General features: G+C 40.5%; 1 protein-coding gene across 4 annotated transcripts; it reads left to right on the forward strand.

The window, feature by feature from the left end:
* Positions 1-10068: 10068 nt before the first annotated feature.
* Positions 10069-96979, forward strand: IBTK (inhibitor of Bruton tyrosine kinase). 4 transcript variants are annotated; one of them, XM_079780540.1, is made up of 29 exons: positions 10069-10259; positions 23592-24269; positions 27541-27637; positions 28942-29066; positions 31333-31443; positions 32569-32739; positions 34710-34827; positions 34922-35102; positions 38187-38310; positions 40062-40239; positions 43602-43776; positions 45627-46226; positions 47075-47161; positions 48990-49072; positions 49153-49190; positions 49634-49730; positions 56581-56682; positions 59098-59215; positions 62180-62240; positions 63060-63181; positions 64863-64975; positions 67038-67141; positions 68877-69040; positions 71079-71171; positions 71725-71868; positions 78091-78240; positions 93755-93826; positions 94236-94368; positions 95138-96979. In XM_079780540.1, the coding sequence occupies exons 2-29, from the start codon at positions 23949-23951 to the stop codon at positions 95267-95269; spliced, it is 4014 nt and encodes a 1337-aa protein (XP_079636666.1). In that variant the 5' UTR covers positions 10069-10259; positions 23592-23948; the 3' UTR covers positions 95270-96979. The 4 variants fall into 4 exon arrangements, with proteins under 4 accessions (XP_079636666.1, XP_079636667.1, XP_079636664.1 ...); XM_079780541.1 differs by having other exon boundaries at positions 43605-43776; positions 95138-96978; XM_079780538.1 differs by having other exon boundaries at positions 66993-67141; positions 95138-96977.
* The last annotated feature ends 47200 nt before the right edge of the window (positions 96980-144179 follow it).

The following is a 144179-nucleotide window of genomic DNA, read 5'->3' on the forward strand; positions in this document are numbered from 1 at the left end:
ATTGATTTCTAATTTAGTTCATTGTGATCAGAGAACATACTCTTTTAAATTTATTGAGTTGTTTTAAGATGCAGTATAAAGTCTGTCTTGCTGAATGGACCATGTGCACTTGAAAAGAATATGTATTCTGCAGTCGTTGGATGTGGGGATTTATAAATATAAATGGAGAGAGAGAAAGAGAGACAGAAAAAATATAAGACATTGGCTCTTATGTGATTACTAGAGGCCCAGTGCACGAAATTCGTGCACAGGTAGGGTCCCTAGCAGCTGCTGGATGCCAGCCGGGGCCTCCCTTCCCATGGTTGGCCAGCCACCCTACCCCCTGGTTGAACTCCCAGTCGAGGGGGCAATTTGCATATTAGGCTTTTTTTAAAAAAATATATTTTATTGATTTTTTACAGAGAGGAAGAGAGAGGGACAGAGAGTTAGAAACATCGATGAGAGAGAAACATCGATCAGCTGCCTCTTGCACACCCCCTACTGGGGATGTGCCCGCAACCAAGGTACATGCCCTTGACCAGAATCGAACCTGGGACCCTTGAGTCCGAAGGCCGACGCTCTATCCACTGAGCCAAACCGGTTTCGGCTAGGCTTTTATTATATAGGATGGAGGCTGGTAAATCCCAATATCTGCAGTGGGCAAGCTGTAGACTCAGGAGAGCCAATGGTGTCATTCCAGTTCCAGTCTGAAAGCCTAAGACCCAGGAGAGCAGATGGTGTGAGTTCTAGACTGGCTTGGACCCAGGAAGAGCTGATGTTCCAATTCAAACTCAAAGGTAGAAAAAATTGCTACCTCAGCTCTGAGGCAGTCAGGCAGGAGCTTCCTCTTAGCTTTTTTGTTCTATTCAAGCCTTCAGAGGATTTGCTGAGGTCCATCCACATTAGGCAGGGCAATCTGCTCTCTTCAGCCTATTGATGTAGATGTTAGTCTCATCCTCACAGAAACACCCTCACAGAACACCCAGAAAAAATGTTTGACCAAAAGTTTGGAAAACTGATGGCTCAGTCAAGTCGACACATAAAAACTAACCATCTTAGAGGTCTAAGTGGTTCAAATCACCTACAGACTTTGTAATTTTTTGTTTAATTGTTCTATCTCGTGTTGAGAGATGGGTTTTAAAAACCTCATGCTATGATTATGGAATTGACTATTTCTCTTTTTAGTTCTGTCAATTTTTGCTTCCTATGTTTTGAAGTTCTATTATCTGTATCATACATATTTATGATTAGACACATATACATTATTTGTTCCTGATGAATTGAACCTTATATCATTATTAAATATATTCTTCTTTATCTTTGGTGATACTTTTTATTTCAAAGTCTGTTTTTCTGCTATAATAATAGTCTGCTTTTTTTATGTTCATGATATATCCTTTTCCATTCATTTACTTTTAATCTGTCTGCCTCTTTATATTTAAAGTGAGTCTCTTTTAGACAACATATTCTGGGGTGTTTTTTAAAAAGTTCCTTGGGACAATCTCTGCTATTCCATTGGAGTGTTCAGCACTTAATCATTTAATGTGATTATTGATAGGGCTGTATTTATTTCTATCATGTTATTATTTGTTTTCTATTTGTTTCATCAGATTTTTGTTACACTGTTTCTGGTTTCTTACTTCTTTTGGATTACTTGAATCGTTTCTATAATTCCATTTTAATTTATGTGTGGCCTTTTAGCTATACCTCTTTCCATTAGTATTTTTTACTAGCTGCTTTGGGAATCACAATATGTATTACTAGCTTTCCACAGTCTACTTGAGTTAGTATTGTACGAATTCACTTAAAATACAGAAACCTTGCCTTTGTGTAGGTCCATTTACCTATCCCACTCTGTCCTTTAGGCTATAGTTGTCATTCGTGTTATGTCTAAATTCATTATAAACTAAAAGGCAATGTCATAGCTTTCGCTTTGGAGTCATGTGTTTAAAGGTATTGATAGGAAAATAAAGTTTTTTATGCAGGGATTCTCATTATTTACGGTAGTTATGTTCTATAAAGTCACTACAAACATCAAGTTAGTAAAATTGAGCCATCATTCCTTGGGGAAATACAAGGTTAGGTTCCTGTGAGCCTCTGGTCACAATATTGCCAACTGATCAACCTTATTTAATTTAAATTGTTGAATCATTAACATTGAACTGATGGCTGACGGCACTACAATTCATGCTTGAACAAAGCTTATCTAACATGCATTTTCCCATAAAGCACTTTACAACCTTCTTGGGCTTAGAAACTAGATACCACTTCAGCATTACATTTGAGGGCCATTTTAAAGAGAAAAATCATCAAGAAAGAGCATAAATATGCACAAAATATGGCACTAGATTCACACAGAAAGACACCCGTTTACATTATGGGAGCTGAAACAAGAAGGCAGAGCATGGCCTTGTTTGAACTCAGCTGGGACAGGCCTGGGAATCTGCCACTGAGCGACTGTAATTTTTCACTGTTCTGCACATGTCCCTGAATGTCTGCGAAAGCCCTGAGTATTGATTTGGGGGTTACAAATAAATTTTAGCGAGTAAACAAATTCATGAATACAAAATCCGTGAAAAATGAGCATTGACTGTATTACCTTGAATATTTTCTATTTCTCATGTTCTTCCTTCCTTCCTTCCTTCCTTCCTTCCTTCCTTCCTTCCTTCCTTCCTTCCTTCCTTCCTTCCTTCCTTCCTGAAAATTTGAGTTCTCCTTTGGCAGCATTCCCTTCAGGCCAAAGAACTTTAGCATTTTTATGAGGCAGTTCTGATGCGACTAATTCTCTTTAGTTTTTTTTTTCCCTCTGAAAATATCTTCGTTTTGCTTTCATTATTGAGGAGCATATTCTGGATTGACAGTTTCATTCTTCAGCTCTTTAAAGATACTGATATCCTGCTTCATCAGATTTTTGTTACACTGTTTCTGGTTTCTTGCTTCCTTTGGATTACTTGAATTGGTGTGGTTCAGTTGGTTGGGCATTGTCTTGTGCACCAAAAGGCTGCTGGTTCAATTCCTGGTCAGGGCACATGCCTGGGTTGTGGTCAATCCCCAATTTAGGGGCCTGCAGAAGACAGTTGATGTTTTTCTCTCTCTCTCCCCCCCCCCCCCCTCTTCCTCTCTCTCTAAAAATCAATGAAAATATATTTAAAAAACAAAAAACAAAACCTTTAAAGATATTGATATACTGTCATCTTCTTAGTTTCTGTTGTGAAATCCATAGGGTTTCAAATCATTAATCTTTGTATGACATATTCCATTTCTCTCTGAATGCTTCCAGATTATTCTTCATCTTTGCTTTTCAGCAATTTTACTCTGATGTTTCTAGGCATACTTATCTTTGTATTTATCATGCCTAAGTTTTGCTGAGCTTCTTGGATCTGTAATTTTATGTCTTGCAGGATGTTGGCATTCCTCAAATATTTGGTGATTCTTGGTTTTGTGATCATCTGTGTATTTGAGATTCAGTTGTTAAAAATTGCTTATGGAGGAGGCTATGTCTGGTTTACACTCTCCCTGAGGGGAGGAATAAGATCTGTTGTCACCACTGAATACCTGTCATCAATGGAGGTATGGGGAAGGGTGTGGGGAAGGGTGCGGCGAAGGGTGCGGCCTGGTGTTGAACTGGAAGAACTAGTAGCTAGGAGTCTGAGTCTAAGAGTTTCCTGATTATTCCAGGTGTCACCAGCCACAGAGCATGTACTTTATTCTACCTAGAGACAGATACAGATGCCTCTGTTGCTATTGTGAAGTGGGGGATGAGGAAGCTTCAGTGGGCTCACTGCTCCTGCTGTGATACTCCAATTAGTTTCTTTGTGGTTTAGTCTGGATTCCTTCCTGCTCCTAATAGCCACCTCTAGATGTGAAACCTTTTGGTGCTGCTACTATCTTTCATAGCAGTCTTATCTTCTTTTTGTTTGGAACTGTCAATCCTTCCTTCTGACCCATCCAGCCTTCTATCCATCTTTCAGGGAATCCTCATACATTCTGTTCTGGACCATCAATAGCTAACCTTCTTATTTTCCAATGCATTTGTGAATTTAATTATTTTAAATATATATATTTTCTACCAGGTCTAGGGATTTGTGGCATAAAGACAAAACTAAAGTATGTGTCCAGTCTGCCAATTTATTATTTATTTTTAAAATATGTTTTTATTGACTTCAGAGAGGGAGAGACAGAAACATCAATCATGAGAGAGAATCATCAATTGGCTGCCTCTTGCATGCCTCTTCCCCCCCCCCCCCCCCCACTGGGGATCCAGCCTCTGCAACTACAACCAAGGCACATGCCCTGACCAGAAATTAAACCATAATCTCCTGGTTTATAGGTGGCGGCTCCGACACCGAGCCACGTCAGTTGGGCCAGTCTGCCAATTTAAATCAAACTTGTTTTTCTTTATTTTTTTAAGCAAGTAGTGGTGATAACAGCCTGTTTAATTCTGCAGTTAGGTGTGGGGGTTCAGAACTAGTCACCCCAAGATGTACCTCTGTGGTATACGGATTGTTTTGAGCTAAAGGCAGCTTTAGCTGCAGGCTTAAGAGAAACGTCTGCCTCTCCCTTAACTACCTAGAAGAACTTGAACTAGGGGCCTTGCCCATAATAAGAGATTATCAGAGATAACTTCTTTTGACCTTTCTGTAGGGCAGGACACACTTCTATTTTCTAAACATCTGCTCTTTATATGGCCTCACAATGACCCTTTGAAGCCCCCAAAGCACCTTACCTCATTCCTAGCTCAGAATGTCCCATGTACCCATTTTCCCTTTCTGTTTCTTAACTTATTCTGCATGTGGGGTCTCTGACTCTTATGTATTTGGATATATATATATATCCCATGTTCGATTCCGGTCAAGGATATATACCTTGGTTGCGGGCACATACCCAGTACGGAGTGTGTAGGAGGCAGCTGATTGATGTTTCTCTCACATCCATGTTTCTAACTCTCTATCCCTCTCACTTCCTCTCTGTAAAAAAATCAATAAAATATATTTTAAAAAATAAATAAAAAATAAAAGAATGCTAAGCTTACCAAATTCACAGGTTTGATTTCTTACAAGTTTTACTTGTTTCGTGTAGGCTTTCAATTTGCCTTGAATTTCTCCACTATTTGCCTTGAATTTTTAGATGTGTTGGTGGACTCTTGCTTTCAACCTCATACAGTTCTCAAGTTATATTCAAACACTGCCATCTTGTGGGTCATTCCTGGTGTCTTCCATCCCACTCGTCACAAGATCTCATGCAAATATATCCATCCAGAAGAGTAGAGGTATGTCAACTTTTACTAAGTGCAAAGTGTTCTACTAAGAGCATTGCAGATAGTCATCTCATTTAAACCTCGTAAGAACTTTATGAAAGAAGTGTTACTGAAAGGGGAACCTGGCCCTGAGCTGGGCTGCCTAGGGCCAGCTGGTAGCGTGTGGATTCTTGACTTCGTGCAGGAAAAAATGTCACAATAGGAGTCCAGGTGAATTTTAGAGGATGTTTATTAAAGCTGGGGATATGAAACAAGAAAGGGCTGGGGAAATTAGCTTAGGATGGTCTGCTTTGGCTTACTAAGAAGTCAAAGAAAAGGCGGCCTTGGGGACAGGTTCAGAGGGTTTGTCCTGGATGAGCTGATGCTGCCCATTATTATTCATTGCTGCCTTGATTGCACGCCTGTGAGGTCCATGCCTTTGGGGAATCAAAAAGGGGTAGTGTAAGGAGGAGGGAGAGCTTGTCCTGAGTCCTATGTTTTGAGGGGTTTTAAAGTCTGGTCATTTAGGAGAGATTTTAGGGGACTTTATGCTGATGTACCAAAATGAGATTTATTCCCTTAACTTCATCTGTCCTTTGGTGTGGTTGGCAAATGGCACTAATTGGAATTCTGCTGTCTCCCTGAGTAGGGTGATTTAAACTATTTACCCTCTGGTTGGTGAGGAGAAGTACAAACCATTTCCTCTCAAATGTTCCTGGTTTAGGGAAGATAGGATTTACTAGATGGCTGCAAACTGCTGTTTAACTATCTGTCTCAGTTTCCCTATTCTGCTGGTCGTGGCTTATTGTCCTGCCTCAGAAGTACTACTAATCCTATGTTAGAGATGAAGAAACCGGTTATGCAACTTGCCTGAGGTTTCACAGCTAGTAAGGATAGAAGTCTATTTTCTATCTAGGCAGTCGGCTTCCACAGCCCTTGCTTTTACTGCATCCACATGTGAAACTAATAAATCTAAAAACAATATAGATTGTATATAGTGTGTAACAATAATATGAATAAGTTATAGAAGTAGTAGAGGGAAGGGGACAACTGTTAGGAAAGGGCATCAGAAGATTGACAGTTTGGTGAGAAGGCGGTCTCCTCCAAGTGAGGATTTGAAAGATAATCATTACAGAGGAAGAATGCACCTGGGGCCATATCTCCTGGATCTAATAATATAGAAACACCCAATAGTTGTTTATTGTTTTGTCTGCCCTATTCCTGCCTTCTGTGGGCGAACTACTCTTTACTCTGCTTCAGCCATATGACTCTAATAGAGATTGCCAATCATGATATCCTTGACTCTTCACCTAATCTAAGCCAATATGAACCCATTCGGGGGGGGGGCTGCTGGAATTTTTGTGCTTGAGGCAGAGGGCTCAGTGATATCTTCCCTAATGGCAAAGTTCTGTATCAAAAAGCTGTTACCAGCCAAGGTTTTTCATATGGGAGACAATGTGGAGCAGATGAGAATAAAGCCAAACAATAAGGTTTTAGTCACCTTTGGCCAACTGCTAACCTTCCTGTAGTAATAACCATTCTTGCAGAACCTAATCAGGTTTGGGTTTTGGTCTATTGAAACCATACACGTTCTCTCTTCTGTCACCAGCTGAAGTAGGGCCAACCCTGGCAACCTCTATACAACTCGAACAACAGCAAAATACATTTGGATTATAGATAGCCCTATTTATTTATTTTGGAAAGAAGGCATTTAGGGAGTTTATTGCAGATGCTATGTGGCTTAAAACCAGTTTCTGCAGTGCTCTACTCTGGCCTCTCCCCCAACTCCACGCCTGCTGCCTGGGCTATTCTTTTTCTATTTCTTCCTTCCTAAATCACTGGAGTCGTTGAAAGCCATCTCTAGGTTTATTTCTTCCTTTAAGTCTTTTTTTTTTTTTTTATAAATTCCAGTCAATTATTTTTCCAAATTTTGATTTTTTAAATCAATCAAGTAACATTTAATTATTGCAAACAATAATAAATTATAAAATTCAAAATGATAGGAACTAAGAATCATTGATACCCTCACACAGACATAATCATTGTTATTGGTATATTTATCTTTCTTCTATGTGTAAACACAAACAAAAATTTTTAAAAAGCCCAACAAAATGACTAATTTTAATGTCTTCCTTCCCTACCCACACCTATAGTGCATTGTTCATTTAATTGTATTTTGTTTGTACTATTTCCTAGTCATTTCATATGATATTCTGTCCTGAAAATAACCAATATCTTTGGAGGCACTAAATTTTCCAAGGAAATGGGGAGTAATTAGACATCCTTTGGTCTGGAATGTTCTTTTCTTTCCTGCTTCATCCAGTTATCTCCTACTCATTCTTCAGATCTTAGTTCAAGTGTCACTTCTTTGGGAAATCAGATTAAATGTAGCATAATATTCTTTGCAGTCCTTGTAAAATTTGCAGTCTATTCTTTTAAAAAATTTATCTTTATTTTTGAAAGTACTACAGATGCTCCCCACCCCTTTTCCCCAACTGACACCTTCCACCCGCAATCTATTCTTGTCTGGGATTATCTGCGTCTCTATGTATTTTTGTTCACTATTGGACGCCCTGTGCTTACCACAGGAGCCTGACATTTGACAATTGTTAAAATGAATGAATGACTGGAATAATTCCACTGCTACTTCTTTAGTTATAAAAAGTAACATTTACTATTTATGATGTGTTATAATGTGGTAGGCACTCTACTAAGTGCTGTACATCTCTACCCATATAATCACATTTTCACAACTCTAAAATTCATTATTGCCCCTATTCTACAAATGAAGAAACTAAGGCTTCTGAAAAGCTAATTAGGGGGGTGGAGGTATTGAGCAAAAAAGAAAAAAAAGAGAGAGAGAACTTATGTACATGGACAACAGTGTGGTGATTATGCGGGGGGGGGGGGGGGGGAGGGAGGTGGAAGAGGGCATAGAGGGGACAAAATAAAATAAATTTAAAGAAAGCTAATTAACTCACCAGGATCCAAATAAGACACAGATAAAAGGTTGGAAGTTACATTTATTTACATTATTAGCTTTCCTTGACATTATTGGCTTCTTTGTTCATGAATATAAAAGTCATTATACAGGGTGTGGCAAAAGTAGGTTTACAGTTGTTAGTTATTTGTGGGGAACTGGCTGTAAGCTGACACGGTCCTTGCACCTGTAGGGGCTAGCAAGGCTGGCACCCTACCCGCACAGATTTCCCAGGCCTGTTTGGATGGCAACTAATCAGTATAACGAGAGCAGCCCCTGCCTACAAAGCTTTCCCAGGGTTTGTTTATATGACTGCTATCAGTAGGATAAGAGCTACTTTCATGGCTTACCAAGAAATATGTATCCAACTAGTGAGATTTATTGTAACAAGAAACCTGTCCTTCAACTTATCCCTCCAGTAGTGATTTTGGAGAAACAAAGAATGTTTTCCTTGTGAGTGATTCCCTGCTTAGTGTCTTATGTAAAAAAAGCACTGTATTACTAATAAAAGTTGCCAGAGCTTCTCGAGAGCTGTGGACCTCCCGAATCCCGCTGTCCTGTCTTTCTTTCTCTTCTCAAATCCCACCTCCCTACCTCAGCCCGGTTCAATCGTCAGGCTGGACCTGACAGTTATTAAACTGTTAATAACAGTTTATTATTATATTATTATTAATTAATCATTGTATTAATTAATTTATTGTTATTTTCCATACAAACAACTGTAAACCTACTTTTGCCACACCCTGTATTTATAGTTTATTTTCAAAATCACTCAACTTTTACATTACACACTGGTTTTTGTTACATGTTAAAGTAGGAAGTAGGGCACCTAGAATAAGGGGTAAAGAGTGAGAATATTGAATTGGAAAGGGCAACAGGAGAGCTAGTTATTCTCCCTAATCAGCCATATGGCTTTGGGCTTCCACAAGGAAGGCTCCCAAAAAAGAAAAAGGAAAAAAAAAAAAAAAAGGTAAAGCTGAACAGGTTACCCTTAAGACATCTAGTTCAACTCCTTCGTCTTATAGATGAGACTACAGGGTTTGCATAGTTGACAGCGTGGCAGAGCTGTAGGCCAACCAGCTCCCAGTGTTGTTTGCTCTGAGTCACACCGTCCACCCCCTGAACAAACATTTACTGAGTGCCTACTGTATGGGGCATTCCGCAGCGTTCCCATTCGGTCTCCCAGTATTGATTATTGGCTACTCTTGGCTATCTTCTTTCCTCCCTAATTTTTTTTCTTCACTTTTAAACGCTCCATTGGGTGCAGTTAAAGGGAGTGCGAGCCTAGCGTCAGGCACTGAGGGGCGTGACCCGGTTGGCAGCTGGTCCGGAGGGCAGTGACCAAGGGAGTGACTCCCCGGTAATCTAGGTGCATGAGCAAGCCGCGGAGGGGCGAGGCTGCGTCTCTTCGGGACAACGCCTATGGCTTTCCATGACCCCCCTCGTAGGGCAATGGGAGGAACCACTTCTGTGCAAGATCCCTGGCCTTTGGCTTGGGCTGTGGTGGCCGGCTGCCCCCGGCATTCAGCCAGCTCTCCGGAGCTGTCTCTCCGCCGGGTTTATCCCCAATTCCGAGTCTCCAGCGGTCGGGAGAGCAACGTTTCCACTTGGGGCGACAGCAGACCCCGAGAGGGCATTTCCACCCCCGCTGTCGGCCCTGCGTCCCGGCCACTGCCTTTCCCCGCCCCCGGCCCGCGCCCGCCGCCCCAAGGCCCGCAGGTCACGCTCCCTTCGGGCTCCAGGGACAGGCCACGGCTGAGGTGCTGCCACGCGAGGCCTTCTGGGCAGACGGCAGCCAATCCCCGGGAGGCATCCACGAGCCCCAGCCAATCAACGCCCGTCTTATTCCTGGGTACAACCCGCCCCGGCCTTTTCTCCTGGCCCCCTCCCCGGTGCCGGTAGTCGCGGCTGTAGGTCCAGCCGCCTCTGCAGCTCCCCTGGTCTGGGGCCCGGTTGCCCCCTGGCGCCCTTGGCTTCCTCCCGTCGCCTTCACTGAGGATGTGTCCCTGCGCGGCTGTGTGCGCACCCCGCGGAGACGGCCGGCGCACTTTCGTCTAGCGACTGGTGAGGGAGGGCTCGGCCGGGCCGCGCGCAGCGGGCCGAGACGGCTGCGTCCCTCCAGCCGCGGGGGCGCGGGGGCGTGGGGGCGTGTGTGGGGGCGGTGTGTCGGCGTTCACTCTCCGGAGGGTGCGGGCGGGCCGCGGGGAGGGGGCCCGGCGGCGCCCAGGCTGCCGGGCTTCGTGCGAGACCTTGCGGGACGGGCGGAGAGCCGGGCTCCCGGAGCCGCCTTCCCGCCGCTGCCCTCGGCTGTGGATGGTGCATCTGGGTGGCGCGCTGCCTTGGAGACCTGCCGGACACGCCCTCTCACGCTGCTGCTCTGCGAGTTTCAGATAGTTGGGCTGGGTCCCTTCCCTGGGAGCCTGGAGCCTTGAATTTGAGGCCGTTCCTCCAGGCGTTTTCCCCTTCCCGGGGTTGCACAGTTTTGAGTCCGCTCCGCGGATGCTAATTCGGGGATTCCGTGCGAGCTGGCGGTGCGAAAAGGGAGCGGTTCCTTGGGCGGAGATGGACCCAGAGGACTTTTGCTCTTGTTTCATGTTGTCAGGCCCTAAAGTAAGTTTTTTAGACGGTGGGAACCCAACTCTGTGACTACAAGTAAGGGTAATTTTTTTTTTTCAACAGCAATATTCTACTTCTCATCGAAGGTTTCCCAACTGCATTTTAAGAGAGTAAGAATAGGTAGAATCTAGAGTCCCCTTTTCTCCTGTGTGATTTTATTTTTCTGTGTGATTTTTATTTGAGCTACTTAAACTTCCACACCAATTTCCTCACCATGAAATGGAGCTAATATATTCAAGGGCAATACTGCGGCTGAAAAGAGGGTTACATTAGTTAATTGATGTAAAGCACTGTGCTTGGACCCATGAACGTTTAAGAGATGGTAGATATTATGTTTGTGAGCCATGGGCAAGTTGGCAGCCCTGCAAAGATTTGGTTGAAAAGCATTCCAAGCAGAAAGAACTCTAATATCGTTAGGCCATTTTCTGACCTGTATGTCAATATGTCCCCATTTCCCCCCTCTTTTTAAACATTTGTTAGGTGCTTACATATGAATGAATGGTCTCATTTATTTTTCAGAAGGAGGTAGTTGTTATCCTGTTTTTACAAGTGAGAGAATCGATACTTAGGAAATGGTGTGTTTCCCAGGGTCATTTAGCTGGTTAGTGCTGCACCTGGTTACAGGCTCAGGTGTTCTGAATTCAGAGTCGGAACTTTATGTGCTACATGGTCACCAGGCCTAATTGGAATCCTCTTCCTGAAGTCACAAAGCTATTCTTAGTACATGTAATACAGGCATACCTTGTTTTATTGCCCTTCACAGTAGTGCACTTCACCGCTGTGTTTTTTACACATTGAAGGCAAGGCCCTCCACTAACAAAAAGATGACACCTCGCTTTGTTGCGGTGGGCTGGGAGTGAACCCGCAATGTCTCTGAGGTCTGCCTGTGCAGATATTGGTTCATTTTGGTTGGATATGTCAGAGAATAGAGCATGATCAGATTTGTGTTTTAGAAAGATAACCGAACTCTTAACCAAGCATAAGCAGAATTGGGAGCCATTGTGAGGACTCAGCCACCACTGGCTGTAGTGGACCAGTCTTCACGGTTGAACAATTGCCTGTAGCTATTAGCACTTCATATGCATCACATATAAAACACATTTTCAATTTTAATTTTTATTCTTCTGTTTAAATTTTTTTTGTTTTTCTGATTACCAAAGAATTTACACAGTCAAGAATTTCTGTAATTAAGCCAGAAACCTGGGAGTTGTCACCACATCTTGTCAATTCAGGATCCTAAATTTGTCTCTGAATTGCTCATTTTCTTTATTCCTAAAAAAGGCAGATAAGGCTGTCTATACTCTAGTCCTTTCTTGTGTATATATTAGGCCTCACTCATTTCTGTCTTCTGAATTGCTTGGAATTTTCAGAATGGACCAGGATAATCCTAGTGCTTTTATATTTACTGGTCCCTCTGCCTCAAATGCCTACCCACCCTGAATTTATCAGGCATACGTACTCATCTTTTTTAAAAAATATTTTTTTACTGATTTCAGAGAGGGAGAGAGAGGTAGAAACATTAGTGAATCATTGAGCGGCTGCCTCCTGCGGGCTCCACACTGTGGACTTAGCCTGCAACCTTGGCTTGTGCCCTGACTGGGAATCAAACTGTGACATCCTCATTCATAGGTCTGTGCTCAATCACTGAGCCATGCCTGCCAGGCAAATGTGCTCATTTTAAGTCTCAGCTTAAACATCTCCTGTAGGAAATCTTCCCTAGATCCCTTTTGTCCACTCCCCATTCCTATGAGTCGTTTGTTTTATCTTCACCATAATAGGTTTATAATCATGATATTTTAATTACCTGCTTAAATAAAATCAGACTTCTCTACCAAACTGCTATCCTTTAGTGATTGAGACTGGTTAATCCAAAATGACCAGAGACCAGACCACCACAGCCCCTCATGAGACGGCCCCGCCCACAAGCAAGCATTTAGGGGCAATCAGGCAGGCAGGCAGAGTGGTTAGGGGTGATCAGGTAGGCAGACGAGCTGTTAGGGGTAGCAGGCAAGTGGTTAGGGGCGATCAGGTAGACAGGCCAGTGGTTAGGGGAGATCAGGTAGGCAGATGGCCCCTTGCTGGGCTGGCTTCACCCCCAAGCAAGCAGTAAGGGGCGATCAGGTAGGCAGACGGCCCCTTGCTGGGCTGGCCTGTCCTCCAGCAAAGAAAGAAGGAGGCCCAGGCCAGCCAAGCCATCGCACCCCAGTCTGTCGCCTGCAGAGGGAGGCCACAGATTGCAATAGTGGCAGCAGCTGGGGTGGGGCCAGCTGCCTGCAGCCAGGGGAAGGAAAGCCCCGATAGGCCCTGATCTCAGGCCAGGCCTAGGAACCCTACCCGAGGGGTCCCGGATTGTGATAGGGTTCAGGCTGGGCTGAAGGACCCTCCCCCCCCCCCACAAGTGCACGAATTTTCATGCACCGGGCCTCTAGTAGATAATAAATCTTGTTCAATCAATGCAGTTGTTAAATGAGCTATACTTTCATTTAAGTATTGTCCTTGAACCTATATTTATCATCTTATCTAAAATATTTAAGTCCTATTTATTTTTGTATTCCCATTACCTTGTGCTCTACTGTGGATGCACTGGAGAAGCAGTGTAGTGTTGTAGAAATAGCTTGGACTTGACTCTTAAACAGATCTGTGTTTGAATTCTAACTCCTCTTCTACTGGTGGTACGATTTGCAATGTAAAATACTCAGTATGTATTAGATGCTTAATATTTATTTCCTTTTCTTTTTCTTCAATAAGCATTTGTGTGAATGCATAAGTAAGATTTACTAGGCATCCTATATAATAAAAAACTAATATGCAAATCGACTGAATGGCGGAATGACCTGTCACTATGATGCGCACTGACCACAGGGGGCAGATGCTCAATTCAGGAGCTTCCCCCTGGTGGTCAGTGTGCTCCCACAGGGGGAGCGCCGCTCAGCCAGAAGCCCTGAGCTGGGCTCACAGTAGTGCTAAGGATATCTGGCTGCTGGCTTAGGCAGGAGCGGGCCTAAGCCACCAGTTGGACATCCCCCGAGGGCTTCCAGACTGCGAGAGGGCACAAGCCAGGCTGAGGGATCCCCCCTGAGTGCACGAATTTCATGTACCGGGCCTCTAGTTGGAAATATGGACCTGGAATTTAGAAGAGACAAGTGGGCAGGAAACCGATTTGGGAATTATGAGCGTGTACGTTTAAGTCTAACATGAGAGATTGAAATTATTCAGGGAGAATACCAAGTAGAGAGGAAAGAAGACTGAAGATGAAATATTGAGAGAAGCCCAGCATTTAAAGGTTAGGGGAAGGGATGATAATGCCTTTGGAAGAAGTGATAGGAGAGAGATCCTATGCTTTCAGCATCCCTTTCTAGATTCCTTAGGAGAATGTGGTGTTGATGACTCAAAAATAGGGAAGTCAAGTAAGATAATAATTGAAAGTACCCAGAAGTATTTGGCAATTTGGAGGTCATTGGTTTCATGATTTCATTGGAGAAGTATGCGTGGAGACCAGGTTGTGGAGGCACTGAAGCTCAAACATGGACTTTGGTATTAAAATGTGTTACCTTTTTGTTGCTGAAGAAATCTATCTGTATAATAGAGGAATATGCAAATTAGCCAGGACACTGTAACATCACGACTGAACAGCAGGGACCTGAGGCTGCATGGCGCCTGGCCAGGGTGAGGGACCTCAGGCCGTGCCCCCCACCTGGCGGGGCTTGACAGGGGACCTCAGGCTGCGCCCCTTGCCCGGCGGGGCTTGATGGGGACCTCAGGCCACACCCCCTGCCCGGCGGGGCTTGACGGCGGACCTAAGACTGCCCCAACCCCCCCTCCCCCCCCGCCTGGCGCCAGGTTGGGGACCTGAGGCTGTGCTCCTCACCCAGAGGGGCTTGACGGGGGTGGGGCTGGCTGGGTCTGGGTCTGACCCAATGGGGTGGGGCTGGCCGGGTCTGGGTGTCCTGTGTTTTTGAAGTGTGTGCAGGTGGTGGGCAGGGTCCTGCGGAGCACCCCAGACTCTGACAGGAGGGAGATTTTCATATACATTTTACTAATTTTCTTTCATCTCTGACACTTATAGGAAAAGGCAAATAGCAATATTAAAATATTTCCTCTAATTAATTCCCTTTTAATGTGCACAAATTTTGTGCACCGGGCCACTAGTAATAGTAATAAAAGTTGCTGTTTCTTGAATGTGTATTTGGTGCCAGGCACCATGCTAAGCAGTTTTATCATTACAGTAACTCTGAGGTTGGTGGTATTGTCTCCATTTCCAGATGAAGAAATGAGGGCTTGTAGAGATTATGTAATTCTTAGTTACATAATTGGTAACAGCTGGCATTACTATATTTGAATCCAAATATGTAGCACTCTAATAAATACTAACTCTTAGTCACTTATATGTTAATGTTCATAGTATTCTCTATGTGCTTCTCTCTCTCTCTCTCTCTCTCTCTATATATATATATATATATACTAATAATAGAGGAATATGCAAATTGTCCAGGACACCATCACAGTAACAGTAATGACTGAGCAGCAGGCTGCGTGGAGCGACCAGGCTGGCACAGGGGGACAGTTGGGGGTCACCAGGCCAGCTGGGGGGGGGCATTAAGGGGCGACCAGGCTGGTGGGGGGGCAGTTAGGGGCAACCAGGCTGGCATAGGGGGGCAGTTGGGGGTGAACAGGCTGGCGGGGGGCACAGTTGGGGGTAACCAGGCCGGCAAGGGGGGCAGTAAGTGGTGACCAGGCCGGCAGGGGGGGGCAGTTAGGGGCGATCAGGCTGGCTGGCAGAGGTGATTAGGGGTGATCAGGCAGGTAGGCAGGTGAGCAGTTAGGAGCCAGTGGTCCCAGATTGTGAGAGGGATCTCGGATTGGAGAGGGTGCAGGCTGGGCTGAGGGGACCACCCTCTGTGCACAAATTTCATGCACCGGGCCTCTAGTATATATATGCTAACCATCAGTCGGACATCTTTAGTGCTGCCATGGAGACGGTAGCCACTGTGCTTGCCAGCTGTGAGCCCGGCTCTGGCTGAGCGGCTGGGAGCACACTGACCACCAGGGGGCAGCTCTTGCATTGAGTGTCTGCCCCTAGTGGTCAGTGCGTGACATAGCGACCGGTCATTCTGCCAATCAGTCGATTTGCATATTAGCCTTTTATTATATAGGACTAGAGGCCCAGTGCACGAAATTTGTGCACAGGGGGCAGGGTGTGTGTCCCTCAGCCCAGCCTGCATCCTCTCCAATCTGGGACCCCTTGAGGGATGTCCGAATGCCTGTTTAGGCCCGATCCAGGTAGGAACGGGCCTAAACGGGCAGTCGGACATCCTTCTCACAATCCAGGACTGCTGGCTCCCAACTGCTCGCCTGACTGCTTTCCTAATTGCCCCTAACCGCTTCTGCCTGCCAGCCTGATCACCCCCTAACCACTCCCCTGCCAGCCTGATTGATGCCTAACTGCTCCCCTGCCAGCCTGTTTGCTCCTAACTGCCCTCCCCTGCAGGCCTGGTCACCCCTAACTGCCCTCCCCTGCAGGCCTGGTATCCCCCAACTGCTCTCCCCTGCAGGCCTGGGTACCCCCACAACTGCCCTTCCCTGCAGGCCCGGTCGCCCCCAACTTCCCTCCTCTGCTGGCCTGGTCACCCCTAACTGCCCTCCCCTGCAGGCTTGATCTCCCCCAACTGCCCTCCCTTGCAGGCCTGGTCCCTTCCAACTGCCCTCCCCTGCTGGCCTGATCGCCCCCAACTGCCCTCCCTTGCAGGCCTGTTCCCTCCCAACTGCCCTCCCCTGCTGGCCATCTTGTGGTGGCCATCTTGTGTCCACATGGGGGCAGCCATCTTTGACCACATGGGGGCAGCCATCTTGTGTGTTGGAGTGATGGTCAATTTGCATATTACTCTTTTATTAGATAGGATAGAGGCCTGGTGCACAGGTGGGGGCCAGCTGGTTTGCCCTGAAGGGTGTCCCGGATCAGGGTGGGGGTTCCCTTGGGACGTGGGGCGGCCTGGGGTGAGGGGACTGTGGTGGTTTGCGGGCCAGCCATGCCCCCCGGCGACCCAAGCAGAGGCCCTGGTATCTGGGATTTATTTATCTTCTATAATTGAAACTTTGTAGCCTTGAGTGGAGTCCAGGGTGTGTGGAAAGCTTGGCTTCCTCCAGTGCCGGGGAAACCCAAGCCTCCTGCTCACTCCGTGGCTGCAGGCATCTTGGTTGGGTTAATTTGCATACTCACTCCTGATTGGCCGGTGGGTGGGCTTGTGTGTAGCGGAGGTACGGTCAATTTGCATATTATTATTTTATTAGATAGGATTATTATATAGGATACTTTAGTATGGTATTTTTATATTTAACATTTTTAAATTTTCCCTTTAAAGGTTTAAATTATATATAGTAATAAATTAGGGAATTATTTTCTGCTGTATCTTAAATTCTTTCATATAGGGTTTGAGTGATTCACCAATAAGTAGTTCATTTCAGGTATTATGAAGACACTGAAAACATGATGGCAAAATTTTATTAGAGCCTCAGCAGATTGAGATTAATGGAATTTGAATTTTGCCATATACTATGTGTTCCAGTTTTAACATTTTTATTTTTTTAAAATGTATTTTTATTGATTTCATAGAGGGAGAGAGAGACAGAAACATCAATGATGAGAGAGTCATTGATGTGCTGCCTCTGCACACCCCACACGGGGAATCTAGCTTACAACCTGGGCATGTGCCCTGACCTTGGGAATCGACCTGTGACCTCCTGGTTCATAGGTTGATGTTCAACCAATAAGCCACACCGGCTGGGCCAGTTTTTTTTTAACATTTTTAAACTACTTGAGGCTTTGGCTCCTTTTCCTTTATTTCAGCTAACTCCCAAACACTTTATTTCTGGTTCAAATCAGTACTTTAAGGGTGAATGATTTTTATAAGGACTGCCAAATTATAAAACTTACAGACTTAAAATGGAAACGGAGCTAGAAAGATGAGGAATCATCTAGTTCTACGCTATCATTTCCAAATGGGGAATCGAATAGTTAAAAACTAGTTAGATTTAGGGCTTCTGACTTTTAGTGTACTTTGAAATAGGAGTAGACAATGCTGATTTGGGATTTTTCATATCTGTCTGGCACATGGAAGTTTCCCCTGTACATATAGTAAACTCATTGATGTTCCTCCAAATAGTTGTTTAGTAATTTTTACTCTATCATTTGAAGTATTATAAAAACAAAATGAAAAAAGTATTTTGAAGAATATAAGTATAATAGTTGATATCTTGGACAAGGGACTTAGCATAAAATTTTTACTATAAAGCCTATGAAAATCTAGCAGTATGAAGGAATTGACTAGTCATTTAAAATCCAGAGGACAAAAATACTGAAAGAAGATAAATAATTAGAAGATAATAAATAAAAAGATCATAAATGCTTAATATAGTCTACTGTAGATATATAAAATTTCTAATGTATTGGTAGTTAGTTTTCTAATAGGAAGTTAAGAAACTGAAGTGTAGGTTATCAAATAGTTGACAAGTGATATTTCATTTCTCCAGATCTCAATAGAACAAAGCAGATAGGGTAGCATACTGGAAAAAAGGAAGCTTAGAGGCTCATATATAATGGTTGAGTTTTCTGTGCATTTTATGATCTCTCCAATCAATATATTAGCATTTATTTATATTTTTTTAGACATTTATTTTTGAATAGGTATACATGCATATGGTAAAGCATTAAAACGGGGTTTATAGTAAAGAGTAAGTCAGCCTTCCATTCCCATCTCCAACCTTTGGTGCCCTTATTTAGAGCCACTATTAACCATTTTCTTGTGTATTCTTCTGGACATTGTTAATAAACCTGTACATACATATACATTTTTCTCACAAATAGTATTATAATTGAATCTAATTTAAAAAATATATTTTTAAAATATATTTTTATTAATTTTAGGGAGGAAGGGAGAAGGAGAGAGTGACAGAAACATATATGATGAGAGAGAATCATCAATTGGCTGCCTCCTGCATGCTCCCTACTGGGGTTCCAGCCTGCAACCCGGGCAGTGCCCTGACTGGAAATTGAACTGTGACGTCCTGGTTCATAGGTTCGTGCTCAACAACTGAGCGACACCTGCTGGGCAAATGCATCTCATTTTAAAATACATTTTACAATATATCTTGTAAATTATTTCATATCAGAAATTATATAGCTGTTTTATTCTTTTTGATACATGAATAATATTCTGTTGCATGGATATAACATATTTCCTTTAACTATTTAGGTTTTTTCCATGCTTTACTATTCTAAATAATGATGCAATCAGTGTTCTTGTTCTTAGGCCATTTCATACATGAATGAATATATATATATATATATATGTATATATAAATATGTATATATATGTATATTATAGCAGCAGTAGCCAACCAGTGGTTCGCGGACCACTGGTGGTCCGTGCAACCACTGTACTAGAGGCCTGGTGCACGAATTTGTGCATGGGGGAGGTGGTTGTGGGGGAGGGACTGTGGGAGGTTGGCCGGATGGGGGAGGGACTGTGGGAGGTTGGCTGATGTGGGGGAGAGACCGTGGGAGGTTGGCTGGCAGGCCCCTATCGGATAATTGGGTCCGGCCACCAGGGGGAAGGACTGTGGAAGTTTGGCCGGCTTCGGGAGGTTGGCTGTGGGAGCTCACTGACCAGCAGGGGACAGCCCCTGCGTTGAACGTCTGCCTCCTGGTGGTCAGTGCACATCATAGTGACTGGTCGTTCTGGTTGTTCAGTCATAACGGTCACTTAGGCTTTTATATATATATGTATATGTATTTTAATTTATCTTTATTGTTGAAAGTATTACAGATGTCCCCCTTATCTCCCCCATTGACCCCTTCTAGCCCACACCCGTCTTCCTCATGTGGAGATATATATATATATATATATTTTTAAATATTTTTAATAGATTTTTTTTTACAGAGAGGAAGGTAGAGTGATAGAGAGTTAGAAACATCGATGAGAGAGAAACATCAATCAGCTGCCTCCTGCACACTCCCCACTGGGGATGTGCCCGCAACCAAGGCACATGTCCCTGACCAGAATCGAACCTGGGACCCTTCAGTCCGCAGGCTGACGCTCTATCCACCGAGCCAAACTGATTAGATCTGGATATATTTTTGCAGGATACATTCCTAGGAGTAAAATTGTTTGGGTCAGAAGGAATGTGTATTTTACACTTTGATAAATATTAGTAAGTTGCTCTCCATATGGGGTGGTACTAATTTATACTCCAACCATGGTGTAGAGTTCCTATTTTCCCACAATTTTATCACTACACTAGTGGCTCGGTGCACGAAATTCGAGCACATTAAAAGGGAATTAATTAAAGGAAATGTTTTAATATTGCTATTTGCCCTTTCTCTATAATAGAAGTGTCAGAGATGAAAGAAAATTAATAAAATTTATATGAAAATCTCCCTCATGTCAAAGTTTGGGGTGCGCCTCGGGACCCAAAGTCAAGTCCTTGCCCACCTGCGTGCGCCTCGAAATCATGCGAGACCCAGACCTGGCCGACCCCACCCGCGTCAAGCTCCGCAGGGTGGGGAGTGCAGCCTCAGGTTGTCCTGCCTGGCGCCATGCAGGGGACGCAGCCTCAGGTCCCCCGGCCTCGGCGTGAGGGCGCAACGATCATCTGCATATTAGCTCTTTATTATATAGGATAGTAATATCAACCTTTTAAAACTTTGCTGTTCTGATAGGTAAAAAAAATGGTAGCTCATAGTTTTAATTTGCATTTCTTTTGTGTGAGGTAAGCCTCTTTTCTGTTGTTGTTAATCCTCACTTGAGGATATTTTTTTCTTGGTTTTAAGAGAGAGTGAAAGGGAGAGAGGGAGGGAGGGAGGGAGGGAGAGATAGATAGATAGATAGATAGATAGATAGATAAACATTGATGTGAAAGAGACATATCAGTTGGTTGCCTCCCATACCAGGGCTGGGGATTGAACCTGCAACCCAAGTACACGTCCTTGACCAGGAATCAAACACTAGACCAGTGATGGGCAACCTTTTGAGCTTGGTGTGCCAAACTTCGCCAAAAAACTGAGCATAACTCGGGTAGTGTGTCACTTTGAGGAAAAAACATTATTTCGCAAATGTTTCATCCTCAGGAGCAGCCCTAGACCCTTCATTACATGGGCTGATGCTCTAATCACTGAACAACACTGGATTTTCTTTTTAAAAATCCATTTAAGTTTTCTCTTTTTAGAGAAATGTGGTCATGTTTTTTGACTTTTATTTTGTTGGTCTCCTAATGATTTGTAGAGACTATAAAGGAAGATTTTCCTCCTTGTTTTGTCTTTAAAATGTTTTTCCTGTAGGTTTTAAACTGGTTGCATTTATTAATTTTTTGTTTATAACTGTTATTTTTTTCATCACTATTTATCCCCCTTATACCCTCTTCCACCTTCACCCATCCTCCCCCCCCTTGAAATCACCACACTGTTGTCCATGTCCACAAGTTCTTTCTCTTTTTTTTCCTTTTTTGCTTAATTCTTGCACCCCCCTCCCAAATACCCTCCCCCCATCACAGCTGTCTGCCTGCTCTCTATCTATGAGTCTGTCTCTATTTTACTTGTTAGTTCAGTTCATTAAATTCCAAATATGAGTGAAATCATATGGTACTTGTTTTTTTCTGACAGGCTTATTTCACTTAGCATAATGTTCTCTAGGTCCATCCATGCTGTCATAAAGGGTAAAATTTTCTTCCCTTTACAGCGGAGTAGTATTCCCATTGTATAAATGTACCATAGCTGTTTTAGCCACTCATCTACTAATGAACACTTGGGCTGCTTCCAAATCTTGGCTATTATACTAGTAAACTAGAGGCCCGGTGCACAAAATTCGTGCACGGGGGGGGGGGGGGGCAGCGGGGAGTGTGTCCCTCAGCTTGGCCTGCACCCTCTCCAATCTGGGACCCCTCATGGGATAACCAGCAGTTGGACATCCCTCTCACAATTCAGAACTGCTGGCTTCTAACTGCTCACCTGCCTGCCTGATTGCCCCTAACTGCTTCTGCCTACCAGCCTGATTGTCCCTAACTGCTCCCCTGCTGGCTTGATTGCCCCTAACTACCTCTGCCTCGGCCCACACCTGGTACCCAGGATTCCCTCCTCCAGCCAGCCACAGGCACCCAGGATCCGGGCTTCTCTCCCTCTGGACAGCCATAGGCACCCAGGCTGGCTGCAGCCTTAGGGGATGGTGGACAGGGGGCTTCGCCTGTGCTGCAGCTGCAAGTGCTGGCGCCCAGGACTGCAGGGTGGGCGGCTTCTTTGTCTCCCAGGCCACAGCCAGCCACAGGTGCTGGTGCCCGGGACTGCAGGGTGGGCGGATTCTCCATCTACCATGCTGTAGCCAGCTGCAGGTGCTGGCACCTGGACCACAGGGTGAGCGGCTTCTCTGTCTCCCAGGCCACAGCCAGCCACAGTTACTGGTGCCCAGGTCCGCAGGGTGGGTGGCTTCTCTGTCTCCCAGGCCGCAGCCAGCCGCAGTTACTGATGCCCAGGACCGCAGGGTGGGCGGCTTCTCTGTCTCCCAGGCCACAGCCAGCCACAGGTACTGGTGCCCAGGACCGCAGGGTGGGCGGCTTCTCCGTCTCCCGGGCTGCAGCCAGCCACAGGTACTGGTGCCCAGGACCGCAGGGTGGGCGGCTTCTCCATCTCCCGGGCTGCAGCCAGCCTCAGGTACTGGTGCCCGGTTTCTCCGTCTCCCCAGGACATGGGGCGGGCGGACCTGAGGCTTCTGAGGCTGGCTGCAGCCTGGGATCATGGGACAGGCAGCTTCTTCGTCTCCCGGCCGCACCCAGCCTCAGGTGCAGGGCCCGGTTTCTCCGCCTTCCCAGGACGTGGGGCAGGTGGATGTGAGGCAGGCGGACCTAAGGCTTCTGAGGCTGGCTGAGGCCTGGGATCATGGGGCAGGTGGCTTCTTGGTCTCCGTGGCTGCAGCCAGCCTCAGGTGCTGGGGCCCAGTTTCTCCGTCTCCCCAGGACGTTGGGCAGGCGGACCTGAGGCTTCTGAGGCTGGCTGCAGCCTGGGATCATGGGACGGGCAGCTTCTTGGTCTCTGTGGCTGCCGCCAGCCTCAGGCGCTGGAGCCCAGTTTCTCCGTCTCCCCAGGACGTTGGGCAGGCGGACCTGAGGCGACTTCTTGGTCTCTGTGGCTGCAGCCAGCCTCAGGCGCTGGTGCCTGACTTCTCTGACTCCCAGAGACCTGGAGAGGCTGGGGGGCGGGGCTGCCGCCATGTTTTCAGTTTAATTGCATACTCACTCAGATTGAATGGTGGGCGTGGCTGGGGCGTGGCTGGTGGGCGTGGCTTGTGAGTGTAGCGGAGTGATGATTTGCATACTACTCTATTATTAGATAGATAATGCTGCAATGAACATAGGGGTGCATATATTCTTTTGAATTAGTGTTTGGGGTTTCTTCAGATAAATTCCTAGGCATGGAATTGTTGGGTCATAAGGCAGTTCCATTTGAATTGTTTGAGGTAACTCCATACTGCTTTCCACAGTGGCTACACCAGTCTGCATTCCTACCAACAGTGTACCAGGGTTCTCTTTTCTCCACATCCTCACCAACACTTGTTTTTTGTTGATTTATTGATGATAGCGATTTTGACAGGTTTGAAGTGATAATCTCATTATGGTTTAATGTGCATTTCTCTGATGATTAAAGGCACTTAAATATGAAGGGAGATGTATTGTGAAATACTTGAGGAGAGTGAGAGATTTTGTATTTTCACTTTCTCTTCCTTCTCCCTTCTCTTACAGGTCACCCTTGCAATTATGGATATTTAAAAGAATCAGACAGTGTGGAGGGGGAGTCCCCCTCCTCACTCCCCCTTGGTGCTTGACTCCAGGAATAATATATAAACTGTGGAAACTGACTTTTTAAAAAAACGAACTTGTATTTAATATAAATTTTATAGTGCTATTTATAATTTTTTTGATTAAGTGCCAAAACCAATTGTACAAAGATTTATAGTTTTATACTATTGCCATTAGGGTTTAAATTATAATCCTAAGCAGGCCATTTATAAATTTTTTCTGAGTAGCACCTTTGTGCCCTGTTTTTCATTTTAAAAAAATAGTTTTATCTAAAGAAATAGCAGTATAAAAACAATTAGGATGAATTCTTCCATCCCTGACTGCACATTGAAGTGTCGATCCCTGAAGCATGCTTTGGATGTCCTTTCTGTGGTAACCAAAGGGAGTGAAAACCAGATTAAGGCCTTTCTCTCCAGTCATTGTTATAATGCTGCAACTATCAAGGATGACTTTGGCAGAAATGCCCTCCACCTTGTTTCCTCCTGTGGGAAGAAAGGAGTATTAGAATGGCTTATTGAGAAAGGAGTGGATCCATTGGTGAAAGACAAGGAGTCAGGATGGACAGCGTTGCACAGAAGCATCTTTTATGGACATATTGACTGTGTTTGGTCTCTGTTGAAGGTAAGTGTAATTTGTTTATTTAAAACTATTATGTTTTTCTTGAAAGAAGGAGAGTAGAATACATCCCTATTTTATTCCATTAGCAATATAGTTTCAAGATATTCTTTTTAATCCTGACTTTTTTGGTAATATATGGGCAGCGGTAGCCAGATAGCCATATTAAAGTAATTCAACTTAGCTCATAAGCAGTTTGGAAATATTAATGAATCAGGCACTTCTGCTGAACCACTTCATGTCATCTTGGCCTTATCTCTTATTCCAGCCACAGCCGTGGTGACCACTGTGCACAGGCTTCTAGTAGCTTTGTGTAGGTATATTCTGCATTTCTTTTCTGGCATGTATTGCATGCCTCTGATTTTATGCCTCAGGGCTTTTCAAATGCATGACCAGTTAAAAGTATGGGAGAGTTAAAGTCCCTATAAGAGCCTCTCTCCATTAATGAAGAAAGGGAACCGGGGAACCAGTGGTAAATACTTCCTTCTTCCCTTAGTTCCTTGATAGGACAATTATTCTGTAGTATATTTTATAAGGTCCTGGTAGGATCATGCACTAGCCTCCTTAACAGTGGCCTATTCAGTAACTCATCCTTGTATTGTTTTTTGATCTTCTTTCCTTGATTTACTCTCCTGGTCTCTCAGTACTGCTTTCTAGGATGTCTTCCCAAGAAAATTACCTGTGTGCCAGTCTATCTTATGCTTTGTTTTGGGGAAGACAGTAAAAACAAACAAAAACAGTTTTCTATACTTGCAGATAGACATTTCCAGTAGTGTTACTAGTGGAATAGGTGTGTCTAAAGTCCATTTGCTCCTTGTAGGGCATTGGCATGAAATGCTCAGGCTTATAAACCTGGTATATACTTAGATGCTTTTTAATATGCTAATGGATTTATCTACTGTTTTGGGGCTCTTTAAAGAGTTGTTTTTTTAGTCCTCACCAGAAGGTGTGTTTTTATTGATTTTAGAAAGAGGGGCTGGTGAGAGAAAGAGAGAGAAACATCAATGTGAGAAAGAAACATTGAACGGTTGCCTCCTTTATGTGTCCTGACCACGAGTCGAACCTGCTACCTTTTGGTGCAGGAGATGAAGCTCCAACCAACTGAGCCACGCTGGCAAGGGCAAGAGTTGATTTTTGAAGAAATGGGATAGAGTATACACTGGTCGTCCTGCTACTTTTAGAATTTAAGATAAGCACGTTAAAGTTTCAGAGCCCACCATTTCTAGGGAGCTCTAAAGCCAAAAAAAAGTCCCTAGTCTTTTATGTAGGTTGGGCTACTTAGGGTAACACAGTATATGTAGTCTTACAAGTGTTCAGTTGGTATAAGTAAAGTTTAGAACAAATTGACAAAACTTTCAAAATAAACTCTCCAGGGATCTAAGTTTCTGGGATCCCATTTGTCATTCATAGCTTGGAACACTCTGCCCTAGAATATACCTGCCAACCTTAGGTCTTCCCATATGGATTTATTGTGTCTAATTTTTTTGAAAGCAGTAAGCAACATAAAGTTTTAAATTTATTATGATCTTAGATTACTTCTGATTTTTGTTTTACTTATTTTCTCACTAATAAGTGTTTTTTGTTCATTGACAATGCTTGTGAAATCAGGTACTATAACCATCCGGAACATAATAAAGTTAGAATTGGTTTTAGTTTATTAGAATCCATTGTTATGAGGTAATAGGGGACTTCTTTTTCCTGAGTAACCCAAAACCAAGCGTGCCAACATGTCACAGTTAGAGTTTAAAAACTTCCTGGTTCATCTCAGCCTATAACTATCCAGACAAACTCTGTGTGTGGACAGGCAGTGATGACTCGCTAAACTACCAGAAAATATTAGAAGTTATTCTTTAAATTTTTTTAAATATATATTTTTATTGATCAGAGAGAAAGGGAGAGGGAGATGGAAACAATGATGAGGAAAAAGCATTGATCTGTTGTCTCCTTCACGCCCCCTACTGGGGATCAAGCCCACAACCTGTGTATGTGCCCTGACTGGGAATCGAACTGTGACCTCCTAGTTAATAGGTTGACTCTCAACCACTGAGTCACACAGGCTGGGCAGAATTTATTCTTGAAAAGGAGTACATTTTATATTTTATTTATTTATTTAAAACATATTTTTATTGATTTCAGAGAAGAAGGGAGAGGGAGATAAAAATAAATATCAATAAGAGAGAGTAATTGATTGGCTGCCTTCTGCACGCCCCTGCTGGGGATTGACCCTGAAAACCCGCACTTATGCCCTGACAAGGAATCAAACCTTGACTTCCTGGTTCATAGGTCAACACTCAACCTGAGCCACACCAGCTGGGCATACATTTTATATTTAAGAAACTGTAATGATGAAGTAACAGTAATATGATTTGAACCAAGCTCTCTATCACTCCTTACCCTCATTATGATTTCAAAGACAGAAAGTGTGGTGATAGGAATAGGGTGTTCTATTTCATGTTTGAATTTTAATTGTAGAGATATAAAACTATACAGATTACTTTAAATTCATCCTTAAACACACAACACGAAACCAAAATTAAACAATGCTACTAAAAATTTAAGGAAAAACATGAAAACACATCACAAAAATAGAAATACAAGAATATAATAGTCTCATTGTCAATAATAGATACAATAGAATTCAAGGCAAAAAGATATGGAACATAGTTGGTCACATTATGTTTATGTACAGAAAATCCTATAAATATTTTTCTGCCGTTGCCTTGATATCTTTTCTTTTTAATTCTCACCTGAGGATATTTTTCCCATTGATTTTTAGAGAGAGTAGAAGGGAGGGGAGAGACAGAGAGAAACATCTATGTGAGAGAGACATACTGATTGGTTGCCTCCCACTTGCACCCCAATTGGGCCAGAGATGAGCCTGCAACTGAGGTATGTGCCCTTGACCTGCATTCAATCTGGGACCCTTCAGTCCATGGGCTAACACTCTAACCAGGAAGCCACACCAGCCAGGGCTCATTTTGATTTGAAATGTTTCTTATTTCTATATTTTTTGGTCTTTTCTTAATCTACCAAGAATTGGGTATTTGATTTCTCTGTGTGAGAAAAATATGTGTTTGGTCATAGGAGATCATTGTTATTCAATGTTTATTTTTTAAATGTTTTTATGAGCTTAATCTGTATTTTTGATAAATAAGAATAAAATTAATGATTGTAGGTAAATGGTTAAAAATACATGCATACAAATATGTGTATGTGTATATATATACACACACACACACATATTTTTTTCTTCTCTTTTTCTTTTTTTTTTTTTTAGCATGGTGTTAGTCTGTATACCCAAGATAAAGAAGGCTTGTCAGCTTTGGATCTTGTAATGAAGGACAGACCAAATCATGTGGTATTCAAAAATACTGGTAAGAAAATTCCACACATATATATTCCATTAAGGTGCAGCTTAGAAAATTTTAATGACATTTTATTCTTGTTAAATATCTGAGGAAATTTGTGTTTATATCTCTGCAAAGAGCTTTTACTTTGGTAAATGTGGGTTGATAATTTTGGTTTTCCAGAACACTTCTATTTTACATTTTTCAATTTTAATCTATTTTATGTCTATACAAGTAAAAACAGCCTACAAGAGGGAAGGCATTTAGAATTTTAGCTACTGTAAAGTCATTAGTGTGCATCTAGAAAATAGCATCAACATTTAAGGTAGAGGGAAAAAGGAAATGATTCTTCCACCTGTACATTCTTCTAATTCTACTTATCCCTCCAATTTGCCCTTTGAGCTCTGGAAGTGGAAATTGGCTGAAAAAGAGAAGAGATTTAAATGGGACACTGTAATTTTCATTTAACTAGTGATCAAGCTAAGAAAGGACTCATTCTTCATTTTATTTCTACCTTGGATACTATATTACAAAGGAATTATATGAGCCTTCCAAAATAAAAATGAAGGTTCATATCATAAACTTAGCTGTGATTAAGTTTTATCCCAGTTTAATGGGTACCTTAATCAATAGTTTTATTTACATCAATAAGGAGCAAGCTATTGAAAGTTAATATTTCTAGCCTGGCTGGGCATGGCTCAGTGGCTGAGGATCAACCTATGAACCAGGAGGTCATGATTTGATGAGGGCACAGGTCCTGGTTGCAAGCTAGATCCCTATTTTGGGGGGGCGGTGTAGGAGGCATCTGATCAATGATTCTCTTTTACTGATGTTTCTCTCCCTCCCTCACCCTTCCCCTCTGAAATTAATAAAAATATATATTTTTAAAAATTAATACTTCTGTAGGAACAGTAATTAATATCACATTTGCTTTACTTAGGACCTTTATATATATGTGTGTTAATAACATTTTATGTTCAAGTATTATTTTCATGGAGACTAAGTGGTTATGGCAGGTGCTATTTTACTCATTTGGCAGTTAAACTTTAAGCTTTAGTTAAACTTTAGAAACAAAGAACAAATAATAGATTGCTTACATTGAGGCAGGCCTGTGCTGATTTGGATTTTCTGATTTCTGTTCTTAGAATTATGTAATATATTAGTAGAGTCATAATTTAAAAGAATGCTGGAAACATCTTTCTAAATATGGTGGTTAAATTTCTGTAGAGAGTCATGTGAGAGGTAAAATGATTAGTGGAATATATCTATAATTGAACTACACTAATATTTGTTTTAAAATAGAAAAGTATAAAAATTAATTTTCATTTTAGATCCTACAGATGTCTACACTTGGGGAGATAATACAAATTTCACCCTGGGTCACGGAAGCCAAAATAGCAAACATCATCCAGAGTTGGTGGATCTGTTCTCCAGGAGTGGGGTTTATATTAAACAGGTATTTTGAAGTACAGTCTAAGTACTTTTAGAATTAAAAAGAACTTTGTATTTGATAGCTCATCTTTTCATTTAGCGTATGTTAACTTTGTTGAAGGTATGATAATATATTTGAATGAAGGAATCAATCAACAAATTTACTAATTTATTTTAGATTTTGTTAGCCTTAATCATATCTATTCTGTGTAAAATAGTGTAAAACTGTGAGCTAGTTTTCAAGCACTGTTAGAAATTCGAAGGCACTATACAGATATCAATTTAATTTTAAAAAGGTAGAGCTTCTGTTGATTTTGTAGCTTTTGTTTCTGTGTAACATCCTAATATATAAAAACCCTGGGTCATAACAGCCAAGGCTCGACCAACCGGAAGTAAGTCCTGTAGTCAACGCTGGGTTGCGGCAACCCAGCACTGACTGCTTCCGCTGCAGGCGCGGTGCCCCAGCACACTGCTGAGGGGACTGCGAATCAGGGCCAGAGAGAGGCCTGAAGAGAGAAACAGGGACTGATCCGTTGTCTCTGTGGCAGCTTTTGATCAGCACTTGCTTCTCTCTTTCTCTCCCAGTCTGGCCAGCAGCCACGCCTCCATTTCTCTCCAGGCCTCCACTGGGGCTGCTGATCAGCCCTGCCTTTCTGATCAGGCCCTGTTGATAGGCCCAGAGACATTGACGCTGACTGGCATAGGAACCGACCAATCAGAACCAAATGTGGGTGCTGTGGGGAGCCAATGGCTGCCTAGGAGGCAGAGCTTTTGACACTGACTGGCATTGAAACCGACCAATCAGAACCAAATTGGCCAGCAGATGAGGGCAGTTGGGGGGGGAGATCAGGCCTGCAGGGGAGGGCAGTTGGGGGTGAGATCAGGCTGGCAGGGGAGGGCAGTTGGAGGCGAGATCAGGCCAGCAGGGGAGGGCTTTTGTAGGTGAGATCAGGCCAGCAGGGGTGGGCAGTTAGGGGCAACCAGGCCGGGAGGGGAGGGCAGTTGAGGGCAAGATCAGGCCAGCAGGGGAGAGTAGTTGAGGGCAACCAGGCTGGGAGGGAGGGCAGTTGGGGGCGAGATCAGATCGGCAAGGGAGGGCAGTTGGGGGCAACCAGGCCGGCAGGGGAGGGCAGTTAGGGGCGATCAGGCAGGCAGGCAGAGGCAGTTAGGGGCGATCAGGCAGGCAGGCAAGTGAGCAGTTAGGAGCCAGCGGTCCCAGATGGGATAGGGCCTAAACCGGTAGTCGGACATCCCCCAAGGGGTCCCCAATTGGAGAGGGTGCAGGCTGGGCTGAGGGAACCCCCCTCTGTGCATGAATTTCGTGCACCAGGCCTCTAGTAAAATTAGAATTTTTCAAGTTGTTTCTCAAGTGAATTCATTGTTGAAGCTCAGTATTACTAGTTTTAGGTAAGTGAACCTGAGTTCTTAAATATAAGTAACTATAAAATTAATTGATATAAGTGTAGAGATTTTATCTTGGATCTTTTATCATTATGCTGGATGTTATCTTCCACTTCTATGGATTTTACTACTGTTAACATATTCATCTTTCTCTTACCACTTTGTGTGTGTGTTTCTACCTCTCACTCTCCCTTCCTCTCTCTAAAATCAATTAAAAAATATAAATGCAAATAATTTTTAAAAATAAGAAAAAAGGATTATTAAATGGTATTAACATAAAATAAATATGCTGCACGTTAGATGCATTTGGAAATATAACAGTGTGGCCTGGGGGTTAGGTATGTAAGTACATGCGTGTTGATATGTAAGTGTGCTATTAAAAATATATTAGACAAAATTAGAGAAATAAAACGGACATACTGTCTATCCCACATTTCCCATGTATAGCTGATGTTTTTAAAATACCTTTACCTTAAAACATTTCCATAATTAAATAACATATATCACTATTTGATGATCTTTATGCTTCATATTGCACTCTGCTCAGTTCTTGCTGTTTGGGAAACAACTGGCTACTACTTTTTGTAGTTGAAGACTTAAGATTTGCATTTTCCTTTGTTTAGTCTCTTCTATGGGTAACCTGTGCTAATTCCTTCTTCTTTATTTTTTTTATATGTCTGTTTTTAAACATAGTTTTAAAATAAAATGTATATATTTGTAATTTTTATTATGGAAAACTTGAAGCATGTACAAAGTAGAGAGAATAGTATGAATACCAATGTACCCATCATCCAGCTTAAACAGTTAGCAATAATCTATTATTAATTTAAAATAAAATTAAGAATGTTTTATTTGGAGAATTTTAATAATATTTTCTTGTTTTCCTACAGGTAGTGCTTTGTAAATTTCATTCAGTGTTTCTGTCTCAGAAAGGGCAGGTATATACCTGTGGTCATGGTCCTGGAGGACGTTTAGGCCATGGAGATGAACAGACATGCTTGGTAATTGATATATTTAGGTAACTTTAGTAAAATTTTGATAAACTGGAAGCTTACATTAACCAAAAAAAATGTTTAGCCAAATATAAGGAGAAAATAATGTACCAATTACTAATAGATTTTTAAAAAATATATTTTTATTGATTTCAGAGAGGGAGAGAGATAGAAATATCAATGATGAGAGAGAATCATTGGTCAGCTGCCTCCTGCACGTTCCCCATTGGGAATTGAGCCTGCAATCCGGGCATGTGCCCTGAACAGGAATTGAACCTGTTTCATAGGTTGTTGCTCAATCACTGAGCCATATCGGCCAGGCCCCTATTGGTAATAGATTTTTAACAATCAATGATTTTTCTAGTATATCATGTTCAAATTAGATACGATGCAAAATTGTGAAGCATCAAGGAAAAATTTTCTTTTTATAGCAAATATTGGGAAGGGACTACTGGTATATTTACCGTCGATTAAAGGGTACTTTAAAAAGGAGAGAGAGCCCTAGCCAGTTTGGCTCAGTGGATAGAGCGACGGCCTGAGGACTGAAAGGCCCCAGGTTCGATTCTGGTCAAGGGCACATGCCTGGGTTTCAGATTTGATCCCCGGGGGCGGGGGGGGGGGGGGGGGGAGGGCATGCAGGAGGCAGCTGATCAATGATTCTCTCTTATCATTAATTTTTCTCTCCCTTCCTCTCTTAAGTCAATAAAAATTAATAAAATGCTATTATAATTTTGTGTTTAGGTGAAAAAAATGAACTACTGAGAAGTTTTTAGCTAGTAAATGTCTCATTGAAGGGATGCATTGTTTCCTGTATTTGTTATTTATTTTTTCAATATACCAATGAGTTCTTTGGCTGAAGAGCTCCCTTTATCTATACCAAACAAATTTGTACTTGGTGTATACTAAGGGTTCAAAAATTATTTGTTGCATTAAATTATTAAAGTGTCTTACTAGGCGTTTTGTGTTTTACTAATAAACCAGAATTTTGTTAAACTCATCTCTTCCTTGCTGAATTGTAGAATTTATCATGATAGAGCAATGTATCAGTCATATCATTTTAGACATAGTATTATCAGATTCTATTTGTATATCTATATAAATGGTTATTAAACTAAAGTTAATTTTATTTTGCAGGTCCCTAGGCTTGTGGAAGGGCTGAATGGTCATAATTGTTCCCAAGTGGCAGCTGCTGAGGATCATACTATTGTATTAACTGAAGATGGATGTATTTATACATTTGGTCGTAATACTTTTCATCAATTAGGAATTATTCCTCCACCTTCCATTTGTAATGTACCCAGACAGGTAAACTTCTCTTTTTTTAAACAATAAATGGCTATTTGCTATAAAACCTGTATGGACAAAAGGATGGAAGGTATTAACAGAGCAACTTATTTTATTTATATTCAGTGATATATATTTTTCACAGGAGAAATTAAACATGGTACAAATTAACATTTGTTTGGAGTACGAAAGAAAGCACTTGGGAAATTAGGCACTAAACTGCTTTAAACTTCTAAGTATTCATAAACCAAGGGGGACCCAGATTTTTTGGGTTTAAGGCCTTATAAAAAAACAAACAAACAAAAAACCCCAGCCCTGGCCTGTCTGCTCAGTGGTTAGAGCATCAGCCCACGCACTGAAAGTGTCCCTGGTTCCATTCCCAGTTGAGAGTACCTGGTCCCAGTCGGGTTTTGTGCAGGAGGCAGCCAATTGATGTGTCTCTTACATCGGTGTTCCTCAGTTTCTTCCTCTTTCTCTCTCCCTCTCTCACTCTCTTTCCCTCTTCCCCTCCCACTCTTTCTAAAAATCAATGGAAAAAATATCCTCAGGTAAGGATTAACAACAATAACAAAAAATAATAAATAATAAAAACACCAAGTGTATAAATACAAAATGGGCTATGCAAATGAGGCACCTAGAAATCTAAGCATATTGGCTTCATGATAAATCTACCTCTGCACAGAAATCACACCTGGCAAGCTGATGTGATGGAATATAGATAAAAACGCCACTGCTCTTAGTTCTACTTTCCCCCTCCAATTTGTACAACCACCACCAGAAAGTACTCTTCCCTCAACTCAGGGACCTAGTACACAGAAGTGGGACTGATGCTCTAAATTAATGTTACTGGAATCATCACCGTAATAAATGTGATTTCAACTCATAATATTATGTATTTCAAATGTTAAATCTCTTCACTGGATTTAATCCTCTGGATTTAAAGTTATTATTAGATACACATTTGTAATAAGCTTTTAAATCCAATGATTTCCCATTTGGGATGACTAATGAATCAATAAGAATTACCCCAAAATAATTGGAGGTAGTTTTCAATCTGTGGTACTTCTTCTTCTTCTTTTTTTTTTCTTCCAATCCTCACCCAAGTATATATTTAGAAAGAGTAATCGGAAGAGGGAGAGAGAGAGGAAGAGAGGCAGGCAGGCATTGAAGCAAGAGAAACATGGATCTGTTGCCTCCTATACACACCCCATCCAGGGATCAAACCCACAACCTAGTCCTCTGACCAGGAATTGAACATGTAACCCTTTGGTGCACGGAACAGCACTCCAAAGCAACTGAGCCACCCGTCCGGCACATCCAATGTGTGGTACTTTTTTTAAAAGATCGATTTCCTCCCACTGGAATTTGTGGGTATTTAATCATTTTGTAAGGCTTCTTTAGGAATGGTAGATACTTACTTCCATTTTTATTCCATTGTCAGAGCTCTAGGTTGATAGGACCATATCTGAGTATTCTCAAGTGGGGGCAGTTTTGCTCCCCAGGAGCTATTTGACCATGTCTAGAACATTTTCAGTTACAACTGGGGGCAGGAATGGGAGTGGTGCTGCTGGCATCTAGGGATGCCTTAAAGTCTATGGATGCTGCCAGATCTTCTACAATGCCTAAGACAGTCTCTGACAGCAAAGAACCATCTGGTCCAAAATGTTATTAGTGCCATGGATGAGAGACCCTGGATATGTCAAATTTAAAAGCACCATATTTTCTAGTAAGGATGAATATGCCTGTTTTGCATATTGCTTTTTATATATTAAAACTGCTGACATAAAGTAGCTGCATCAAAATGTCTTGCATTCTGAGAAGACTTGGGATCTTAGTGCTAACATCTATTAGTGACAACTGCCTTGAGCACTTGAGGGAGCACTGGTAGCAAATATGCCATATATTTGCTATCTGTTCTACTGGGTCTTTGCAAAATTGTACTAGTTAATAGATATATAGTAAGCTGCAGTCTTATTTGTCTTTTGTAATAGATGCAGGCAAAATATCTGAAAGGAAGGACAATCATTGGAGTAGCAGCAGGCAGGTTTCATACAGTGCTATGGACTAAAGAAGCTGTTTACACTATGGGACTAAATGGTGGACAACTGGGTAAGAAATCTTTGATTTTCAGACACTATCTGAAAAGTAAATTGGATTCTTAAAATTCTTATTTTGTGATTTGTATATTTGTGTAACTTTTTAGGTTATTTACTAGATCCCAATGGAGAGAAATGTGTAACTGCTCCTCGTCAAGTCTCTGCCCTTCATCATAAGGACATCACTCTGTCTTTGGTTGCTGCAAGTGATGGGGCCACAGTCTGTGTTACTACAAGGGGAGATATTTATTTACTTACAGACTATCAGTGCAAGAAGATGGCTTCCAAGTATGTGTATTTCTCTGAAAGAAACATAATTCTTGGTTTGTGATACAATCATCATTGGTTCATGTGTAGTCTTTTTTATATTGTGCACTTATTTATTTTAAAAAGACGTTAATATATATCATGGACCCAGTCCAAGTATTTTTACCTGACTGGTATATTTTTAATCTTTGTCTAGCCAGCCTATTATTATCTGAAAGCATGTTATAGTAGCATTCAGTAAACTAGTGGTTGGCCAATCAAAATGCCAGTTACAGTGGAAAATCGTAATATGAAGGTTTTAAGTATGGATGGCTCCACCAATTGGAGTTCCCTGTGTTTCCTGCATAAGTCATAATGTGTCATCTATGATTTCATTTTGAATTATTTAAGGAACAAGTGCTTAAAAACAATTGTGATGTAAGTTAAATGCAGAATCCTATAATTTTCATACATTTTCAATCTTTTATAGTTGATTAATCCGTATCTGATGTAACAGCTTTTTTTTTTTTTTTGCTACTCATATTTATTATGTCATTCCTATGTATTTAACTTTTATAGAGAAGACTCTTTCAGACTAATATCTTAGTGGTTTACATAATGTTTCTTTATATTCTACTAGAGGCCTGGTGTATGAAAATTCATGCACTGGAGGGGGGAGTCCCTCAGCCTGGCCTGCCCCCTCTCACAGTCCGGGAGCCCTCGGGCGGGAGGCGACGCCCTCATCACACCTCTGCTGCTGCCACTGCTGGCAGCGCAAGCCTTAGCCGGCCCTAGTTACCTGAGCCTCGGGCGGCCCTGGGTGGCTGGGCAGCCGACATCCAAGGTTTGCCTGCACCTCGGGCCGGCCCTAGGCGGCTGGGCAGCTGACATCCGAGGCTTGCCTGCACCTTGGGCTGGCCCTGGGTGGCTGGGAGGCTGGGGGAACTGGGGGACTCTGGAGCCACGCACCTGCTGCCCCAGCGGTGCTGAGAGGACTGGGCACTGCCATCTTATGACTGTGGGTGCCGCCATCTTATGGCTGTGGGTGCCGCCATCTTTGAGGGTATGGCAGTCAATTAGCATATTCCCTCCTTATTGGCTATGGGTGCCACCATCTTTGTGAGGGTGTGATGGTCAATTAGCATATTCTCTCTTTATTAAACAGGATAATCTTATCTAATAAAGACTAATATGCAAATTGACCATCACTCCAACACACAAGATGGCTGCCCCCATGTCATCAAAGATGGTTGCCCCCATGTGGACACAAGATGGCCGCCACAAGATGGCTAGCAGGGGAGGGCAGTTGGGAGGGACCAGGTCTGCAAGGGAGGGCAGTTGTGGGCGATCAGGACAGCAGGGGAGGACAGTTGGGAATGACCAGGCCTGCAAGGGAGGGCAGTTGTGGGCGATCAGGCCAGCAGGGGAGGACAGTTGGGAATGACCAGGCCTGCAAGGGAGGGCAGTTGGGGGTGATCAAGCCTGCAGGGGAGGGCAGTTAGGGGTGACCAGGCTGGCAGAGGAGGGAAGTTGGGGTGACCGGGTCTGTAGGGAAGGGCAGTTGAGGGGACCCAGGCCTTCAGGGGAGAGCAGTTGGGGGGGACCAGGCCTGCAGGGGACGGCAGTTAGGGGTGACCAGGTCTGCAGGGGAGGGCAGTTAGGGGTGACCAGGCTTACAGGGGAGGGTAGTTAGGGGCAATCAGGCTGGCAGTGGAGCAGTTAGGCATCAATCAGGCTGTCAGGGGAGTAGTTAACGGGTGATCAGGCTGGCAGGCAGAAGTGGTTAGGGGAAATCAGGAAGGCAAGCAGGCAAGAATGCAAGATTGTGCTATAAATTTTTCAAAATCAACCCAAGCAGTCCTGGATTTTGAGAGGGATGTCCAAATGCCCGTTTAGGCCTGATCCTACCTGGATCGGGCCTAAACGGGCAGTCGGACATCCCTTGAGGGGTCCCAGATTGGAGAGGGTGCAGGCTGGGCTAAGGGACACACACCCCCATGCATGAATTTCGTGCACCAGGCCTCTAGTAATAATCATAATCATCATCATAATAATAAATACAAGTAGAGAAATAGATCTTTGACCCTGGAAGAGTATAGCTCAATTAGTGGAAGCAATAGTGTGCAGGAATTTTAGAGAGTAGTCATCAAATTTAAAAAGTAATCAGGCATTGAAATTGAAATGCAATAAAATGTGCTTTTGCTAATATAAATGAGATGGTAACTTCATAAATAGATACCATCCCTGAAATTAACTCATGAGCAGAAAATGTCAATCAATTTATTACAACTTCTGTGTATAACAATTGAAAGGTTATCTATTGTAGGTCATATTTGTTACAGAAACATGAAAATGTGAGCATACATGTTCCTTAAAACTGACTAGGGTTTTTGTCAGTATGAGGTGATTTGTGGAATATTAGGTTTTTAGTTAACATTTATAAAACTTGCCCTGGTGACATTAAATTACATAAATATGTTATATCCAAGTTTTCACTAAGAAAATTCTTTTGTTGCAGATTGTTACAACATAGTAATTTTGAAATGAAAAAAATCGTAAATGCAGACAGAATATCTTAGAGCGAGGATAATCATGGCAGTAACAGTAGGTTTCACACAATACTTTAGGCATATCCCATGTACAGATATAATGAAATGTGTGGTTAGTGGGTGAGTTATTAAATGAACAATATTGATAATTTTCATGGCAGCTTTATCTATTTAGGGTTGTCCATATTTGAAACTAAGGATTTCTATTTTGTTTTGAGGTTTAAAATTTTTCTTTTCTGGTAAAATGCAAATACACTTAGGAACTTTTATCTTTATCAGTTATTTAAGGTAGAATGAATGTGTGCATTAGCAAGCTGGGCTTTAGGTGTTCAATGTATATATCTGTATGGGGAGAGGCTTTTGGGAGAAAAGGATTGCCATAAAAAAAAACAGCTGTTGTATAGAGGAAACTTATAGAAAGAGAGGGACTAAGAATACCAAAGGCTGAATCATCTTACCTCCCCTTTCACAATAATCACCCTAAGTTATTATTTGAGTAGTAATTTCTTTAAAATTGAGCATGTGTATTTTAGAGAACATAATGTAGACTTTTTTTTTTTTTTTTTTTTTTACCCAGACAGCTAAACTTGAAAAAGGTTCTTGTATCTGGAGGGCGTCTGGAATACAAGGTTGATCCTGAACATTTGAAAGAAAATGAGAGTGAAAAAATTTGTATTCTTGCAATGGATGGAGCTGGAAGGGTGAGTATATATTTATGCAAAAGCGTAGTAATCTTAATGTCATTTGGTAGCTGTGGAGGACCTGATAATGTGTAAATGTATTTTCATGATAGTGATGACTTCTATTGACTTTGTTTCTGAATTTGTTTTGACATTCAGTTCTAATTAGTATGGAGCTGGTATTGTAAAGAAAGTATGATGACATTTAATGTTGCATAGTACTGCTTTGTTAAACTGTAGTTTAAAATATCATTTACTGTGCTTAAAATGGAAATAAGTAAGGGATTTTGATGGGTTGTTTTATATGTACACAGTATTGATAAATGATACTGAATTACATAGATATGAGCTATGTTATGTAACTACTCTTTAAAAAATAGTTAAGCAGGCAATATTAAAAATTTGATGCATAATTGAAATTTTTTCCACAGATTCAGTTTTAAACAAATGTATACATAATATATATATATGTACAGATATTATAACTATCATATATAAAAGATAATGTATTTCTAGATCACTATATAAATAATCTTATTTCTTTTCATTGAAGTAAATGCTATAGAGTTTTAATTTTAGTTCCATTTGCAAACATGCCAGTATATTTCTTTAATTAAAAAATATATATTATACATTAGTACACTGAAAAAACAGACATTCTCATTATACAATATTTACAGGTGTGCACAAAACACAGATGAGAGCTTCACACCATGTTCCTTGTCTGTCTAGCCATAGAAACCTCAGAATGCCCTGCATTTAAAACCAACTGAAGCAGAGCAATGTCTCTCGTCCCAGAGTGGATCAGACTAAGGGCTCGGAGACCAGGCAAGGACGGCTGGAGGTCCCTTGTCACCCAGAGCTGATCATGCTCACCCAGATGAGAGGCAGTACTGGTAAAATGCCTCCTGTGGCATACACAGTGCTGCCATACACAGTACATGCTTCCTTACAAGGAAGCCCAGATGAGAGGCAGCAAGTGCTTCTCATGCTAAAAACACGCTAGATTCCTCCTACAAAAATGCTTGATTCAATGTGGGTCTCAGGTGAGATGACGGGAATTGCCGAGGCTGTAGCTGGAAGTCAAAACAGGAAAATTCCTGGCAGCACTGCAAATAAAGAGTCCAGGCTTCAGCCCCAGGAACTCCCAGTCCAGGCAGCAAGTGGGATCCCCAGTACTCACCCAGAGAAATTCTCACTTAAATCCCTACATGGTTGCAAGAATAGGTAACCAGACAATCAGTGGGTCCATGCTGCCTGTCACTACTTGAGCCAGTTAAGCAGAGAGGGTTGAATCATATATGAGCGTTTATTCCGATACTACCTGCAGTATGGGAGAGGAGCAGGTCATCCATAAAAATCTCTCAAAAACCATCTTGACTTTTATGGTATCTAGGTTTTTCTGCAGAATGAACATTGAAACATATTACTTAGAACTTTATTTTAGAAACATTACCTCTTGATTTCAGTTTTTGGTTGATCACGTGTTATAGTGCTTTATATTCCAACTAGAGGCCTGGTGCACAAATTTGTGCATGGGTGGGGTCTGGCCAGCTGGCCCCATCAAGGGGACGCAGGAGGTTGGCCGGCTGGCCCCGCCTCTGATTGGGGTGGGAGGGCCGATCAGGGGCAGGTCCGGCCAGGGTGAGGGGCTGCAGGTGGTTGGCTGGCTGGCCCCACCCCCTGGTTGAACTCCCGGTGGAACTCCCAGTCTAGGGGACAATTTGCATATTAGCCTTTTATTATATAGCATGTAATTTGGTTTATTTTAGGTGTTTTGCTGGAGATCAGTCAGCAGTTCTCTGAAGCAGTGTCGATGGGCTTATCCACGCCAAGTCTTCATTTCTGATATTGCTTTAAATAGGAATGAAATTTTATTTGTCACCCAGGATGGAGAAGGATTTAGAGGGAAATGGTTTGATGAAAAAAGAAAGAGTTCTGAAAAGAAAGGTCAGTTCATTTATGTGAATGGCACATAAAGGTTCCTTTCAGGTAACTTTTAATTTCCTAAGATTTACCCTTATGTCTCTTTTGATTTTGGTTTGTGTATGTGCAGGTAAGTGAAAGGAATTTGATTTATTTAAATTGGAATTTTCAACTTTTTATCTATCTCAGCATATCCTGAGGTCATGGTACATTCTCATCAGTAACAGTGGATCACTGTTACTAATTGCTAGACTTTACTTTAGGGCTAGGTAAGTGTAAAGTTAAAAAATAAACAAGCAAGCAAACAAAAAACAACTCCCCAGATGGTTGTGAACCATCTTCCAAACTCCCTTTTTTGTCTTTCTCCCCAAATTGAGAATTTAGTTAGTAGCTTAATGCTTATTGTTTTTTGTTTTTTTTGCATATTTATATATATACTAGAGGCCCAGTGCATGGGATTCCTGCACTGGTGGGGAGCGTGGCCTGCTGGGATCAGCCTGCTGTGGGAGCAGCTGTTCATTCCAGTCAGCCAAGTGGCTGTGGACTCGCCCTCTGAGTGGCTGCTCCCGCTTGGCTGACCGGGATGAGCGGCGCTCCCACTGTGGGAGTGCACTGACCACCAGGGGGCAGCTCCTGCGCTGAGTGTCTGCCCCCTGGTGGTCAGTGCATGTCATAGCGAATGGTCAACCGGTTGTTCTGGCCGTTCCGCCATTTGGTTGCTGGGCTTTTATTATATAGGATAAAATTAAAGGTTTAAAAGTTATGTTACATGACTTAGAGAAAAATCACAGGAAAAATAAAGTTTTTATGTTCATTGAGAATTTTAAAAAGTACAGCTTTTTAAAACAATTGCTGAATAATTGAAAACAAGTTTTTTTTTCATTTCTTGATTAATATAAAGGATAGTTTTAAGATGCCACCAGTGGAAGTAGAAATTTTTCATTATATAGTTCTTTTTTTAAAAAAAAATTATATTTTTATTGATTTCAGAGAGGAAGGGAGAGGGAGGATGAAATAGAAACATCAATGATAGAAACACATCAATTGGCTGCCTCCTGCATGCTCCCCACTGGGGATTTAGCTCGCAACCCAAGCATGTGCCCTGACCGGGAATCGAACCCAGGACCTCTTGGTCTATGGGATGATGCTCAATTCACTGAGCCATTCCTGCAGGGCTGTATAGTTCATTCTTAATTATCTGATTATAAATTTATAAACTTGTGGATTAATTGCATTATTTTTTAACTAAGGTTAGTGACTTTTTCTTTCATCCATGATTAATAATCATTTGATTTTTTCTCCCCCAGAAAAACTAGAATTTATTTGCCTCTTCACATCTCATTGCTCCCACCCTAGCCCAAGTCACATGGACTACTGAAAAAATAATTTTCTTATTTCCACTCTTGTTTCCTTTTATCTATTCTCAGTGATTACTAGAGTGAGCTTTTAAGATCAGATCCTAATATGTCTGTGTTTAAAAACTCTTTAATTGTTTGTTCATTACCAACACATGGCCTATTAGGCCCCTGCCTGACTCTTGGAGTTTCTTCCTTTCACCCCAGTTTTGATTAGTCCCAGGGCCTTTCCTAATTTTTTACATCTCAGCTTCATTTATACTTCATCAAAAATATTTTTTACTGATTCCTCAATCTAAACTGAGTTACCCGGTTTCACTTATAATATTCCCTTTCTATTTTCATCATGCAACTTATTTTTACTTGTTCTTATGTATTTATCTTTGTGATTAATTTTTTAAATGCTTGTCTCCTATTGACTATAAAATGGCAAGGACCATGTCTGTTCTATATCCTTAGCATTCAGCATATTTCCTGGCACATAGTAGTTGTCTGTTGAATGAACAAATCAGTTATTATATGCTGAAAATATATAAATTACATTTGTAATTATATAAACATGTTTTTCAAAATCATAAAGCCACAAAATAATGATTTTTGGATAATTATTTGTTTTCATTTCCTTATAAATTAATCAAGTCTGTTGACATTAAGGTACATTTACTATATGCTAGATATAGGGCCAGGTTTAATAATACTAAAATATATAAGATGGGCCCTTGTTCTGAGACACTCAAATTTGTAGGGGCATAGTCATGTATATAAATATTTGCAGTCATGGAGACAAATACTAATATGTTTTTTTGAGAATATAGAAATTGGAATAACTGTGTACTGGGGGAATATTAAACCCCTGAGACTGAAATAGAATGAATTTGAGAGTAACCAGAATTCAGGTTTGACTTATAAATGTTGAAGTCCTTAAAATTGTGTCTTACTTACATCATATTTAATGGTCTAAAACTGAACTCAAACACCCACATCTACTTTTCACTGTTTCAATTTAAGTAAATGGTTATGGTTATCTTTGACACCCCAAATTCCCTTACCTTCTGCATCCAATTGTCACCAAGTTTTGTCATTTTTGTCTCAATATTTCTGAAATCTTTACACTTTTCTACAGTTTCATCTCTACAACCTCAATCTATATCATTTATATTTTCTGGATTAATCACTTTGTCTTTGGTTCCATATACTTTAAATATACTTCATACTGTAGGCAGAATCATTTTTTTCAATGTAAATTTCATATTTTTCTTTCATAGCCTTGATATGACTTGTAATGATGTTATCATTGTTTAATGTTTGTTTTTTCTGCTAGAAGTGTATCCAAGATGGTAGGGACATGCCTGTCTTGTTCACTACTGTATCACTACGGATAGACTGATGATCACTGTATGGTAGATAGTGTAGTCACCCTAATATTTGCTGAATAAGTGGAAGAAAGGGGAAGGAGGAAAGAAAGGAACAAATAAGCAATCAATTATGTAGATGCCAAGTTTACATATTTGTAATGGAAACAGGAATTTTAACCTTTTGCACTCGGATGTCGAGATTAAAATTACTCTTTGAATGTATCAATAATTTGAAATATAAAAAAATCCAAATAAATAAGTTTGTATGAAAAGAAACTCCAGTTTTTTATTCTACTGCCGCGCTTTGTAAAATCTGGGGTATTTAAAAAAATTAAATCCCGAGTAGAATAAAGGAATCGAGAAAAAAGCAAGCGAGTGCAAAGGGTTAAAATCCCGTTTAATACTAGATTTGCTTTTTAGAAAGATAACTTTGGTTGCAAGTGGAGGATTTTTTATTGAAAGGCAGAAATTAATGGATAATTGAGAATTGCCCCCCAAAATTTCATGCATTATATAACCAATATATAGGGTGCACATTGTGTTAAAGAGAAAGACGATGTAATTTTTCAAATGGACTGAATACATATGAAAGATATTTCTGTATTCTAATTGTTTTCCTATTTTTCCTAAATCATTTTAATAAAACCTTAATTAATTGGATTTTTTTTCCTTTTAGCAGAGATTTTATCAAACCATAATTCCTCATCAGATGTGTCTTGTGTCTCTGATACAAATAGTGTATATGAAAGAATTCGACTTGAGAAACTTACATTTGCCCACAGAGCTGTTAGCGTCAGCACAGATCCAAGTGGATGCAACTTTGCAATTCTGCAGTCAGATCCTAAAACAAGGTATACTTGTATATATTTCATTTCACTTTTAGAAGGAACAATCACTGGAGTTTGTTCTGTTTGTTTGTTTTCCATTGCTCCTAGACCAAATTTAATTGAAGAGCTGTTGCCATGTCTTGTAGAGACTTTAGACATAGAATCATGCTACCAGGATAACTCACAGGTAGAATTTGTTACACTGGTAATTTGTTTGAAAACTGATATTTATTGAAAATATTGAAGATGTATACATATATGTTTATGTATATACGAGAGGCCCGATGCACAGATTCATGCACTGGTGGGGTCCCTCGGCCCGACCTGCGGGGTTCAGGTCGAAACCCGCTCTCTGACATCCCCTGAGGGGTCCCAGATTGTAGACCAGGCCAAGGGACCCCAGCAGTGCACGATTGGAGCTGGGGAGGGACCACAGGAGGGCTCTAGGACATGTCTGGCCCATGTTGCCCAGTCACGAATTGGGGCCAGCCGGCTGGGGAGGGACCACAGGAGGTTGGCTGGCTGGGGAGGGACCGCAGGAGGGCTGCAGGGCGTGTCTGGCCCGTCTCGCCCAGTCCCGATCGGCTGGACCCCAGCAGCAAGCTAATCTACTGGTCGGAGCATCTGCCCCCTGGTAGACAGTGCGTGTCATAGCGACTGGTCGAATGGTCGAACGAACGGTCGGACACTTAGCATATTAGGCTTTTATTATATAGAATAGGCACACAAATTCATTTATACCTTTAGTGCTTTGTGATGTACCCTAAGGTCCCAGATCCTGAAAAATATAAATATTTGTTACATAGTTTGCAACAATTTCTGACCCTTGAATATGATGAGAATTGATAAAAGAAGTAGTGTAGAGTCACCTGTAGGGTAGGGTAGTGTGAATCTCTGTACAAATCTTTTAAGTCACACTAGTAGAGAGATGACAGGTTAAGGTAAATATCAAGTATTGAAAAGGAAAGAAGTCCTAGAAGTAGGGTGACCATCCTGTTTTGCCCATGCCTATTCTGTATTTAGCACTGGGAGACCCCTCTGTCTCAGGCAAACCAAGAGGGTTGGTCTCCCAGACCTGGAAGGATAAAATGTAGATTGGGAAGGTGTGATAGCACTCTTAAAGTACTAAAAGACACAGGGTTACAGACCAATTGTGTGTCTGTGTGTGTGTTTATTTTTACTTCCTTGAGTTTCTGACCTATTCTAGGATTTGGGACCCAAAATATTTACTCAATTCTTTATATATTTTTCTTTACGTGTAAAATAAATGGACATAAAAGAGGAAGAGGTTGAGAACTGTATCCTTTTTTGAATGTTTTTAGTTATTTTTATCATTTAAAAATTTTCTATGAAATAGTCATTCAAAATTTATATTTTAGTGTTTCTTTGTTGAAAGAGAAAACACTGCTTTCAAAGGAAAACTTAATTCTTACCATTTTAGTTTAGGAGAAAAAGGAATAGAAAAATTTAAAGGGTGATACAATATCAAAGACTGTGCAATATTCTTATATTTTAGGAAATGCCAAATGTAAAATTTTCTAAGTTTAGCAAATAAAAAAGAAATTGCACTTTAAATGGAGAACTGGCTAGGAATGCTTTAAAATTTTTTTATTGATTCCAGAGAGAGGAAGAGAGAGGGAGAGAGAGAGATAGAAGCATCAATGATGAGAGAGAATATTGATCCACTGCCTCCTAGATGCCCCCATTCTGGGGATTGAGCTGGCAACCTGGGTATGTGTCCTGACCAGGAATCAAACTGTGACCTCCTGGTTCATGGGTCGATGCTCAAGCATGGAGCCACACCAGCCGGTTTAGGGATGCTTTTAAAAAATTTTTTCTTGAAAGTAAAAATGATTTTTTGGTTTTATTTCTAGCCTTTACGAAATTCCAGCTGTGTCTTCATCATCTTTTCTTGAAGAGCTGGGCAAACTGTTGAGGGAAGCGGATGAAATGGACAGCATCCATGATGTGACATTTCAAGTTGGCAACAGAATTTTCCCTGCTCATAAATATATTTTGGCATTGCGTTCTGACTTTTTTCAGAAATTGTTCCTTTCAGATGGTACTTCTTTAGACTTTACAGATGTTTACCGGAAAGACGAAGATTCTGTAGGATGCCCTCTCTTTGTGGTAGAGAAGGTCCATCCTGACTTGTTTGAATACCTTTTACAATTTATATACACAGATACTTGTGACTTTTTAACTCATGGCTTCAAACCAAGAATTATCTTAAACAAAAAACCAGAAGAATATCAGGGTACTCTGAATCCTCATTTGAATAAAATGAATTCCCATGAAGATAATCAGAAATCAGCATTTGAAGTTTATAAAAGTAATCAAGCACATACAATTAGTGAAAAACAGAGAAGCAAACTCAAATCTTCCAAAAAAGTAAAAAGTGTTGGGGAAGATGATCCTGTAAGAATGTTGCAAAATGTTGCAAAGAAATTTGGTTTCAGTAATTTGTGTAGTAGGTATGGCTCCTCCTTAATATCTATTGTATGTCCTCCTTTTAAAAATTACCTTTTCCTTTGCTGTTCCTTCTCTTTCTCCCTCCCTCCCCACTTCCCTTTTTGTGGGCAGGTACGTGTTTGTTTGTTTGTTTTCTCCATTTTCTGCTAAAGCTACTATGGGATTCCCTGGATTAAAACATTCACATATGGGAAGACTGTTACTGGGTTTGAACTCTCTATGGTGTTTGTGTAATAGAGATCTAGAGCGGCAGGCAGTGTGGTTGCTGGAAAGAGTACTCTCTTTGGAGTTAGAAAGACCTCTGTATGTCTCTTAGCTTTACTAGAACTAGCTGGGTCAGATTTCTTAGTTTCTTTGAATTTTAGTTTTTCAGTATACAAAATGGGAGGGATAACACTGACTTCATATTGTTCGTGTAGTTTTGTCATATAACACATGTAACGATGCTGACAGTATTTGTCATATTACAGACCAGACTTTTTGGAATTCTCTATTTTTAAGGTATTTATATTGCCTATGGTAGTGTAACCTTAGTTGTGGGGTGGGAGCTGGGGAGGAGTGCATATTTTCTATTTAAAAACAATGAAAGGCTTTATACCATACCTTTGATTTTTAAAAAATTACTATTTTTTGGTCAGTAGTGATATTTTAATACATTTGAATTCTAAGTAAAATTGAAAGAGAATGTATGATTATTTCTTTACCACAGAGTGGAAGTTCTTTGAGATATTTTTCCAGGTGATACAAGTTATATAATCATGTTCAGATTTGATTTGTTGGATTTTTGTTGCTTGTTTGTTTTGGTAGGGAAATATACACACTGTTAATTTTTATCTCTTCTTGTTGATAGATTAGATGGAGTCAGATTTGAAAATGAAAAAATTAATGTTATTGCAAAGAAAACTGGTAACAAACCAAAGCTAAATCAGAAAAAATGGTAAGTTAGGAAATGAAAGTAAACTTTTTATCTCTAGATTTTGGGACCTAAGTATAGAAATAGAACTCTTCTTACATATGAAGCAAAATGTATAGGTAGATACACTTTTACCGTTACTAATATTCTTCATTTTTGGAAATAATGGAGAGTTGTTGAAGTAAATGGATAAAATATTATCTGTTTAATAGACATTGGTACAATTAATTTTTCTGATTACTTTCTAATTAAGAAAGGAATTTTAATTATTTTTTCTTGCCTGCATTTTGCATTTTTTTGATCAATAGGAAATGTTAACTCCAAAATCAAACTGATTATGCCTCTTCATCATTATGATGATTCCTTTGTAAATCTTTTCAGTGATGAATATACTATACTGATAGTATATTATTAAATACTAGAGGCCCGGTGCACGAAATTCGTGCACGGAGGGGGGGTGTCCCTCAGCCCAGCCTGCACCCTCTCAAATCTGGGACCCCGGTGGGATCGGGCCTAAACGGGCAGTCGGACATCCCTCTCACAATCCAGGACTGCTGGCTCCCAACTGCTTGCCTGCCTGCCTTCCTGATTGCCCCTAACCGCTTCTGCTTGCCAGCCTGATCACCCCCTAACCACTCCGCTGCCGGCCTGATTGATTCCTGACTGCTCCCCTGCCAGCCTGTTTGCCCCCAACTTCCCTCCTCTGCCGGCCTGGTCACCCCTAACTGCCCTCCCCTGCAGGGTTGATCGCCTCCAACTGCCCTCCCTTGCAGGCCAGGTCCCTCTCAACTGCCCTCCCTTGCAAGCCTGGTGCCTCCCAACTGCCCTCCCCTGCTGGCCATCTTGTGGTGGCCATCTTGTGTCCACATGGGGGCAGCCATCTTTGACCACATGGGGGCAGCCATATTGTGTGTTGGAGTAATGGTCAATCTGCATATTACTCTTTTATTAGATAGGATAGAGGCCTGGTGCACGGGTGGGGGCCAGCTGGTTTGCCCTGAAGGGTGTCCTGGATCAGGGTGGGGGCTCCCTTGGGGCGTGGGGCGGCCTGAGGGGCCTGTGGTGGTTTGCAGGCCAGCCACACCCCCCTGGTGACCCAAGTGGAGGCCCTGGTATCTGGAATTTATTTACTTTCTACAATTGAAACTTTGTAGCCTGGAGTGGAGCCAAGCCTCCTGCTCACTCTGTGGCCGGCAGCCATTTCTGTTGAGGTTTGTGTATCTTCTATAATTGAAACTTTAGCCTTAAGCGGAGGTCTGGGCTGGCCAGGGTGTGTGGAAAGCTTTGCTTCTTCCGTTGCCTGGGAAACCCAAGCCTCCCTCCTGCTCTCTGTTGCTGTAGCCATCTTGGTTGAGTTTATATGCATACTCGCTGGTGGGCATGGCTGATGGGTGTGGCTTGTGGGTGTAGCGGAGTGATGGTTAATTTGCATATTACTCTTTTATTAGGTAGGATTTTGTTTTTAGGTATTTACTTATAGGTGAAATTTTTAGAGAAAGAGAAATTGGAGATATCTGGATTATGCTTAGAATAGAATGGGTTGTACAAATAAGTGAATTAAAGACCTTTGACTGCTGTAACTTACCATTATATTATTGGCCAGTAATGAAAAAGAAAAGTTAGAGGAAAGATTTTTGAATATTTATCTGACTTCAGTTTCCTATTTAAATATTATTTTTATTGTAAAATGGAAGGAGATGAAGTACTTCATTATATATTCTCAAGTTGTTTATACTCTGCTGCCTTTAATGAAAAGAAAGTCAAAAGCCAAGCCAAATTCTATAAAGAACTTTCTTATTTGCTAAACATGTAAAGAAATTGCTCTTGCTTTAATTAAATGTTTTTCTTGCAGTTCATTTGTGTATGATGTGACCATGAAATCAGTGGATGGAAAGGAATTTCCTTGTCATAAATGTGTTCTTTGTGCTAGACTTGGTAGGTACACCTTTTCTTAGTTGCTGATTTATTTGTTTCAGTATTGTTTCACTATTCTTATTGATATTTTTTTCTTTCAGATTATTTTCATAGTATGCTGAGTAGCTCATGGATCGAGGTAAGATTTAAGTATAAACCAACTAGGTTGGTTAACAAAACTTCTTTAGATTTTGGGGAGGTTATATACTAAAGAAAGTAACAATGGGAACCTGATATTTTAACTCAGTTTTTCTTTTGTACTAAACTTTATGCATAAGCCTGCTGGAAAATAGCAATACTTAGAAATGAAAATGAGTGCAGAAAAGCTACTTAAATCAAAATTTCCCTATTATTAGGAAATTTAGAATGCAGTGTGTTTTTTATCTCAATTTTTCTTGATCCTTTTTCATGTTATAAGGCAATTTAAAATTAAAACTATCTTATTTTAGCTTTGTGTTTTATAAATGTTATATTCTTTTGCATTTGATGTGATTCTTCAAAATTTTTGTACCAATCTCAATCAGTACATAGTAGTATTTTCTAGTTTAAGTTAATTGTTTTATTTTATTTTATTTTATTTAGGCTTCCAGTTGTGCAGCTCTAGAAATGCCAATACAGTCTGACATACTGAAAGTTATTTTGGACTACCTCTATACTGATGAAGCTGTGTTGATAAAAGGTATTAATAAGAGATAGGGTATTTTAAATCTTTAAGATATAATTGAATAATGGTAAAAACATGAATCTTAATTTCTACTCTTAATTGAAATAAGTCTTCAACACAGGCTTAATTTAGAATTAGCAATAGGCATGATTACTAACAGTAAAGACATAGAAAAAGCAAGTTTTCCTTACCTATGTGAAAATGAACTCTAAAAATTGTTTTTAATGGTTGTGATTGGGTTTAAAGCTTCAGACACAACTATTTCTGTGATTGAGATGAATTGACAACAGGGAGTATAGTTTTGACCAATAGACTACAAAAATTCTGTCTTGCCTGCTTTTCTCCTTGTTTAAAGTACAGGTATGTCTTCAAGATCCTGATTTCAATTCCTTAGGCTAAATACCCAAAAGTAGTATTGCTGTATCATACAGTATTTCTATTTTTAATATTTTGTGGAACCTCCATATTGTTTGCCATAGTGGCTGCACCAATTTAATGGTCAACAGTGCACAAATGATCCTTCCATATCCTCATCAATACTTTTTGTTTTTTAATAGTAGCCATCCTAACAACTCATTGTGGTTTTGATTTGTATTTCCCTGATGATTATATACTAGTGATACTGAGTACCTTTTCATATACCTCGATGGCCATTTGTATGTCTTTGTATATTATCTGTTCAGGTCTTCTGCCCATTTTTTAACTGAGTTACTTATTTTTTGCTCTTAAGTTGTAGGAGTTCTTAAGTATTTTGCATATTAACCCCTTTTCAGATATGGTTTGCAGATTATTTTCTTCCACTCCAAAGGTTGTCTTTTCATCTTGTTGATTCCCTTTTTTTTTCTTGTTCTACAGAAGCTTTTTAGTTTCATGTAATCCCACTTGTTTCTTTTTGCTTTTGTAGTATGTGGTTTTGGTGTCATGTCTGAAAATTTTCGCCAAGATCAATGTTTAGGTTTTTTCCCCCTCATGTTTTCTTCTAGGAGATTTATGATTTAAGGTCTCACCTTAAAATCTTTAATCCATTTTGAGTTGATTTTTGTGTGGGTTCACTTTCATTCTCTTGCCTGCAAACATTTAATTTTCCTAACACTCTGTTGAAGAGACTGTCCTTTCCCCATTTTGTATTCTTGACACCTTTGTCAAAAATTAGTTGACTGTATATATGAAGGTTTATTTCTGGGCTCTCTAATTCTGTTTCACTGGTCTATGTGTGTTTATACTAATACATTACCATTTTGATTACTATAGCTTTGTAATAGAGTTTAAAATTGGAAGTGCCATGCCTCCAGTTTTGTTCTTTTTTTTCAAGATTGCTTTGGATATTCAGGGATTTTTTGTGATTCCATATGAATTTTAGGATTGCTTTTTAATTAATTAGTAATATTATTATTTAAATAATTCTTTATTGTTGAAAGTATTATACATGTCCCCGTTTATCCCCCCATTGACCACCTCCAGCCCACACATGTCCCTTGCCCAAGGCCTTCAGCACCCTATTGTCTGTGTCCATGCATGCAAGGTCTTTGGTTGATTAACTCTCACCTACCCACCCTCCCCTGCCTTTCCCTCTGAGATTCCTCACTCTTCCATGCTTCCATGTCTCTGGTTCCACTCTGTCAACAGTTTATTTTGTTACTTAGATTCCACATATGAGTACAATCATGTGATACTTCTCTTTCCCTGACTGACTTATTTCACTTAGCATGATACTCTCCAGTCCCTCCACGCTGCTTTTTATTTTATTTTTTATTTCCGTGAAAAATGCCATTGGAATTTTGATGGGGTTTTATTGAATCTGTAGATTGCTTTGGGTAGAATGGACATTTTAACAGTATCAATTCTTCCAGTCCATGAACATAGTATATCTTTCCATTTATTTGTGTCTTTTTCTATATCTTTCCTCAGTGTTTTGTATTTTCTAGCATATAGATCATTCATCTTCTTGGTTAAATTTATTCCTGTATTTTATATTGATGTAATTGTAAATGGGACTTTTTTCTTTATTACTTTTAAGGATAGTTCATTAGGCATAGAAAAGCAACTGATTTTTTTAATGTTGGTTTTGTATCCTTCAACTTGACTGAATTTGTTTATTTTCATAGCTTTTTAGTGGAATCGCTAGGGTTTCTATAAATAGGATCTTATCATCTGCAAATAGAGACAGTTCAATTTTTTCCTTTCCAATTTGGATGTCATTTATTTATTTTTCTTGCCTGATTCCTCTGGCCAGGACTTCTAGTACTGTGGTGAATATATCTTCCTGATTTTAGCGTGATTAGCTTTCATATTTTTACTGTTGAGTATTATGTTAGCTATGGGCTTGTCATATATGGCCTTTATTGTATTGTGGTACATCCCTTTTATACCTAATTTTGTAGAGAGTTTTGATCATGAATGGATATTGAATTTTTTCATGTGCACTTTCTGCATCTATTGAGATGATCACATGATTTTTATCCTTTATTTGGTTAATGTAATTGTGTATCATATTTATTGATTTGATGTATTGAATCTTTTTTGCATCTCAGACATAAATCCTACTTGATCATGGTGTGTAATACTTTTAATACTGTTGAATTTGAATTACTAATATTTTATTAAGGATTTTTGCTTGTATGTTTATCAGGGATATTATTCTTTAATTTTTTTGTAGTATCATGCATGACTTTGGTATCAGGATAATGCTGACTTCATAAAATGACTTTGGAAGTGTTTCTTTTCATTTTTTGGACAAGTTTGAGAAGGGCCAGTGTTAATTTTTCTTTTAAATGTTTGGTGAAATTCACTGGTGAAGCCATCTAATCTTTTTGGGGAAAGTTTTGATTACTGATTCACTCTTTTTACTCTGTAATTGGCCTGTTCAGATCTTCATGATTCTGGCATGGTATGTTGTACACTTGTTGGAATTCATTCATTTATACTAGATTGTCAATTCATTGGCATTTAATTGTTCGTAATAAGTAGTCACTTATGATCCTGTGTATTTCTGTGGTATCATTTGTAATTTCTCTTCTTTCATTTATGGTTTTATTGGAGTCCTCTCTTTTTTTTTCTTAGTCTACTTAAATGTTTGTTAATTTTATTTATCTTTTCAAACAAACAACTCTTAAATTTGGTGTTTATTTTTCAGTATTGAGTTCATTGATTTCTGCTGTAATTTTTATTATTTCCTTTCTTCTAACTCTGGGCTTCCTTTGTGATTTTTCTTGTTCTTTGTTGTGCAAAATATTGAAGGTTATTCCTTTGAGTTCTTTCTTGTTAAGGCATTTATCAGTATAAACTTTCTTGTTAGAACTTGTTTTTTGCTTCATACCATCAGTTCTGGTATGTTGTGTTTCCATTTTCATATGTCTCAAAAGGTATTTTTTGCTTTCTCTTTGATTTCTTTTTTGACTCACTGGTTGTTTAGGACTGTGTTGATTAATTTCCACATATGTGAATATTCCAAATTTTCTCTTGTTATTCTAGTTTTTTACCTTTTTATTAGTAGACTAGAGGCCTGGTGCACGAAATTTGTGCATGGAGGGGGGTTGTCCCTCAGCCCAGCCTGTACCCTCTCCAGTATGGGACCCCTTGAGGGATGTCCGACTGCCCCTTTAGGCCCAATCCCACCGGATCGGGCCTAAACGGGCAGTCGGACATCCCTCTCACAATCCAGGACTGCTGGCTCCCAACTGCTTGCCTACCTGCCTTCCTGATTGCCCCTAACCACTTCTGCCTGCCAGCCTATCACCCCCTAACCACTCTGCTGCCAGCCTGTTTGCCCCCAACTTCCCTCCTCTGCCAGCCTGGTCACCCCTAACTGCCCTCTCCTGCAGGGTTGATCACCTCCAACTGCCCTCCCTTGCAGGCTTGGTCCCTCTCAACTGCCCTCCCTTGCAGGCCGGGTGCCTCCCAACTGCCCTCTCCTGCTGGCCATCTTGTGGTGGCCATCTTGTGTCCACATGGGGGCAGGATCTTTGACCACATGGGGGCAGCTATATTGTGTGTTGCAATGATGATCAATCTGCATATTACTCTTTTATTAGATAGGATAGAGGCCTGGTACAGGGGTGGGGGCCAGCTGGTTTGCCCTGAAGGGCGTCCCGGATCAGGTGGGGGTTCCCTTGGGGTGTGGGGCGGCCTGAGCGAGGGGCCTGTGGTGGTTTGCAGGCCGGCCACGCCCCCTGGCAACCCAAGTGGAGGCCCTGGTATCTGGGATTTATTTTCCTTCTACAATTGAAACTTTGTAGCCTGGAGTGGAGCCAAGCCTGGGGCTCCCTCCGAGGCCCGCAGCCATTTGTGTTGGGGTTATAATTGAAACTTTGTTGCCTTAAGCGGGTGGGCACGGCCAGGGTGTGCGGAAAGCTTTGTTTCCCCTGTTGCCGGCGGCAACCCTGGCCTGCTCTCTCAAGCTCCGTTCTGCCGCCATTTGTTTGAATTTGTTTACCTTCTATATTTGAAACTTTGTAGCTTGAGTGGAGGCTTAGGCCTGGCAAGGGCAGGCGGAAAGCTTGGCTTCCTCTGTTACCTAGGAAACCTTGCTCTCTGTGGCTGTAGCCATCTTGGTTTGGGTTAATTTGCATACTCGCTCTGATTGGATGGTGGGTGTGGCTTGTGGGCGTGTTGGAGGTATGGTCAATTTGCATATTTGTCTATTATTAGATGGGAAGATACTTGGTATGATTTCATCTTTTTAAATTGATGAAACTTGTGGTGGCCTAACATATGATCTCTTCTATAGGATGTTTTGTGTGCACTTGAGAGAAATATGTATTTGCTTCATTTGGATGGAATGCTCTGCATGTGTCTGTTAGGGCCATTTGATCTATAGTGTTGGTCAGGTCTGCTGTTTACTGATTTTCTCAGCTGGATGATCTATCCATACTTTGAAATTGAAGCCCTCCTTTATTATTATATATTGATGTCTATTTTCAAAAATGTATATTTTTATTGATTTCAGAGAGGAAGGGAGAGGGAGAGAGAGATAGAAGTATCAACAATGAGGGAGAATCATTGATTGGCTGCTTCCTGCACGCCCCACACTGGGGACTGAGCCCACAACCCAGGCATGTGCCCTTGACCGGAATCGAACCCGGACCCTTCAGTCTGCAGGCCGACCGACGCTCTATCCACTGCCAAACCAGCTAGGGCTATTGATGTCTGTTTCTGCCTTTCATTCTGTTAATAGTTCCATTATATATTTAGGTTCAATGTTGTTTGCATATATCTTTATAATTGTTATATCTTATTAATGTATTGATGACCCCTTTATCATTGTATAATAACCTCTTATTTTATTTAACCGTAATTACTTCCTTAGAGGCTCCGTCTCCAAATATAGCTATACTATATTTAAATTAGAGCTTTTACATGTGAATTTCCAGGGGACACAAAAACATTCAGTCATAACATCTCTTTTCCTAGCTATTCAAGTGTTTTTCTAATTTTATGTTTCTTGTTTGCTCCATCCTTTATCATTGTCTCAGATTCAGTGTGAGACAATTACTGATGATTGTTTTTAATAAATGCCCCAAAGGAAGAGACTATTCACATTGGGCAAGCTTTGAGTAGGTCCATTAAAGACACGCCCTGCTAGTGGGTGGGGTTTCCAGGGAATAGCCAGACATGTCAAATAATGACTTTAAAAAAATAATGTTGCTTCACAATAGTTCTGTCTCCTCCAGTGGCTGTAGTTGTTCATTTCCACTGTAATTGCATGATTGTTGGTTTTAAGACTACTGTGAAAGAGGGGAGAGGAGGATATAAGGAAGAAAAGCTGCAATGTCTCAAAGCTCACTGTCTTACCAAGATTTAGCTAAATTTCTTTGAGTCAGCACTCCCCAGATCATTACAAGTATTTGGCTAATTTTTAGAATTCTGAAAAAGTTGTTTTGACAATTTTTTTTTGCAGTATTCTCATTGCCTTTGTTGGAGGAGAGAAATTTTGAAAATAGTCCTTAATTTGCCATTTCCAATGACTCCATCTCTCCACTTTTTTCTTCTGAACTATTTCTCCCCCTTTTTTCCTTTGGTGTTTTTTTTTTTTCCTACTTATGTTGTTATTCTGGCAGTGGCTCAGGGGCATTTCTTACGGCCATTAGTACGCTGGACCAATAAGGTTATTTTAAATTAAGGAATTCCTGTAGTTTAAAAAAAATGTACTCTTAGATAACCATGTGAATTTTCATTGTTGTTTGTTTTTAAATATATCTTTATTGATTTCAGAGAGGAAGGGAGAGGGAGAGAGATATAGAAACATCAGTGATGAGACTCATTGATCAGCTGCCTCCTGCACGCCCCCTACTGGGGATCGAGCCTGCAACCTGGGCATGTGGCCTTGACTGAGAGACGGAGAATCGACCTTGGGACCCTGCAGTCTGCAAGCCGACACTCTATCCACTGAGCCAAATCAGCTAGGGCACCAGATTTGTTTTAAATAAGGAAGCCTAAGAGCATTATTTATCCCTAATCCCTTTCCTTCCCTCATATATACACATAGATGTATATTTATATGTTAACACATACCTATATTAAACTTGACGTTGAGATTTGACTTTCCCTCCTATTTATTAATTTGAGAAATGTTTGTTTAACAACATGGGAGATTTTAAATAAGTCAGGCATTGTAGTAGCCCTCTCCACTAAAAAGATCAACTCAGGTTGCTCATTTTGTGGTCTTAGTGTGAACCAGAGCATTTTGTTGTGTTTCTTTCTAGGTAGAAATATTTTTATATTATTACTTTTTATCATAGTTACAATTCCAACATTTAGAAAATAACCAGTATAATTCTCTTTTACTCTCTTAATTACTTGTTTTTCATAGGTGTTAACGTTTGTAAAGCAATGAAGAGTGATGCTTGTTTCCTTTTTTTTTTTTTAGAATCTCAAAATGTGGATTTTATTTGTAGTGTTCTTGTGGTGGCTGATCAGCTTCTCATAACTCGATTGAAAGAGATTTGTGAAGTAGCATTAACTGAAAAACGTGAGTATTTTTGAATTAGGATATTAGTATGTTTTCAGGTTGGTCTAGGATTGCTGTATTTAATTGATTTTTGATGCCGTTTATGGTAAAATGTACCAATATTTTTTGTATCATGAAAAATGTGAAAACATTTACATCATTTCATGTCATCATTTGTAAGCATATCTATTTTCAGAGATGTTAGTATGTGAAAATATGTACATTATAATTGAAATATATTCTTTTTTTAAAATGTCACAAAAATTTGAATAATAAAGATGCTGTGATACTTATTTTGGAATTTCAAGGGTGAATTTGGAAACAGAAACTTTTACCCTTTTCCTGGTGTTGACTGTAGGTCTATGTTTAGCTACCCATTTACTACTATTTGATGGAATGTTTATGTAACCATTCCATTAATATATTTGATCAAAACACATCTTTTTTCTCTTGAACTTTTATTTCTTTCTCTGTTCATCATTTCAGTTAATTGCCTGGCTTTTCTCCTGAACACTCAACTTTGAAACTGCAAGGTTTTTTTTGTTATTTTTTGTTCTGTGTACCAGATTCTTTTAATTGTCAAAACTGAATCATCTTAACTGTGTTGATCACATTTTTCCCACCTTTTTATTCTCTCTGTGATCATGCTCATTTGAATTCACTGTTACCCATCTCTTCTGTGTAATGTCACAGTAGTCTTTTAAATCCTCTTTCTCTCTTCTAACTTCTCTCTAATCTTTATGTAGGAAGTAATTATGTCTTCCCCTGTTTAGATATTTTTAATTGCTTATTCTAGGATAAAGGTTAAATTTCCTTAGCCTGATATAATAGTTTTGTGACTTTCTAATCGAATCTTTGTTCTCCTTCATTGCCACTTGAGGAAGTGTGAAGTGATTTCCTGTCAAGTTTTTCTAATTTGTAAATACTAGTAGTTTGTCTTAGCTTTAGTGTCTTATTTATATTTTTCTTGAACTCTATGGAGTATCTTCTCCTGGGTTATCAGAAAGAGAACAATAACTCTGATCTTTTAAGCAAGAAAGGAAAATATATATAAAATAAAGGATGCAACTGGTATAAAGTATCCATATAGAAGACATTTTTAGTTGTTCAGTTCACTTTCCTGGTATCCCTTGGATATTTTTTTCTTGGCCCTTGCTGCACAGTTGCCTTGATTAATGAATTCCTTGATCTTCCTAGAACCTAGCAAGAGAATGTTTGGTCTTCATTTACTGGGCAATTCTTATTCCCAGCTGAACAATTCCAAATTTTTTATATGACCCATTTTAATTTCTTTGAAATGGGAGACTCTGGATTCATTATTCATTAGTTGAAACTATGTTAGTCAGAAGTGAGACAGAGATGATTATTGCTTGCTTGCAGTTATAACTTTTGACAGAGTTACAAGGGAAAAAGAAAAAAGAAATGGTGGAAGCTTGCGTAGAAGATAGTTCTGTTTCTCTGGGACTCAGAGTAAATAAGAAAAAGAATGGAGAGGTTTGAGAAGTCAAAGTTACATGCTAGTATATATGAAGTATGTTTTGCTAGAAGACTGTCCCAGAATATCCTACTTCATATATATAAAGTATATATTTTGTTACTGGCATTTTAACAAAATCCAGAATCTTTTGTACGGAATGCCAGGTTCTGCACTGGCCTGAACAATATGGTAAGATATAGATATAATTATATTCCACAATATATAGTGTGTGTATGTTTTTATATATGCAAATATACCCACATAAATTGATATATTACTTAACATATTTTATAGATATTAAATATATTTCATAAGTTTCTCTTATTCTTAAGAATAGCTTTAGTTTTATAGACGAGAGAATGACTTCTGTGCTATATAAATGAAAAGGAAAGCTGGTTATCAATTAAAGTAAAAAGTATTCTAAAAATATTAGGTGGAAGATTATTAACTCTTATGTGTTTGCTTTTAGGTGACTATAATGCACCTTCTGTATTTTCTCTGTTTAAAATTTTTTTATGTGTTCTTATTTTTTCTCATAACCAATCATTTAAAATTACTTTGGCATATTAGGATGAAAAGTGAGTTCTTCCTAGTTGGTGTGGCTCAATGGGTGAGCATTGACCTTTGAACCAGGAGGTCACAGTTTGATTCCCAGTCAGGGCACATGTCTGAGTTGTGGGCTCCATCTCCAGTACTGGGTGTGCAGGAGGCAGCCCATCAGTGATTCTCTCTCCTCATTGATGTTTCTCTCTCTCCCTCTTCTTTACTCTCTGAAATCAATAAAAATATATTTTAAGAAAAGTGAGTTATATATTTGTCTCTGTATAAGTTATTTTTGTCAAGAAACGAACAATTTACCTTGTTCTAAATGTTCAAACCTGACAATTTTAGAAGAGTATTTTATTTTCTGTAGTAGCATGCCTTTTATCTCATTTTGCATGTATTTTCTTCCTTTGTAGTTACCCTCAAGAATGCTGCTATGCTACTAGAATTTGCAGCAATGTATAATGCTGAGCAATTGAAACTGTCTTGTTTACAGTTTATAGGACTGAATATGGCAGCTTTACTTGAAGCAAGGTAGGTTGGATATATACATTATATGATCATTGCAAAAGCAATTATTTAGAAATAATAGCAGTTATATTAGTAATTTAAAAGTGAATAATGATAAATTCTGGTTTTGTAGAAAAAATGAAATGTAAGCGGATTTAATCATTCCATGAACATTTGAGTACCTACTATATGCTAGCCATTGATAAGATACAACAATGAATAAAATAGACAAAATCCTCAGTAGAGCTTACATTCTGGTTGGGTTGCAAAGTTGTGAAACAATATTATCACAAGTATATTTTTTTATATGTATGCATCTCTGCTTGTTTAGGTTTGTTTGTAACTATGTAATTGTGACCTTGGCTTTTGGACACTATCTGTAATACTAGTACTTAATTTATATGTAAGCATGCATAGAATTTGTTACTGGTTGATTTCTGTTTTCTGTATGTATTTATTCTCTTTAAGACATTTCCTGTCCAACTTAGGCTGCAAGGGATGGTCTGAAAATTTTATTTTCTCTAGTTTGTTGCAAGCTGGTAGGTGTGTGGAAGGCTTTATGTAGAAATCAATGAGTAATGAAATGCTTCTTATGAAAAATTACTCATTTTACATAAAATGTCAGCTAAATATATATACATCCTGTTTTATAAGTTAATATTTCATATTATGAGGATTACCTGGATGGAAATTATTTGATGTTAATGATTTAGGAGTCATAGACATTTTAGAATTAGAGGGATCTTGGTAATATCATGCTGTTTTCAATTGTTTTAGCAGTGGATTGTTTTTAATGAAATAAATTTACATATTTTTAATAAAGTCAAAATTTTATTACATTTATTCATTATAAAGTCAGTGGTGAGAAAAATGAGTGTTTGGTGAACACAAATTTGAGTTTAGAGATCTTTGTGTCAGTTTGCATTTTTAAAGCTTTGGTATCTAATGTATTTTGTGTTACTCATAATAATAATAACAACTAATACTGCCATAATAATTATTAATGGTAATAATGACAATAAAAGTATTAATGATAACAAATACTATTGTGCCAGGTAGCATTCTAAAGGTATTACTTAGATACAGTTAATTTCATGAAAACTTTATGAATTAGATTCTGGTTTTATTATTTTTTTAGTTGATTTTTAGAGAGAGAACAAGAGAAAGGGAGAGAGAGAAACATCAATGATGAGAGAGAACCACTGATCAGCTGCCTCCTGCCTGCGCCCTACTGGGGATTGAGCCTGCAACCCAGGTATGTGCCCTCAACTAAATTGAACCAGGGACCTCTTGGTGCATGAGTCGACTCTCAACCACTGAGCCACACAGGCCAAGCAGATTCTGTTTATATCTTCATATTAAAGCTGAGAAAACCCAGAAAACTTTTTTGGTAAAGAATCAAGAAAATTTTGACCTACATAATTTATTATAAATCATAACAGTTTTTGATAACTGACTTTTTAAAAAAATTTTTTTTAAATATATTTTATTGATTTTTTACAGAGAGGAAGGGAGAGGGATAGAGAGTTAGAAACATCGATGAGAGAGAAACATTGGTCAGCTGCCTCCTACACACCCTTCACTGGGGATGTGCCTGCAACCAATGTATATGCCCTTGATCGGAATCGAACCCAGGACCCTTCATTTCACAGGCCGACACTCTATCCACTGAGCCAAACTGGTTAGGGCAATAACTGACCTTTTAAAGTCAGTATAATCTTTAATGAAACTAATTCCCAAACTGATTGAAATAAAAGTGTTCTATTAACAGATTTTTAATAATTGCCTCTTAGGGTTCAATTTAGAGGAAATAATATTTTGGCAGTTTAATGCTTTGTTATTTTGTAAACAATGCTTTTCTAGTACAAATTAATGTTATGGAATATTAGACAATGTCATTTGAAAATTTCTCTTGAATTTTAGTATGAGAGACAGACTAGAATTGCAGAATAAAGCTAATTTATTTGCTGACATTACATTAGTAATTCTAATCACAGCAATTATTAACCAAATTAAGCCCATTCAGTTTGTCAGATAGGAATCAACCAAAATGTAGAATAAGCACCAAACCTATCTAAAATATATTGGAAAATGATGAGTCATACTACTGTTACTCAGTTATTATGTTGTGACAGGTATCAGCTGAACTATTAATATTAAGGATGGCACAAGTGTCTGTACTGGTGTAATTTTACGTGAGTAGCCATATATGACTTGCATTAAAACAAAGATTTGTACAGATTTGACCATTACTAATCAAATACGTGTTTGCTTGAAAAAGTGCATATAAATATGCACAGAAAAAGAAGAGCACACCAATGAGGACATAGCATCACAAGTTAATTATCTTTATTAAAACTGGTATGGTACACATTTGAATATGCACATTGTTTTGGATTAGTTGTAAAAATAGTTTAAAATATATTTCAAAATGTAAATTGATTTAAATTTTCACTGGTGCCTTAAAGTACATCTTTAGGAACTGAGAGTTCCTTAATACTATTGATGTACTCTGAATGTCATTTTACACAGGAAGATACTGAAGCCCAGAAAGGTAATATGAGTTGCTCAAGGTCATGAAGTTAGTTGGTAGCAGTGATAATGCTAGATAAAATTTAAGTATCCTGATAGTTAGGCAATTGTTCTATCAATATAAGCACTCCTTCTATAATTAAAGATTATAATTTATGGAAAATGAAAGTTGAAAAATGAATATGTACCTGCTATTTCATTACAATAGAAAATATTTTTCTATCATTTATAAGAGTTGTTTGAGTTTTATATAAGGTATTTGTCTAGTGTGTTCATGTTGTTTATTGAAATATATAACTATGCATGCTTCCTAAAAGAATATGTAGCAGTTAGATATTAATGTTTTAAAAATAACTTATTTATTCAGCAAAATAAATTATCTCTACATATTTGAAAATCTTGACAGGTATTAAGTTACTTAAGTATTAAGATAAAATTTTGTATCTTACTTGTTAGGTCTCTTGATGTTTTAAGTGTTGGTGTTTTGAAGGATCTTTCTGCATTTTACCGAAAAATGGTAAGGTTTATGTTCTTTTGATACTATCATCGAAAGCATTATATTAGGTCAGACATCTCAGTGGAATAATTTCCTAATGAATTCTAATACTTTAGGGTCTTTTAGAAAACAGGACCTAGTATTTCTTTTTATATACATATATTTTTTAAAATCTTTATTGTTGAGAGTGTTACATATACCCCTCTTTTCCCCAATTGACCTCTTCTAGTATTTCTTTACAGATTCCATAGATAAATAGGATAATTGAAATAGAAGATATTTAATGATAAGATTAGTATATTTTAATTTCTTCGTAAATGAAAGTTATTGAAAGCTTCAGGGACTTTCATTTTTACTTACCAAAGGTCAGGACAGTGCAAAAACATGTATTTACATGATTCCTATAACAAATAGATTAATTTGCATTTAAAAAATATTTTTATTGATTTCAGAGAGGAAGGGGGAGAGAGAGAGAAACATCAATGATGAGAGAGAATCATTGATCGGCTGCCTCCCGCATACCCTTTCCTGGGGATTGAGCCTGCAACCCAGGCATGTGCCCTTGACTGGGAATCGAACCCAGGATCCTTCAGGGCTAGTTTGTATTTTTAATAAAGGGTGCTTTTCTGTCAAGGTTGTTTTTTTTTTGTCCCCCATGCCTTAATAGAATAATCTTTTTTATTTAATCAACCCCTTGATTTAAATTTAGAAAAGCCATTAGGCATTCTAGACTTTTTCTAGTTAATGTCACTATATATTAAAACAAATGGTATATTATATCAATTTTTAAAGAGATCTTTGTAAATTTTGTATTTAAAAGGTGACATATTTTTTCTGTAGATTCCAGCAATGGATAAAAGAGTCATTACACCATATCAGGATGGACCAGATATTAGCTACTTGGAACTAGAAGATGGAGATATTTTTTTGAAAGAAGAAATAAATATGGAACAAAATAATTCGTAAGCTTTGTTTCCTTTTTTTTTCTTCTCCCCCCCCTCCCCTTTCCCATTCCAGATCTTGGACACTTTCATATTGACATTGAAAGAAAAAAATTGAGAAACCTGACATAAGACATGCATTTATGCTCATTCTTAGCCTTAGTGTAGTACAAAGTAAATGAATACTTTATATTTGCATATATAACAAAATTACCTGTAAATATGAAAGGAATGTAGCCTTCAGATTAAACTACCTTCTCAAGCATTTATCTTAACTACCTTCCCAAGCCCTGCTGAGGTTAAAGAAACAAAAAGCATAATGCACTAAAGCCCAGAGAGCAGGATAGGGGAAGACGGCAGTCAAGAGATGATGACAGCTTTGGAAGTTGGAAAGAGGTTGCTGAGCAGTAATGACAGAACAGAAAAAAACTAAAACATAATTCTGGAAAGATGTAAGAATTAGAGGTAGGTACCAGGTTTATGAAGACAAGAGAGAGAAAAAAAAGATCAGAGCAAGTGGTTGGATTTGGAAAAGAGCATTGATTTCTTTCTGAACCCCATTCAACTAAGTGATTGCCCCTCCCCCACGTTGGTATGAAGACTAGATTTATAGAGAAACTAACTGGTTCAAGAGATATGGCCTACAATGACTTAACATTAGGGAGTCCTCCAGCAAAGTATTCCAGATTCTAGATAATGTCCAGTAGTAGACCTACCATTTGACTAGCTCTGCTTAGAATTTCCAATTCATGTTTTAGGCTCCCTTATCAGCTGCTAACCGAATTAGTTCTACTTGGTAAAGTACTTAAAATCTTTGGTTGTTCAAGTCATTTACTACATATATGCAATGTATTATGTGTGTATGTGTAGTAGCCCACTATGTAGCTCATTGAAAACTGCTCTTGGGTTCTGATATATCCTTTTTTTCTTTTTCTTTTTTTTTCTTTTTCAATTCCTTTTCTAGAGTTTGTTAGCATTTGGGATACTTGGCAGTTTGTAGATATCTGATGTAGATGTTATTATATTAAAAATTATAATAAAATTATTAACATTGACATGTTATCCTTTACAAAATAATAGTATTCATAGCAGAACTGTATAACTTGAAATTATAGAATGAAATCTGTAATTTTTAGTGAAAGGTAGTTGTAGTCCTCATAGATAATTTTATTTTTTCTTTCCTGATTAATAATACTTAATTTAGGGAATTAAGTATTCCTTTAAATCCTTTAAAGTTATCAGCAAATATTTCTCATTCAAGATTATAGTTTATAATAGCTTTTATATGAACATGAGCAGTATTTTACTTTCAAAGAATTTTCTCATACCATCTTCTAACTTTCACAGAAATGCTAGGGTTAGAATAAGTAATAGTAACACACGGAAGTTCAGTGAAATTGAGGAATTTGCTCTAGATCACAAAGATAAATGTGACTGCAGCATGCATATTCTTTTGTGTTTTCTTTTTTAATTTTTTTTTTTAAGTTGATTTCACCAAGGGAGAGGGAGAGAGAGTCATGGATCGGCTGTCTCCTGCACTCCCCTTACTGCAGATATGTATCTTGACCTCCTGGTTCATGGGTCGACGCTCAACCACTGAACCACACCGGCCAGGCCTTATGTGTTTTTTCAACATGCATAGTTCTTTTGTTTCATTTTAATTTATTTTTTAAAAGTGATTTTTATGTTTCCTATTTCCTAGGGAAAGTATGTTCAAGAAGGCCAAAACAAAAGCAAAAAAGAAGCCACGTAAACGTTCAGATAGTTCTGGAGGTTATAACCTTTCAGATATTATTCAGAGCCTACCATCTACAGGTTAGTGGAAAGTGTTTTAGGATGTATTTCCGGATTTAATCTTTCATGTCTCTATTCTTTACCTAATTCATTTGACATGTACTAAATACTATTATATGCTGTTTGCTGGGGCTACTGAAATAGAAAATTGTCAAAAAAAAACTGTCTTAGGGTTAGGGTGGTTACAGAAAGTGATAGTACTTGTGATAGTACTCTGAAGTTTGCTGTGGGACACAGAAACTAGTCTGAGAAGATAGGAAGGATCTCTTAGAGGAAAGTGATCCTTGAGCTGGATCTTGAAGAATGAAGTTAGTTAAGAAAAGGAGGCAGATGGACCTTCTAAGAGAAGGGGGTAATTTGTTTCCAAGCCTAGAGGCAATAGAAAGAACTGCACATTTCTTGTGCATATAGTTCAGCATGGCCCAGCCATATAGGTTGTGTGCAGATAGGAGATGGGTTGGAGAGGGTCATATTTTGGAGGGTATTGCATATTTTATGCCAAATTAAGGTATTTGGATTTTATTCTGAAGACTGGTTAGCTGTGGATGGATTTTTAAGGCAGATTGAAAGGTTAAATTTAATTGGGGGCCAAAAACACCTATTCTGGAAAAAAAATTGAGTATGAGGCAAATTTTATCAAGGACAGTTGTGCAAAGGCTTAACATTTATTTGCTTTGATCTTTAAAGTTAGACAAAAGACATTCTGTGAAAAATATTTTTTTACCCCAAACAATTGTTGGCTACTTTAATCATTCTCTTTATTTATTAGATTTATTTCTGATTGACTTTTAGGAACATTTCAGTATTAAATAATGCTCTCTTAGATAAAAATTTGCCTCCCTGAAAAGTATTTAAAATATTGTAGTAAAAAAACAAAACCTTGAATGTTATTTCTGAACTCTATTTTAGCAGTGATTACCATAAAAAAGGCATATATATGATCAAAGTGATTTACTTTCAAAAGAATAATACTTCTTTGAATATATAAGAGTTGCTATCCTTTATTTGCTTTTAAATCAATTGTATAACTTTTAGTTACAGCCCATATAATGTGTTTATTTTGGTTATTTTGCTACTTCATTTAGATTGTACTAAATTTGAAATACGAACTGAAGCAAAATTTACTTTTTGTTCTGTTAATATTTGCTATGATGCTGACCAGCTAATGAATCTGGATACCAGGTATGGCAGGGAGACAAGTATTTAGCCTGCTTAAGAGAAGAAATGGTATATACATTTCATAACAGCTCTTCCTTTAGGTAATAAGCTAACTAAAAATAGCTCTTAATCCACAGATTTCTTTCTTTTTTTTCTTTTTTAAATCAGAAGAAAACCCTCAAACAGACCATAGTTGGCTTCAGGGGTACTGGGCCAATCTGGTGGCTAACTGAGAGGTAGAAAGGCTACGATGCTCCCCCCATACAGAATGGGGCCAGTCTTCCTCTGTGAGGGTGCAAATACCTCTATACAGAGAGATAGTTGTGAAAGGAAAAGGGCAGGGGACTGAAGTTTATTAATTTTGTCTTTATTTTTATTTGGAAAAAGAAAGTTCTGAATTGCTTTCATTCTTTCTTTTTGTTAATCCTCACCTGAGGATATTTTCCATTGATTCTTAGAGAGGTTGAAAGGGAGGGAGAGAAACATCCATGTGAAAGAGACACATTGATTGGTTGCTTTCAGCAAATGCCCCGACCAGGGGCAGGGATCTAGTCTACAACTGAGGTACGTGCCCTTGATTGGAACCGAACCCAGGACCCTTCAGTCTGCAAGCCGATGCTGTCCACTGAACCAAACCAGCCAGGAACCTGAATTGCTTTTTAAAGCAGATCCCAGAGAACTGTCTTCTTTGGGATTATTGCATAATTGAGAACTATTGTTTAAAATGTAGATTTTCTTTTTTTTTTTTTTTTAGCTTGAATTATTAAGATTTTGGTAGAGTGGCTATAATTTAAATGTTAAGTCTGGATAAGTGCAAGTTTTTGGCTTTATTTGGTTTATTGGATGTAATACATATATATTTTTTAAATTTACCTTTTAGGATTATTAAAGTCTGGTAAGACCAATTCTGTGGAATCTCTTCCAGAACTGTTGACATCAGACTCTGAAGGAAGCTATGCAGGAGTGGGTAGTCCTAGAGATTTACAGTCCCCTGATTTTACAACAGCATTTCATTCAGATAAAATTGAGGTTTGTTTTTACTTGTCTATTAATGTATTCTTTCCTTAACTTCAAAATTTAGGCGTATAGACAGTTTATATTTTATTATATAAATCAACCAGGACAGTGTTTTGAAGTAAAAATAACAAAAACCTAATTAATAACAATATATGCCGTTAGTTTTCTCAAATTTGCATGTTTCTAGTTTTAAAGATTTTAATGGCAGTTTTGAGCACTTTATGAAAATATAGGAACACTGTATAGACATATTGGAAAATATATTATAGCTAAGTTATTTGGAAATTATTTTGTGTAATGTCAGTTAACACCACCCAAAAATTATCAAAAGAAAATGATTTGAATGTAAGCTTATATGTAAATTCTGCAGTCTCTTCTCCATGGTGTTAACTGAAGCAATACTCTCTGGAATGGTGTTCTCGTAATCTAGCACAATTTTCATTAAGCGGCAGTAGTTCATTTTCTTCACCTGAACACAAAATTATAATAGCATTTTATTTTATTAATTTTATTGACTTAAGAGAGGAAGGGTGAGAGATAGAAACCTCAATGATGAGAGAGAATCATTGATCGACTGCCTCCTGCATGCCCCACTGTGGGGATCGAGCCTGCAACCTGGGCATGTGCTCTGACTGGGAATTGAACTGTGACCTTCTGGTTCATAGGTCAATGCTCAACCACTGAGCCACGCCGGCCAGGCTAATTTTCTATTTTAATCCTCACCTGAGAATATGTTCTTTTATTGAATTTTAAAGAGAGAGAAACATCAATCAGTTGCCTCCCATACACTCTCCTACTGGGGACCAAATTGCAACCTAGGTATGTGCATTGACTAGGAATCGAATCTCAACCTTTTAGTGTATGGGAAGATGTTCCAATTAACGAGCCACCTGGCCAGGGCCATGGACTTTAATTTTTAAGTTACTGCTTCATATCTTATTTGAACAACTTTTATTAACATTTTTGCTTAATTCTCATGTAAATAGGGATTTAATATGCAAACTTGTTTTCCTAAAAATTATTCCCAAAGCTCACAGTAATTGGGTTATAGTCACTGATTTGTTTTGAGAATTGGTTAAGGCACTAAACTGTGGAAGAACTGAATTGAAAATGCTAGATGATTATTGTCATACTAGAGACCTGGTGCACAAAATTCGTACACTGGAGGTGGGGGTGGGCTCATGGCTGGTGAGCACAGCGGCGGGACCCTCTCCTGCTTCCGCTGCAGCGCTAAGGAGCAGCAAGCTGAGCAATAAGGAGCAGCGAGCAGGTGGGTGGTAAGGAGAGGGGGGTCCCACCTGTCGGCTTAGCCCCCCTAAGCCAGCAGGCAGACATCCCCCAAGGGCTCCCGGTCTATGCCCTCTCGCAGTCCTTACTGCCCACCTGCTCGCTGCTCCTTACTGCTCGGCTTGCTGCTCCTTAGCACTGCAGCCGAGGCAGGAGAGGGTCCCGCCACCGCCGCTGCGCTCACCAGCCGTGAGCCCGGCTTCTGGCTGAGTGGTGATCCCCCTGTGGGAGTGCACTGACCACCAGGGGGCAGCTCCTGCATTGAGTGTCTGCCCCCTGGTGGTCATTGCGCGTCATAGCGACTGGTCATTCTGGTCGTTCCACCTTAATGGTCACTTAGGCTTTTATTATATAGATGATTTTACTCTTTAATATAACTTATTTAAGTGCCAACAGTATTAGCTGCTCTGCTAGGAGCTTGCTTTTTTTATTCACTTTTTAAATGTTTCTTTACTCCCAGGGGAAAAAGAAACCATATGTTAATGGTATACCTCCTACATATTTCAGAGAAGATTTAAAAACATGGGAAAAATCACCAATACTTAAAATATCTGCTCCACAGCCCATTCCGAGTAACAGAATTGATAGTTCAAGCTCTTCTAGTTGGGCTGCTGGCTCTTTCAGGTAGGATATTCATTTTTTTGCCATAGTCTGAAAAATATAATTCATTTTTAGTCAAATGAATATTTTTAATGAAGCATATTTAAAAATATGAATGCAGTCAAACCTCGTTTCTAGTCCAAGTTGTTCACAGAAAACATGTTTCAGTTTGCTACAGACAACCCATTCATGCTGATACCTCAACATGACAAAAACCACCTCTCTGGCAACAATCTGAAGATTAGCTATTGTTAGTGGCAAAATCGAAGATTAGCACAATTTTAAAACATAAAGAGGTCATCAAGAATGCGCTAATGTTGCTAAGGGTGTGAAAGTGCTCATAAAACAACAATCACAGGCAGTTGAAGAGGTAGAAAACCTGTTGTTGTTGATTTAAATAAATTAAAAGCAGGTAGCTGGTAACAGGAGGCAATGGTATGTGAAAAAGCAAAGATGCCACAAACTGACCTCATGAAAGACAGTCCTGTAAAGAATGCTGAAAGTGATTCCTTTAAGGCTAATAGAGGGTGATTTGATAAATTTAAGAAAAGAAGTGTTTATAAAATAAAAAAGTACATGAGGCATGTACTGTATAAAAGAAAGGTTAAGACAGGGGATCATTTGTGGGTCTAGAATGGATTAATTCAGTTTACATTATTTCTAATGGGAAAAAATGATTGTTTTCAAACAAATTGCTTCTCAAACACCCTTCTGGAACAAATTTAATTTGAGAACCAAGGTTTCACTGGATAGATTTCTAGCATAATACACAGAAAATTACCTTAATGCATACAAATTACTAACCAGCTAAAATAGGCTCCTTTTCTCCAGACAATTTGTATTGTCATCAGTGAATATTAGTAAATACTATCACACACATAATAGTGACTTGATATCATCTTTTTATGGGGTGAGGTTGTAGGGGGAGGATAGTATATATTAGTTAAAAATCCCACTCAGGAAGACCATTTTGTCATTTGTAGGCTTACTTTTTTTTTTTGTACATTAGATCTTAGATAACCTAAGATCTCACAAACTGTATTGTTATCACAGTTAATTTTTTGAGGATATTCATTTAATGTTATACTGTGCTTTTAACTTAACCTATATTTTATTCATATTTTTTAATTTTAGAAAAGTCAGTTTATAAAACTGAAGGAGTAGATATTAAAATACAGTATTCTTTTTCAGCATTTATTGAACGTGCTTCATTTTATATACCTACTGTGGTTTATAATATTCTAAAACTGTCAATTAACTTAACCAATTATATTATCTGGGTGATATCTGTAATTACTTTGAAATATACTGTATTTTGCACAGTTGGAACATGGATTATTATGTCCCAGTGTACGTTACTTCATGGTCTAAGGATAGTTTAGAAGTTAGTCTCAAAAGTTTTTGCCTAAGTAAACATATTTGTAAGAACATGTAGAAGTATCTTCTAATCACTAATGTTAGACTACCTATTATTAAAATTTTTTAAAAATATGTTTTTATTGATTTCAGAGAGAGGAAGGGAGAAGAGGAAAGAGAAAGAAACATTAATAGGCTGCCTCCTATATTCTCCCTCTTGGTGGTCAAGCCTACAACATGGGCATGTGCCCTGACTAGGTGCTCCTGGATCATGGGTTGATGCTCAACCATTGAACCACACTGGCTGGGCTGAGCTAGACTATTTTTAAAACATGTTTTATGAATAGCTTGGTGTAAAGTCAGAAAAATATATTGGCTATTTCTGAAGACTGTAGAATTTTTTTCTCATTATGGTGTCAGATAAGTTATGAATCTTTCTATTGCTTGGCATTTTTTTTTCTTTCTTTAAGAGTTTGTTATATTACTTACCATTATGACTTTGGATGCATTTAAATAGTTATTTATGTATGTATAAAATTAGCTTTCATTCAAAATATCTTTTTTGAAGTTGTCAACAGCTAATGAAGCCAACCTAAATTATCCTCTCATTATAAACCTTATATATAATTTACAGTTTTGGTGAAGTTTGGAGGTAGGACTTTATGGAAAAATGAATGCATTGTAAAGTAACTTTTATGTCTTTTAGTCCTGTCAGCCCTCCTATCATGGATCTCAGAACCATCATGCAAATTGAAGAAAATAGACAAAAATGTGGAGCTACGCCAAAGACAAATTTGGGGTTTGTTTAAAAAATCATTTAAAAAAAGAGGAAAGTCCCTGTTGTGTTGTAGTTCTGCACTAAAGAATTGGAAAGACCTACAGGACTTTTCCTATTACTTTTTTTCATTTTATGTTAAAGTTCATTATAAGCTCTTTCCTAGGTAGCTTAGCCTCCAATACATATTTCTTAAATATGTGCTAAAGATTTAGTTGGGTTAATAGTCCAACTCTTGTGAAATACAGTATTAAATGCCAGAAACTTGCCCTTAAAATGATCATTGTGGACTAGTTCTGATGCAAGTGTGTGTATTAGTAAGTGGAAAGCTCATATGTAGGTATTACTTGATTATTGATAGTATAAACTGATATTGTCACTGTTGATTCTTATGGTCATTTTGATCCAGTAGTAGTGAAACCACATCAGATAAAGAAAAAGCAACATAATTACCTATAACCTCCGTTAAGCAGAAATTAATGTTAATTGGTTTAATTTAATTTGTAGCAAAATTATATCTTACAGAATTGAACTTTCTCAGAGGTAGTGAAACTAATTAATTTAACTTAATTTCTAGCAAAGTGATTTCTACTGGAGTCAAACTTTCTCAGAAACAACGAAAAATGATTGCAATGACTACCAAAGAAAATAATTCAGGAGTGAATAGCCCGGAAACAGCTTTAACTGCTCCTTCAAAAACCTCAAAACCAGCACATGCGTGGTATGGTCTAATTTTTAATAAGCATAGATCTGTGCATTATTATTAGCTTTTAAAGTAATTCTTGGCTTCTATGTCTTATTTCCCCATCTTTTTAAATATTTCATTTTCCTCTTTGTTTTTAGTTAAAACAGTTCCTTGGGAAATAAAGACAAGTTTTTGTTTTGTTTTGTTTTGACAGTACATCATGGTGTTCAAAAGTTTTTTGTATTTTAACTAGTGTTTATTGCAAAAGCATTTTACAGGAGCATTCTGATTTTTTTCATTTTTTATAAGAAATAATATACAGGGGTGGGTAAAAGAAGGTTTATAGTTGTGAGTATGCAAAACAGAGTTTATTCTTGTATTTTTAAATTATTTATTTGAGCACTTACGAGATTGTACCTAAGTGCATTGTGACATTCTTTTGAATTAATAAAGCTATTTTAGTAATCAGGACCTGCATGTCTTTTTCTATATGAACAGCTGTAAATCTACTTTTGCCAATACCTGTATATTATAGAAAAATTTGATTAGAGCAAACCTTTTTTTACCACCTTAATTTCTTTGTCCTTCTGTGTGCATTATGAATATTTTTACATTATTATATAATCAAAACTTGTCATTGTTTCTAAGCAGGGCCATTTACATAACATTGAATAAGTTTTCTCCATTAGAATTTACCCAAAATGGCAGCATTAATAGGAATAATCTTCTAGAAGCTTAGATAGCAATTTTGAGATTGTACTTTCTGCTCCCCTCTTTTCTTTGTAACCGATTAGAATTGATTGCCAATCATTATGAGGAGGAAAAGTATGGGTAGTGTGAAGGGCAAGAAGGAATTCAGAACCCTGTTTCTCACAAGCATTGAAAAGGATCTTGGAGGCTACCTTTGTTTTGGGGGAGTTCCTTCACTGCCTCTAAAGCCATATTTTTGTGTGTGAGAGGAAATATTTTTCCCAATTAAAATGTAAATTATTTTGAGGGAGACAACTCTTTATTTTGAATGCCACCAATGGGCCTAAATTGGTGTCTTATAGCCACTAGTAGATCTAAAGCATGATCACAGAAAAAGAAAGCCCATGTAAAAAAGAGTATGTAAAACTTTAGAGAATGGGTTTAATTCTCTCAAATCATAACATATTTAGTATCTAGAGAACTGTTTGTCTTTTTCATACTCTTAAGGAAAACACATGTTTTAACTGCTACCCCTAAACCCTACAGAGGCAGTGACCAAATCAGTCTTATACATTGCCTTGCATGTAGAAGGTACACAGCAAATACAAACAAGGGAAATTCCCAGGATGACAGTTAAGGGAAGTGTAAAGATAACATAACAGATATTCAGTAGGCCTCTATCACTAGTGATTTTTAATCACATTTTCCTTCTACCAGGATAAAGAAGGGGACAATCTTCTGAGCAGGGAGAAGAGGGAAAATATCTGATATTCCCTACCACTCCACAAGTAAACTGAACTATTTTTCATGTTTACATCCTCATGCCTACTTTAGGATTTGATACATAAGATGAGACCAATGTGTGAGCCTTTTTAAGGTTTTGGGTTTTTATACTATATCACCACTTGATGGTAATTAGGTTTCCTTTATTTCTACTACATCAGTGATCCTTCTAGCTCTTTTCCATCCTCCAAAACTAGTACTAGTTTTAGTTTACTATTGTCTTACTGCTTTATTCTTTTTGCCTTCCTGATGACATGCCTGTTCACTGTATATGTGATTTCAGGGAAAAGGATTAAGGTAGTCATTTATCTGAAACTTCAGAGTTTGATTTTCAAATTTAGGAAAAAATTTTCCCCAGTAATTATTAGCAACATGAGGTCAGATTCCCATGTTGAAGAGACTAAGTTTCAAAAGAAATTTATTATGGCATATTAAAGAAAATTCTTAAAACGGGAAGAAAGATGCCAAAAAATTTGGCCCAAATATAATCAGGTTATTTTTCCTTGAAAATTATTTTGGTGGCTATGACATGTAAGTAATGTTTATTATACATTTATTTGATGAAAATGTGATTGGAACATTTAAATACAAACAAATGAATAATGGGTTTTAGGGTACCAAGAAAATTTATCTAACTGACCAATTATAGATAATTTAGTTCTGAATTATCAAAGTGAGAGGTACCTGAATTGCCATAAAATTTATGCCCTTTTCATGATTTCTTGCAACCATAGTTTTGGTATCTGAAGGATCTTTTAAAGTTCATTTCTCATAAATTCTTTTGAAATTATGTACTGCTTTTATTTATACGCTTTAACAGTTGGCTGAGGTAACTTAATAAAAAATATATATGTAAGATATATGTCAATATATATGTATAAACAATATATATATAAAGTAAGCATTTACATATAATTTATTGTTGGTTATGGAAATTTTATCCTAAGTTAATGGCACAGATGAGAAAACATTTGTTAGAAATTTTAAGAACACATTTATATAAAATGATTGATTGGTATTCCTGCAGTTTGATTTATATTTAGTATAAATGGAAATAATCATCATTAGGTTGTCCCTCACTAACCCCCTGCCAGCCTGGTCGCCCCACACAGCCTGCTTGTTCAGTCGTTTGGTTGTCCCTTACCCCCCTGCCGGCCTGGGTGTAGGCAGCCATCTTGTGAGGGCGTGAGGGGTAATTTGCATATTACCTCTTTATTATATAGGATTAAGGTTAATGCACAATTCATTAGCAAATCACAAGTTAGCCTTCTGCATCTGCCTCTGGTGGTAATAAGGATTTTTACTAGTTTGTTCAAACATTCATTCACCTAGTCCATGACTCCCAGCATATAGTTGTACTCCTGTTGTTTGCAGTTAGATGTGACAGTAAGTATTAAAAGTGACTGGTTCTTACACTAGCATGAAGTTCTAGCCAGTTGAATTTTAAATCTAATGTGAAAACACCAAGTATATATGGGAGTTGGCCACTTTGCATTATCCAGTGTTTTACTTGGAGAAATAAATCTTCAGTGGAAGAAGTCTTTGTGGCCTGGCATGATTTCTGACTGTAAATTCTTCCAAATCCCATTTAGAGCTAGCGTATAAGTTATAGACTAATTTCAATTATTCAACTTTTTAGAGCTAGGAATTTTGTTCATTAAAGCAAAATTTTTAGGGCTGCTTTAGATGAGAAACAAATCTTGATTAAATTTTTGTGTTGATACAAATATCTACAAATGCTTCTCCGTGAATTTCCTCTAGTTGCTATGATGGAAAATGGCCAGAGCCTATGAGTTAGGAAAGTAAAATCATAGGAAATCAGACACTCTTTCAAAGTATGGCATGATCAGTGGAAAGAATAATAGAACTCATTTGAAGAAACCTGCGTAAGACATTTTATAGGTAACTACTGTGCATAATTAATGAATTTGTAAGTTCTTTTGTAAATACTGTTACCTATATTTACTCTTAAGGAGATGTTATAACTGAAAAAAAAAAAAAAAAAAAAGCTTTTAGGGTACAGATTACCACATCTAGAAGTCCCTGAATTACCATTATGGTGAATCTGACAACTTGTGCTTTTTATACACATCATTGTGAAGTTTTTGTGTTTAGAGATGTGAATTGCTTATAGGAGACATTCAGCAGATTTTCTGGCAAGAGTGTTTGCCAGCATGTTCCCAAATGACTAATGATACAATACTTTACTACACCATAGTTACCCTGTTTACCAGTAGAAACCTTCAGGTATGTGTGCTTTTGGGAGGAGAAAGGAATTGGTAAGGAAATGGGGAGTGGTTCTTTTGTATAGATACAAAAACTTTTTAATGTTCTGTGTATATATGTATTTTGGGGAAAATTTAAAGTCAAAGACAGTTAAATTCCTTTTGAAGTATTTTTAGTAGGCCATGTTGCTGATACACATTTATAAAGAAAATTTCTGTCATAATGAGCTAAGATTTTACTTAGGGTAAATGACTTAAATGTGGATACAGCAGTAGAGTATAGTGATTAGGCTGGGGTTCTGGAGTGAGCCTTGCCTGAATTTAATTGGTAGAGCTATTACTTGGTAGCATTGTGAACTTAGATCAGTTATTTAACCTTTCTCTGTCTTACTTTTCTTGTTTATAAATAGAGCTAAAAATAGTTTCTATTTCACCAGGGTACTGTGAAAATTTCACAGTACCTATTTCACAGGAGGTAATATATGGAACACATTTAACACAGCACCATCAATATTACATAAACAAATAGTAACTTAATTTGTAATATGTTCACATGATTAACTGATTTCCTTAACGTATTAAATTTTTGATGACTTTTTTTAAAAGAAAAATCTTATGTGAAGCAGTTTGTGTTCATTTAATCTTTATTGAGTAAATAGAAATTTGGTAAAAATTTTTTAGCTAATTTTGTTATGAATGGATGCTTACTTCATATGTTAATAAAACGAAGTGTGAATCATCATTATTTTCCTCCCATCTTTGGCACTTAATAAGGAATGTTGTTTTCTTGATTTCTTATTGAAGGGAGTGGTAGTCTAGATGACAAAGTATGAGTTTTGTGGTCATTAAGAATTGTGTTTCGCTCCCACTTCAGCCTTATCTCTGGTGATTTTACGATTGTTGAGATCACTGAACTTTGGTTGTACTTTATTGTGGTGATGAAAAAATACTTCTCTGTCAGGATTGTTATTGTAAGGATTAAATGAGATGATGCATGTAAAAGTCTTTTGCAAATATGGTTTGGTCAGAGGCAGGTACAAATGAGTTATTCAAACAAGATACAGAAATTTAGAAGGCCTTGTTTTTTATAGGGTGCCCCAGATACAGAGTAGGGCAAAAGTAGGTTTATAGTTGTGAGTACGTGAAAGTTTATTCTTGTAGTAGTATTTTCCATACGAATAACTGTAAACCTACTTTTTGCCCTACCCTGTAGTTTATGAACTTAATCTGGATGTGGGTTTTATGGTATCTTAAAAGTATGAATTTAACTTTTTTGTGAATTATCCGGTTAGCATTTTGTTCATTTATTAACATGGTCATTTTATTTTCTGAATAAATAAAAATGGGAAAAAATTAAAATTAGAAAGTCAAAATTATGAACAATAATAATGTAAACAATTTCCTAGTCTAATGTTACAGGTTCTGAAAATGACGCTAAGGGTACAGTGTAGTTCTAGTGTACAAAATAATAACTAAAAAAATAAAATAAAATAGTAACTAAAGTTTCTTTTTGAACAGACTTTAGGAAGGGAATAGATATTAAGCCTATAAACTGATTATATTTATTCATGTCAGAACTTCTGTGTTTTCATTTTCTTTTTCTCTTAAAAATAAGTTTTGTTAAATGTGAAAATTATGGATAGTAGCAGATTTACATAGCATTTCTCTGAATCAGGTACTGTTTAAAATACATAAATTACATAAATTAATAGTTGATCCTAAGAACTGTTATGATGGAGATGGTATTATTATAACTATGTTATTGATGAGGAAACTGAAGCATAGAGGTTAAATAACCTCCCAAGGTCAAAGCTGGTGTATGACAGAGCCAAGATTTGAACTCAGTCTAGCAACAGAGCCTGTGTGCCTAATCCTGACTGCCACCCTGTAAATCCTTTTGTAAAGGATTGTAAAGTAAAACACTGATAGGTGGATAAAAAGATTCTGATACTATAAAAAAGTAAGTATGAAATCTTTGGAAGCTAAAATCTGTATAGGGTAATTTTTAATGTTTTGCCTGTTTTTTTTATTTAACTAATACTCAAAGTAAACTATTACACCTATGTTGGGTGTAATTTATTTTATGTTTTAGGTCAACTTACATTTTATTTCCTCTATTCTGTCCATGTAAAATTAGGTTTAAATTTTAAATGACTTTTTATTGAAACATATGTACACTTAGAAGTGTATAGGTTGATGAAGTTTCACAAACTGAACAATTTTGTGCAACTAGCAATCAGATCAAGAAGTAAAATTATCAGCATTATTTAGCAAAAGTAATGTTTCCTCTGCTGAGCTTAATTATTTAATTTAGTGAGCATAGTTTTTGTTGTTACCTGAGATATAGTTGTAATAGCTATTATTAATATCACTGTTATTCATTCTTATCACATAATTTTGATTAGTTCACCACAGTTAATAGCAAAAAATTCCAACATTGCATTAAAAACTTTAATGTATACAACTATAAAATTTTTGGTCTATATTCTCACCTGCGCCTTTAAGCAATGAGCTTTTTAAAAAATGAATATTTTAACATAACTTCTCTTGTCTTTTATAGGGGATCTTCTCTACATTCATTTTCATCCAAATCATTCCGGGATTTTATAGTAGAAGAAAAAAAATCTATAACTGGGCATAGTGCAGGAGATCATGTAAAAAAAGTTTGTTTTAAAGGAATTGAAAATCCTCAGGCTCCAAAAGTTGCAAGGTAATAAAATAATCTTACACATTTTCTACCTTAAAATCTTCTATGGTCGTTTTATGTTCTGAAATAATCTTTAAATATTTATGAGGCAGATTTTTATACATTTGGAATTAACATGTCTATTTTATTGAAGCTTTATTTTGGTATAATTGGTTAATAATAAACTGTATATACTTAAAGTACTATATAATTGGAAGTTTTGGCATGTGAATACACCCATTAAATCATTATCACCAACCACGTTGAAGTCAGTGAATATAACTCATTCTCAGAAATTTTTTCATTCCTCTTTGTAATCCCTTTCTCCCTCCCATGCAATTACTAACCTCTTCTGTCAGTATAGACTAGCTTGTGTGTTCTGGAGTTTTGTGTTGATGGATTCATTCAGTATGTATGTTTTAAAAAAATAGTTTTTACTCAGCATATATTTTGAGATTCATTCAAGTTGCTATGTGTATTAATGGTTCATTACATTTTATTGCTGAGAAGTATTTCATTTTATGGATAGAAAACAATCTGCATCTATTGATGGACATTTGGGTGTTTCCAGTTTTTTTGTCTAGCTATTTTTGATCCTGTTTTTTAAAGTCCTGTGTGCTTTTAAAAGATGTTTCAAATTTTAAATGCATACATGTAATCTCTTAAATATTTGTCTTGAGTGCCACTTGTACACACACACACAGATATTTTGTATCTGTTACATACATAATTATAAATGTTTTAAAATAGACCTGTCCTCAGAAAATTATAAGACATTGAAGAAAGAAATCAAACAAGATTAGTAATAAATCGAGGCATATACTGTACTCATGGATAGGAAGAATTAATATCATTAAAATGTTCATACTACCCAACGCAATCTATACAATCAACACAATTCCTATCAAAATACCAATGGTGTATTTTTACAGAACAGGAACAAATAATTCAAAAATTTGTATGGAAACACAAAAGACCCCAAAAGAAATCTTAAAAGAAGAAAAAAGTGGGAGATATTACACTATCTGATATCAAACTATACTACAATATTATAGTAATAAAAAAAATTATGGTGCTGGTATAAAAATAGACACATAGATCAGTGGAACTGAATAGAGAATCCAGAAACGAACCCAGGCCTATACAGTCAGTTAATCTACGATAAAGGAAGCAAGAACATACAATGGGGTAAAAGACAGTTTACTCAGTAAATGGTGTTGGGAATATTGGAAACATACATGCATAAAAGTGAAACTAAACCATCTTCTTACACTCTATCCTTTATCCTATATAATAAAAGGCTAATATGCAAATCAACCGAACAGCGGAACGACCAGTTGCTATGATGTGCACTGACCACCAGGGGGCAGATGCTCAATGCAGGAGCCGCCCCCTGGTGGTCAGTGCACTCTCACAGCGGGAGCACTGCTCAGCCAGAAACCGGGCTCACGTCTGGTGAGCGCAGCAGCGGTGGCGGGAGCCTCTCCTGCCTCTGTGGCAGCGCTAAGGATGTCCGACTGATGGCTTAGGCCCACTCCTCGTGGGGAGCGGGCCTAAGCCATCAGTCAGATGTACCCCGAGGGCTCCCGGACTGCGAGAGGGCACAGGCTGGGCTGAGGGACCTCCCCCCCCCCACGAGTGCACGAATTTCGTGCACTGGGCCTCTAGTACAAGAATAAATTCAAAATGGATTAACCTTTTGCACTCGGATGTCGAGTGTGACTCGACACGGTTAGCATCGGTAGCAGCTCGTATGTTGAATTGTATTGAATGTATCAATAATTTGAAATATAAAAAAATCCAAATAAATAAGTTTGTATGAAAAGAAACTCCAGTTTTTTATTCTACTGCCGTGCTTTGTAAAATCTGGGGTATTTAAAAAATTAAATCCCGAGTAGAATAAAGGAATCGAGAAAAAAGCAAGCGAGTGCAAAGGGTTAAAGACTTAAATGTAAAATCTGAAACCATAAAACTCCTAGAAGAAATTATAGACAGTAATATCTCTGACATTTCTCTTAGCAACATTTTTTTCTGACATATCTTCTTGGGCAAGGGAAACAAAAGAAAAAATACACAAATGGGACTATATCAGTCTAAAACGGTTTTGCACAGCAAGGGAAACAATCAACAAAACGAAAAGGCAACATATTGAGTGGGAGAAGATATTTTTTAATGATACATCTGATAAGGTGTTAATATCCAAAATGTATAAAAAACTCAGATAACACCAGAAAAACCCAGTTATAAGTGGGCAGAAGACCTGAGTAGACATTTCTCCAAAGAAAACATACAGATGGCCAATAGATATAAAAGGATGCTCAATATCACTAATCATCAGAAAAATGTAAATCAAAACCACAATGAGATACCACCTCACACCTGTCAGAATAGCTATCGTCAGTAAATCAACAAACAAATGTTGGCAAGAATGTTGAGAAAAGGGAACCCTAGTGCACTGTTGATGGGAATGCAGATTGGTGCAGCCACTATGAAAAACAGTGTGGAGGTTCCTAAAAAAGTAAATGGAATTGCCTTATGACCCATCAGTTCCACTTCTGGGAATATATCCAAGAAACACTAATTTGAAAGAATATATGCAACCCTATGTTCATTTCAATGTTATTTATAATAGCCAAGCTATAGAAGCAACCCAAGTGCCATCAATAGATAAGTGGATAAAAAAGCTATGGTACATATAAATAGAATGCTACGTGGCCATAAAAAAGAGTGAAATCAGACAGAGACAGAAAAATACAGTAGGTCCTCTGGTTATGTCGGAGATCCGTTTCTATGGCGCAACGTAACCCGAGTACTGCCTGTACCATATTATTTCACTTATATATGGAATCTAAGAACAAAACAGAAATAGACTTAGATACATAGAACAGACTGTTGACAGAGGGCAGGGGTTGGGGTGCTGCGTGAAAAAGGTGAAGGGATTATGAAGTACAAATTGGTAGTTACAGAATAGTCATAGAGATGTAAATTACAGTATAGGGCCATGGTTGGCAAACTGCGGCTCTTTGGCCCCTTGAGTGTGGCTCTTCCACAAAAGACCATGGCCTGGGTGAGTCTATTTTGAAGAAGTGGCGTTAGAAGAAGTTTAAGTTTAAAAAATTTGGCTCTCAAAAGAAATTTCAATCGTTGTACTGTTGATATTTGGCTCTGTTGACTGAGTTTGCCGACCACTGGTATAGGGAATATAGTTAATCCTATCTAATAATAGACAAATATGCAAATTGACCATACCTCCGACATACCCACAAGCCACGCCCACCATCCAATCAGAGCGAGTATGCAAATTAACCCAAACCAAGATGGCTACAGCCACAGAGAGCAAGGTTTCCTAGGTAACAGAGGAAGCCAAACTTTCCGCCCGCCCTTGCCAGGCCTAAGCCTCCACTCAAGCTACAAAGTTTCAATTATAGAAGGTAAACAAATTCAAACAAATGGCGGCAGAATGGAGCTTGAGAGAGCAGGCCAGGGTTGCCGCCGGCAACAGGGGAAGCAAAGCTTTCCGCACACCCTGGCCGGACCCACCCGCTTAAGACAACAAAGTTTCAATTATAACCCCAACAGAAATGGCTACGGGCCTCAGACGGAGCCCCAGGCTTGGCTCTGCTCCAGGCTACAAAGTTTCAATTGTAGAAGGAAAATAAATTCCAGATACCAGGGCCTCCACTTGAGTTGCCAGGGGGCATGGCCCGCCTGCAAACCACCACAGGCCCCTCGCTCAGGCTGCCCCACACCCCAAGGGAACCCCCACCTGATCCGGGACGCCCTTCAGGGCAAACCAGCTGGCCCCCACCCCTGTACCAGGCCTCTATCCTATCTAATAAAAGAGTAATCTGCAGATTGATCATCACTGCAACACACAATATAGCTGTCCCCATGTGGTCAAAGATCCTGCCCCCATGTGGACACAAGATGGCCACCACAAGATGGCCAGCAGGAGAGGGCAGTTGGGAGGCACCCAGCCTGCAAAGGAGGGCAGTTGAGAAGGACCAGGCCTGCAAGGGAGGGCAGTTGGAGGTGATCAACCCTGCAGGAGAGGGCAGTTAGGGGTAACCAGGCCGGCAGAGGAGGGAAGTTGGGGGCAAACAGGCTGGCAGCAGAGTGGTTAGGGGGTGATCAGGCTGGCAGGCAGAAGCGGTTAGGGGCAATCAGGAAGGCAGGCAGGCAAGCAGTTGGGAGCCAGCAGTCCTAGATTGTGAGAGGGATGTCCGACTTCCCTAAACGGGCAGTCGGACATCCCTCGAGGGGTCCCAGATTGGAGAGGGTACAGGCTGGGCTGAGGGACAACCCCCTCCGTGCATGAATTTTCGTGCACCTGGCCTCTAGTGTTATAATAACTATGTCCTGGGCCAGCAGGGGACCACTCTGTAAAGTACATGATTTTCTAACCACTGTGCTATATATCTGAAACTAATACAAAATAATATTGACTGTAAACTGTAATAGAAAATTTAAAAAAATAGTTATTAAAATATTTCATTAAGTACATCTATTCCAGACAAGTTTTTTTAATTAGAAGAATTTTTAAAATTTGGTTATCCTCTGAATATAATATATAGTATTTTTTGTATAAGAAAAACTTAAGACTATCATTGGTTTTGTAAGATGTATAATGACTGATATCCTGTAGACCATCTTTTCAAATAGAAAGAAATGTAACTTCTTTATTTGCCTACTGTGAGACACACAAATCTGCCTCTATTAGTATTCATCTTACCCTCCTTTTTAGGTTTGCAGTAGAAGAGTTATCCTTTCTATCTAAGGCTAACACTTACACCTTAGCTTGTATCTTGACCCCTTTACACTTCAAAATCCTTCAACTATGAATTAAGCGTCTCTTTTCTTGTGGATATTCAGCCTTTTCCCTTTAATTAGATTCTTCCCATCTGGTTTTGAATATGCTCAGGACTCTCATGTGGTCTGAGAAGGTAATCAGTTCCTCGCTCAACCCCCACACTTTCTTCTGGCACTTGTCCTATCATTACCAATCCCCTACTCCCTTCACAGCCAGATTTCTCCAAAGAGCTGTCAGCTCCCACTCACTTCATAATATATTCTGGCTTCCAGGCCCATTACTAAACAAACAATTCAGGCTAAGTTTATCAGTGACCTCCATATTGCCAACACCATAGACTTTTATGTGACTCATTGTACTTGAAGTTCAATTACAGGTCATTTTCTCATATCACTTTACCAAACGCCCGGTGCATGGATTTGTGCACTGGTGGGGTCCCTCGGCCTGGCCTGCGGACATCCCCAAGGGGGTCCCAGATTGCAAGAGGGCACAGGCAGGACCGAGGGACCCCACTGGTGCACAATCAGGGCCGGGGAGGGACCGTGGGAAGGCTCCAGGGCATGTCCAGTTCATCTCGCCTAGTCCCCATTGGCTGGACCCCAGTAGCAAGCTAACCTGCCAATCGGAGTGCCTGTCCCTTGGTGGTCAGGTGCGCGTTATAGCAACTGGTCGCACGGTTGAACAAACGATATTAGGCTTTAATTATTATAGGATATGCTTTTTATACCATCTATTTCATGAGATTCTATGTTCAGTTATCAGCTACTCAAAGTTTATATTGCTGCCTACATCTATCATCTGAGCTTTAGACTTAGTTATCCAACTGCCTTCTTGATATCTCTATCCCATTTGGATGTTCAGAAACACCTTAAACTATATGTTCAAATTCAAACGTAATATTTTCCCATACCTCTCTCATAAAACCAAAATCAAACAAATATATAGAGAAAACATTAAATAGCCTATTTTTCTTCCTTGATAAATGGCATTTGACATGTCCATCTTCCTCACTAATGCCCATTGTGTCATTGGGACATGCCATTTTTATCTCAAACTAGAGGCCCGGTGCACGAAATTCATGCACCGGGGGGTGGGGGGCTGGGGGTGGGTGGGGAGTGGTGTCCCTCAGCCCAGCCTGCACCCTCTCCAATCTGGGACCCCTCGGGGGATGTCCGGCTGTCGGTTTAGCCCCGACCCTGTGATCAGCAGTCGGACATCCCTCTCACAGTCTGGGACTGCTGACTCCCACTGCTCACTTGCCTGCCTGCCTGCCTGATCACCCCCTAACCATTCCCCTGCCAGCTTGATCGTCCCCAACTGCCCTCCCCTGCTGGCCCGGTAACTCCCAACTGCCCTCCCCTGCCGGCCCAGTCGCCCCCAACTGCCCTCCCCTGCAGGCCTGGTCGCCCCCAACTGCCCTCCTCTGCATGCCTGGTCACCCCTAACTGCCCTCTCCTGCTGGCCTGGTCACCCCTAATTGCCTTCTCCTGCAGGCCTGTTCCCCCCCCCAACTGCCCTCCCCTGCCGGCCTGGTCCCCTCCAACTGCCCTCCCCTGCAGGCCTGATTGCTCCTAACTGCCCTCCCCTGCAGGCCCAGTTGCCCCCATCTGCCGTCCCCTGCTGGCCTGGTCACCCACAACTACCCTCCCCTGCTGGCCATCTTGTGGCAGCCATCTTTGACCATATGGGGGCAGCCATCTTGTGTGAGGGTGTGAGGGTCAATTTGCATATCACCTCTTTATTATATAGGATATTTCTCAAATTCTTATACTAAACTTTATATCTATTGCTATCACCCCCATTCAGACTTGTTATCTTTCACCTGGTCACCTGAGTAAGCCTCCTAACTGGTCCTGCCATAGCCTTTCTTCCTTTCCTTCAATATATTGAGCCAGTATGTTCTCTTTAAAATGCAGATTTGACTGCTCTTAGATAACAGCTAGAATTCTAATATGGTCTTCAAGGCCTACCTAGCCTGGCTCCTGCCAACCTCTTTAGCTTTACCTTTTAACATGATCTCTGTATTCTAGCCATCTTGGCCTTTTCTTAGTTTCTCAAATGCCAATTCTTTCTCTCTCTTTTTTTTTTTTTTTTAAATACAATTTTATTTATTTCAGAGAGGAAGGGAGAGGGAGAGAATCATTGATGGGCTGTCTCCTACATGCCCCACACGGGATTGATCCCGCAACCCCAGCATGTGCCCTGACTGGGAATTGGACCATCACCTCTTGTTTCATAGGTTGATGCTCAACCACTGAGACATGTAGGCCAGGCCATTTCATTCTTTCTACCTACCTACCCCTTGACTCGTTGACTCTGACTTTCTTTCAGTCTCTATTCAGTCATTTTTTTTTTGAAAAGTATGACTTCCCTTTTTGGGTTAGGTTCCTGTTATGTATGTCCTCAGTGCACTTCTCACTCATCACATTTCTCAGTAGGATTCTTTGTTTAATGTTTTCTGCTACAAGTATTTAATGTCTGTATATCCAACTCCATAGTTCAGTGACAGCAAGGAAGATTGATCTCTTTGCTCAGTACCAATAGTTAGAATGTTTCCTAGAATTTAGTAGGTGCTCAGTGAGCATTTTTTGAATGACAGGATAAATAAATGAAATAAAATTATACCTCTGCCTCAAGTAACGTTTGTAATATAGCAAGTGATATTGTATTCCTTAGATGTATGAAGTATTAAGTTCATTTTTAAAATATTTTAAATATTGTAACTATACATTAAAATTTCTTATTTTCTTTGGATAAATAAATGTTTTTAAAATGCGCTTTGATTGATTTGAGAGAGAGAGAGAGAGAGAGAGGAATGTCAAAAATCCATTGGTTGCCTCCTGTATGTGCCCCCATTGGGGTTGAACCTGGATTTGTGCTCTGACTTGGAACCGAATCCGCAACCTTTTGGTGCACAGGACAACGCTCAACTAACCGAGCCACATCAGCCAGGGCAGGGATACATATTTTTATGGAACTCTAAAATTTTAAGGACATGTGGTTTCATAGTTGATCACTAGAGTGTGCTATAACATCAGGGCTCTTAATTATGAATGGTGTTATGTGCTATTGTACTATTTTGGAAATTTTAGTTAAACGAGTATATGATAATATTATGCCATCCATACGTTGGGTAGAAGTGGAAATTGATGTTTTAAATAGCTATGTGTTATCATCTGATCACTGGGAAAGAAAACAGCTTGAGTTTTCAATTTTAATTTCACCATAGGTCATAATTTAATCATAAGTTCATAAGTGAGTTTTTTTAAAGGAAATGATAAACCATAACAGATAAATTAAAATATTTATTAATTCACTAAATTATGGGACACCTGATATATGGATAAAATTCTGCTGGCCTCTCGGGTATATGTAAAATTATAATACACAGGCCTAGCCTTAAATGTGTTTAAAATGTATTTAGTAAGTCTAAATGTGCACACAGGGAAGTTAAATGACAGAACAAGAATGGAATTGCTGTACAGTTTAATAATAGTGTTAAAGAAGTCATAGAGCAATATCTGACTAAGAGCCAGATGAGTGGTTCAGAGAAGGAAAAAAATAACTGGGCCACAGTTGTATTATTTCATAAATACTTTTATGTATTCAATCCCAAATATTTGATCATTATCTTTATGGCCATATAAGTAATAATAGAAAAAATATTGATACATTTCATTGCCACAAGTTTTTTAACATAAAATGGAATTTTTAAAAGAAGAGAAAAGGGACAGTGTAAACAGAGGAAATGGTGGAAATTAAAGCAAGAAGACAGGAATCCTTATGGTCCTTGAGGGAATTGGAGGGTGGGGGCAGAGATTAGGAGACTTATCTCAAGAAATTCTACCAATCACATATTCTTGTTTTAATTGTTAAAAATGTGATTCCCCCCCTCAAGGCCAGGGAAATCCAAGAATGACAGTGTTATTTGGGGATGTAAAAATGTAGTAAAGAGAGATTTATGCAATTTCTATTTATTATTATGTGTTTTTTTCATTTTAAAATGTTTTCTTTCATTTTCCTTTCACTTAAATACCTCCTTGTGTAATTCTGAGCAGAACATGTGATCTTGTGTTTCTAATTAGTAAGAAAAACTACTTATGAGACAAGAATTGTTATATCAGCTCTAACCTTATTTGTAGTTACGCTAGTACAAAATTTTTTAAAAAGTCAACTGTATGAGCAAAAAGTAATTTGATTTTCTCTTAAAGTCTAAATTCAGCAAGATTAATGGTTTTAAGTTTGAACAAATATTTGTAAGATTTTGCTGGAAAGTTATGTTGTTTTTCTCTTCAGAAGACTAAATTTTATACAAATTGTTTATTGGAACAATGTGTTGCAAATACCTTAAGTTTAATAATGCTATATTATCTGAAATTTTAGAATTATTTTTATACTTGCTTAATCATATCTCTATTTTTTATTTAACAATTTCACTTCATTCTAAGATGAAATGTTTCCTGGCTCAGTGTTTGAGTGTGGACTTATGAACCAGGAAGTCAAGGTTTGATTTCCAGTTAGGGCACATGCCCAGGTTGCAGGCTCAATCCTCAGTATGGGGCATACAGGAGGCAGCCAATCAGTGGATCAATGCTTCTTTCTCATCATTGATTTTTCTGTCTCTCTCCTTCCTTCTCTGAAATCAATAAAAATATATATTTTTAAAAAAAGATGAAATGTTGATAGACATAAAGTTTGGATAATTTTATAATTAATGAGATTATCCACTGAAAAATTATTAGAGAGAATTCTGTGATTATAATTTTATGAAACAGATTTGAGTTTTAGTCTAACGCTTACAGTAGGCTTCTGTGAACTTTCCTGAACCTCAGTTTCATCATATCTATACTAATAAAGGGTAATACCTAATTAGACCGGATAGACTGGGTGTCTTCTGGACAAAGCCACAGTGGCGGGGGCGAGGCAGAGGCAGTTAGGGGTGATCAGGCCAGCAGTGGGAGTGGCTAGGGGCGATCAGGCTGGCACGCTGAGTGGTTAGGGGCAATCAGGCAGGCAGGCAGGTGAGCAGTTAAGAGCCAATGGTCCAGGATTTCGAGAGGGATGTCCCACAGGGATCGGGCCTAAACCGGCAGTCAGACATCCCCCGAGGGGTCCTGGATTGAAGAGAGTGCAGGCCGGGCTGAGAGATCCCCCCCAACACGAATTTCGTGCACCGGGCCTCTAGTATGAAATAAAAACAGTAATGCCTATCCTGTAGGTTTAGTATAAGACTTAACTAATGTATATGACAGGACTTTATAAATTACAAAATGTTTCATAGATAATTGTTATATTTAAGCTCTGATTGCTTAACTTTAATTTAACAAGGCCTACATAAGATACTTTAGTCCTAATATTCAATTCTGTTAGCCAGTGACATACCATTTTTTTCCTAAGAGAGCTTGTAGCTGCTGCTTCTTAACAATTAAATAATAATTGGTTCTACATTATTATTTTTTCCATTTCTTTGAAAGTTTCAAAACACTTTAGCTGATCTCTGGACACCAGGGTGATTTAGACTGACTTTTAGGTCCTTTCACGGAACTTGAGGGAATTTGCATTTAGACTCTAAGGTAGTTAGTTATCTGTTCCATCAGAATGTAGAATTTTAAAATTTATTTTACAGCCATTTTAATCTAGATTTTCATCATCTCATATATTAATCCAACAGCTTTCTAGGTCATATTTTTGGCTTTTTTTTTTCTCCTGGTTTCTTATTTCATCCTGGAGACTTTGGATATCATAGGTCAGGTATCCAGTAGATATCAAATCATAGCACATCATTAAAACTAAGAACCCTGTAACTATACCTATTTGTACTTCATCACCTACATCTGGAAGAAAAAAGTTACCAGTAATCCAAAGGAATAAGGTACTTTAAAACACACACACACACAAAACCCTCTGGTTTAAAATATACATTATCCTCTCTAATAAAATGGTAATATGCAAATTAACCATCACTCCGCTACATAAGCCACACCCACCAGCCAAGCCACGCCCACCAGCCAATCAGGGCGAGTATGCAAATTAACCCCAATCCAAGATGGCTACAGCCACAGAGAGCAAGGTTTCCTAGGTAACAGAGTAAGCCAAGTTTTCCATAGCTGTTGCAGGCCTAAGCCTCCACTCAAGCTACAAAGTTTCAATTATAGAAAGTAAACAAATTCAAACAAATGGCGGCAGAATGGAGCTTGAGAGAGCAGGCCAGGGTTGCCGGCGGCAACAGGGGAAGCAAAGCTTTCCGCACACCCTGGCAGGGCTCACCAGCTTAAGGCAACAAAGTTTCAATTGTAGAAGGTGAATTAACTGCCACAGAAATGGCTGCCTGCCTCGGAGGGAGCCCCAGGCTTGGCTCCACTCCAGGCTACAAAGTTTCAATTGTAGAAGGAAAATAAATTCCAGATACCAGGGCCTCCCCTTGGGTTGCTAGGGGGCGTGGTCGGCCTGCAAACCACCACAGGCCCCTCGCTCAGGGGGGAACCCCCACCGTGATCCGGGACATCCTTCAGGGCAAACCAGCTGGCCCCCACCCATGCACCAGGCCTCTATCCTATCTAATAAAAGAGTAATATACAGATTGATCATCACTGTAACACACAATATAGCTGCCCCCATGTGGTCAAAGATCCTGCCCCCATGTGGACACAAGATGGCCACCACAAGATGGCCAGCAGGAGAGGGCAGTTGGGAGGCACCCGGCCTCCAAGGGAGGGCAGTTGGAGGTGATCAACCCTGCAGGAGAGGGAAGTTGGAGGTGATCAACCCTGCAGGAGAGGGCAGTTAGGGGTGACCAGGCCGGCAGAGGAGGGAAGTTGGGGGCAAACAGGCTGCCAGGGGAGCAGTTAAGCATCAACCAGGCTGGCAGCAGAGTGGTTAGGGGGTGATCAGGCTGGCACGCAGAAGCAGTTAGGGGCAATCAGGAAGGCAGGCAGGCAAGCAGTTGGGAGTCAGCAGTCCTGGATTGTGAGAGGGATGTCCGACTGCCCGTTTAGGCCCGATCCCACCAGGAGTCCCAGATTGGAGAGGGTACAGGCTGGGCTGAGGGACAACCCCCTGCCGTGCACGAATTTTGTGCACCGGGCTTCTAGTATATATATACTAGGGACCCATTGCAGGAATATTTCCAGCAAGACTTCTGGCGGCAGGCTTCCCTCCCGCCCCCCGCCCACCTCTCCTGCTGCGGGGGGCGGGGTGGGCCAAACGGGCGGGTTGCCTCCCACTCGTCCCGCCCACCCAACCCAGCCCACCTCTCCCTGCACTCCCGACCCTCTGCGCACGCCGCTGCCACCGCCTCCTCAGGCCCGCACGCTGCTGCTGCGCGACCCACCTGCCCACCCGCCCCGCCATGCCCCACCCGCCTCGCCACAGCCCGCCCGCAGCCACCACCGCCTCCAAGGCCACTGCGGCCTCACACACCGCCCACCATGCCCCGCCTGCCGCCTCCTCTGCGCACCGCACCCACCTCCGCCGCCGGCACCGCTATGGCCGCATCGCCGCCGCTCACACTGCCCGCCACTGCCTCAGAGGCCACCATGGCCGCGTGCTCCACAGCTGCGCCACCGCCCACCCGCACAGCCGCCATGCTTTCTGCTTTCTTCACTCCTCCCTCAGCATATGCAAATTAACCACCATCTTGTTTGCTCTGATTGGCTGTGGGCATAGCGAAGGTACGGTTAATTTGCATATTACTGTTTTATTAGGTAGGTAGGTAGGACATATATATATATATATATGTGTGTGTATGTATGTATACACACACACATACAATTTTTTTTATTGATTTCAGAGGAAGGGAGAAATATCAATGATGAGAGAGAATCATTGATCGGCTGCCTTCTGCACACCCCCTACCAGGGATTGAGCCTGGCTATGTGTCCTGAGAATCCAACCATGACCTCCTAGTTCATAGGTCAACGCTCAAACACTGAGCTCACTGGCTAGGCCCTCTGCTTTTATCACGGTCTTAAAATCTTTTGGCTTTCTGCTTCAGTAATTTATTCTGTAATTACTTTTTCATAAACAGCTATGTTCCAAGTGTTCTGCTAGACATTGAGATACAAAGATGAGTGAGACACAGACCTATATCTTGAGAGACTAGTCTAGTAGTAAAACAGAAGTATCCTATTTAATAAGGAGGGAATATGCTAATTGAGCCTCATGCCGTTGCAAAGATGGCGGTGCCCACAGCCAATAAGGAGGGAATATGCTCATTGACTGCTCCGCCCTCAAAGATGGCAGCACCCACAGCCACAAGATGGAGGTGCCTAGTCCCCTCAGCCTCGCCAGGGCGGCAGGCGCGTGGCAAGGCTGGGCGGGCCTGCCTTTGGAGTCCCCCAGTCTTCCCAGTCCCCCAGGGCCGGCCCGAGGTGCAGGCAAGCCTCGGATGGCGGCTGCCCAGCCGCCCAGGGCTGTCCAAGGCTCAGGTAACCAGGGCTGGCTGAGGCTTGCGCTGCTGGCAGTGGCAACAGCAGAGGTGTGATGGCGTCACCTTTCCCTGATCGCTGGGTCGCCTCCCACCCCTGAGGGCTCCTGGACTGTGGGAGGGGGCAGGCCGGGCTGAGGGACGCCCCCTCCAGTGCATGAATTTTCATGCACTGGGCCACTAGTAAACAATAATAATACAGCATGTGAGGCTCTATAAGAGTAATTTTGTTGTAGGAGCAGAGAGGAGGTGATACTTTAGCCCGTCCTTAAAGAATGAGAAGACATTTGTAGTGGAATGTATTCTAGGCTAAGGGGAATACTAGAAATAATCATAGCTTTTTGATAATGGAACACACTGTACTCTGAAAAGGCCTGGATTTGAGTTTGGTCTCTGCCACTTACCCAATTTGTGAATCAGGCAAATTGTATAATGCTCTGAGTCTTAGTTTCCTCATCAGTATAAGGGAAATAATACATGCTTTCTTCCCAGAGTATTGCAAAGATTAAATAAGTATACAGAAATATTCTCAGTTGCTTTGCCCACACATAAGGTCTAAACATTCTAACTTTCAGTGCATTTTGCATTCTGGCCCCTCTGCCTCATTTTAACTTTATTTCCCTTTTAATCTCTTCCATACTCTTCTGTTTATTGAAGAGAACAGCTTACTTTTACTTAAAGCCTCCAAAATATTTTACCTGCCCATGTATTTGTATGACCAAAACCTTATCTTTATGTCACTCTCCTCAGTTTTAATGTCATTTCCTCAGTGAAGCCAACAGCATATGTCCTCTTCCCTATTAATTTCATCTGTGAATCCATAGTTCTTTGTACATATTGTATAGATATCAATTATAGTATTCTCATGTTTTATCTTTGCTTAAATACATTTAAAAATTTCCCTACCAAAGTTCTTTCAGAGTTTTAATCATCTTGATTTTCAGCACCATAGTGCTGCCACACACCCAGATGTGCATAAATGAATCAGGAAGTTAATATTTCAGGCCCTGTTTGTTCACTCTCAGACTTTGTTGTTAAACCTGTCTAGGTCTATGTTTGCTCATTGCTGAAAGAGGGCACTTGATTAATCTAGATAATCTCTAGGTACCTTTCTCACTCTAAAATTCCATAATTAGGCTCATCTCTGTGGTACCTTTCTTAATTTTCCCCCATACAGGAATGCTTCCTACTCTCCTCATCCCACACCCCTTTCTGCTCGGGGTCTTCTCAAATAACCAAATCTTTTTTGTATAGGTCCTTATGGTCTCCACATCTCAGTTTGTTAGACACTGTCTTAAATTATTTTCTGTTGTATTATATGTCATTTTATATGTTGTTTCTTCATGAAAGTAGAGATCATATCGTATATTTCTTTCCTATCTGTAGTCCCTAGCTTGTCAAAACATTTACTATATTTTAGTCACTCACAAAATTTAGATTGTACACTGAGTGGCCAGATTATTATGATCTCTGAATGCATAATAATCTGGCCACTCAGTGTATATCCTATCTAATAAAAGGCTTATATGCAAATTGTCCCCTCGACCAGGAGTTCAACCAGCAGGCAGGCCGGCCAACCGCCCATGTTCCCTCCCCTGGCCAGGCTGGCCGGATCCCACCCATGCACGAATTCATGCACCGGGCCTCTAATACACATACACACACACACACACTGAGTGGCCAGATTATTATGCATTCAGAGATCATAATAATCTGGCCACTCAGTGTATATTAGTTGCTCACAAAATTTAGATGCTAATTATCTTGTTTTTTTATATACAAGTAAGTGCTCTTTTAATATCATTGATAGGTTCTTCAACTTTAAGAGAGAAGAGGTATAATGAAACTAATTTCACCCTAGGCTAATTGATAAAAATACGAGTTAAATTCCTACTGTATCTCATCAACATTATAACTAAATGATGTTTGGAACGTAGTGCAAATTTGTCACTTTTTAGTCAAAATATTAATGTAAAACATGCTTCACAAAGTTGTCTGTATTTCTTATGTATGTTTGATTACAATAAATGGCTCCATGAATATAAAAAAAAAACAAAAAACAACCAGACCACTTCTTGCAAAATCTTCTCTTATGGTATATTATATACAAGATTTTATAAGTACATACAGATTTTTTTTTTTTTTTTTTTTTTTTTGCTTATAATTTTAAAGGTAAGTCTAACTGCACACATTAATCTGTCCCTGGTTTGGGATTGCAGTCTCCCTCTGTATTCCTGTTCATAAGCAGTGTTACTGATGTGTAACTAGAAGCTTTAGTCTTCCGTTTGGCATTTGTTTTGCAGATGCTCTACTCATGGCACCCCAGGACCAGAAGGCAACCATATTTCAGATGTACCCCTTCTGGAAAGTCACAAGTAAGGTTAATTGATTAGCTTTGGGACCTCCAAAGATAGGCCATTGCTTAGCACTGAAAAAGAATATTAAGATATTGGGAATAGTATGATATTGAATAGAATGTATTCTCTGAGTACGCTGTGCTACACAGTTTGAGTTACCTTTCTGTTGTTATATTGCTTCTGCCCCATCCCACTTTTTGGAGTTTTCCAGTTTTCTCTACAGCACTAATCCACATAAAATATTAGTTCTCCTTTTTTTCTGTTTCTCACCTCATCATTCTGTTAATTGAATGCAAAAGTTCCCAGGTCCCTTATGTTGTAGGTCACTGGGAAAAAAATGTAACACTGTTAAAGAGTATTTCAGAGGAGGTACTGTGTGCAGAACTTCAGGAAGATGAATGAAAGCTCATTATTATTATTCTTTCAGTCCCTGGTTATCTTCTTCACTGACTGCTCCTCCTGTGGTAGCCCCAGTCACTTTCGCATCTATTGTAGAAGAGGAACTACAACAGGAAGCAGCACTTATCAGAAGTCGAGAAAAACCCTTGGCTTTGATTCAGGTAAAGAATATGCCTAAATGGGTTTAATTTAGGGAAGTTCTACACTACATTTTATCCTTAGATCTTAAGAAATTGTTTGTTTGCTTTGTGTAGGTACATATGTTTGTCAGATTAAAATGCAAATACAATATAAAAGTAAACTGAGATTCAGCAATTTAAGTATTGATGTATTCAGGATAACTAATTTAGAACTAATAAATTGTGATAATGCTAATATTTTTAGCACTGGTGATTCTTTGAACTGTTTTAATAGTGACCTGTAGAGAATTTGGCATTATATAGCATATTACACCTGCCTTGGAAGTTCAGTAAGAATCATTGAGTTCTTGAAGCAACACACACCAATTCTGGCTTACATAGGAAAAGAAAATTTATTTGAGGGATATTAAAATTTCACAAACTTAAGCTGAAAGAACAAAGAGCCAGGCTTGGAAACAAAGACCCACAGTTGCCCTAGAGACCTGAGAAGCAAAAGTTCAAAGACCTGTACAATAACAGAAATTCTCTCACAATGAATGGATTTTAACAACTATTTTCTTTTTTCTTCTACTCAAGATTAAAATTCAAGGAAAGGTGGGTATCTGATTATCCTTGTTGAGGCCTTAAGCCTTCTTGGCAAGGGGATAGTAGGATGCCTAATTTTAATTCCACTATGTTGTATTCCCAGACAATGGTAGTTCCACAGAAGGAAAATGGAATGCTAACATCCTCCTCCTCAGTTGGCAATTAAAAGACTAAAACAAGCTTTTTTTTTCTTCCCTCCTTTCAGATTGAGGAGCATGCAATACAAGATTTATTGGTTTACTATGAGGCATTTGGCAATCCTGATGAGTTTGTCATTGTTGAAAGGACACCGCAGGGACCACTGGCAGCACCTATGTGGAATAAGCATGGATGCTAGTTTGCTGTGGAATTGAGATGCATTTTTCATAAATTGTGATTGTTATACAGAAAAGCTGTGGAATAGTTTTCACAAATTTGGTAACAGAATCATTCTAGATAGAGTAAGAAAGATCTCATTTCTATACTGCAGTTTAAGCTTATAATATTTGAGTGATTAAAAAGTTCCTTAGACTCTCGATTTTAGTAATTTTCTTTAAAAGTGTGTCAGAGGAAAAACTAGATTAAGTTTAAATAGAATAATTTCTTCTGAATAGGTCTAAAAAGGAAAATGTGAGTGAGTGAAGTGTAAAATTTGAGTGATGCATTAAAAATAACTTCCCATTTGAAAACTTGGGACAATTTAGAAGATTTTTGCCAAATAGCTGTTGTCACTTCTTTTTTGCTATATAATATTGACTATCTTAAAGTAGGAGTATTAGCCATTACTTTTTTGCTCCATTAATGGCCAAAATTTTGTGTTTACTATAGTAATTTTCCATTCTTGTGGTTTTTTTTTGTTTTGTTCATCAAGCTATGAACCATTCTAGTCTGTTTAAAGTTTGAACTGCTCAAATGCCATATTATTTCAGCTTGGATAGCATATTCTCCATTTGCATTAAACTGTGCAGTACAGTGGAAAGGAAATAGGAACACTACTGAACAGCTTAATCTCAGATAATAGTTCCTTAATAAGATTTGAAGTCATTGTGGGTTGTTTCTTCATGGGAGGGGAGACCTTATAAAAGCCTAATTGTGAGAGAATCAGTTTTCCAAAGTGTTAAAATTTTCTGAAATCAATGCTTAATTATACATTAAAAGAATTAAATAATTTAGAAGAAGATGGGTTTATAGTTGCCTTTACAATATTATGTTATCAGAAATTCTCTGAGCCTGGATTATATGTAGACATACACATTGTTTTCTTTACAGTGTGCTGTTTCTTTTTGAATGGTTACAATTTTAGAAAATGTTAAGTCTGTGCTCCAGTACCTAGAGAGATAGGGAAGGCTAATGTTTTAGTTTCTGGGACATGAGTCTAGGGGAACATGCAAGAAATTCACTGCTGTAATTCAGATGCTGGAAGAATGGCTGAAACTAACTCAATACTTGTTTAGCTCTATCTGAAAGAAGCAAACTTGTAAGCAAATGTGCAATAAAAATTAATCTTGATCACTGCTAATATGTGTTTGATATTTTGTCCTATGTTGACATCTATAGGAGGAATTACTAGTTATTATAGTCAGTATTTGTTTTGTGTGAATGCTGTATCCATTCCTTGACTTCTTAAAAAAGGGCAGTTTCCCTAAAATGCACCTGTGAAAAAGTTTTATGTGTTTGAGTAAATTGAGATGAATGTTTTATTGATGTTGCAGTAAAGAGGCCTTCTGAGTAATTTATTTGAAACTTTGATTTTCACATGTACATTGACATCTTTAATACATAACAGTGCTATGGGTTTCTACGTGTGCTTCATGCTGCCTGGGCACCACCTAAAGGGCCTTGGTTGGATGAGATCTGAAGGAGGGACAAGGGCTGATCCAATCTGTGGGGCTTGAGGCCTCAACAAACCCCAGTCAGCAGTTGCATTTTATGGCCTGTTTTATACTGTAGGGTATCCTATTAAATTTCATTGAAAAAAGAGTTATTTTGCTGGTAAAATGAAAGATAAGCACTGCTAGAAACTATAATTCATAAGCAGTTCCATGAAGATAACAGCCTGATACATTGCCACCAAAAGGCCCAGGAAACTGATGTGTTTTTTCCTATGACATTATTCAGCCTGCAATTATTAGTTCATGTTCAATCCCATGACTTCAAGAAAGATTTAATAGAATTGAAGAAATTCTAGCAAAAGGCAAATTAAAGGATCAGTGGAATGGACAGGATTGGTTTTTAAGATGAAGCAAAACAAACATGGAACTATTTAGCCTGGAATGGGGGTGGGTAGGTAGGGGGTTGGGGGAAGGAAGTAGGTATCAGAGCAGGATATGCTTAAAATTTGCAAAATCAAGAAGTCTACCAGTCAGGTAAAGTCAAATCTGTTGACAGAATACAAGATTCAGGCCTTCTCTTAAAATTCTAAAGAGGTGGCTCTCACAATAAATTTAACGATAGTCTTAGTTTACACAGAAGCAATAACAGACGCAGTTAATTGGGAAAGGTATTGCTGGGTAATATCTGGGTTGGTTCTGTAGCTCTTGGAGGCTGGGGGATATGTGTGTGTTCATGATAAGGGGATGATAGCTGTTTCATAAAATTTTAGATCTGAAGAAGCCTTACATATTAACTTTGCACATTCCCCTTTATTTTATAAATTGAAGAATGAACTCCAGAGAAAGTGAGTAATGAGAACGAGGTTTTTGTCTTTTGTCTGGTTCCCCTACAACTACACCAGACTGCCACTAAGAAAATATTTTAAAAAGCACTTAGTAAAAATAATGTAACCCAGAAGCTTCCAGAATTGTGGTATAAAGCGATTGTTTTCAGAAGAAACTACAACAGTCCTCCAACAAGGAATTGGGGACAAGTGATCCAAGAAACCAAAACAGCGTGGTCTTTCCTACACGAATGACCATCAACTGTATCTCAGCCTTTATATATTTCATTTTCATCTATGTCTCTACTTGGCTTGGTTGACATTTTATGTGTCAAAACATAATTCTTTTTAATTTCCTTATCTCTTAATCTGTTATTCTTCCAAATCACTCAGGCTGAACTTTTATTCTTTGTGTCCTTCCCCATTTTGCCGCTAAAATTATATCAGTTTTTTTCTCTGAGTTATCTTTTATTTAATCTTTACCATTTCAGTTCTATTACTACTGTGTTTAATGTCCTTAATTCTTTTCAGAAGTTCTCAAACTTTTTGGTCTCAGGACCCCTTTATATGGATAAAAATTATTGAGGACCCCAAGTAACTTTTATATATATGGGTAATATCTTTCCAAATTTAATGTATTCAAAATTAGAACAAACTTCGCCCAGCTGGTGTTTGAGGTCATGATTCTATTGTAGGTCAGGGCACATGCCGGGTTGTGGGCTCGATCCCCATGATCCCCATAGCGGGCATGTAGGAGGCAGCTGATCAATGATTCTCTCATCATTGATATTTCTCTCTCCTTCTCCCTTCCTCTCTCTCAAACAAAAACAAAATGAGAACTTTTAAAAATTTAATTCATATAAAAATCATAAACCATTATATGTTAATGTAAATAACATTTTAGTGAAACTATTTTACAAAACAATAGCAAGAAGAATGAGATTGGTTTATGTTCTTATATGTAAAAATATATAACTCATTACTTCATGTTTAGGTCTTTACTGCCTGGTTTAATAGAGGACTCTTTGATTCTCATATCTGCCTCTGCATTCACTGTCTTATGATATCACATGTCATGTAGCATCTGGAAACTTGAACAACTAAAAAGGCAAATAACATGTTATGAAAATAGTTTTGATCTCACCAACACATGAAAGGTTGAGAAAGTGGTTGAGAACCATAGCATTCTCAACCTGCTCTGAAAATTTAAATTACTCCTCTATACTTTAAGTTCGTATCTTCAGCGTGGCCTTCAAGTGTGTTTTTTTCCCCCCTAAATCGATACATGTAGTGGTAGTGTCAAACCTGACCTTATGTTTCTCTCTTTAAATACACTTCAAGCTTTGCTCATGCAAATCTCCACCTAATTTTTTCTCTTCACCTATTGAAATTTTACCTATTCATGATTAAGGCAACCCAAACTATATTTCCTTTATAAAGTTTTTCTTGTCATTTTCTTCTCATGTCCCCTCAAAAATAAAATAAAAACAGTTTAAAATATATAGGTCAGTTAGGTTATTTCCTGAAACACTTTATACCTTTTAGGGTACTTGTCATATTTTGCCATTTTTATTTTTTCTATTAATCTTTATCTTTTACTAAATTAGTTATATTTTTAAGGCATGGAGTAGTCATTCTTTTATTTCTTGCATGTGTGTATTTAAATCTAAAAATCTTGAACCATCAGTGGCCAACACAAAAATACCCACTCAGTACTTTACCAATAGGCCAAGAAGTGGGCCCTTAACAGCACTGCAGAAAGAGGGTCTTGATATGGTTTACTACTTACTATTTCATTAAGGATTTTACTATAATTCATGAGGGATATTGGTCTGTGGCTTTCTTTGCTGTCTTTGGAATCAGCTTAATAATGACCTCATAGAATGAGTTGAAAAATATTCCAGTCTCTATTTTCTGGAAGTATTTATAAATGATTGGTATTATTTCTTACTTAAATGTTTGATAGAGCCCTAACTGGTTTGGCTCAGTGGATAGAGCGTCGGCCTGCGGACTGAAGGGTCCCAGGTTCGATTCCGGTCAAGGGCATGTACCTTGGTTGCAGACACATCCCCAGTGGGGGGGGGGGGGGGGGTGCAGGAGGCAGCTGATTGATGTTTCTAACTATCCCTCTCCCTTCCTCTCTGTGAAAGATCAATAAAAATATGTTTAAAAAAATGTTTGATAGAATTAACCAGTGAAGCAGTCTGGGTATGGGTTTTTTTTCTCCCCAATTACAATAGACATACAATATTATATGTTTCAGTATACAACATAGTAATTAGTTTTATAACTTTATGAAGTGATCACTAATAAGTCTAGTACCCATCTGACCTGTATGGGCTTTTCTTTATGGAAAGATTTGTAATTATTCCATTTATTTATATTGCTTTACATGTTACAGGTCTATCGAGTTTTCTATATTTTTTAGTCAGTTTCAATAATTTCAATCTCTAGGAATTCTTTCAATTTATCTAAATTTTCTATTTTGTTGGCATAAAATTGTTCATAGTGTTTTCATCTAATCCTTTTAATTTCTGAGAGGTTGGCATTGAGGTCCCCACTTTCACTTTTGATTTTGGTAATCTCTGCTTTCTCTCCCTTCCCCTTGATCTTATCAGTTTTGTTTTCCTGCTTTCTTTTTCATTGGTTTCGATCTTGACCTTTATTTTCTTTTTTTCTGCTTGTTTTCGCTTTCATTTGCAGTTTTAACTTCTAAGCTCTGCAAGTGCATTACTTTTATAGTAATTTAAAAATTTTTAACCTTTTGCACTCGGATGTCGAGATTAAAATTACTCTTTGAATGTATCAATAATTTGAAATATAAAAAAAAATCCAAATAAATAAGTTTGTATGAAAAGAGACTCCAGTTTTTTATTCTACTGCCGCGCTTTGTAAAATCTGGGGTATTTAAAAAATTAAATCCCGAGTAGAATAAAGGAATCGAGAAAAAAGCAAGCGAGTGCAAAGGGTTAAATTAACTATAAGCTCAAAAATTTAGTAAGTAGATAGATGGCTTTATAGAAGAGAGAACCAAACATAATTTTTGCTTAGTATATTGATTTAGCTTGTGTTTAATATTAAAATCTGAGACAGTATAAAATAAGTACCCTGAACTTGGTTAACACGTGAAAGCTCCAATTATTAAGCCGAGTTTCCTTCATAAAATCAGACCCAGTTTATTTAAGAAAATGTATACGAATAAAGTCTCTATCTTCACTCTACACTATAACTGTCAGATATTTTAAGGCAAAATCTGGTGGAGTGTTAACGAGCATTTAATTTATTTAATATATTAAATTTTGTTTCATAGCCCTGAAAATAAGTACTTTTTAGACTTGTTAAAATAAAAGTAAACCTTTGAATCCTATAATTATGTATGATATGAAGAGACAAGTAAATTGTGTATTCTGGTATTACCAATATATACCATATAGTTATAGCAGTAGATAAGCATTTGAATAAACTCTTTTCTAATGAACATATTAATTGTTGGGTCCTCCTATATGGACAATCAGTCAGTAAAGAACATAAATCCAAAGCAGGAAGTTAACAAAATACGTTAAATTTTATGAATACTTGGGGTTGATTTTTATTAAAGTTAAACATTTTTTAAATTGGTTTTAATTTTGAGCCTCAGGAATCACTATTTTGAGGCTTTCATTTTAAGAACATGTGAATTCTAATTTCTAATTCCCAAATTAGAAATTAGAGCATTTTTATGGGTTACTGGGAGTTCACAAGTCCAAATTACCTGGTTTTAATGTAATGAAAGTCGCCAAATGAGGCACTACCTTTCAGATTCATAGCAACAGATGGCATTAGTTTAGAATCTTAAGTTGTGTGAATTGTATCACAATTGTTAGCTTAAGAACAGAAAAGGTAACAGTTTTGTGTTCTATATGAAGACATTTGAAGTTGCTAGGAAGATAAACATTTAAACAGTTTTACAAAATGCATTTATCGATTTATTTTTCATTTTATTGTGAGCCAAGCTTAAAAGTCAGAGGTAAAATAAAGTTGGATTGTTTTGTAAGTCATGAACATCTAAAGACCCAGACTTAAAGTTCTGGGAAACAGTGTGTTCAAGAATATTACCAAAGTGTCTTTTGTATACTTTTAGTAGCTTAGGACAAAGAGGAAGTAATATCCACCCTCATGGAAAAAAATTAATTAATAATAAGAAAATCTTAAGTTCAATTCATGACAATTTATACCTGACACTATTAGATGTCTTAGTTTAGACCCTTGTAAAGTATTCCATAGGGGAAAATCACAGGTGGTTCTATTAAAAATAATCAAGGTATTGTATTAGTTATTGTAACTCTCAGTTCTTCATTTCTTGCATAAGATGTAGAGGAAATAAAACTTATTTTCATTTTAATTTAAATTAGTTTTTAGGGAAAATGAATTTATTTCTATTGTATCTTTAAACTGCTTTTTGTTATGTATGTCACTGACTTCTATTAAGTCATTTAAAGGTTTTAAAATAATTTTGAAACAGATTACTAATTGCACTTATCAACAAAAACAGCACAACATTCGAGTTTTATAACTCTAATATTCCTTTTATTTTTAATCCCAGCAGAATGGAAAAAAAGAAAAAAACAGCAAGCTGGAATGAAAAGATAATTTTCCTTTACCTTCTAAGAGCAACATAACAGTGGCCAGCCTGGGCTAGCTCGTTGCTCTGATGCTGTTACTATTAAAGAGTGTATTGGAGTCATTTTGCCAACATTACAAAAGGAAAACTTTTAAAAAAAGAGGCATTTAGTATGATTTCATGTTAGATGTATGCCCATAATGATGTATCTAAGACCGTTACCATCAACATCACACTCATCACCAAGAATTTGTTTAAATAGTTACTATATAAGAGGGTAGAACTCCGGGACACGGAACAGAAAGCGTAGTTCCTCCTGACATTTGAGCTGAGTGTCAGAAATAATATAAAATAGTATTTTCTAAGAGCCTGTAAGAAGAGAGCCTATAATAAGTACTGGAATTAAAGGTAGTGACTCAGATAAAAAAAATAGATTCTTTGGTTGTATGTTAACATTTTTTTTGATTAGTTAAATTGAGCTCCTCCAATAAACTTGATTTGATGTTAAATTGAGCTCCTCCAATAAACTTACATTTTTATCTTAAACATGTTAATAGTTCACCAGGCTTATTAGGAAGGAGATTTATGTTTATCATTTGCTCTCAGAGTTGTTGATATAAACTTGCTACTCCTGTAGGGTTATCTTTAGAAACGAAAGGCATATGTATAATTTCACTAAGTTTGCCATAGGATTATTACTTTCATCAGTAAGATGCCGTCATGTCCTATACGTTATTTGTACAGTTCTTGTGAAACTGGAGCACTTTGGTATCACTCATGTTAGGATTAGATAGTACAGAAATATCAAGCATTTTAAAACAGGGAGCACATATGCTGAGTGCAAGGTTCCCTAAAAGGTTTTCTATGGAATGCCAGTTCTGAGCGGGGCTGATAGATACACTAGCATATGTAAAAGCCCATGGTCAAGTTAATTTGGAAAATGCTGGGTTAAAGACTCCAGGACTTCTCAGAACCTTTGATTTGCTAATATACATTACAAACTCTGAAGAAGGGCTTTTACAATATGCTTTTTTAAAGTGTAAAATTTATTTGTCCAATGAATTTTTTTTATTTTTATTTTTGTAATATTCCTAGGGACTGGAGTTCCATGGAGAATATTCTGGATCACACTGACAACAAAGTTAGATATAAAAGCTCTGGAATTAGACAAACTATCAAGTCATTTTACCTCTCTTAGCCCTTGGTTCTCCCCTATACATTAAGACTAATAATTCCTGCCCTAGACGGTTTGGCTCAGTGGATAGAGCATCGGCCAGGAACTGACTTTGATTCCTATCAAGGGCACATATATCCGTTGCAGGCTCAATCTCTGGCCCTGTTTGGGGCCGTGCGGGAAGCAACCAGTCTTTGTGTCTCTCTCACATCAATGTTTTTCCCTCTCTCTGTCTCTCCCTCTCCTTTCCACTCTCTCTAAAAATCAATGGAAAAATACCCTCAGGTAAGGATTAACAAAACAAAAAACTAATAATTCCTAGCTAATGATAATTTTAGAAATTGCTAGATGGTGTAAAGAACATAGCTTATAAGCATTAGAAATGCTTATCAAAACAGCATTTATTAGAGAAGCAGAGATCACAAATGCAGCCATTATAGTCCCCTAGCACAGCCGAGAAAAACTGAGCAGTATGTCACCAAAGACAACTGTGAAGCAAGAGGACATATTTAAGCTGTTTTATATTAAAATATAAATTTTGCTTTGGTTCATGATTTGAATTCAATCCTATAATTGATTCATTATTTATTAAATTGAGTATTTTCACATACATTTAATCTTCATAAAATGTCCTGGGGTATTTTGTCTATTTTTACATTTAATTTTACGGATGAGGAAACTGAAGTAATAAATAACTTTTCCAAACGCCAACAACCAATCTATGGAGCTTGTATTGAAATTCTGATCTGACTCAAAGCCCATGCTCTATTTTTTAAATTAATTTATTCACATAGTTAAAAATTTAATATGAAAAGATGAAAAGGCATACCTCCTACCCTGCCCACATCCTCCTGGTCCCACAGCTCCTATGCTTTAATTTAATTCCGTTCTTTATGCAGATTCAAACACATATAAACATGTGCTTAGTTTCTATACTGCAGAGTTCTTAGACATGACATCAAAATCCATAAAAGAAATCAATAGATTTAAAAACTTGTGCTATGAAAAACACTGCTAACAGAGTGAAAGACAATCTCCAGACTATAAAGAACATTTATTAAAAAAAACAATATAAAATGGGCAAAATATATTAACTGATATTTCACCAGAGAGGAGATATGGATGGCAAATAAGCACATCATAAATCATTAGAAAAATACTGATTAAAACCACAGTGAGGTATCATTTTACACCAACTAGAACAGCTGAATGAATGTGGGGATGTGAAATGTGCACCCACTCTGCAAAATAGTTGGGCAGTTTCACGTAAAACTAAATATGCATTTACCATATCACCCAGCAGCGGCACTCTTGGGCATTTATCTGAGAGACATGAAAACTCCGGTTCACCCAAAACCTGGATACAAATGTTTGTAGTAGCTGTAAGTGTAATAGCAAAATGCTGGAAGTAACGTAACTCTCCTTTAACCCCATGTCCCACGGTCAGGGGGAGTGGTTCTCAGCCTGGGCCACGGCTGACTCACTGAGCCGCAGGACTGCGGAGCTCGTCCCCAGGGCGGCGGCAATGGTCCCTCCATCCTCATTCCGCTGAACAGCTGGCACATGGGGCCGTGGAATTCTGCTCGTCAATAAAAGGAAAGCAGCATCGATGCAAGCAACAAGCTGGGTTGACCTCAAGGGTATTATGCTTAATGAAAAGATTACGTACTTTATGATTTAACTAGAGGCCTGGCGCATGAAATTCTTGCACGTGGGGGGCGGTCCCTCAGTCTGGCCTGTGCCTTCTCACAGTCCAGGAGCCCTCAGGGGATGTCTGACTGACAGCTTAGCCATCAGTCAGACATCCTTAGTGCTGCCACAGAGGTGGGAGAGACTCCCGCCACCACCATTGCGCTCACCAGCCATGAGCCCCGCTTCTGGCTGAGCAGTGCTCCCTCTGTGGGAGAGCACTGACCACCAGGAGGCTGCTCCTGCGTTGAGCACCTGCCCCCTGGTGGTCAGTGAGCATCATAGCGACTGGTTGTTCTGCCGTTCAGTCGATTTGCATATTAGCCCTTTATTATATAGGATTTGTATAACATTCTGAAAAGGACACAAGTACCGAGATGGAGAGCAGACTGCGCTGGGTGCGGAGGGTGTGTGTGGGAGAGGCGGCACAGACACGGAGCATGGAGCCCTTCCGTGGTGGTGATGGCACCGTCCTGTATCTTGATTGTGGTGCTTGACACACAACTTTACACACGGTGTGAGACTGCCAAGAACTATGTGCACACACACACACACAAATGAACAGGTTTCAAGAGTGGTGAAAACTGAGTAAGGCCTGTGGTCTGGTTAACTGTAACATACTGATGTCCGTTTCCTGGTGTGGACAGTGTACTACATCGATAGAGTGTCCTGTAATTGTGACGTACTACAGCTATGCTTTTGACATCACCATTTGTGGAAATTGATTGAAGGCTACGTGGGACTCGTGCACCCATGAGTCTAAATACAAAACTAAAAAAAAGTGCATGTGGGATGGCCACGGTCCTCCAGCTGAGTGAGGAAACGGGGCCACAGACTGAGAACCTGAGCTCCTGGAGCCAGCAAAGGAGAGCCATGGTCCCAGCTGATCCGCCACGTTTGGATGAGAGGACGCGGGGCGGGGGTGCCGACTTCAGGGCTCCCTCACTGGTAACTCGTGCTCAGGATGTAGCAGCCTGTCTTTGAGGGGGAAGAGTCTACTGGACAGGGCAACTAACTGGCAAAAATTAAAGGGAAAGCTGGGCAAAGACTCAATCCTGACAAGGAGGCCAACTTGGAGGAATGAGCAACCTGGGGACTAGGCAGACTGGAGGGTGTGGTGGCAGCAGGACTCGAGCTCGTGGGTCCCACGCTGGCAGTGGGCATCACCGAGCCTAAGTACGGGATTCAGAGGCAGGTAAGGCAGAGCCTGACCAGAGGGCTCTGGGAGCGGGACAGACCAGCTCACAGAGGGTTTCGGGGTGAGGGGCTGGAGAATCAGGTGGTGGAACTTGAGCAAGGTCGATGGACAAGCAGAAACGCACTTTCCTGAGGAACCCCAAAGTTTACCTCCTTTCCCTTACCACTGCATTTCAATTAGGAAGTGGCTGCAAAGTACTATCCTTCTCTCTGTAGAACTGAAATACGGTTTTACCAAGAATTGTTAAGGTTGTACTTAGAAGGAATCAAGCCACATACGGTGACCAAAGTCAATGTGCTTTATGGATACTGTCCTTGCTATTTTCTTTGAACAAAAAAAGAACTTTTAAAATAATCTCAATGTAATCCTCCAACAAAGCTATGTCAATACATTGACGTATTTGGGCTTAAACATTCCCTGACCAAGTAGCTCTCTTGTTCCCTTTCCAAGATAGTCACAGGCAAGTTACTTTCTCTTCCGTCCCCGCCCCCCCCCCCCCCCCCCCACACACACACACACAGGTACTGGACGAGGCTACAGGCCCAGTTCTGAGTTCCCATTCATTGTGAACGGTCATGTGAGTAAATGCTGGTTGTCATATTCCGAGTCCCTGCCTTTCCACCCCGTCCTGCAGGAGAATGTTTTGTGTGGAACTAACTCCATGGCCCTGTGTCCACGGACAGCTGTACTCAGCCTCCATCTGAATGTTAGGAAGGCCAGGCCCTGGTACACCCTCCAGTGCTTCCTGAGGATCGGGTTTGAATTCTGGAGATACTCAGAATGCCTGGCTTTACACAGAGCACATTTAAAAATCTATCCATAGTCAGCTCCCCACCGCGGAGAGGCCTGTTTTCATTGGTTCCCGAATCCAAACAGTGCTTCCAAGTCCTGGGTTAGTGCATTTAAATGTGTGCTCTTCATTAGACAGAACACTGGGGATAATAAAGCAGAAACCACTGTGAATAATAGTTTTAGTGACACATGCACTTGCTCACTTGCCCTTATAACTTTTAAATCTGGCATTTATTTCCTACAGATTTCCCCATTAGAACTCGATTCCAAGGGCTACCAAACATCACAGTGGCTGTCGTTGAACAATGACAGTAACGGCTATAAAGGCCGGGATTTCAACTCACAGAAGGTTTAAGCACCAATTTAACAGGAAGATGACTCAATTTAGTTCTGCGGACTGAACAAGTGCTGCCTGGCAGCAGGAAGCGATGGCAGCAGGAGCCGGGCAGGTGGCGCATGGACTGGCAGTGAGTGCAAAGACACTGAGCCCAGGTGGTTGGGTTGAACTGCAGTCAGCTCGCCGGCACACCACGCCCCTCCATGACTAGTACTACCGTCTCCCAATAAGAACCTGATTTACACCTATTGCTGTCTCAGTAGGTTGCCATCAAAGCTATTAAGTTCCCCTGAGTCCTCTGTAGAAAGCACAACCCAGCCTTGACCAGGAGCCCTAGACACCCGAGGGGACAGCCAGTATTGTACACTGCTCTCATCGGAACCCAGATTACTTCCTATCACAATAGGAGAGATCTGAAAATATTTCTCATTAGAAAAGGAATACGGCTCAGTGCCGTGTCTAGTTTTATATCCGACTCTGAATCTTGGCTTCATGACTCTTGCCTATGAAGCATCTTGGGATACTTTCAAAAAATATTTGCATGACTGAGTATATAGTGCCAGGCTCCATAATCACTGCATGTTCTAATCAAAGAGAAAACTTGCATTGTGTGCATTCTGCACATCATCAGGGAACAATCAAACTTTGTCCTGAGCACTGAGTGAAAATTTCAGTAACCAAGCAGGGAGTGGGCTGGCCTTCATTAAGATACCTCCCACCAGGTAATTCTACTTTAGGCAGTGACCACTAATTGCCACCCAGAATATGTTTTTGTTTGTTGTTGTTGATCCTCACCTGAGGACATTTTTTTCCATTGATTTTTTTTTGGGGTGGTGGTGGGCGGGAATGGAGTCTGCAACTGAGGTACATGCTCTTGACCAAAATCGAACTCGTGACCCTTCAGTCCACAGGCCAACACTCTATCCACTGAGCCAAACCGGCTAGGGCACACCCAGGATATGTTGACATCAGTAGTCCCATTTGTAGGACAGAGCCAGTGTAGAACATCAGCCCTGTCACTGGAGACTAGAGGCAGTTACATTCTATAGATGGCCTTGCAATCCATGTGTCATGCAGTGAGTTCACAAAGTAATATGGTAAGTGCTACACAACAGCAATTTGCATCCACCAGGATATACCGACATACACTAGGTTGCCAATGATGGCTTGACTTTTCAGAACACATCCTCCCGTGGCAAGCCCCACACCGAGTGTGTGAGAGGACAGGTGTTTCAGCAATACTTCCGAGGGGGAGCCACACGGTAGAACCCAGGAAGGCTAAAGCTCTCCCGCGGCCCTGAGGACTGCAGGTGGTTTCCTTGTGCTCACTGAGGCCGGAAGAAGATGCTCTGACCGCTGACATGCTGTATGATGTGGGACTCTAGGACTTCCCACAAAGAACCACTTTCTCCCCCAGTGGCTTAACGCCAATCCCTGACAATGCCAAGGGGAAACTTCTAGCTACATTCACTAGCAGAGCCCAGTAATCTCACAACGCATGGTGGCCACAGCAGTTTTGGCAAAAGGCCTTGGTAGGAAACCCTGGAAACTCAAGGGACCAAGCAACCCACCTGGTTTGGACGCTCTAAGGTGTAAGTATTCGGAAGATCTGCTGCCTTGGGCATAGAATAGCCAAAGGCGTTTCCCAGATCTGGGGTCCTGCCTGTCTGCTCACCTTAAGAGAGGGCCACAGAAGGCTGTACTTGGTCAGATGCTCCTGCTGAGCCACATTTGGGGGAGGAGATGACTCAGACAAAACAAGGCTTGCTGACCCTTTCTTGCACTTGGAGGCATTTATGAGCTCTGCTACAGATTGGGTAGAGTCCTAGGCATCTTTCCTGGCCCCCTTGCTATAGCCTCCCATCCTCTGGCTCAGTAATCCCAGGCGAGGTGAAGAACTCAGGTAAGTAGCATCATCACCATGCAAAACCAAGCCAAGCGGGCAAAGTGAAAGATGTGGTGTCCTTGTGACTGTGGGTTGTAATTGCCAGCGCTGCGAGCAGAGCCCCTGAGCGCCTGGAACTCTTCCTGGGTTCTGCTTAAACTTGGTTCGTTCTTTCTTGAAATTGTTTTGAAATCTATATTTGAGATAAGGATATTAACATCCACATATTGATTTTGCTTTTAAATTGCATCAAGAAACATCTATAAAAGTGTAATATGCTAATTAGACCTGACAGCCAAACGACCTTCTGACATCATTCTAGACATCCTTCCGGATGAAGCCACAGCAGTGGGGGCCGAGGCAGAGGCGGTTAGGGCCAATCAGGAAGGCAGGCAAGTGGTTAGGGGCGATCAGGCAGGCAGGCAGAGGGGTTAGGGTCAATCAGGCAGGCAGGCAGACTAGCGGTTAGGATCCAGTGGTTCTGGATTGCGAGAGGGTGCAGGCCGGGTTGAGGACTGCCCCCCCGCCCCCCCCCCCCCCCCCCCCCGTGCACAAATTTTGTGCACCGGGCCTTTAGTTTTAAAATAAGTTTCTTAATGTTCAAGCATAGAATAGGATAGACTGAATCAGACTACGTGTGTGTGTTGACTGTTTCCTGTTAGGTTTTAGCTGTCGGGCACGTCAGCTTGTTCACACCCCAGCACGGTGAGCGGCAGGGTAAGCCTCTGGTTCTCTGGGACCCAGTAACGCGGGGGTTCTGTGGGGACATTTATAATCTCACAGTTTCTGTCTCTGTTCTAAAGGGCGGCTGAGGGACCGGATGATCCCTCTGCGGCTTTTGCCGGAGTCAGGCAGCCGCTGCTTGTGAGCTACTGGCAGGCACCCTCCCTCTGCTTCCCGGCCTGGGAAGCTCATCGTCATCACTTCCGTGAATTCCTTCTTCTGTTCCGAAATGTTTTTGTTAAAAGAGATAGGGGTGTGTGTGTGTCTGCCTGTGCGCTTACACAGAGGGAGGTAGAAGAACGGGTGATTTATACACTTCAAATCCACGGGTTGGGGAAGAGGGGTGCATGCTCTTTCCAGGACAGAGACAGCCTATGAGAAACAGATTTCCTTAGAGCTTAAATTTAGCAGTGGGGAGGGAATGCTGCTTCTAGGTAACGCACGTCTAAGCTGATTCCAAATGTTTCATCGGATGTCAGCTGTGCAGCCTTCTGGGTAAATCATTTCACATCACACCCTGGAGAGCATTTCGAGCAGATGTATCCATTGGCCACAAAGAGCCTTAACTGCAAACAAGCAGCCACTGCAGTGCTACCAGCCCTAAAGGAGGGCTCCCTCAGCCAGCTCGTCCCTTAAGCATCTCCACCCCCAGCTCCTCAGCCCCAGGGCCAGGGACGCAGGCGGGAGGCAGGCCCGTCAGCTCTGCCCTTTGGGACTGAGTTGCCCCGGGGGCACCAGCCAGTCACGCTCATGTATTCTCCTGGGACCTGGTGAACCATCTTTCGTACCATTCTATTTGGTGTGACTGGTTTCAGGCTGCTTTCCGCCCAGTCTCAGCCGTGGGGCTCGCTTGTGGGGAGGGCCCTTCCTCATGGGTTTCACGAATTACAACACGTGCTTGGTAGGAGCTCCTTGCTGGCTTCCCTGGAGCTTAATGTAGAAACAATAAGAGCAAAGTGAAGCAGCGGCCCGGCCCTCCGGTGGGTGAAGCGCCAGGCCTCTCCTGGGCATGGCTTTACGGTGATGACAATACCGGAGTTTGTGACTTTATTCCCTTGCTTTTATCAGGAGGCAGGTGTATATCAAATGCAGAATGAAATCAATGTCGGCCAGGAGACGTTTTCAGAACCCTAGCAGGTTTGGCTCTGAGCCTGCGCACCGAAGGGTCCGGTCAAGGGCACGTACCTCGGTTGCAGCTCCTCCCTGACCCGGGCCCTGGTCAGGGCATGTGCAGGAGGCAACCAACCCATGTGTTTCTCTCACATCGATATTTCTCTCTGTCTTTCCCACTCTCTTCCACTTTCCCTAAAAATCAATGGGAAAAATATCCTCGGGTAAGGATTGGAAAAAAAAGAAAAGTTTTTAGAACAAACGCAGCCGGTGGTCTCTCTCATTTCTTAGCAGCCCCCTTCCAGTCCTCTCTTCCATTTTCCTTTTCTTCATGTACATTTTGGAGAAAAAAAAATTTCCCCTTGCATGTGCTTTCTAATTTATGACAGAAGGATGTTTCCAGAGGAAGCACTGCTACTTTAAACAGAAAAATAAGAGTCTGTCCAGTTTACCTAGAGTTGATCAACGTCATATTCTCTGGAGACGTGGTGCATCTCTGATATTAAAGAAGCTGATAGCAATCACTGCTCCCCCTGAAGCCCGAGAAGCTGACTCAGCGGGCGGGGTCTGGTTCAGCCGCCCAGCGCTGGGTGGCTGCCTTCCGCAGGGCCTGGCTGTGACCCTGGGGCAAACGTTGAACCTTCTTGGCAGAACAAAGGAGATCTTTTTCCAACTGTTTCATTTAATTTGCTTTTGTTTGTTGTTTTTCAGGATACACTTTAGGTTTACCTAAGGGTAAGAGTCAGCTTTTCCTGGATTAGGAAACGGTTTGTAAAAGATTTGATCGGATCTGGACACGAAATACCTTAACTCTGAGATGAATTCAGGATCTTGCTTAAGGCTCGGATGCCTGGATAGTTTAGGTTCTGAAGAAAACGTGACAGGAGACAGTCGCATCCGCACTAGACAGTGGCCCCGTGAGCAGTGGGGTTGTGTGTAACCCATGCAGGAGTCCTCACGAGCGGAGCACGAGCCACCGCTGGCTCCGAGGCGGGCCGCCTGCCCACAGCTGCAGCCCAGAGAGCAGGAGGCATGGCATGCTGGTGCTGTGTGGTTTAAATCAGCTTAGTCAAGCTATAAATATTTTGGGTAATTTCTAAGAAATGAAGTGTTTCTGTCTAAGCCATAAGACTGGGTTGTGCAATACAAATTAACTGCTCATGGAGGTGGGGTCTGGAAAAGAGAATGGAAGTGTCCGGTAGGGTCATATATAACGGGTCACATGTGCTCGAGGACTTCTCAGTGACCTCCGGCATGCAATTCAAATTCCTGCCAGTGGGTTCTAATCACCTCCATCGAATGCCAACCATAGTCTCGTATCCGTGTCCCCACCTCTGGGTGCACTCCTCCTCTTGAGCTTTTTCTGAACTGCCTGGTTTTACCTCACTTTCCCTAAGTAGAATAATTTCTGTCTTCCTTCCTGCTGTATACCCTGCGTCTCCATTTCTCTTGTCAATACTAATGGAAATGCTCTTACTCCAAGAACCTTTTCTGAAGAAATTTAAACAGTTTCTAACCATTTACAATCAGCTTTACAAAATTAACCTAGCTCCACAAAATTGCCCAGGGTTCGGCTCTTGCTCCTTATTGATTCCATCCACATAGTCATATTTCTATTCTTTGGGTCAAAATAATTTGAAGATATTTGTTCTCTACTTAGTTAAAGCTGAATTTAATAATTTATGATTTTTGATGTGTACTTTTTGAGGAAAATTACATAAAAGTCTATTCATCACTTTATAGGCCGTTACCTTTTTGATTCATTGTTAATGTTTATACACCCAAAGATTCTGATTTTAGTTATAAAAGCTACTCAGCCTTAAAATCTTCCTAGGACACAAAGAGAGAAGAGTCTACATGATAGAAGCACAAACCCAAACCCAGTTATTAGCAAACTTTTTCAAGGACACCATTTACTATAGAGAGCAACAAAAATGGATAAATTCAAGCTCCACACCTGTATCAGAACCGATCTTAGCCTTGCAGCTCAAGCAAAACATAACCTAATAGAGTTAACTGTATTTCTTCCTATTCTCCGATCAATGCATTGCAGAACAATAGAGACTCAGGAGTTCCTTTAGAATAGAGGTTCAAAATGTAGACTATGGAAATTTTGCAAAGGAAAGTTGCAGAGGTACATAAAGGACGAAGAATATGAGACAGAAATCCTAATGTAATTGACCTAAGTTCAACATAGCTGGAGGAGAGGAAATGGATTAATTAGCTTCTAGAAGTCTCCTGCATATCTGATTTTATCTCCAAATGTATATTTTGATATGCTGACCATTGTATATGATGATAACCTATTGTCTCGGCTGGATTGGAAGGAACTTTTGTGGAGTGACTGATATACTTGTGGATCAGGAAAGAGTCAGGGGCTTAGAGAACATAATAAGGAGTGATTGAAGTGACAGAGTGAGGGACTCAAAGGACAAGAAGTTATGGTAAAATTATGGGTGACTAGGATCTAAGAGTTCAACAGTGAAAGGAGATCCAAGCTGACTAGGGTATGAAGAAAGGCCTGTGTCTGGAATGTAGAGAATAAGGGAAAGTGGTATGAGATGGATACTGATGGAGAGGAGGGCATGAGCCAGATATTGTAGGGCCACCACATAAGGAGCTTAGGTTTTTATCTAAATACGTTGAAAAGTCAGTGAAGGGTTTTAAAAAAGGGCAATGCTCTGATGTTTTGAAAAGACTGCGCTGGAGGCTGTATAGAATGGATTATGAAAAGGTAAGAAAGGAATCAGAATGACAGTACAAATGGTCCCTGATTTATGCTGACTCAAGTTACAATTCCTTGACTTTGCCATGGTACAAGAGAAATATGCATTCAGTGGAAACCATACTTAGAATTTAAAATTTTGGTCATTTCTCAGGCTAGTGATAAGTGGTATGATATTATCTAGTGATGCTGGGCAATATTAGTGAGATGACTTTGCCCAACTATTAGGCTAACATAAGCGTTCTGAGCACTTTTAAGGTAGGTTAGCTAAGCTATGATGTTTTGTAGGTTAGGTGTATTAAATGCATTTTCAATTTACAATTTTTTCAATTTATGATGGTTTTATCATAAAATATTCCCATCATAAGTCAGGGAGCATCCGTAGTTTAGGCAAGGGATACTAATGGCTTGAGCCTGAGAGGTGACAATGGAGGGACACAGAGAAATGAATAGCTTCAACATATAATTGGGAGGTAGAATCAGTAAGACTTGCTGACAGATTAGATTGTGGGATAAGGAAAAGTAAGAAGTCATAGGTAATCTCTAAATTTTGGTCTTTAGCAAAGTGATAGTGGTTCCATTTACTGATAAGGGAAAACTGGAGAAGAAATTGAATTTGGTGGAGGACAGATTGGGGTAAGAGAGAGTCAAGAATGCTAGTTTGATCATGTCACAAGATGTCAAATAGGTAGCTGAATATTTAAGTCTGGGACTGAGAGAATAAATAAAGCGTAATTTTGGAAATTATGTCTGGATATTTCCCACCATCCTTTCTTTCCCACAACCACTGTGTGTCACCAACATTATTTGGAGGGAGTTGACTCCTCACCTAAAACCTGATATGGATCTTGACTGTTTTATCTCAATCAGGACAACCCTTCCTCTCCCACATCATTGTTACTGGTTCAGGTAACTTAGATTTAAGCCACTCTGTACACGGTATTACCCTACCCAAAGGAATTGAATCAGAAGGAGATCTGTGAGAAATGTGGACAAGTGGGTCATGTGGAGTCTCATTTTCTGGTCTTCTGAGAAAGAATATTTTGTGTCTAAGAGCACTGAGAAAGCTACTCTAAATCAATGTTTCTCATTTTGGACTGCAGTTATGTAAGCCAATACACCATCTTTATTACTTAAGACAGAGTTTGATTTTTGGTTATTTGCAGTATGAATCCTAACTGGTGACTCCTGAGTCATTAGCACATAGATAATATTTAATCCCAGGAGAAAATGTAGAAAAGGAACATTGAGTTTTGAGGCATCTAACATTAGAAATTGGATCAAGGAAGAGGAGCATAAGAGAGAAAGAAGAAACTGGCAGACCCAGACAGAGAACGAGGAAAGTGTGGAGTCGCTGATCCCAAAGAGGAAATGCTTGAAGAATGAGGGCGTGGTCACCCCTTGGAGAGTTCCTGGGAGTTTGGGTAACAGGAGGGCAGATACATGACCCTTGGAAAGGGCAGCACACAGCCTGTCAGTGACCCCAGCAGGAGCAGTCGGTGGAGGGTGAAGTGGAAGATGAATAAGAGTGGACTGAAGGGGAGAAGGGGCTAGGGCGTGGAGACAGTGAATAGATACCCATTTTAAGAAGTTTTGCTGTGAAGCAGGGAGCAGTGAGTCGGGAATAGAGGGTTCTGTGGGCTTAGAAGAGCTTAATTGCTCTTGTCACTTGTTCCTTGAGCATGGAGACCTGAGCACGTCTATGTGATGATGGAACCATCCAGAGAAAAAGAACAAACAGAGGATGCAGGGAGGAAGACACACGGCAGAAGTGATGTCCCTGGGAAGGTTCCGGAGAATAAGGAGATCCTCACAGGGCAGGACCTCTTGTGCCCTTCTCACAGGAGAGCACAGAGGGCAGGAGTGCAGACAAAGCAGGCCTGTGGCTTTGGGATAAGAAGCAGGAGAAGAAGCCCCTGTTCTGTTTTCTCAGTTGGGTAGCGGGAGCCTCATCTGCCAGGAGCGGGGAAAGCGCGGGATAGATCGCGCGTCCTCATTTCTCAGCAGGGCGGACACTTTCTTCCTTAGGCCCTTAGAAAACCACCTTCAGATTCCTGAAGCTGCAGAACTCTTTACGGTAAATTTCTTGTCTGCCAATTCTAAAAGGGATGCTTCACACATTTTTGAAAGTTTCACTGTGCATAAACGGGTGCTGGGGAATGGCATTCCTTTTGCAATCAGTTTAAGATTTTATGCCATTAGGCAACTGGATTCAGATTCTCTTGAAGACCAGTTTTGTAAAAGGGAAATGTAAAACTGTGATCTAAAGTATTTCTAAGCCAGTGACATTTACATCATTTTCTTTTGGGCCCGGAGCACCTGTTTGCCGTCGAGTTTGTTCACCAGCTAGCTGTGGTCTTTCCCGACACAGCCCTAGCTTACCTTCTGTCTTTGAATTCCCACTAGTTCTTTGGTATTGGGAAAGGTTGGAGAAATAATTTATAACACTGAGCCAAAGCGATAACTAACATATATATTCTTAATGGCCTCGATGAAGAATAAAATATCATATTCCATTTCTCTGGACAGTTTTATAATAAGCGTCAAGTTGAGAAACTGATGTTTCAAGATGATTAGCTCTAAGTTATAAGTTGTGGGAGGTTCTTATTACATTCAGTTATAGATTTTAGCTAACAAAATAGTTTAAGTTAATTAGACTACAATAAAGACCATATGGAGCAGGAAGGAGGGTGGGTTTTGTTTTGTGAACACTGCTGGATTTGTCTTCATTTTAAACAGTGCGAAATAACTTATTTTGCATAAATCCACTTAAGGGCCTTGAAGTGCGACTTCTTTTGTATGTAACCTCCCTAACTGTGCATTTCTGAAGACCTAGCACATCCACCATAGCCTCCTGCAGGGTGGGCTACAACCCGAGGAGACATGGCAGAGAACAAGGACAGTTCCATTCAGGCGAGTAAAATCCAGGTCAGTCCTATTGTGTATGAAGCAAAGAACTCGGAGTGGAGGTGAAAATACAAGCCTTGTTAGTTATGTTGTTCGAAACGTGGCCCAGAAGAGAATAAACCCACATGTTCCAAAAACACAGCCACTGGGCCAGTTCCAGGCCTTTGGAAAGGCCATTAGTTAAAACCACCTTTAAAACGTTTCGTTACAATAGAGGATTTCAGACATGGTTTCTCTAGACATCAATATACAACTATTTGAATTTAAAACTATTGATATATATATATATATATACTTATATGCTTTAACTTAAATATAAGTGCATATGTTGTGTGTGTGTGTTAAAAATCCCTCTAACGAAGGTACTTTAGTGAGTGGTAGGGGCAGTGATGGGTGAGAGTGCAATAGCTGTGATCACATTTTTAAAGCTGCTTTGAAAAGTGGTTTTCTTTTTGCACCGAGTGGGTCAGAGCCGCAGGTCATGAGTAGAAAGTATTTCTTAAGAGAGTGGAGCTCCTGAATGACCCTTACTCTGGAAATGCCAGATAAGGACTCATTAGGATGGATGTGTTATTGGGATTATCAGTAAAAAATCTAATGTGCATTCAGGAGTGAAGTTTGGGATCAGCTATTAACCTGTCAATTTAGCATCCATAACCAGCATAACTTTTGTTTTTATTTTTTCTTAATTGGGGCAAGTTATCTCTGTCCCCTGCCTAGCTCAGAAGTAAAGGAGGTGAGGGGGCAAGATGTAGAAAAGGAAAATAAAGTCTCAATCGTTAACTTAGATTTGTGCCTTTTCTCTGGATCTTCTTGTTCTTAGTGAGAGAATGCCACGCCCTATCACTGGGATTGTGAAGCCTGTCACCCGCTTTGCTACTGGTTCAGTGGCGATTCGGAGTCAGGTAGCCATTTAGCAAAACTGCTGGCTTTTCGTCAAGTCACCCAGCCCTGTGTGCAGTGACACATTGCCAAGTGGGGAAGTGAACACAGCCCTGTTAGAGACGACGAGCCTAGAGCTGGGAAGAGATAGGGCATCCCGTGACCACCGTTACTGTACGACTCATGGAGCTCCTTCCCGTTCATAGCTGAAAGCAAACCAAACCAACCCTGTTCCCTTCCAAGAAAAGCAGGCAGGTTTCAGTTTGTCCTTGGATATGTCCACAGCCAGAATTTTTAGGCAGAAGATAATGGAAGATTTAATGTTTTCCTCCTTTTATAAAAATATTTAGGCATATTAATCTAAAGGAGTAACATTTTGGATCAAGATGTTACTCCTTTAGATTAATATATACCATTTTCTTTTGTCTACTGTTTTTGTCAAATTGAAAGGGAAGTGCAAACTACAAGTGTAACAGATTTGAGCTGAAATCCAAGATTTGAATGTGGTCTAATTCTGCACTGCCCTGTGGTCCCCATTCCTTTCTCTGTCACCCAAGGCCAGAGTGATTTCCCAGTTCATTATGCGGGTTTTTTCAAAGGGTGTTCCACACAGAACCAGGATTGCTAAATGCTCCCTGTGGGAGGATGACACATCTACTCTGTATTTACATCAGGCGTGGCCTAGGGACTTGCTTCAGCCAGTGAAATGGCAGATACAATGCTGTGTGCCTCTTTCAGCAAAAGCCTTAAGACCTTTACAAGATTCTACCATTTTCCTTTTATCTCCTCCACGAGCCCAGCAATGGCCCAATGGGAGCTGCCCTTTTAGCCTTAATCTAAGAGTGAAGACAATGTTGATAAGAGCTACAGTCATGTAGCAGCTGTTATGTAAAGTGAATAAGAAATAAAGCATTGTTGTTATAAATCACTGAGATTTTGTTACTGCAGCATTACTTAGCTCATCCTTACTGATATATTCCCAGAAAAAAAGGGTTGTGTCAAATAAATTTTGGAAATACTGCATATGCTATTCCAACTAAAAAAAAAATAATAATGTACATTGGCATTTTAAAGAATGTAAAAAAAAAATATCCTGTAGAAAGAAACCTAGTACCACTGAGATCTAGGATTTTTCCAATTATCTTGATTAAAGAATTATTTAAAAAATAATGTGTAAAAGCTTTTTATCAAGCACATATATTTAATGAGGTGCCCTAATACGCTTTTGGTTTGTTTTGGTTTTCCTGTTACCTGAAAGATAGATTGATTCGAGTAGCTGGTAGATCTTACAAATACTTACAAACAATTACTAGCTTCATTTCTTTGTTCATTCATTCATTCCACAATGAAAAACTATAGCAGGTACTATAGCTGGTGTTGGAGAAACTAGAGTCTCCCACTGCTATCTTGTGGGTGGGTAAGAAATATCAGTGTTGTGAATGTCTATAACTCAATTTAACTTCTTACTGCATGCCTAAGCTGTGACAGTACCAGGTTTTGAGAGTATGATTACTGCTGGTCACTTCTCAGATGCCCATGCCCAGTTCCACATGGTGGCTTCAGGACTGGGAATTTGATGTTGTCCTACTAATTTCATGCCAAGCCTAGGGCGTGTGGAAATCTTTGCAGGGCTCCCTATAGTCCTGTGTTTGTGGGCACATCACCCAGCCACTCCTTCCATGGCCTTAACGGTGCTCTGGGACTGCAGTGGGCAGCATTCTGCGATGGCCTCCAAGCTCCTTGTCCTAGGGGTTCACGTACCTGTTCTTCGTTATTCAACAGACAATAACCTAGGTGGTGCTGTGAAGGGGTTTTGCAGATGTAATTGAAGTCCCAAATCAGTTGGACTTACATTAGGGAGAATATTCAGGTGGCCTGATCTAATGACCTAAGTCCTTTAAGAGCAGCGCGTTTTCCCCTGCTGCTTGCAGAAGAGGAAGTCAAAGATTCGAAGCTCAAGAGGGATTCAACACGCCATTGCTGGCCTGAGGACAGACGGAGAGCAGCCCTGACTGACTGACAGCTAGCAAGGCAACGTGGGCCTCAGCCCTACAAACGCAAGAAACTGAGCCCTGGCAACCTGAATGGGCTTGGAAGCGATCTCTCCAGAGTCTCCAGACAGGCCCCCAGCCTGGCCGACACCTGGGTTTCAGCCTAGTGATGCTCTGAGCAGAGACCTCCACACCAGCCGACCCCACGGGATGGTGAATTACAGAACTTCAGAGCACGCTGGATCCGAGAACTGGGAGCCGGTGAGTGTTTCAGCTGCTGGGCGAGTGCTCATTGGTTACCAGCAATGGAAAACTAAGGCAGGCACCAAAGGCCTTTGGTCTCTCCTCTCCTCCTTCTGCCCGGGCCTCCATTTCCAGTTTGGAGGAAGCGAGAGGGAAGCCTGTGTAGCCCTTATTTCTTGAAGGCATTCTCTTTGTAACTTCTTCCTCTCGCTTCTTCCAAGCCTCGTATATGTTTTCTTTAAAGGTTTAGCCTTAGAAAGCTAAATCCGCAGGCTGCTCTCCCTCTGTCCTGAAACACACTCACAGCCACCGGCTGCTGCCCGGAGTGGATCAGAGCCTACGTCCTGGTCAAATGTGGGGAAAGGAAAGAACTCTACAGGGAGGGGAAATACTCCGCAGACTAGTCTCTTTGCACAGTGTCCGTCCCACGACTACATCCCCCACCGCGTGGATTTGGAGGTGGCCCAGGAGCTTCCCAGCAGGGACCTCAGAGGCAGCGTCTGACCAAGAGCAGCCTGGCCTCGCCACCCTGCCCGGCCCTTCCCTTGCTGTGGCCCTTAGGGGTGCAGGATGAAACACCAGCTCAGCCACGAGAAACAGAGGAAAGCGGGCCCCAGGCTCTGGCCAGTGGGCGTGGCACCTGCTGGGAGCATTACCCTAAGGTAGTGGTCGGCAAACCGCGGCTCATGAGCCACATGCGGCTATTTGGCCCCTTGAGTCTTCTAACACCACTTCTTCAAAATAGACTTGCCCAGGCCGAAAACCGACTTCTGCGCATGGGCCACGAAGTTTCAATCGCACTGTACGTGCGCGCCCGCACGTGGTATTTTGTGGAAGAGCCACACTCAAGGGGCCAAAGAGCCACATGTGGCTCGCGAGCCATGGTGTGCCGACCACTGCCCTAAGGTAATTGCAAAGCAAGTAGCAATGAAGGAGGTTTGGACGGTGGAAATCCTACAGACGCCCAGGCAAAGGGAGAAACCGTCTGGTGACATCTGGTCTCAGGCTCTGGAGAGTGTGGACCAAGTCCTGATGAACAATTCCATAAACACAGGTGGCTCACTGGGGCCCAAGTAGGGGCAACCTCAACCCTGGAACATGGGTTGTGAGGGATGGAGCTTCTGAGAACCTCAGAGGAAGCCACTTTGAAATGTCTTCCCGCAGGGCAGCCTCGAGGGAAAAGGGACAAATGGAATGAGCAGTTTCCAGTTATTCAGTGCCGTTCCTGCCAGGCAGCGTGCCTTGTGTTTCCAAGTACTACTAATGCAGCCCTCCTAACACATCTGCAAGGTCGGCAAATTTCCATTTTAATGAGGAGGCAGTTGAGCCACAAAGAGCTGACTAAGAGCTCAGTCAACACACCTCAGAGTCAACCAGCAGAGAAAGCCCAGGGGGCGGTGTCGTCAGGGCGTAGCCCAGTGGATCCCACTGTCACTGTGTTGTCCTCCACTCCCTGAAGCAGGCTTCCTGTCACACGGCATCCCCCAAATGAGACCTTCTGCAGGTTGGAGGTGGGAAGGAAAACCACGTGGCTCGGAGGCGGTGTAAATGGGCAGCTAGGGTCTCTGTTTAAATTAACTGTCAATAAGCCCACATTGGAGGGGAACTGTGACTACTTTGATCTTGGTGGCTGCAGGATAACCTAGATGCACTGCTGTGGTACCTCCAAAATGTGGCTCTATTTGTTTGCACTCAGTTTGGCTTCAAATTGATCTCAGCTCTGTTTTAAGTCCCTAGCACAGGAATGGGGAGAGTTACTCCATCCTCTGATTCCAATAGCATTTATTCCAACTGCTCCTGTAACAATTACCACACTGTGAAGTGTGTTGTCACCAAGAAGTCCCTCTGCCACCATTAGTATTTATTCTTGTTTCTCCAACACCCTAGTAAGTCCAGGATATTGTGGGTCTTTAGTGTTTGAGCGGACAAACGGGTAATCTTTGCATTGTCCTGGCCACCGAAACCTAAGGGTTTGGTTCCAGAATGTGTTCTGAAAATGGGCCAGGGTCCAGTCAGCACTGGAAGCAGAAACATCCCTGACCTGCTCCTCTGGGGCTGGACCCAAAGGATAAGCACTGACCCGGCGGAGCTAGGACGTCCTAGTCAAGGGCCAGAAGGTCAAGAACATGGTTTACAGAGCAGTTGCTGAGGCGCTGCCTGGAGCCCAGGTGAGTTGTGGGTCTGAACCATCGATCAGTAAGGCTCATTTAAAGGGGCGCCCACCAGTCAGGACAACAGTGGACAATCTTGATGGTTGCTGTTCTCCTCGGGCTTCCAAAGGAGGCCCTGCTGAAACCACTACCCAAGGAAGTAACACCTCTTAAAACCTCTGCTCCACTAACATGCCCCTCTCGCCCTTCCCCTTCTTGTTCTCTCCTTTCCCACCTACATCCCCCTCTTGCCTCTACCAGGCCCCGTGGGGCTGTTCCTGTAGAATCCCAGTTCAAGCTCTCACTGGGGCTTGGCTCAGCAGGATTGGAGTTGGAAGCTGGGGGGATCTTGCCACTGAACTGGGGAAGTGAGGGGGCTGTGGTCTGGTAAATGTTCTTGAGACTGTGATGTGTCTGCCCAGAAGCAGCGATCGGTTCTAGAATGCCGTTAGCACAGCAGTTCTCATTGGCTGTGCGGGCTGATCGAACATCTTTCTATGGGGAAAGATGCTCTGAGTTCCCACGGTGTCTTAGAAATGAACTTTGATTCTAGAACTGGGAGGGAATTGCCTGTTTCTCACATTTATCCCAAGGAGCTTATGATTTTTTCTGGGTCATGGCATTGAGCCAGTTCCAGTTTCAGGATCAGTAAAAATCAGAGTCAAATCTCAGGCTCTTAGAAGTGAGCAATGCTGAGAAGACAAGACTTCCTGAAAACACCTCCCCAGAAAGCAACACAGAAGCCTGACTGTTCATTCTGAACAACACTCGGAACATTCTGACCTTGGATTTGGTTCCTGTTTTGAATGTTCAGGTGGAGGAGGGAAGCGAGACAGGGAGCCCAGGGGCAGCCCCTCTGCAGTGGCTGTGCACCCGCATCCCAGGTGCCAGTGAGTTACTTCCTCCTCTGTCATCCGCCCTTTCTTTTCGCTGTCTTCCCCTCCCCAAGACATCATGATTAGAACACATGTCTAATGTGATCTTAGGATCCAAGACTCTGAAAACATCTCTTTTGAAACTTCCGTCCTTAACTCTTCCTGGTTGGATCTAAGCTATCTGCTCTTTTGTGAGTCAAAGAGATGTGTAATCTGTTTCCTTAAACGGACTCAACTCTTGGCAAACTTGGTTTAAGATGTTGGGTAAGTTCTGAGGAATGATGAAACGCGGTTCACATTTTCTTATGATTGGTTCCCTACCCTTGCCCACATCACCTACCCTTGCCCACAACACCCCCTTGAAATGTTAGTAACTGAGCCTCAAAAACAATGCCTGCCTTTCTTTTCCAGCTCTTTGGGTTTCCCTCAGCTTGCTGACATGGGAAGGGGCCTGGGCAATTCCACCGTGAATTTGCAGCATCCTGAGGCAAACTGGCTGCGTGTTCGTACCCTGAACTTTGGAAGGACGGGAGCAGGAGAGTGCTGTACTCTCACCTTATTACCGAGGCAGCATTGCTTCTTTGGTGTCCCTGCAATGGAAGGTGAGCTTTTCCTCATCTGAGAAAATCCAGAGGCGGAGAAGAAAGAGCCTTCCCTCTCATTTTCACCTCAGGCTGACTACTTGGAATAGGAAGCCTAGAACACAGAAGAAATAAAAAGCAAACCCAAACACGAAAGCCAAAAAACGGCCCTAGAGGCTGCCTGTTGACTCTCCGCTAAGCTCTGCTCCACACGGACCCCCTTACCGGGGTGGACCGGGTTGGAAAATGGTTCAATGAAAATCAGAAGTTGAAGCTCAAGCCTTCTATTAAGATGCAGGCCTGTCTTTGATATTTTTGTTTTCCTCCAGAGACCTTTCACAGAATCTTTCACTGTGAAAATGACTCTGAATAAGAGTCAGTAATTACCACAATGGCCATTTAATATTTATCATGTTAAGGTCCTAATAACCCTTAATGGTCATTAATCATGAAAACTTATTAAGAAGCCCAGCAAAGTCGTGATGAACCATTTCCTAGGGTGATTTATAGAACCACAGAGACTATCAAATTTCAACATCTCATTCCTTGAAGTGAAGATAATTTAAAAATGAATATAAATCAAAACAAATTGGGTGTCTGATTGTGAAATAAATGGCATGCTAATGCAAGTTCTTAGATGCTATTTGTTAAGTCACAGAAAAAATAACCTTGTGTTTTTATTACTGACAATTAAGCAATTTTACTCAGGTTTTCATAATTCTGAAAGGCTTGCAAAGCCTCAATAGATCTAGTGTGTGATACTGAAGGTAGAAGAACATTGCCTGTGGGAGTGAATTTTGCTGTTGTTTTTCCCTCACACGGGTCACTTACATAGTAGGACAGAGACTACCTTTTAATAGGTGGGATGCATGCAAATTCAAACACAAGATGTTGGATCATGTATTAGGAAATGTTAACTCATACTTTTTCTAAATTGTATGCTTTGATGCTTGGAAAACCCTTGCTCACTGAAGGGTGTGTGTGTTGGTGTGCATCTCCATTCTTCTGTCTGTCTGAAATATGACTGGCAGAGAAAAAAAAGTAAAACATACTGCAGTCCAAGAAGTTGTCTCCCTTCCTATTTTTTGGTTGAGCTAAGCAGATTACCTACCCACTCTGCTAGGATAAAATGGGAGAATGGGCATTGACTTTCCAGCAAGAGTGAGTATAGAGAGAGCACATCTCCGGGCATTTCTATATAGTGCCTAGGCCTGGCAAGTAATTGTTTTGAGGAAGAAATTGCAGTCAAGTTGGCTTCTATAATGTAAGGCAAGGAGTAGATTTCTAGGAAAGTGTTCAAAGCTTCTATTCTCTTTTTTCCAAGTCTCCCCCAGGGACGGGTCAAGGGCAAGGATATTGTATTAGCTCACAATGCTGGTAGGAAGTTCTTTCCCTGTGATAAGTAGAGGGGTTAAAGGTCTAAACCCACCAGGGAGTGATCTCTCTTTGGCCTTCTGACTCCCTTGGACTTGCCACTCCTATTTGAGGTGCTAGTTCTTCTCTGGGCCTTGGGAAAAACTCTCCCATTGACTTCTCTTCTGGCCTTGAGCCTAATAAAAGGAACCTTCCCCAACTTGCTGTGGCTGATCTTCAGGCTCATAGTAAAGAATAACCAGATGGTTGTGAACCTTCCTTTGAAATGCCATTGGTATAAGAGAGGGCCTATAATTAAATGACTGAACTATCTTTTCCATCTGCTGGACAACCTCAAGGTCATGCCTAATTAAAGAGACCTTTCTCCTATCTGGGCAGGAATTCAAAAGAAGATTCCTTTTGGGTGGATCTCTTCAACTCTTCACATCTGGCCAGGAACAGGAGTGTGCCAGACACAGAACAAGTTGTTGGAAAGGAAACAATGCAAGTTTCAGTACTTGCTTTCACAAAGCTCATCTGGTAGTGAAAAGAGAGAAGAAAATATTACAGTATGAGAAATATTATGGGAGACTATGGCCATAGGGTTGGAAGGCCTAAGTTGGGGTGTGTGTATGTGAGAAGTGGTGTGAGGTGGAGATCATTCAAGATTTGCTGGAAGAGGTGGTCTTTATTGAGCCTTGAAGACCAGCAAGAGTGAGCTAAAGAGGAAAATCATGCCAGGAACAGCACTGACAATCCACGGAGATGGGGAGACTGCCACACACTCAGGGGACTGCAGGTCAGCATGTTTGGATTCTGGAACAGAAGGAGAGGTACATGACCAGGGCTCTGGAAGGAGACGGGGTCAATCATGAAGGGCTTAGGTTTATACTGACAACCATGGCAAGACACGGAAGAACTGCAGGAGAGTGTTATGGCTGGACTTAACCCTTAGAAAGATGTCGTTTGCAATAGCATGAGTAAGTCACTGAAGGAGTCATAAACAGAGGCATGATGGTCAGTTACGGGGAGCGAGAAGTGAACTAAGGCTATAATGACAGGGATGGATACCGATGCTTCTATGGACACAATCTAGTAGTGAACTACGGAGTGGGACAGTGGGGTGAGCAAACCATTGGTTTTTGGCATTGGGTGGACAGTGATATTCAATAAGAAAGAGAAAACAGAAGGAGTTAAGTTTTTGCTATTCTGAGTTTGAGGCTTGTGTGATATCCACATAAGTAAGGCCTTGAACATAACGCAAGGTTTGAGAATCATTAGCATTTACCTGTTATATTGACGCTAGGGCCTATCTGTGTTTAAGATTCTCTACTAGGCAAGAATAGGTTTCAGTATGTTATGTGAATATTATCTTATGTAGTACATTATAAATAGTTATATTTATTTTTATAGACAATTAAAGATTTTTATTTTTAATATCTCATGGTCACCCCAACAATTCTGAAAGATGAGAAAGGCACCATTAGTCTTATTTTACAGAAGAGGAAACTGAGACTCAGATTAAATGACTTTCCTGAGGTCAAACAGCCAGGAAAGTTGCACTGGTCTGTCTTCAAATCCAGAACTCTTTCCTGCACACCACGGGGCCTCTTATATTACAGTGAACGGTTGCATAACTAACCACATCCTCCTTCCTGTAGCAGGCACATGCGGATCCCTTAAGAGTTTTAAGGACTGAAGGTACAATACCCACCCAAAGATTATACCACAGCACTCTTGGCATGCAAAGCACCATCCTGGAAGCCCTTATTTTGTGCTAAATGTATTCTTTGTACGTGCTTGTTGGCTGGAACACAATGTAAAAAAGTATGGTTACATAAAGGACTCTAGTTTATCTGGTCCTAGCCAATATCTTTCTTTCAGTGCCACGGAATGCAGAGTCTCTTGGCACAGGGTTGAGACAAAGCTATGCTGTCTTCAGCACAATGCCTCTCCCGCAGCTTCGCTGGTGTGGTTGTGCTCACTGGAAATGGATTGTATGTGAGCGCTAGTGAAGGCCCTATCTCATTTCCTAGGGTGAGTTCTTAACTTTGCCCTCCTCACTCCTGAGTAAGACCTCCGACCCATGAAACCCTTCAGTGGCCACCTCCTACTTGCCCCTGAGCTCAGTCACCGGACACCCTCAGGCCCTGCCTCTCGCATGCCCGCCTCCCTGTAGTGATGCACTGGGGTGGATGCTCTCCTTGACCAGCTTTTCAGATCACTCTTGGCCTAACCTCTCTAGCCATCGGCAAGTCATGCCTCACTCTCACATCCTCCCCAGATTCCCGGAAACCCTGCCAGGCCTAGCACCCTTAGCTTCCACAAACAGAGAGGCAGAGACAATCACATGAACCCAGGAAGAGAGTGTACCTCAGGTTTTACGACGGACTTTGTGTTTCCCTAGGTCTAGGTGTGTAGTCAGATCATTAAACGATACTCTACATTCTCACCATAGTTAACTTACCCATTTCTCTATCATTGAACATTTTGGTTATTTATAAATTTCTGTTTACAGATAATAGTACAAATATATTTGTCCATAAAGCCTTTTATTGTGTCGAATGATTATGATTTATTTACCTCACTTGGTGTAACTACCAAGAATCCTGTGTGTTTGTCTGATTCCTCTCCAATAAGATCCTTTCTAATGCCAAATCCACTAAGATCTCTATTTTATATCTTCCTCACTTTTTTAAGTTCTATGGCCATTATTCAATTCCTTATTATTTTCCTTTGAACTATTGCAATAGCCCCCTGTGTAGTCTCTGTCTTAGATCTACAGTCAGACGTTCTTCCTAAAACACCATCAGACCAGGTCATTTCTCCTCACAGAGATACTGAATGTCTAAAAGGACGTGAGAGTCCTCACATCAGAATGACCAGCTTGGTAATTCAGGAGTTCTCAGAACCAAAGCCCCATAGTCTTTAACAAACACAATCCCTGTGTAATCGGCTGTTCGTCATGAACAACTATTCCCCCACAGAGTTTTCCCTCCTGGACAGGGTCACAGACAGGAATCTAAGAATACTCAAGTACTTGTGATTCCTTATTTTGGTTTGAGCCAATGAACCTGGGACATGCCTGATTAACAGTCCTCTTCTCCTATCGGGGTGGGGTTAGTAAGAATGCTCCTTTTGGGCAGGTCTTTTAAACTCCCAACTTCTGCCTAGGGCTACATGACTCCCCAGGAGGATTCTAAAATTAGGGATCTGACTTCTTTCTTCTATGAGGTTAAATGAATCCCATGACATCATCTATGAACCAGGAAGTGAGTATAATCTCATTTACCTGGGAATGCAGTTAACTGCCACGATATTTTGAATTTAATTAAAAAAGGTCCGCCGCTTGTATCTATAGATGCTTACGGCATACAAATGGTTAATCAGCTAAAAAAAATGTATTACAAGTGTCTTAAGGTAGAGGAGCCTAATTATTCACTACTGGCCTCAAGTTGGCCAGGCTGCTTCATCCTTTCTATGTACTATGGCTTAGAACTTCAGAAAACCAGCTGAGCCATGCACAGCATTTGGACCTGTGCTAGAGCTAGGTGACAAGTCAGGTTCTCTGATTTTTATAGCAAAACTTCAACTGTGCTTTCTATAAGCACAGTTGGAATTACTTTAAATCAACTACAAAATCCCTCCTTCCACATTCTCTTAAGGCATTCTAATTTTAAATTTTTTACTTTTTTTTTTTTAATCCTCAACCCATGATATTTTTCCCATTGATTTTTAGAGAGAGTGGAAGGGAGGGACAGAGAGAAACACCGATGTAGGAGAGACACATCGATTGGTTGCCTCCCACATGCCCCCGAGGAGGGCCCAAAGCTTACAACCGAGGCACGTGCCCTTGACGGGAATCGAACCTGGGACCCTTCAGTCCGCAGGCCGGCGCTCTATCCACTGAACCAAACCGGCTAAGGCAAATTTTTTACTTTTTGTATTCTAAAAAAAATATCCATTACCCAACAGAGAAAACTGACACAGATTCACGCTCAGTTTGGCCCCATATTGAGTCAGATTGCCTGAGAATTATATATTACGACTTGAGGTCTCCAAATAAATGCTTTCAGAGATCTAGAACTTAGCATGATGCCCTTGGGTTTTCAGAGAAAGAATGGCCATGTTAGAGGAAGGGATCTGCATAGTTGATTAAACTGGTTTGGAAGGGTAACCCTTCGCATTATAATCCTTCCTTCCGTGATGATCTGCTTGGTATCACGAGGATCTCAGCACCATGGCTGCAAACTGAGCTTCACGTGTCCCTCCTAGGCCTTCAGGCTGGGGTCTCTGGGAACCTGATACTCATGGAGAGGGGCCTTCAGAAAAGAAACCAGGGAACCTGAGTGCGGGCCCCACCCTACTTCCTTCTGCTCTCTTATGTTCTGGAGTAGATGGTGCCTCTTCCAAGGATTTTGTTTAAGGAAAGGGTTTGATTGTTACTATTAATGTGGAAATCTCTGGTATGGTAATTGGAAGAGCATGAGCTATGACAACAAAAGTTCTGAGAGTATTTTCAGCTCTATCCCTTACTAGCTCCCTTACATGCCACTGCCCATGCAGCCTACCTGCTCAGCATCTTCATTTCCCTATTTACAAAATAGGAATTTTAATAATACCGGCTCTTGGAGTTTGGAGAGAATTTAGTAAGATTCACCAAGATAAAATAATGCACATAACATAGTTTGGTTTTTAATTTTTGGTGTCCATTTATTGTCACCCCGGGCCCATCTGCACGGAACAAAATTCTCAGGCTTGAATTCTGCACATGGCTTAAAAACAATCTACTGTGTAATTGATGCTCAATAAATGCTTTCAAACTGAATTCTTGGCAAACTGTTTGCTTCCATTTATTAACAGTGAGCACAATGTCACAAATCAAGTTTTGTTTATGTTTTATGTTCTTGCTCACTGGCAAGTTCAAAGTTTAGTTTTACACTCAAGTGCAGCAGGTTACCTGAGTTCATATTGTCTGGTATTACTAACTAGTAACGGATTCATTACTTAGTACTTTAAAAAAATCTCAACGCTTTGTGGTTTTATTACATATTCATTTTACACTGTATGCCATCTCAAAATTAACTTTGGAAATATTTAGTACATAAATAATTTTTTAAAAGTAAATATAGCTACATTTATATAAATAACTTTTATCTGTGAAGTTATAAGATAGACACATTAAATATTTGCCATAATAAAAAGCCTTAAAATGTGTAGCAATGCAGAAGCTAATCTGATTGAAAACACTTCAGCATCTTACTTCGGAATAACAGACCTCGATATGTTAAAATTGTTTAAGAGCGTTAAGTCCCTTGGCAATTAGTTGGACATCTCAACACATTCCTTGGAAACCGACATCATAAGTAAAGATATGCCTCCTTGACCTATCACTGAGTATTTCCATTCTTGGTTTTGAGCAGGAAATCATGTCAAAAAAAACACACTCATATCTAAGCATGTTAAGGCATAGTCTGGGGTGACAATAGACTGCCAGCACATTCACAGATGCCATCATTCAAGGAGGGGGATGACTGATGAAAAGAAGCACTGACCTAAGTTAAAAACAAACAAAAACCTTTTAAAAGAAGTTGTGCCAAAGCCCAGGCAACTACATTCAGTATTCTCGGGGCCACTGTGGTTATTTGCAGTTTTCTGTTTGCAAAAATGTAATGGCATCTGAGAGATGCCATAAGGGTTTCAGTACAGAAGCATACTGATAAGGGAACTTATAATGAATACCTTAAAACGATGGCTGAGTGTAACCTGTCATTACTTCCCACCATCACATATGACCGCCTGGGAGGTACTTCATGGTATTCTAAAGGAAGATATTGTATCTTTCCAAAAATCTCACATCACACATGTTTCTATGATAGGTTGTATCATAAGAAAGTAAAAATAACAAGCTGTAGAGTTTAATGGAAAAAATTATAAAACAAATAAATTAATTAACCATGTCTACTTACTATGATTGGTTAAAAAACAATGACTTAGTGTTAAATGGGCACTCATGTTCAAGTTTGTTCAGGAACATAATATACAAATATTATCAACATGAATACAATGAAATCTACAAATATGCATTATTGGTGTAGTGTAAAGAGGCTTGTGAGAGATTAGTATTTATTTGCAACAAATTAAGGGGGAAAATAGGGAAATACAATTTCACCAGGACTAGTAGCTACTGATAATATCAATAACCATATTTAATTTTCTTTGTTTCTGAGTGGCACTGAGTTTTTAATATTGAGTTAAAAACAAACTTTCCCTTTGAAAGGAAAAAGTCTTCCAAATTAACAGAGTGTTGTTACCTAATTAAAAATAAAAAATTCTTACCTGAGGATATATTTATTGATTTTTTTAGAGAGAGGAAGGAAGAGGGAGAGGGATAGAGAGAGAAGCATTGATGTGAGAGAGAAACATGGATTAGCTGTCAGACGCACCCCCACTGGGACCGAACTCACAACCTAAGTATGTGCCCTGACTGGGAATCGAACCCGTGACCTTTTGGGGTTTGTAACCATGCTCCAACCAACTGAGCCACACCAGCCATGGCAAAAAAAAACCTTAAATTAAAGTTAATATATCCCTTCACATATTCTTTGATCCTGCCAAACTAGAGTTGTACCCTGTCTGTGTTTAGCTCAAAAGGTTCCCTTTACTTGAAATGCCACTTCATCTACAACCTCAGTTGCTGAAATCCCTAGCAGAGTGCAAGGCCCAGCTCCAGTGCCCTTTTCTTTTCGAAGCTTGTCCAGTGATTGTCCAACCAGTAGTGACGAATACCCATGAACTCACTTCCAAGATCAGGAGGTCAGAAGGAATACTTGGTCATTTAACAGTTATCGTTTTTAGGAGCTTTAGTTTGTAGGAAAACACCCTAACTTCCAGGGCTCATTAGAGGAAGCAGAGGCAAAGGCGACGACGTGGAGACAGACTGGGCTCCTGGGAAGCAGACGTGGATTTGAACACTGCCTCTGCTATCTGTCAGCTGGTGTCGGTGGTTAGTTAAAGGGGCCTCAGACCCCCACCTATAGAGATGAGTGTGTCAGGGATTGTGTCTAGCTCAAATTATCCAAACAACAGTGGCTAAACATGTAGGGCTTTGTTTTGCTCATGAGCAGTGAAGTCCAGAGAAAGTAGCCCAGGGCTTCGCCTATCTTCCTCGTGATTGTAACTTGACTCCTCTACCTCCAAACGTGGTCCCATTAAGAAAGAAGGGGAGGTGAAGAGAAAGCCAGCGGCCTCTGAATTTGCTTCCTTTAAATAAGGCTTCCCAAGAACCCACCATCAACCACCACTTCAATCTCATTGCACAGACCTGTGTCACATGGACATCTTGAGCAAGGGAAATTGGATAATATTGTGTGTGTCTGGACACACTGTTTTCCTCACTTAGTGAGAAAAAAGGAGGTGGGCGCTGCAGTGCAGTGTCTTGCAGCAGTGAGAGTACGTTGCTCCCTAAAGAATGTGGAAGCAAAACAGCATAGAACCCAGAAGCCTCTGACCTCTGTTCTTGAGCCTACTGGGTCCCTATGCAACCCAATTTTCTCCTGTGTTTCATCATTTCTTTCATATCTTGACTTTATACATGGGATGGCCAGGCAATATTACATATTTCAAATCATGTCCCCTTTCCCATAAGGGATGGTTACTCAATTGACATTTGAAAGTCTCAAAGGGAAGTGTGATAGAGCAAGCAGTATCAAGTGGCATTTTGTATTTTATTATTTTACTAGAGGCCCGGTGCATGAAATTCGTGCATGGGGGGGGGGGGGTTGTCCCTCAACCCAACCTGCACCCTCTCCAATCTGGGACCCCTTGAGGGATATCCAACTGCCCATTTAGGTCTGATCCTGGTGGGCAGTTGGACATCCCTCTCACAATCCAGGACTGCTGGTTCCCAACCGCTCACTTGCCTGCCTACCTGATCACCCCCTAACCACTCCCCTGCCAGCTTGATCAATGCCTAACTGCTCCCCTGCCAGCCTGATTGCCCCTAAATGCCCTCCCCTGCTGGCCTGGTCACCCCTAACTGACCTCCCCTGCCAGCCTGGTCGCCCCTAACTGTCCTCCCCTGCCAGCCTGGTCGCCCCTAACTGTCCTCCCCTGCAGGCCTGGTTGCCCCCAACTTCCCTCCCCTGCAGGCCTGGTTCCCCCCTCCCCCCACCAACTGCCCTCTCCTGCAAGTCTGGTCCCCCCCAACTGCCCTCCTCTGCCAGCTTGCCCCCCCCCCCCAACTGCCCTCCCCTGCAAGCCTGGTGCCCCCACAATTGCCCTCCCTTGCTGGCCTGGTCTCCCCCAACTGCCCTCCTCTGCCAGTCCAGTCACCCCTAACTGCCCTCCCTTACTGGCCTGATCGCCCACAACTGCCCTCCCCTGCAGGCCATCTTGTGGCAGCCATCTTGTGTCCACATGGGGGCATCCATCTTTGACCACATGCGGGCAGCCATCTTGTGTGTTGGAGTGTTGGTCAATTTGCATATTACTCTTTTATTAGATAGGACAAGGTTCGCTTTCCCCTTTAATGAAAAACGTTTGTGCTGAGTAATGAGGGAACAGTTGATTCTCAAAGCCGTATGGAACAGAGCTCGGAAAGGGTTAGTATCAGTCAGCACAGCTGGTGTGAAATTTGCTCAGTGACTAGCATTTTCATGTTGACAGCTTAGCCCAGGAGTACATGAATCCACCGCCTCTCAGCTCTGAGCTACCTGCGGGAGGCCAGGAGCCTGGTGACAGAGAGGTTTAGACTCCATTATTACAAGAAAATCCTATCTGATGCCTGACTCTTACTCCTTTTTCCAGCTTCCTCCTTCTGCCCTGATGCTCCATCTAAGGTGCCAAATCAGGTGCCCCAGAAAAAAATGAATCTGAAGGAGTTTTAGGGGGGTAAGAAATGAGATAAGGAAAGAGGGTCACGTTCAGGATTATGCTCTGCAAAGTAGGAGAAGACTTGTTGGAAACCACAGTGATTGACTTCAGAGTGACCTCTCCCTGAAAACCTGCAATAAAGGAAAAGCTCTTGTCTGAACCACAGTCATCCACCCCCTTCAAATTGTATCGTGTTATTTTTAGTTTAACCATAGTCTTTATGGCCATGGTTTCCCAAAGTTATTTCTAGCTCTAACTGATAGTGTTTATGGTTAGAAAAATCAGACCTCCTCTATTCTCACTGATTTTCCTTTGGATATCATTATAGGATTAACAGTGAATTCCTCTAACAAGATTACACTTACAAGAGAAAACTGGGGTGGGGAGGAGAGCATGAATCACACCACAATTCTATTCTAGATACTATCCTCTGAGAAATTTTAATTCTAATTTAGAATGCAGTAGTCTGATTCCTGTACTCTATGAGAAAAAAGCAGTTATTTGATATGAAGTTAATTAGAATTTGAAAACTAAAAATAGAGTATATTTTCATATAAGGTTGACTTTGATTGACTATGTATCAATGTCAAATAAGCCATTAAAAAATTTTTTTTTCTGTCCATAGTTTACACTGAAACCTAAGCAAGAGGTAGACAATGAAAGCAACGTGAAGGATAGTTCCACTGTAGTATCTTTTCCGACCTCCCCATTTATGCGTTCACTCACAACGCTTCATTCCACCAGCATTCTGGAGTAGTGGTCAGCCCTGAAGGTGACAGTCCCTGCTTCTGGCCCTACCACCACTCTGAGAGGGAAGAAGGCCTCAGGGGTGGGATGCCCATTTTCATCACTAGCAAGTAATGGAAGTAATGACGTCACTAGCAAGCTGAGGAGCAGGGCAGCGGGTTGGTGGCTTGAGCCCACAGTTGCCACTGAGCAGATGCATACCAGCTCTTCATACCAGATCATCACGTTCCTGTTGCTTCTTTTCAATGTAGGTTCAGATGGATGTGATATTGTGCCTTCTTTGCGAAGAAGGCTGCCAGATTCCATGAAACTCAAAGTGAGAAAAGTGCAGAACACCACTCTTTATCACACGCCAAACTCCCACATCTAACAGTTAAATCATGTTTTTTCTTTGCCAAGTGACTTTTACCTGTCACTTCAAGCATGTTTGGCCCCCAAACCAACTAAACAAAGTCCTCCTTTTATTTCTGGCAAAAACGTGCAGCCTGGAGTATTTAGTTCTTGTGAGTGGTTTTGCTTAACATTTCTGACTTGGTGGCATTATTGGTTTGCCCATCAATGACTGAAATGTAAGCATGTTTACTTTCAACATTTTAACTTTGGAAATGGGCTTCACATGACATTTGCTCCTAGGGACACCGAGAAAGCTGACAAAATCTACAAAAGTGGTTGTTGAGGAAATATTGGTGAAGGACAGCCCGTGGGCCAAATCTAGCTTGTCACCTGTTTTTGTACAGCTTGCGAGCTAAGAATGGTTTCTACTTAAAAAAAAAAATAAAATAAAATAAGTACAGGGCATAGGGAGTGCTCTCGGGCTTTCCAAGGGATGGGTAGGAAACAGGATTGTGCTGAAGGAGCTGAGCCGCAGCAGGCCTCTGCGGACCCCAGGGGGAGCTCTGGAGCTTGGACAGTGTTTTCAGGGATGAGCTGCTGTGTGAGCTTTTCTGGATGGTGATGTAGCTCTGAGCAAGGCAGCTTTCTTAGCTAACATTCTCAGCACCTGGGGGAAAGTCCCTCTCTCCTGAAGAGGCTCCAGACTGGTCTCTGGCCTTCCTTAAGATTAAGCCCAACCCACTTTAGGTCTCTTTTTTTCTAGCTCTGGGTTTCATGACACAGGGCAGCACAGAAAGGAACCAGGGAAGAGAGCACCCAAGAAGAGAAGGGAAGCATGTTTTTCTCTGAGAACTAGAGTTGAATCTAAGTGGCTAGTTCCAAGCTGGTTCAGGGTAGGGGCGTCCCAAGAGAGAAAAAAGAAGCAAACTATGGTTGTCAATCTCAAGAGTGGAAGAATAAAAAGAACAGACCCTCTGCGGGCACAGTACAGGTCTCATATGCTTCCATGACTGCGTTACTATTCCACCCTCTGCAAAGTCCTCTCTGCTACTGCCTGACCCTGTAACCCAGCAGGGAAAGTAACACAGAAGCAAAGAAGGAGAACCATTTTCTCCCCTTCAACACAAAATCTCTTTGCTTAAGTTGTCAAGGTCAACATTACTCTTACACGAATACTAGACCGCCAAACATCACAGTCTGGAGTTTGTGGTGTAAGCTGACAAAGGCAGAGAGAGAACAAACTCTGAGCTGGCTATGTTATCTCACCTTCAGGGATTGTGCTTTGTGTGCGATAAATGTCAGTAAACATTAAATCAGTACAACAAACCTGACTCTCGGAAGGATGAATGACTAATTGACAGTACATGACGAGAGTGATCCATGAAAGTGGACCAGGGATCTTGATTCCAAAATTCTTAGGCAACACCTAGTATGTGTCTATTATAATTATTATTACTGTAATTGATTTCTGTCATTTTTTTAAGTCTAAAGCCTCCCCTTACTGGAACATAGATGTCAACATCAATTTTATTTAGAAAACTTGCACTATAGTGCTTCTGTTTCCATTTATTCTTTAGTATTTAAAACCTAACATTCTTACAGTACTTTCTGATCAATACAAGTTTTTGCAGGAGAACAACTGCATCTGAATGGATAAGGAGATAAAAACAAAAGAGCGTTGCATAGGCAGCAAAATAGCAGACATATGTCGTAGCAATATCTTTTACAGACACAGCTCCTAGGGCAATGGAGACTAAGAAGAAAATAAACAAATGGGACTACTTCAAAATAAAAAGCTCCTGCACAGCAAAAGAAACCATTAACAAAACAACAAGAAAGCCCACTGCATGGGAGAACACATTTGCCAATGATATTTCAGATAAGGGTTTAATCTCCAAAATTTACTGAGAACTCGTACAACTTAACAAAAGGAAGATAAACAATCCAATCAAAAAATGGGCAAAGGATCTAAATTGACACTTGAAGGAGGACATAGAGAAGCCCAGAGACATATGAAAACATGCTCAAAGTCACTAATCATCGGAGAGTTGCAAATCAAAACAACAATGAGATACCATCTCACACCTGTCAGAATGGCTATCATCAACAAATCAACAAACGGACAAATGCAGGCGAGGATGTGGAGAAAAAGGAACCCTCGTGCACTGCTGGTGGGAATGCAGACTGGTGCAGCCACTGTGGAGAACAGTATGGAGTTTCCTCAAAAGGTTAAAAATGGGACTCCCATTTGATCCAGTACTCCCACTTCTAGGACTATATCCCAAGAAACCAGAAACATCAATCAGAAAAGATATATGCACTCCTATGTTCATAGCAGCACAATTCACCATAGCTAAGATTTGGAAACAGCCTAAGTGCCCATCAGCAGATGAGTGGATTAGAAAACTGTGGTACATCTACACAATGGAATAGTATGCTGCTATAAAAAAGAAGGAACTTTTACCATTTGCAACAGCATGGATGGAACTGGAGAGCATTATGCTAAGCAAAATAAGTCAGTCAGAGAAAGATAAATGTCACATGATGTCACTCATATGTGGGATATAATGATCAACATAAACTGATGAACAAAAGTAGATCCAGAGACAAATGGCAGCGGGAAGGGGGGCTGTTTAGAGAGCAACCAAAGGACTTGTATGCATGCATATTAGCATAAGCCAGTGGTTGGCAAACCGCGGCTCGCGAGTTTGGTCCCTTGAGTGTCCTAACGCCACTTCTTCAAAATAGACTCGCCCAGGCCGACAACCGACTTCTGCGCATGGGCCACGAAGTTTCAATCGCCCTGTACGTGCGCACCTGAACGTGGTATTTTGTGGAAGAGCCACACTCAAGGGGCCAAAGAGCCGCATGTGGCTCGTGAGCCGTGGTTTGCCGACCACGGCATAACCAATGGACACAGACACTGGAGCTGTAGGGGCTAGCCTGGGGTGGGAATGGCTGCGGGGCAGGGGGTGGGGGGCGGGGGGTGGGGGACGTGTCAATTAGGGAAAACCTTAGACAATAAAAAAAAGGAGGGTTGATTTGAAGGTGTTTATACTTGTGGCTGCTCTGTAAAGGGAATTACTCCTCTTGCAGGAACATAAAAACCTTGGTGGAGATGAAGGGGTAATGGCACTGACCTTCAGGAAAGCAAATTTAGTGCTTGAATTGAGATAAAGCCTAATTTAAAAAAGCCAAGCTTTTTCAAACACCTAATAAAATGGGATAAAAGTGCATAGTAAAAATAGTGAATTACTGTTTTCCCTGTCTAACTTAAAGATGCAAAATAAATCAGTGTTTAAAGTTAATACCGTAAAGTACACAAAATAACATTTACCTAGCATTTGACTTTGCTGATAGTAATTATCTGTTGCCTAAGTCATCCTTCCATCAGAGGAAACCTTAAGGTCGGAGCTGTATGGTCTTCGCTGTTGTTTTCCCTCCGGTAAGATCCATTCCTGACACCCAGAGCTTAATACATAGGTGAAGGAATTTTGTGACAGCATATTTCCATCACAGAGTAAATCACTCCTAACTAAGGTTTTATTAGAACAATTTGGATGGATTCACCACACATTAGGACATATAAGTAAATATAGTAAAAGTTATTTTTTCTCTCCCTATATAAGGAGTCTATATTCCAAATTTTATAGATCTTGTGTTTTTCTTTGGTCTCCAAAAATTTGTATATCGCCCAGCTGGTGTGGCTTGGTGGTTGAGCATTGGTCTATGAACCAGGAGGTCATGCACAGTTCAATTCCCAGTCAGGGCACATGCCCAGGTTGTGTGCTCAATCCCCAGTAGGAAGTGTGCAGGACACAGCCAATCAATGGTTCTCTCATCATTGATGTTTCTCTGTTTCTCTCTTTCTCTCTCTCTCTCTCTCTCTCTCTCTCTCTCTCTCTCTCTCCTTTCCTCTCTCTGAAATCAATTTAAAAACATACTAGAAAAAAACCCCACATTTTAAAAAAAATCTTCACCTGAGGATATTTTCCCATTGATTTTTAGACAGAGTGGAAGGGAGGGAGGAGGGGGGAGAGAGAGAGAAACATTGATTAGTTGCCTCCCGCATGCATTCCGACTGGGGCCAGGGATCAAGCCTGCAATCGAGGTAGCTGCCCTTGACTGGGAATTGAACCCGAGACCCTTCAGTCCGAAGCCCGACACTCTAATTACTAAGCCAAACCACTTAGGGCAGAAAAAAATTTTATATCAATAATTTATGCCTTACTGTGGTTGTTTTACCTTCTGAGACTAGGTAAGAGGAGGCAACGTTTTCATTTTAAATCTTGTTGCTAATGGTAACATGAAAAAATTTCCAATAACAAAAGCAAATAAGAGTAGTAAGTAAATTTGGGTGGTTTTCTAATCATGCAAGTAACCACTTACTGTGTTTTTTGCAAAAAGTTGTCTTTAGACCTTGTAATATCTATGCCTGCAGGCAATATTAAGTGTGTTATCTGAAGACAGATTAGAAAAGTTAAGTGATGGAAAAAGTGAAAGAAATAAATGGATATAGAGTTATAAGTTTGAACAAAAACTATCATGTATATTTACTGTAAACTGTATTGTTATTATCCATTTTAACATATACAATTATCTTAATCCAACCAATGGCTCATCATTGTTTTGTTTTAAGAAAGAAACTGGAGTTTAGAGAGTTAGGTGGCTTTTGACTGGCCACACATACAATAAGTACAAGAACCAATGTTTCAACTCAAGTCTCACTTCAAAGCTCATGGTTTTAATTATTATGTAATCTCCCATTAAGAAACTTTGATGCTAATTAAACACTTGGCCAAAAAGCTAATTCTTACAACAGGCTGTACTTTACAGCATTTTTTTTTTTTTGAAATGACTGTTTCATGCAGAAATGCACGCCTCAGCTCAAGAAGCTACCCTTGAATTAAACACTGTTATTCAAAGACCATTGCCCTAAGGATCATGCAGGAAGTATTCCTTTGTCAGAGTCCTGTCTGCATTGTATGCCTGCCTTCTCCAATTGGGGACAGTCTGTCTTACCCAACTTGGCTATGGAAAAAAGGTAACACTGTCTTACAGAGGCAACAGAAAATCCAGAGCTTTGACAATACCATTAGGGTTAAGTGTCGAGGGAAATACTGCCCACGTTAGGATAACCCTTCTATAGGAGTTAGGACCCAATGTTCTTCCCATATTCTATAGAAATTTTCTTTCAAACTAGATCTGCCTGGAGAAAGGAAGATTTAGCAGGTAGGAAGGAAGATGATAGTAGGTCATTAAATTAGAAAAATTACCCTACTTAATGTGAAGCCTGAAGACCTGGGTTTAGGTATTGGCACCTACAGACCTAGAGAAAATGGCTTAATTTCTTTAAACCTCGACTTGCTTTTCTGCAATATAGAGACAATTACCGTCTACCTCTCAAAGTGGCTCAAGACAAGAATGCAATACTATACCTGAAGGTGTTTCCTAAACTGGAAAGGACTAAGCAAATATGTTACCACTACAGATAAAAAGTTATATCAGTATATTATTCCCAATAATGCTTTAAAAATGTCCTCCAAAGTACTGCTCAGCTCTAGGAAAGTAACAGATATTGTGAATTCCAACCAATCTATATATATAAAACCCTAATATGCAAATAGACCAAATGGCTGAACAACTGAACAACCAGTCACTATGATGTGCACTGACCACCATTAGGGGGCATGCACAGATCATGGTGGGTGTTGGCAGCAGGTGGCAGAGCATGGAACATGGTGGGCATCTGCCACGGGGGGATGGTGGAGCAGGTGAACGGAGGTGCCAGACCAAGGCAGGGCACCTGTTGCTGTCATCAGGGCGAGCCTCTGGTGGTTACTGAAAATTCTTTGCTCCCATGCACCTGGTCCCGCTGGGTGCTTGCACCTGCTGCCGGTGCCAGCCCCACTCGCACCCGCTGCCAGTGATGGCCCTGCTTGCACCCGCTGCCGGCCCCGATGGCGCCATCAGTGCATGGGAGCAGTGGTGGCGGGAGCAGGGCTGCCAGCAGACAGGAGAACGCAGAGGGAAGGGCTGGGTGAGGGTGCAGAGGATGGGCCAAGACCCACCCCTGTGCCCACCACAGCCTCGTGGCCTACAGTTCCTTTCAAGGTGCACGAATTCGTGCACAGGGCCCCTAGTTGTTTCATAATCTGCTCAAAACTGAGCAGGATGTGGGTGTGTACTAGAGAACATTTTATTTTTCCATAATTTCCACATTTGGAAAAATTGCAAAGATTTATGGAAAACGAGAGGGGGAGTCACATGCTGAGTTTTAAACTAAAATGTAGGACAAAAAAGAAATAAATGTAAAACAGTTGTCAGATTGCACTGTTCAAATAGACATTAAGAAGCTGATTCTTAGAAGTGAGAGTGAACACAGACTCAGATGAAGAAATATTGATCTCAATTTTGATTGGTAGCTAAATACATTAATTTTCTTAATTCATAATCATCACTACTATTTGTACGGTCTTATGAAGTTGATCAATTGAATAGTTTAACTGAGAAGAATATATATTCAAAGTTTTTTTTTTTTATGATTTCGAATACTCCCTAAATTATGCCAAATATTCCTTTCCCACCCATAACATTCTGTCTAGCATCCATCATTTCCTGTTACTTTCAGTTACTTAAAACCTCAGTCTGGTCCAATCTCAAATGTAAACCTCTAATTTCAAATCTTATTTAAACTTTATCTACTTCTTACTCCCAGGCATTCCTACCCCAGGGTAGCTGGTCTCCAAAGATGGCCCTTCATGAGCCATGCCCTCTGTTGTCCCCTCCCATATTGAATCTGAGCTGGGCCTCTGGCTCAGAAGGAAGGCTGCAATGCCAGTTCGGAGCCTAAATCATAAGGAGGCCTGGCAACTTCTTATTTTGGAAGCTCTGAGCTATCATGTAAAAAATTTGGCATGTCAACGTATCATGTAGGGAGTTCACGTGGAGAGGGAGGACCAGCCTTTCCCCAGTCTTAGCTGAGCCTACTCTTTAAAAAAATGTTTTTATGGATTTTAGAGAGAGAGGGAGAGCAAGAAAGAGAAAAACACCAATGAGAGAGAGAGACATCCATCAGCCGCCTCCTACATGGCCCCCACTGGGGATTGAGCCCGAAACTCAGGCATGTGCCCTGACTGGAAATTGAACCAGGGACTTATTGGTTCATGGTTTTCACTCAACCACTGAGCAACACTGGACAGACCTGAGCCTATTCTTCTAGCTGCCTCTGTCAAGAGGCCAGACATGTAAATAGGCTATCTCAGGCTTGAAAGCCTAGTCAAGGCACCAGATGACTGCAGCTCCCGCTAGAGGTTCATGGAACAGACAAACCACCCAGATGAGAGCCCAGTTGACCCTCAGAACCTTGAGAGAAAAGCCACACATTCTGGGGTGGTTTATTTTGTTGTAATAGGTAACTGGAACGTTTCCCACTCCCATCTCTCTCTTTGGCCAGGGGAGAGGGGACATGAGTTTTTCTTTCTATTCTCCCTCTTCCCCTTCTGCTTCTAGCTTTGTGTGTTGGGCACAGGTGAGAAGAGTGAAAGAACAGGGACAGTCTTTCTCCTTCACTGCTCCTGTATTCGTGCACTGGTAGGGTCCCCAATGGCTGCCTCCCTCCCTTCCCCCGGCTGGCCCTGTCCCCTGGTCGAACTCCTGGATGAACTCCCGGTTGAGGGGACAATTTGCATACTACACTTTTATTATATAGGATTAAATTACAGACATATAATTAAATACATTACATTAAAAGAGGTAATAAATATTCAAACTTGTCATATTCTATTTTATTATATTTTACTACTAGAGGCCTGGTGCACGGGATTTGTGCACTGGTGGGGGCCGTGGCCTGCAGGGATGGGCCAACTGTGGGAGCAGTACTCATCCCAGTCAGCCGAGCAGCTGTGGACCTTTCCTCTGAGTGGCTGCTCCCTGGTCTGGCATATTCCCTGGAGCCAGAGCACTTGCCTCTCCAGGGCACCTAGTCAGGGCTGGGCCCAGGGACAATAGCCCTGAGAGGCGGCGGAGTAGACCTGCTGCGGCCACGAACCCACCTCCCAGCCTCTGGGGTCAGCTCTGCGAACCCAGCAGTGGCACTGCACGGCCTGTGGGCATCTGCAGGTGTCATCAGGGAGTGAGGAGGAGCCTTAGGTGAGGAGGTGACGATCACAGCCAGGGTTTCTGCCTATTGGCCCGAGGTTTGCAGTGGGAGCAACGGCTCATCCTGGTCAGCCAAGCTGCGCTCCCACTGTGGTAGCACACTGACCACCAGGGGGAAGCTCCTGCGTTGAGAGTGACTGGTCGACTGATTGTTCTGAACAATCACAGCAACTGGTCGACTGATTGTTCTGGTCATTCTGCCCATTCAGTCCTGGGCTTTTATTATATAGGATTACCTATCCCCTTAAGTTTATTTACATGTATTAGACTGGTATGGTGGAAATACCCTGTAATGGTGTGCTACTGCAACTTTCTTCCCAACATCACAATCAGAGATGTCACATTATTAGCTTCAAGTCAGCCATGGTGGGAATCTTTACACCATAGAAATAAGCAAATATTATAAATCAGTGCCTACCCCATATGGATTGATTGCTGACTGTTAGACATTTGCCAACACACCACTGGCTATAATCCACACCACCCTTCTATACTATCTTGGGTCCATCCTGGCTAGTGGGTAATGTCTTAGCTGTCTTAGGCATGAAAATGTTGGCCCTCTTAAGGGGTAAATTCATGAGGTTTTGGAGGGTGCCTTGTGAGACCTCCTGTTATCACAATTCCTAATGCAGGCAGCTCCTGCTCCACCTCCTCACTTCGGCCTGTAGAAGAAAACTCTCAGCCTCTTGCCACCTGATTCTTTTTGCTAGTGGTCTCCCTTAGTTGTGTAGCAATCCAAAGCAGATCAAGCCCACCATCTTCCCTGATGTCCACCTGACCCACCAGATAAGCAGGGCCTGAAGAGGAAGGAATGTGAATATCTAGATGAAGAGTTTTCTGCCAGTTTAAGTGAATGCTCTGAGTTGGGTTCTCCAGGAAGAAATTCTGACGTGGAGTTAGCACACAGCAAGTTTGTTACGGTGGAGGTTAAAGAGGAAGAAAAGTTGTGCAGAGGAAGTTGTGTTGGGGTTTCACCACCACAAGGCCTCTCCCGACACTGTGGGGGCTCCGACGCTGGGATGCCCTTCCGAGTTGCTCTGACTGCCCTGATTTGCGGTCTGCCCAGAGGGGCACCTGACCTGGGCCCAGGGGACCCTCTTCAGCTCAGGCAATTCCCAAAGAGTGCCGGCAGTCGAGAACCTTCCCACCAGCTTGGGGTGGTGGTGGTGGGGAATCTTTCCATCGCGAGGGAGGATCTGCCTGTGGCATTGCTCTCAGCACAGCTCTTCCCTTGTGCTGCTTGAGTCTACTTACTCCACATGGATTCGGGGGCAGCCCCTACA

Source organism: Cnephaeus nilssonii, assembly GCF_951640355.1.
Source record: "Cnephaeus nilssonii genome assembly, chromosome: 9".
Classification (NCBI taxonomy): domain Eukaryota; kingdom Metazoa; phylum Chordata; class Mammalia; order Chiroptera; family Vespertilionidae; genus Cnephaeus; species Cnephaeus nilssonii.

Bases quoted from the DNA above. Each gene is read 5' to 3' on its own strand.
- IBTK (XM_079780538.1), top strand. From the start codon at position 23,949: ATGAATTCTTCCATCCCTGACTGCACATTGAAGTGTCGATCCCTGAAG. The intron at 27,638-28,941 runs GTAAGAAAATTC...TTTTCATTTTAG, and splicing joins TGTGGTATTCAAAAATACTG to ATCCTACAGATGTCTACACT. The intron at 29,067-31,332 runs GTATTTTGAAGT...GTTTTCCTACAG, and splicing joins GTGGGGTTTATATTAAACAG to GTAGTGCTTTGTAAATTTCA.